Source organism: Ranitomeya imitator, chromosome 10, assembly GCF_032444005.1.
Source record: "Ranitomeya imitator isolate aRanImi1 chromosome 10, aRanImi1.pri, whole genome shotgun sequence".
Taxonomy (NCBI): Eukaryota; Metazoa; Chordata; class Amphibia; order Anura; family Dendrobatidae; genus Ranitomeya; species Ranitomeya imitator.
Window position 1 is genome coordinate 143568051 of NC_091291.1, and position 134722 is coordinate 143702772.

General features: G+C 46.3%; 3 protein-coding genes and 1 long non-coding RNA gene across 9 annotated transcripts in view; 2 read left to right on the forward strand and 2 right to left on the reverse strand.

Annotated features, from left to right (window-relative positions):
- The first annotated feature begins 3254 nt into the window (after positions 1-3254).
- On the forward strand, positions 3255-39376 carry CRTAM (cytotoxic and regulatory T cell molecule). 5 transcript variants are annotated; one of them, XR_011315414.1, is made up of 13 exons: positions 3255-3361; positions 8999-9136; positions 11710-11862; positions 12491-12634; positions 15432-15590; positions 16807-16857; positions 24194-24280; positions 26334-26408; positions 26495-26563; positions 26929-27021; positions 27586-27717; positions 29631-29891; positions 35088-35180. XR_011315414.1 is itself a non-coding variant. In XM_069740734.1 (13 exons), exons 1-13 carry the CDS (start codon positions 3310-3312, stop codon positions 39282-39284), a joined length of 1305 nt encoding a protein of 434 aa, XP_069596835.1. In that variant the 5' UTR covers positions 3255-3309; the 3' UTR covers positions 39285-39376. The 5 variants fall into 5 exon arrangements, 4 of the variants coding, with proteins under 4 accessions (XP_069596835.1, XP_069596836.1, XP_069596837.1 ...); XM_069740734.1 differs by lacking the exon at positions 29631-29891 and adding an exon at positions 39226-39376; XM_069740735.1 differs by lacking the exon at positions 29631-29891 and adding an exon at positions 39229-39376.
- On the reverse strand, positions 5261-40015 carry LOC138650881 (uncharacterized). The gene is made up of 5 exons (XR_011315415.1): positions 39932-40015; positions 17913-17996; positions 12160-12314; positions 8927-9022; positions 5261-6444 (listed from the first exon to the last, which is right to left on the reverse strand). It is a non-coding gene; the product is annotated as an uncharacterized lncRNA (long non-coding RNA).
- Positions 40016-40109: 94 nt separating this feature from the next.
- Positions 40110-82877, forward strand: JHY (junctional cadherin complex regulator). 2 transcript variants are annotated; one of them, XM_069740802.1, is made up of 9 exons: positions 40110-40303; positions 45226-45339; positions 47085-47365; positions 65624-66083; positions 68856-69232; positions 70025-70235; positions 77591-77665; positions 80656-80775; positions 80949-82877. In XM_069740802.1, the coding sequence occupies exons 3-9, from the start codon at positions 47115-47117 to the stop codon at positions 81147-81149; spliced, it is 1695 nt and encodes a 564-aa protein (XP_069596903.1). In that variant the 5' UTR covers positions 40110-40303; positions 45226-45339; positions 47085-47114; the 3' UTR covers positions 81150-82877. The 2 variants fall into 2 exon arrangements, with proteins under 2 accessions (XP_069596903.1, XP_069596904.1); XM_069740803.1 differs by lacking the exon at positions 45226-45339 and having other exon boundaries at positions 40170-40303.
- Positions 82878-130624: 47747 nt separating this feature from the next.
- Positions 130625-134722, reverse strand: part of BSX (brain specific homeobox) — a 5953-nt gene continuing 1855 nt past the window's right edge. Inside the window, exons 2-3 of the mRNA XM_069742447.1 lie at positions 131578-131768; positions 130625-130867 (exon numbers count right to left, since the gene is read on the reverse strand). Of these exons, the coding sequence (XP_069598548.1) occupies positions 130625-130867; positions 131578-131768 (434 nt within the window). The remainder of the gene's footprint in view (positions 130868-131577; positions 131769-134722) is intronic.

A 134722-nucleotide genomic window follows, 5' to 3' on the forward strand; every position in this document is an offset into this window, starting at 1 on the left:
CCCAGGGGTGGTCCCGGTATGATGGGTGTCGTGGTCCGGTCCGGGGCCTCCCATCTTCAATTTTGGGGGTGACCGGTTCCCTTTAATGTTTTTGTTCCCTGGCTTAAAAGTAACAAAAAAGTTAAACCTGGTAAAGAACAATGCCCATCTTGCCTGTCATGGTGTAAGACGCTTCGCAAATTCTAAGTATACCAGATTTTTATGAACCGTGATTACCATAACTCGGTGAACCGCTCCATCCAAAACATGACGCCACTCCTCAAATGCCCATTTGATGGCTAAGAGGTCCCCGTTACCAATGTCAATTTCTCTGAGCTGGCGACAGTTTCTTAGAAAAGTAAGCACATGGTTTCCATTTACCAGGAGACGCACCCTGCGATAATACAGCCCCCACTCCCACCTCAGACACACTGACCTCCACAATGAAAGGCTGAGAGATGTCAGGCTGTACAAGAATCGGCGCAGAAGTAAAACACCTTTTCAATGTGTCAAACGCCTCCCTGGCAGGACTAGACCACTTGGCGAAGTCCATCCCCTTCCTGGTCATATGTGTAAGAGGTTTGGCCAGTACCGAAAAATTATTTATGAACTTACGGTAGTAGTTGGCAAAACACAAAAATCTTTGTAACGCCTTCAAATCCTCCGAATGATTCCAATCCAATACCGCCTGGACTTTCACCAGATCTATGCGAAAACCGATGGCAGACAATACATATCCAAGGAAAAGGATCTCCTCATCCGACACTTCCTGGGTTTGACATATAACTTATTGTCTGAGTATCTGTAAGACCTGCCTGACATGTACCTGGTGTGACTCAAGGTCAGGTGAATAAATTAATATGTCATCCAGATAGATAACCATGTATCTGCCTACCAGGTGACCAAAGATGTAACTTATAAAGTGCTGGAAGACAGCGGGCGTGAAAGTCAGCCCAAAAGGCATCACAAGATTCTCATAGTGTCCTTCAGGCGTATTGAACGCTGTTTTCCACTCATCCCCCTCTTTAGTGCGGATGCCCCTACAATCTGGTTAAAGAGTTCAGGAATGAGGAGGGAGCAGATACGGATTACATTATTAAGTTCCTGCATTTCCAGGCAAGGGCATACCGCCCCCCCCCCCCCCCCATCTTTTTTCTTAACAAAAAAGAACCAAGTGGCAATGGGGGATGAGGATGGTCTGATATGACCCTTAAACAGACTTTCCGTAATATAGTCCTTCATGGCCTGTTTCTCTGGACCTGAGATGTTATAGAGTCTGTTCTTTGACAGCTTGACACCAGGAACGAGATTAATGGCACAATCATAAGGACAATTGGTGGGGGGGAGAGTTCTTGACTCCCCTGCTCAGAGAACACGTCCCCAAAATCCGACAGGTAGCTAGGCACAGACTGGGTATCCACCCTAGCCAAGGAAGTCCCAGCACCACAGGTGAGGGCAGACCCTCTAGCACATAACAGTCTAACACCTCAGTGTGCATGGCCCCCACCTGAAGCAGCAAGTCACAGACAACTTTAGGCTGGCAAAAAAAATTGTGTCCTACCTACTGAGGTGATAAGTACACCCTGGTAGCCAACCTCCCTGCAACCCCGGCCTACTCGTTTTTCCAGCGGTTGTTTAATTAGAAGTCAGGAAGGACATGTGTCCACGAAGTGGTCCTTTTTATCACAACAGAAACACTTCCCCCTTATGCCGGACTACAGACTATTTACCAGAGTGAGGTGTCACCCCCACCTGCATGGGTTCCTCAGTAGGCTCAGTGCTGACCTCCCTCGACCCCGGACCTCCCACACACAGCGCTGACTCCCTATGTTTCTGGCGAAGACGGCGATCAACCCGGATCACCAAAGACATGGCTGCCTCACAGGAGTCTCATACAGAGTTAAGGCATCCCTCACCCTTACTGTAAGCCCCTCACAGAACTGACTACGGAGTGCGGGGACTTTCCACTTGGTGTCCGTGGCCCACCTCCAGAACTCAGAGCAATATTCCTCCGACGGCCGGTCTCCTTGCTGAAGTTGGTGCAGTGTGGACTCTGCTACAGAGACGCAATCGGGGTCATCTTATATAAAGCCCAGTAGCAGAAAAAATTCCTCCACCGTCTGAAGAGACACAGAGTCAGATGGGAGAGAAAAAGCCCACGCTTGGGGTCCCCCTGGAGGAGCGAGATTACTATCCCCACACATTGCTCCTCTGTATCTGAGGAAACTGGACGTAACCTGGAGTACAGTTTACATTCCTACCGGAACACAGTCAACTTGTCACGGCCCCCGGAGAACCTGTCAGGCAAGGCGACCTTGGGCTCCACAATGGTTTGCCTGAGACGCCGAGATTCCCACACTAGATGTATCAGGGTGCTGCAAAACAACCGTGCGTAAATCCGCCACCTCCAGACTGAGCTGCCGGAGTTGCCCTGTCAGAGCAGAGATAGGGTCATTGCGGTCAGAGTTAATGTCACGATTTGACTGGCGAGTGACCTGGGACCAGCGGGCACCTTTCCTGGCCCTAACACTAGGGGGCGCCCTAGCTTGCCCTGTTCCCCTGGATATTTCAGATGGTGAAGACGCTGGGGCCTCCGCCCTTGCCTTATCTCCTAAATTAGCCCTTCCTCTGTCCCCTCCTCCACCCAGGGAAGAAGGGGGCACTACTGAGCACAACAGTACACCAACCCGATAAACGGGGCACCAAGGGGAAACTGAAAATTACATACACACTAAATATTCACTCACATATAACAGAGGTATTCACCAGGGTGTGCAGGAAGGGGAAGAAACCAAAATAGGGAAAGATAAGGGACAACCAAGTGTAGAAACCAAGCAACAGTCTCTTCTAAAGGTACCGTCACACTGGACGATATCGCTAGCGATCCGTGACGTTGCAGCGTCCTCGCTAGCGATATCGTCCAGTGTGACAGGCAGCAGCGATCAGGCCCCTGCTGTGCTGTCGCTGGTCAGGGAAGAAAGTCCAGAACTTTATTTGGTCGCTGGACTCCCCGCAGACATCGCTGAATCGGCGTGTGTGACACCGATTCAGCGATGTCTTCACTGGTAACCAGGGTAAACATCGGGTAACTAAGCGCAGGGACAGGACACGGTTTGCAGCAGCTTTGCAGGATGACTGTATTCCGCAGGTACATAGTGTCGTTGTGGTGAGGCGCTCTACACCGCAAACTGTAACTTTCTCACAGTGGAAAGAACCGAGTGACATAGACCCGGCCTGTGATCATTTCCGCGCCCCCATAAGCCACATATGTCACATATACTCTGCCAGTGCACAGGAAGCCGCACCAGAGAGAAGCCCTGAGCCAGACTGATGATTGTGGTGGCCGCTCTCCATGTCCTACTGATAATGAGCCAAGTGAAAGGTAAGAAACTCAAGAGCGGGGGCCACACAAGACGGTGGTCCGACATACAGACAGACCGGAAAACACTGACGAGCAAGGTTCAAAGAGCTGACAATCTAGACCAGGGTATTACTAATGTCACCTGCAGTCCTATGTAACGCCACAGATAACACAGTGATATCTCTCTGAGTACAGATAATGTAGTAGATGCACCTGCAGTCCTATGTAACGCCACATAACACAGTGATATCTCTCTGAGTACAGATAATGTAGTAGATGCACCTGCAGTCCTATGTAACGCCACAGATAACACAGTGATATCTCTCTGAGTACAGATAATGTAGTAGATGCACCTGCAGTCCTATGTAACGCCACAGATAACACAGTGATATCTGAGTACAGATAATGTAGTAGATGCACCTGCAGTCCTATGTAACGCCACAGATAACACAGTGATAACTCTCCGAGTACAGATAATCTAGTAGATGCACCTGCAGTCCTATGTAACACCTTGGAGTTGGTGTCCCCATCATCATCGGCTTTGCTTTTCTCTTATACCGGAGAAAACTTTGAACCAATACAGCGCAATAGGGTCTTATGCGCTGAAAATGGGGTGTCAAAAAAGATGGACACACTCTCCTGGTTGGGTAACGGGCATGTAAAACAGCTGCTGCAAGAATACCGGTCAAGAGATAGACCAAGGATACAAGGAAAAAGGCTGGAGGTATCGACCATGTGCTGCTGACGGACTCCGATGTATGGATTAATAACCTTTATTAGGGAGGTTTTAAATGTTAACGCGTTTCGAGGTCACGCAGGTTTTCGTCCGGATGAAGGGGCCCTGCGTGACATCGAAACCCGTTAACATTTAAAACCTCCCTAATAAATGTTATTAATCTATACATCGGGGTCCGTCATCAGCAGCACATGATTGAGGGCTCCAGCCTTTTTCCCGTTTCTGTTATACGTGACATTATCCACGCTCGGTCTTAGACGCGGCCTCTCACATTGGGGAACATCTTACAGGTTAATATGACGGCCGCGCTCAGGATATCGTTGTTATCGGCAGGAGACTCGGGCACAGGACAATGAGCTGCCAATAATGGTGATTTTAATTTCGACATGAACTATTCCATCACACGGCCATTGAGCAATTGTGAGTTTGTTGCCTATTTCTGTCTTATTTACACAAGGCAAAAATCAACGAACCGTCATTCCCGATTATCGGCTCCAATGCGCCTGTTCACACTAAGCTCGGCTGTTCCTTCCATGGTGGAACATTCGTCATCCACTGGATGCAAATACTCCGCTCGTCTAAATATAAATAAATATAAATTCTAATAGATCTTTAATCTCCAACAATCATCTCCTTTCCGATAGCGGCCACAATCATCAGGATCAGATACACAACCGCCATTTATCACATCACCCTCCCGCAAGAAAAAAAAAAAAACTTCCCAGAAAATATATTTGTATTCAGATTTAAGCAGAAAAGCCAGAAGTCCAGATACCTGCGGCTGCCGCCCATCAGGAGGATGTGTTCTACAATACAAGCACAGTGGATTTATAGGAATCTCCTGAGCACTGCGCTTCTATGTAACGCTGCGTACACTCCCAGCGGTGCGGGATTACGAGCCGCAGCATGTCAATTATTATTATAATTATCTGCAGCGCACACGCTCGTCTCCTGTCTGTATTCTCCCCAATAAACTGTCATTAGAAGCGGGAAATCTGTATAGTCCCAAAACACAAGTGCGTCATGTAGAACGCTGCATCCAAAACACTACTATGAAGACACGGGGAGAGCGGGTGCCCTGGTCCACGGGCCCGAGACCACAGGGACCATCCCACCGAACACCCGTCTCCTTTCACGGTGTGCATAACACTATTTAGACAACACATGGTGAAGGCAACACAGTGCGGCAATGCTTTATTGAACCACAAAACAGGTAGATGGCACAAAGAACAGACCCAGAAAATTACAGTCTCAACCTTCCGCTGACTCACCGGGATAAGAGCAGCTGTGACTTCAGAGCTTCCAGGGCCGACTGCCCCACCTGTGGCACGCACACAGCGAGGAGGTAATGACAAGCTTAGGAAGATGAACGTCCATTCAGGTAGAAGAACATCTCCATGGAGCCAGGTGAACGGCAGGTCCCAATCCTGACTGCCCCAAACGTATCCATTCTTCAGCGATGGTCAATGGAACAGATCTGTATTCTCTCAGCTGGGGCCGTGGTCCCCTAAGCTGGCATCCTGTAGAATGTCAAATCTGTGTCCCTCGTGATCGAGCCATGATGTCCTGACTGCTGTCCTGTAGAGTGTCCCTGACTGAGGTTTTGTAAAGAGTCTCTGGTCCTTTCGATCTCTTGTTACAGAGGCATACCTCCTTTATATAGTTCACAACGGTTGTCCTTCAAGCCATCACCCAGAGGTCAAGAGGAAGATGTGAGGAGATTAACTTGCATTGTTTGAGTATTTAATCAATTTGCATAGTTTTTACTCCCCTGTTTTGCAAGTCAACAAGGCACTGGGTCCCAAACAAAGGTCAATCAATATATTATCGAACATCTATTGTTCAATTACCCTGCGTCTCTGTCATCCAGGTTAACAACATAATAGGCTGCAACAAATGTCAACTTAAAAGTCAATATTACAGGCTCATATGAGCAATAGTCTGTGTTTTCTTGACCAATCAAAGAAAAACACATAAATTCAAAAGTCATCATATAGATAACAGTCTATGCCCACTGGCTTACTGAAAATAGATGTCTGGATAATTAAGATTAAATGCTGTGTCTTCACAGCTGCTATTCCTGATCGTGGGCAGGAGGCATTAAAATTGTACGAAAACATTGTAACAAAGTATCAGGAAGGTCAGAGATAGAGCGAGAGCTAGAGAGGTGAAGGGAAAGAGAGCGATTGAGAGCGCTGAGCTGCTCTTGTGTTACTACGGGATTATTCATTATACGACTAGCAATTATACTGTATAAGAGTCTAATAACAGATAGATTTTCCAGCCGATTGTTGATCTTGTATTTCATATCATTAAAGTTGGCACTCACAATAAATCCAAGCATGACGTGGTTCCTATAAGTTTGAGACTAAAAAAAAAGTAATTAATAATGGATAAAGTTTTTAACAACATATACTGCTTAGGTAGAAAAGCCTTCCGCCTCTTCATCCTCCTCCTCCTCTCCCCCGTGCACTTACAATTGCTCACTTTGCCTTTTTACCCAGATAATTATTCTTTTATCTGCTCTTTGTAGAAACAGGAAGTCTCTTGTCCCTGCATTCATCATTCCCCTCTTCACCTCCTGACCCAGCTGCCCCCTTCCCCACTTCGGGCTTCGGGACTTTGCAATGACTGAGGACTCATACAGGGAAAATTGACCTCCTGTTTGTACATAGAGCTTAGAAGAATTCAGCTCCTCAGTTATTAATCATGTGATCTCATAGAACTAATGGAAAAGAGAAGAATCATCTGGGTAGAAAGGAAAAATGAGCAATTGTAAGTGTACAGTGCTGTATAATATGATGACTGCAATATACTAGGAGGATAAAAGTAAAAACTGATGGTAAAAGGAGGAGAAGGAGGAAGAGGACAATTACAGTGAGGAGGGCTTCATATACATATGTATAATTTAAAAATAAAAACACACAAGCACAGGAAATAAATTGTGATGAAAATACTATGACAAAATAAAGTTATCATATTATCATCACATTTAGCAAAGAAGCAAGCACAGAAGCAATGTATGTGTAGAAAAAAAGCCCTCTGCAAACTTCTGACACTTCAGGTGCAGTCAGTGACATCACTAGTCCCCAGCTTTTCTGTGACATCAGTAATATCACTGCTCCTGACTACTCTGCGATATCAGTAATATCACTGCTCCTGACTACTCTGCTGTATCAGTAATATGACTGCTCCTGACTACTCTGCGGTATCAGTAATATCACTGCTCCTGACTACTCTGCTGTATCAGTAATATCACTGCTCCTGACTACTCTGCGATATCAGTAATATGACTGCTCCTGACTACTCTGCTGTATCAGTAATATCACTGCTCCTGACTACTCTGCTGTATCAGTAATATCACTGCTCCTGACTTCTCTGCGGTATCAGTAATATCACTGCTCCTGACTACTCTGCGGTATCAGTAATATCACTGCTCCTGACTACTCTGCTGTATCAGTAATATCACTGCTCCTGACTACTCTGCGATATCAGTAATATGACTGCTCCTGACTACTCTGCTGTATCAGTAATATCACTGCTCCTGACTACTCTGCTGTATCAGTAATATCACTGCTCCTGACTTCTCTGCGGTATCAGTAATATCACTGCTCCTGACTACTCTGCGGTATCAGTAATATCACTGCTCCTGACTACTCTGCTGTATCAGTAATATCACTGCTCCTGACTTCTCTGCGGTATCAGTAATATCACTGCTCCTGACTACTCTGCGGTATCAGTAATATCACTGCTCCTGACTACTCTGCTGTATCAGTAATATCACTGCTCCTGACTACTCTGCGATATCAGTAATATGACTGCTCCTGACTACTCTGCTGTATCAGTAATATCACTGCTCCTGACTACTCTGCTGTATCAGTAATATCACTGCTCCTGACTTCTCTGCGGTATCAGTAATATCACTGCTCCTGACTACTCTGCGGTATCAGTAATATCACTGCTCCTGACTACTCTGCTGTATCAGTAATATCACTGCTCCTGACTTCTCTGCGGTATCAGTAATATCACTGCTCCTGACTACTCTGCGGTATCAGTAATATCACTGCTCCTGACTACTCTGCGGTATCAGTAATATCACTGCTCCTGACTACTCTGCGGTATCAGTAATATCACTGCTCCTGACTACTCTGCGGTATCAGTAATATCACTGCTCCTGACTACTCTGCTGTATCAGTAATATCACTGCTCCTGACTACTCTGCTGTATCAGTAATATCACTGCTCCTGACTACTCTGCGGTATCAGTAATATCGCTGCTCCTGACTACTCTGCGGTATCAGTAATATCGCTGCTCCTGACTACTCTGCGGTATCAGTAATATCACTGCTCCTGACTACTCTGCAGTATCAGTAATATCACTGCTCCTGACTACTCTGCAGTATCAGTAATATCACTGCTCCTGACTACTCTGCGGTATCAGTAATATCACTGCTCCTGACTACTCTGCGGTATCAGTAATATCACTGCTCCTGACTACTCTGCTGTATCAGTAATATCACTGCTCCTGACTACTCTGCGATATCAGTAATATCACTGCTCCTGACTACTCTGCGGTATCAGTAATATCACTGCTGCCGATTTCTCTGTGCTGTCAGTGATGTCACTCGTTTTTCTCTCTATGGTGTCAGTGAAGTCACAGTTTCTGCATTATCAGTGAGGTCACAGTTTCTGTATTATCAGTGATGTCACAGTTTCTGCATTATCAGTGATGTCACAGTTTCTGCACTTTTCTGCATTATCAGTGATGTCATTAGTTTCTAATATTTCTCACAATATGGGAAATTCATCTTTATCATCACACGAAGCCCCGGTCAGGAGCCGTGGACTCACCACTTGCTGAGCTTAGAGGGGGCTGCACATCCTGTGTACAATGTGGGGGATTCATGACCACGTTTCTTACAGCGGAATCTCACACTTCACGTCTGTCTGTGGAGGAAGGAAGAGACGTCATCCTGAGATGTGCGTTTCCGAAGTGCAATGGCTCAGACATACAGTGGGTGACACCGATGGGCTACACCAGTTACTTTAATGGAGAGAAAGGTAAGAAATCTGCTGTTATTACGTAAGTGTCCACATACTGCATAATCCTATATATGGATGGCGTAGAATATAAAACACAGTGTACTCCACCTGCAGAAATCCCAAAATTCCTACTGCCACTCCCTATGTATAATGTATTGCTTCATGCTTTACACTGCAGTACTGCTCCATAAAGTCTGAGCTAAAAATCAATGTTTCCAGCTTAGCTAAATTCTCTATTGAAATCTGAAGCAGGCAGAAAATTGTCCCACTAAGTCCCCATGGGGTCAGGCCTCGGCCCGGTCAGTCCCAGGATTTACATTGCAGCCCTGCTCTCAGATCTGCAGAAACCAAAGATGTCAGTCAAGGAAGAGGATGGCGATGGAGGGAAAGCGGGAAGTTGGGAAGGTGTAGTTACATGCTGGGCTGCACCATGATGCACCGAGCGCCCGCTCTTGGTTTGAACAGTCATTCCGTGCTGACTTTTTAAACCAAATCCCTTTAAGCCCTCCATTTAATTGCCTTTCCATTTTGCCAACAAATCTATGGCCCAGATTTATCAAATCATTTTTGCAAGAATTATAGCAAAAAACTGTTAGAAAACTAGCATAAAGTTTTGTGCAACTTATAGTTGAGCAAAATCGTTGTGACTTTTGGCGACTTTACACCGGACCCGGTCATATGTGCGAATGTTGTGGGGAGAGGTGTGACGGTGCCGAGCCGGCAAATCAGCGCAAATCAGGACATGAACGCGGCGTCAGGTACTACAGAATAGTATTCAGTCCCAGACAGGAACACGGATCATTCTGAGTGGGAAGCAAAACACTAATCCTGAGCAATCGGCCATATAATCCTCGATGGTGTTATATCAGGTTCACACGGGCGAATCAGAAATCAGTCTCATCCAGAAAGGTCGGGAGATTTCTTTCTCGTCCTCCGTGGACGATACGTTTTTTTCATTGACGGTTTCTGATGTTACAGAATTGCAATGTGTCCGTTACAGTCGGATGCCGGACTGTGTCTCTGTGCAGCTTCTGATTTTTTTTTGCTCTCCCATAAACTTCAATGGGTGAGTCTCATCTGATTTATGGAAGAATCTCGTACATGCTGCCATTTTGTTCACATGCAGATTTGGTCTGTGAATAATCTCACTCATCTGCCCTGCCCCTTGTATAACATGGGTCCGAGTTAGTTGTGTTTTTGTACAGACAACTCTCAGACCAAAAATATGGTTGTGCGAACGAGCCCTTTAGAACCAGGCCACTTCTTGCCAATCATTAATACAATCTCCCCACATAAGTGCAGACGCTCAGTGTGAACGAGACCCTGACATGCCTTCGCATTTCTTCTTGGCCACGATAACCTCGGACTGCTCACGGACCAGTTATTGACTTGTGTTGTTCAGATGAGAGTTTGATCGCCCGGACTGAGGGTCGGCGTGAGAACAAAGAATCGCGCCATCCTCTCTTCTCTTCCATATTACTGATCAAAGTCAACTACTCGTCAAATTGCACAGATAACGTTTCCGGCATGGATCATCCGAATCACATCTGTGTTATTGGAAACATTGCATTTAATAACAGGAAACTATTTGGTCTTGTACATGTTATTAGCTGTTAATGTATAAGAACAGAAGCCCTACGGATTTATAAAGCCGCCGCGCAGGTGACACGGATGATACACACGTGACAATACAGACAAAGGCGTTTTATCAGTGTGTTTGCATCCGGCCCTATAACATCTCCTTCCACTGAAGAGCAGAAAACCCAACTATCAGCTCCCACACTTCAAAAAGGGCAGATCGGTACGTCACCGTGCCCCCCAATCTACACGCTCCTCTATACATAGGGGGGATATAATTCTGTGCACAGGAGGATGCAGTCCAGGGCAGCTCATACTGCACTACAGGCAGGGGCACAAACAGGCACCGCTCCCATCACTTACAGTATGTGGCAGAATACCTGTGAAGCTCACCTGGCCGGTTCCTGCCCCCAAGGATATGACAGTCACTATTAACCCCGGTGACACTGGACAGCAGCAGAAATGTGACAGCGCTGCACTTCCACATTGTAGGGCTCTGATCAGACTTTGGAAATCCTCCGGGGCATCTGCTGCTCCACCCGCCAGAGAGAGGGAGGAGCAGGTCTCTCCCTTACGTTGCACAGTTGTGCCCCTCCGCCATTTGTAAGACTCTGGTTTGTCTTGTAAGTACAGTAGATACAGGCAGGAGTTGTTAAAATCCCCCCTCTTTTTTACTAATTGGGTTCACCAGATGCCGCCACTTGCTAAGTGCCCCCTCAGGCACTGGCCTAGTGGTTACAATGAATATGTACATTTGTATATATATACACATGAATTACATGCAGTTTATTTGCCATGCTGTGGCCATGTCAAGTTTTTGAGCGATCAAAAGCTGAAAATACACGTTGGCATGACTGTGACATGTAACTAAACCCTCACATCATGGGCGTCACAGTCTATGTAGAGAACATTATGGTGCGTAAAGCTTCATCTCCAAACTCAGACTTCTGCTCCTCTATTCTCAGGTTTCTCACATTATATCAATGTTCTCATTAGTTTCCTTGTTGTTATAGTTTTAAAAGACAGAAGACACCAGCTAGTCGGATCCTCGCAGACGACGCTGATAATCCGTCTGTCCAACGTGACGAGGGCAGATGAGGGGGTGTACTCCTGCCTGTGTTATAGCGCCCCCCTGCAGGCCAGGACAGTGCGGCTCTCAGTGTTGGGTAAGTGTCACAATGATACAAGAGAACACATTTCCCCCTTGGCCGCAGGCTGACGGCACGCAGGTCACTTGTGACAGCAGATTTCAAAACATGAAACAAAACTTTCCTAAAAAAGAAGTTCTGTAAATGAAGCCACAAAGGAACATCTGAACTTCCAAAATCATGAGGTCACTGACGGAAGAGACAGAGCTCCTGAAGAATGATGCTGGTGGAAAGTACCGCACATCATTACCGGGGGAGATTTCACACTTGTCATTTTACACAACACCTTTAACCCCTTCACAACATATGACATACCGTACGTATATTTGCTGATAAGGAAAATCGTCCTCAATTGTAGACTTTTTTTTAAAAAAATATCAAGGTCGCCACGACTTTGTCCAAGTTTTTAGCTATGGCCTCTGTGTATGTGAGTTTGACATCGCTGCTCCAGTGTTGTCTCCTCTCTGCCTCTGCCAATAGGAACAATGGAGAGAATCGTCATAGCAACAATCAGGTGTAGAATGTTACAAAAACAAAGTAACAAGTGACGAGTGCAGGATTCTGTATGTGACAACTGCCCATGATCTATTGTGATCTGCTATCTATTGTCCGTCCGTCAGTGTAACGGGCTGTGGTTACTTTCTAGCTGCTCCATCTTCACCTTCCGTAGAAGTCGTCAGGATTCCTGGGAAAGGACGGAAGGAGAAATATCTTCTTACCTGCTCCACATCAGGCGGGCGGCCGTGCCCCAGACTCACCTGGCTGATCCATGACCACACAGAAGTGCTCGGTGAGACCCCTCAACTCATTCACTATGCAGATTTAGTCCCCAGACTCCGCCCCAGTCCCTCATAACAATGTGCCACAGCTCCGCTAATCTCATCCACAGTGCCCCCATAACAATGTGCCACAGCACCACTAATCTCATCCACAGTGCCCCCATAACAATGTGCCACAGCACCACTAATCTCATCCACAGTGCCCCCATAACAATGTGCCACAGCACCACTAATCTCATCCACAGTGCCCCCATAACAATGTGCCACAGCACCACTAATCTCATCCACAGTGCCTCCATAACAATGTGCCACAGCACCACTAATCTCAACCACAGTTCCTTCATAACAATGTACCTCAGCACAGCTAATCTCACCCACAGTGCCTCCATAACAATGTGCCACAGCACCACTAATCTCATCCACAGTGCCTCCATAACAATGTGCCACAGCACCACTAATCTCATCCACAGTGCCTCCATAACAATGTGCCACAGCACCACTAATCTCATCCACAGTGCCCCCATAACAATGTGCCACAGCACCACTAATCTCATCCACAGTGCCTCCATAACAATGTGCCACAGCACCACTAATCTCAACCACAGTTCCTTCATAACAATGTACCTCAGCACAGCTAATCTCACCCACAGTGCCTCCATAACAATGTGCCACAGCACCACTAATCTCATCCACAGTGCCTCCATAACAATGTGCCACAGCACCACTAATCTCATCCACAGTGCCCCCATAACAATGTGCCACAGCACCACTAATCTCATCCACAGTGCCTCCATAACAATGTGCCACAGCACCACTAATCTCAACCACAGTTCCTTCATAACAATGTACCTCAGCACAGCTAATCTCACCCACAGTGCCTCCATAACAATGTGCCACAGCACCACTAATCTCATCCACAGTGCCTCCATAACAATGTGCCACAGCACCACTAATCTCATCCACAGTGCCTCCATAACAATGTGCCACAGCACCACTAATCTCATCCACAGTGCCCCCATAACAATGTGCCACAGCACCACTAATCTCATCCACAGTGCCTCCATAACAATGTGCCACAGCACCACTAATCTCAACCACAGTTCCTTCATAACAATGTACCTCAGCACAGCTAATCTCACCCACAGTGCCTCCATAACAATGTGCCACAGCACCACTAATCTCATCCACAGTGCCTCCATAACAATGTGCCACAGCACCACTAATCTCATCCACAGTGCCTCCATAACAATGTGCCACAGCACCACTAATCTCATCCACAGTGCCTCCATAACAATGTGCCACAGCACCGCTAATCTCATCCACAGTGCCTCCATAACAATGTGCCACAGCTCCGCTAATCTCATCCACAGTGCCTCCATAACAATGTACCTCAGCATCGCTAATCTCATCCACAGTGCCTCCATAACAATGTGCCACAGCACCGCTAATCTCATCCACAGTGCCTCCATAACAATGTGCCACAGCTCCGCTAATCTCATCCACAGTGCCTCCATAATAATGTGCCACAGCACCACTAATCTCATCCAGTGCCTCCATAACAATGTACCTCAGCTCCGCTAATCTCATCCACAGTGCCTCCTTAAATGTGCCACAGCACCACTAATCTCATCCACAGTGCCTCCATAACAATGTACCCAAGCACCGCTAATCTCATCCACAGTGCCTCCATAACAATGTGCCACAGCTCCGCTAATCTCATCCACAGTGCCTCCATAACAATGTGCCACAGCACCACTAATCTCATCCACAGTGCCTCCTTAAATGTGCCACAGCTCCGCTAATCTCATCCACAGTGTCTCCATAACAATGTACCTCAGCATCGCTAATCTCATCCACAGTGCCTCCATAACAATGTGCCACAGCACTGCTAATCTCACCCACAGTGCCTCCATAACAATGTGCCACAGCACCGCTAATCTCACCCACAGTGCCTCCATAACAATGTGCCACAGCTCCGCTAATCTCATCCACAGTGCCTCCATAACAATGTGCCACAGCACCACTAATCTCATCCACAGTGCCTTCATAACAATGTGCCACAGCTCCACTAATCTCACCCACAGTGCCCCATAACAATGTGCCACAGCACCACTAAGCTCATCCACAGTGCCCCATAACAATGTGCCACAGCACCACTGATCTCATCCCAGTGCCTCCATAACAATGTGCCACAGCTCCACTAATCTCATCCACAGTGCCCCCATAACAATGTACCTCAGCACCACTAATCTCATCCACAGTGCCCCATAACAATGTGCCACAGCACCACTAATCTTATCCACAGTGCCCTCCTAACAATGTGCCACAGCACCACTAATCTCATCCACAGTGCCTTCATAACAATGTGCCACAGCACCGTTAATCTCATCCACAGTGCCTCCATAACAATGTGCCACAGCTCCGCTAATCTCATCCACAGTGCCTCCTTAAATGTGCCACAGCTCGGCTAATCTCATCCACAGTGCCTCCATAACAATGTACCTCAGCACCGCTAATCTCATCCACAGTGCCTCCATAACAATGTGCCACAGCACCACTAATCTCATCCACAGTGCCCCATAACAATGTGCCACAGCACCACTAATTTCATCCACAGTGCCCCCATAACAATGTGCCACAGCTCCACTAATCTCATCTTTGGGGGAGATGGGGGCTGTGTAGATAATCTCTCCAGTTTTCTGCCATTGCTCTGTTATAGACCGGATGTGAACAGTTTTGTACCACTTTCCATTCCCCATGAGGCGGTTCCTGGACTTCGTCTCCAGCTCTTCCTGTTGCTTTCTGCAGGTCATCACACTCACAGGCTGGAGCATGGCGGGCGGTGCACAGCGATCAGCGCCCTGCGGGTCACTGCAGTGTCTCATACATCGGAGGTGAAATGTGTCGTGAGGCACAAGACGCTGAGTCCAGGAAACCTCACAGCGTCCTACAGATTCCACACATCATGTAAGTAAAGGATGGGACCAGAATCTACAGCGCACGGCGTGCGCCCCCCTGATGCTCTCATGCCCACCTATGGAGAATATATTCTGTATCGTAAGCACAGCCTCCTCCTGGGGATTCACCAAGAAATATCTGCATCAGATTCATATCCCAAAATAAGTCATTGAACATTCAATTCCTCGTCACATTCAAGATCTCTGCTGCCTGTCAATGAAAGGGCGGCATCAAGCCCAGGGTGGCATCAATCCCAGGTCGGCAACAATCCCAGGTCGGCAACAATCCCAGGGCGGCATCAATCCCAGGGGGGCATCAATCCCAGGGGGGCATCAATCCCAGGGCGGCATCAATCCCAGGGCAGGCATCAATCCCAGGGCAGGCATCAATCCCAGGGCAGGCATCAATCCCAGGGCAGGCATCAATCCCAGGGCAGGCATCAATCCCAGGGCAGGCATCAATCCCAGGGCAGGCATCAATCCCAGGGCAGGCATCAATCCCAGGGCAGGCATCAATCCCAGGGCAGGCATCAATCCCAGGGCAGGCATCAATCCCAGGGCAGGCATCAATCCCAGGGCAGGCATCAATCCCAGGGCAGGCATCAATCCCAGGGCAGGCATCAATCCCAGGGCAGGCATCAATCCCAGGGCAGGCATCAATCCCAGGGCAGGCATCAATCCCAGGGCAGGCATCAATCCCAGGGCAGGCATCAATCCCAGGGCAGGCATCAATCCCAGGGCAGGCATCAATCCCAGGGCAGGCATCAATCCCAGGGCAGGCATCAATCCCAGGGCAGGCATCAATCCCAGGGCAGGCATCAATCCCAGGGCAGGCATCAATCCCAGGGCAGGCATCAATCCCAGGGCAGGCATCAATCCCAGGGCAGGCATCAATCCCAGGGCAGGCATCAATCCCAGGGCAGGCATCAATCCCAGGGCAGGCATCAATCCCAGGGCAGGCATCAATCCCAGGGCAGGCATCAATCCCAGGGCGGCATCAATCCCAGGGCGGCATCAATCCCAGGGCGACATCAATCCCAGAGCGGCATCAATCCCAGGGAGGCATCAATCCCAGGGCGGCTTCTCACAGCACTATAAATCCTCCCGTTCTTGTGGATACAGAGGAGATCTGTTTTCTTTTTTTTTTGCCTTCTCTGTTCATTTTTTTCATATCTTATTATGATTGGAATTTTTAGACTTTTATTTCTTATAAATTGTCATTACAGCAACAGACTCAGAAGCGCACGTCACTGACAGCAGCCGTCACCTCCCATCAGGTAAAGGGGAAATCCACCTCCATCATGTCACACAAAGTGTCCAGGGACATCTGCAATCACTTTCCGAATTAGTTCATTAAATATTCTGTTCTCTGGTCAGGAAGAAAGTGAATGTCACATTGCGGAAAATCTCCTGTTACCAGAAAGCCGTGACACTGTGAGACCTTAGGTGACAGGAGGTGTGACTGGCGGTGTGGCAGATGATGTGACTGGCGGTGTGGCAGATGATGTGACTGGCGGTGTGGCAGATGATGTGACTGGCGGTGCGGCAGATGATGTGACTGGCGGTGCGGCAGATGATGTGACTGGCGGTGTGGCAGATGATGTGACTGGCGGTGTGGCAGATGATGTGACTGGCGGTGTAGCAGATGATGTGACTGGCGGTGTAGCAGATGATGTGATTGGCGGTGTGGCAGATGATGTGACTGGCGGTGCGGCAGATGATGTGACTGGCGGTGCGGCAGATGATGTGACTGGCGGTGCGGCAGATGATGTGACTGGCGGTGCGGCAGATGATGTGACTGGCGGTGCGGCAGATGATGTGACTGGCGGTGTGGCAGATGATGTGACTGGCGGTGTGGCAGATGATGTGACTGGCGGTGTGGCAGATGATGTGACTGGCAGTGCAACAGATGGTGTGACTGGCGGTGTGGCAGATGGTGTGACTGGCAATGTGGCAGATGTGACTGGCGGTGTGATTGGAGGTGTGGCAGATGATGTGACTAGCAATGTGACTGGGGGTGTGGCAGATGATGTGACTGGCGGTGTGACAGATGATGTGACTGGCGGTGTGACAGATGATGTGACTGGCGGTGTGACAGATGATGTGACTGGCGGTGTGAGTGGCGGTGTGCAGATGATGTGATTGGCGGTGTGGCAGGCGGGGTGACTGGCGGTGTGCCTGGCAGTGTGCAGATGATGTGACTGGCGGTGTGGCAGGCAGTGTGACTGGCAGTGTGGCAGGCGGTGTAACTGGCAGTGTGGCAGGCAATGTGCAGATGAAGTTTTCACATCAGCTCCATGAAAAGTTCCACACCCCCCTCTATAATAATTACCAGCCTTTTCGAGTTCATTTCAGCGTTATTTCTCTTTGTAGCTCATATATAAAGTTTTTTGAGCGGTTTAGATTTCACTTCCGTCTGGTAGGAAAAAAGAAAGAGCACGTCACTTCCATAATGCGAAGTCCACACTGAGCACTGTCAGGAAATAGGAAGAATTTCTTATAATTTCAATTACACATACAGAGCTCTCAGCTGCAGATTCCTCTGCCTGCATGTGCCTGTGTGCGATTTCACCTTCCCCCTCCCTCCCCTCCTGCTAGATAGCTGTAATGTGAGACCAGTGTGCCAGCAACCTTCACTGAGCAGTTTATGGGAAAGACCGGCCTAGTACCATGTGCTCTTTTGTTACTGCAGAAACCTAATAGTAAGAAATAACTCGACCCCAATTAGTGACAGAGATATGAAAGTTATATATTTGGTATGTGCGACAATCGGGCTGATCACATCCTGATCACACGTGGACATAGAAGAAACAGTAGATGTTCCCGCTCCAGAGAAAAAAAGTCGTCTGTCAAACAGGAGGAATAGAGCTGGAGTGACAGAGGCTTCAGATCTACCATAGGCCTTCAACCTCATTTACATAGGAGTATAAACATCAATTTCTCAGTAAGAGGAGCGGACCGGCCATGGAAAAGTCTGGTTGGACTTTTCTTTGTAAGTAATATGGGCGCAAATAATTTGGGGAGTGAAATCCTGCTGACAGATTACCTTTAAAGGGAATTTAGCCACAATTATAATGTGTGTATTTTTCATGTAATATTTCATTTTCACATTTGTGACTTCTCTGCCTGCACTTGTGTCAAATATTTAGAATTGAGAGTCCTCAGTGGTTGATACCTTTTAATGGCGAACTGAAAAGATGGTAACAAATTGCAGCTTTCGAGACTACACAGGTCTCTCCATCAGGCATAGACTAAAAGAAATTCTGAAGAATCACATATTTATGCACAACATAGTATAGGAAGAAAAAAAAAGGGAAAAACCATGGATAAGCCAGGTGACATGAAGCAGAATTACCATGGGTGATAAACAGTTACGTCCATAAATATTGGGCCAATTCTTAGATAAGGATTGTTTTATTGTCCTGTGATTAGGGTCTCTGTTGTGATGACCCCACATAGTCTGATGGGCAAGTTCCTTAGTTGATGTAAAAAGACATAAATCAATGCAACACATTCATTCCTCCAGTGAGAGTGTCAAAGGTCGTCATCAGTTTTTATTCCCAGACTCTTCTGTCTCTCTGAGATTTGAAGCTACCTTTTAACACAAGTAATTTCATGTCCATAATGTTATGATCCGGGAGACAGAAATGTATTGCCACAGGTAGATCCATTCTTTTTTCTCTTATTGTATGGCGGAGAGAGTTCATCCTTGTTCCCAGTTTCTGCCCGGTCTCCCCCACATACAGACCCCTAGTTGGACATTTAGTACAAATAATTAAGTACACCACATTAGAAGTGACGCAGCTGAAAGTACCTGGGATCTTGTAGTCCTGATGTGAGTTGGGGATCTTTATCTTGTCCGTGGTCATTATAAATGGACAAGTTTTACATTTTTTCTGGTTGCAATGAAAGGTTCCTGCAGCTGTTGGAGAGGACAGGGAGCCATAACATTATGGACATGAAATTACTTGTGCTAAAAGGTAGCTTCAAATCTCAGAGAGACAGAAGAGTCTGGGAACATAAGCTGATGACGACATTTGACACACACACTGCAGGAATGAATGTGTCGCACGGATTTATGTCATTTTACATCAACTAAGGAACTTGCCCCTCAGACCATGTGGGGTCATCACAACAGAGACCCTAATCACAGGACAATAAAACAATCCTTATCTAAGAATTGGCCCAACATTTATGGACGTAACTGTTTATCACCCATGGTAATACTGCTTCATGTCGCCTGTCTTATCCATGGTTTTTCCCTTTTTTTTTTTTTTTTTTTTCTATGCCATGTTGTGTATAAATATGTGATTCTTCAGAATTTGTTTTAGTCTTTGCCTGATGAAGAGACCTGTGTAGTCTCGAAAGCTGCAATTTGTTACCATCTTTTCAGTTAGCCATTAAAATGTATCAACCACTGAGGACTCTCAATTCTAATATTTTTCTGTCTACTGGCTAACACGGTACCAAGATATATTTCTTTCCTGCACTTGTGTCCAGCAGTTATGTCTTAGGATGCAGTACCTCTAACTGACACCAGGTGGTGCCAGGCTGTTAGCAGACCACAGCCCAGTTCATTACTATGTTCTACAAAAAGAAAGTAGGGGGCACCAGCAGTGATGAGGATGATGATGATGAGGATTAATGGCATAGCAAGTGCTTCTCTAAGACATTACCACACAGGATAGGATTAGATATACGGCTCAGCAGACAGTATCACACAGGAGAGAATTAGATACACGGCTCAGCAGTCAGCATCACACAGGAGAGGATTAGATACATGGCTCAGCAGTCAGTATCACACAGGATATGATTAGATACAGCTCAGCAGACAGTATCACACAGGAGAGGATTAGAAACACGGCTCAGCAGACAGTATCACACAGGAGAGGATTAGTGTTATGAAAGGCAATTCAGAATCACAATGGACATGGAGGTCAGAGCACATACAGTGAACTGACAATAACCCAAAATAATAGTACGAGCTCTAAGACGTGGGAACTCTGCAGACCGCAATCCCTAAGCCTATCAAACCACACTAAAGGTAGCCGTGGAGCGCTCCTGACCAGAACCTAGGCGCCTCGTCACAGCCTGAGAAACTAGCTAATCCTGAAGATAGAAAAATAAGCCTACCTTGCCTCAGAGAAATTCCCCAAAGGAAAAGGCAGCCCCCCACATATAATGACTGTGAGTAAGATGAAAACACAAACATAGAGATGAAACAGATTTAGCAAAGTGAGGCCCAACTAGCTGAACAGAACGAGGATAGGGAAGATAACTTTGCGGTCAGCACAAAAACCTATAAAAAACCACGCAGAGGGGACAAAAAGACCCTCCGCACCGACTAACGGTACGGAGGTGGTCCCTCTGCGTCTCAGAGCTTCCAGCAGGCGAGAAAAAACAATAAAGCAAGCTGGACAGAAAAATAGCAACAAAATAACATAAGCAAAACTTAGCTTTGCAGAGCAGCAGGCCACAGGAATGATCCAGGGAAAAAACAAGTCCCACACTGAAACATTGACAGGAAGCATGGATCAAAGCATTAGGTGGAGTTAAGTAGAGAAGCAGCTAACGAGCTCACCAGATCACCTGAGGGAGGAAACTCAGAAGCTGCAGTACCACTTTCCTCCACAAACGGAAGATCCCAGAGAGAATCAGCCGAAGTACCACTTGTGACCACAGGAGTAAACTCTGCCACAGAATTCACAACAGATTAGATACAGCTCAGCAGACAGTATCACACAGGAGAGAATTGGATACACGCCTCAGCAGTCAGTATCACACAGGAGAGAATTGGATACACGGCTCAGCAGTCAGTATCACACAGGAGAGAATTGGATACACGCCTCAGCAGTCAGTATCACACAGGAGAGAATTGGATACACGCCTCAGCAGTCAGTATCACACAGGAGAGAATTGGATACACGCCTCAGCAGTCAGTATCACACAGGAGAGAATTGGATACACGCCTCAGCAGTCAGTATCACACAGGAGAGAATTGGATACACGGCTCAGCAGTCAGTATCACACAGGAGAGAATTGGATACACGCCTCAGCAGTCAGTATCACACAGGAGAGAATTGGATACACGGCTCAGCAGACAGTATCACACAGGAGAGGATTAGATACACGGCTCAGCAGTCAGTATCACACAGGAGAGAATTGGATACACGGCTCAGCAGACAGTATCACACAGGAGAGAATTGGATACACGGCTCAGCAGTCAGTATCACACAGGAGAGAATTGGATACACGGTTCAGCAGTCAGTATCACACAGGAGAGAATTGGATACACGGCTCAGCAGACAGTATCACACAGGAGAGAATTGGATACACGGCTCAGCAGTCAGTATCACACAGGAGAGAATTGGATACACGCCTCAGCAGTCAGTATCACACAGGAGAGAATTGGATACACGGCTCAGCAGTCAGTATCACACAGGAGAGAATTGGATACACGGCTCAGCAGACAGTATCACACAGGAGAGAATTGGATACACGGCTCAGCAGTCAGTATCACACAGGAGAGAATTGGATACACGGCTCAGCAGTCAGTATCACACAGGAGAGAATTGGATACACGGCTCAGCAGTCAGTATCACACAGGAGAGAATTGGATACACGCCTCAGCAGTCAGTATCACACAGGAGAGAATTGGATACACGGCTCAGCAGTCAGTATCACACAGGAGAGAATTGGATACACGCCTCAGCAGTCAGTATCACACAGGAGAGAATTGGATACACGCCTCAGCAGTCAGTATCACACAGGAGAGAATTGGATACACGCCTCAGCAGTCAGTATCACACAGGAGAGAATTGGATACACGCCTCAGCAGTCAGTATCACACAGGAGAGAATTGGATACACGGCTCAGCAGACAGTATCACAAATAAGAATAGATACACGGCTCAGCAGACATTAGCCAGCAGGCTTAGATACATTTGATCAGCAGTTCTCCGTCTACATTTCTGCTCCTGGTGGTCCCCGATGATATGAAGCCCCCTGTATATGATGAGTTGACCAGCGGAGCGCAGTCTATGAGAAATCCGCCATTACGTCGGGTTACAATGGGGTTTGCTTTCATAGATTGTGGTAATTGCCTCCAGGCTCCGTATTCTCTGCACTCCTGGGTCACAATGGGTTAATGCACATTGCGCAGTTCGGTGGTCCGGCTGCACCCCCATCATTCAGGGGGGCTGCAGACATGTCAGAGCGGGGCGTCGGGTACAGCATTAGTGATAATGGTATTGGCGGCACAGTCGTCTCGTCCATTTATAGAGTGAATTGCTTTCATTTTCTGTAAATGTGCTGAATGCCAGCTGGTGGGGCCCAAACCTCCCGGAAACAATCGATGGCAGAACGAGAGCTGAACACCTAGAGCGCTGAACCCAGCCCGTTCCACGCCACGGAAATCAATAGCGAGAGCGTTTAGTGCCTCCAGAAACAGCTCCCGGGATCTGCCAGTTCACATCGGCCATTTTAGTCAAGAAATATCCCCCCAGACGCAGGTTAGGCTTTGTGTCAGAGAAGCCACTGACAACATGGAGGTTTATCAGAGCCGCAGCGACATTTCATCCCATTATCAATGATGAACCCGTCAGCAGGCAACAAACAAATCAGCGCAGAAAACCGTAAGGAGGTCCGGTCATGGCGGCCGACAATCCGGTGAGATTTCACCACAATCGATGGCAAAGCCGTTAACGCTCCTCGGTCCGGACCTGCGGGGTCAGTGGAACTATCCTGTATGAATTGTAATCAATGATCGAAAAATACATCATGAAATGTAACAAAGCAAAATACAGCAAACCCCACAAATCGCCACAATTCCGATCACCGTGGTCCGAAATCTCATTCACCGACTCGGGTTTTGCATCTTTTCACTAATGTCCAATGTGAACCTGTTCTTAAAGTGACCTCAATGGAAGCCCAGCGACTGGCAATGGCGCCCCTGGTGGTCGGGCACATTAATACAGCATTGATCCATTATGGGCATTCGGAGGTCCCACCTGCACATTTCTGCGCTGGCTGAGCTTTCTCTCCCTCCTTTTCCTCTTGTACTTTCCAGATATTTAACCGCCATATTATTCTCTTTTGCATTTACTCTGAGAGCTTAAAGTTCAATTAAATTAATTTGTCATAAAGCAGAATCTGCCTTTCATGTGCGTCACCTTTACCATGTGCCAGACGGGGACTTGAATGCGTCTAGACCGGGCAGATAAAAGCGCCTCGCCTCTGATGGCAGCCCACAAATGGCTGAATGCATCCCGTAATTGCTCAGTTGAAGCAAATAATTAGTAAATTAATTGAAAGTAATTTTGGTGGTTCACAGAGCCGCGCACTGCCAGCGTGACGTACAGAGCAATCGTCAGGAAATACTGCTGGCGAGAAGTCACAGATGTGTCGTCACCGCGGATCATCACGAGTGTCCTTACTTCCACCGCAGAGTCCACTTTGTCCTGATCCACAGTTACATCCCTGTCGTATGCTCCAGCCACAGAAGCTGCAGCAGAGCTCACATTCCCAGCATTCTCTGCTTGTTCAGTGTCTGCATTCTGTGTAGGAAGGCTTTACTTCCATGCCCCATTATATGTATATAATTATTGTATTGTAGCCGCTGTCACATGGACGCCAACTAGAGAGGAATCCACAACCCGTGATGTGAAGACATCAGGAAGAGAGAGAGAAGATGGAACCAGAGGTGACAGATCCACACTAACACCATCAACTCTCAGGGTTCTACCAACTCCCCTCTTGCTCCGCTTCCCTTTTTCTTCTCCTGTTTCTCCAGCTCATCTATTCTTCCTCTTCTCATTTTGCTCCTGTCTCCTTTCCTCTCACGCCTTCTCCTCTTCCTTTCCTCTTGCTCCTCTTCCTCACCTTCTGCTCCTCCCCTGCTTCCTTCCCTGTTGTTGCTCCCCCACATCCTCCCCTATTCTTCCTCCTTTCTTCTTGCTGTTCCTTTTTCTCCTACTCTTATTTCTATTTTTCTTCCTTTTTTTTCTTCTCTCGATCTCTTTACTTTTTTCTATTCCTCATCTTTCCTATTTTGCCCTCCTCCTCCACTTTTGCTATTCCTCCTTATTTCCTGCTCCCTCTTTTACACTGTTGCTTCCAGTTCTCACCTTTTGCTCCTCCTCATCACCTCTTTCGTCTTTTCCATTGTTGCTCGTCTTTTTCTTCACCTCTTGCCCCTCCTTTTTCATTGTTGTTCCTCATCTCTTGATTCTGCACTTCCTTTCTTCCTCCACCTCATCATGTCTTGCACCTTCTCTTCCATTGTTGCTCCTCCTCACCTCTTGCTCATCCTTTTCTATAGTTGCTCCTCCTCTTTATTCTTCCTCTTCATCACATCTTACACCTCCTTTTCCATTATTGCTCCTCCTCCCTCTTTCCTGCTGCTCCTCTTCCATTTTTGCTCCTCTTCCTAATCTCTTTCCTCTCCTTTTCCATTGATGCTCCTCCTCATCTCTTGCTCCTCTTCTTCCATTCTTCATCCTCCTCCTCACATCTTGCGTCTTTTTCTATTGTTGCTCCTCTTCTTCCATTGTGGCTCCTCCTCCCTCTTTCTTGCTGCTCCACTTCCTCACCTCTTTCCCCTCCTTGTCTATTGTTGCTTATCTTCTTCCTTTCTTCTTCCTCCTATGTCTTATGCCTCGTTTTCCATTGTTTCTCCTCCTTGCTCTTTCTTGCTCCTCCTCTTCCATTTTTGCTCCTCTTGCTCATGTCTTTCCCCTCCTTTTCCACTGTTGCTCCTCCTCCATCTTTCTTGCCCCTCTTCTTTCATTCTTCCTCCTTATCACATCTCGTCTCCTTTTCCATTGTTGATCCTACTATTTCATTGTTGCTTCTCCTCCTTCTTTCTTTCCCCCTCACCTCTTGCTGCTACTCTTCCTTTGTTATTTCTCATCCTGCCTTGCATCTCCTTTTCCATTGTTGCTCCTCCTCCATCTTTCTTGCTCCTCTTCCATTCTTCATCCTCTTAATCACATCTTGCATTTCTTTTTCCATTGTTGCTCCTTCTCACCTTTATCTGATCCTCCTTTGTTCATTCTCCTCAAGTCTTCTCTTTTTCCATTGTGGCTCCTCATCCCTCTTTCTTGTTCCTCCTCACCTCTTGCTGCTCCTCTTCCTCACCTCTTGCCCCTCCTTTTCTATTGTTGCTCATCCTCTTCCCTTCTTCCTCCTTATGTCTTATGCCTCCTTTTCCATTGTTGTTTCTCCTTATTCTTTCTTGCTCCTCCTCTTCCATTTATGCTCCTCTTCCTCATGTCTTTCCCCTCCTTTCCCACTGTTGCTCCTTGTCCATCTTTCTTGTCTCTCTTCTTTCATTCTTTCTCATCACAGTGTGTCCTTTTTCCATTGTTGCTCCTCCTTCCTTTCTTGATCCTCCTCTTCCAATTTTGATCTTCCTCATCTCCCCCCCCCCTTCATTTGTTGCTCCTCCTTCTTCTGTTGCTTTTTCCGACCTCTTGCTGCTCCACTTCCTTTGTTTCTTCTCCTCATCATGTCTTGCCTCTTCTTTTGCATTGTTGCTCCTTCTCCCTCTTTAGTGCTCCTCCTCACCTTTGCCCCTTCTCTTCCTTTGTTGCTCCTCTTGCTTCTCTTTCACCACTTTCTGGATCACCGTCTCCTATTATCACCTCCTCACCCTTCATCTCTAACATGAGCAGAACATTACAATCGTCATTTCATCTCATCTTCTGATTTTTTTTTTAATACTTCACTTTTTGCTATTTTGTGGGTTTCTCCAGTACAAGGATCCTCATCACCTGCAGTTACACCTGGTGTAAACCCGACAAATGCACCTGATGAGACGCCATCCTCAGGTATAATCAAGTCAATAATTGAGATTTCCTGATGATTATTGTCCGATAATCGTCCCTGTAACTTCATACTTTATGACATTTTATAGGAAACGCCACAGCCGCAGAGAGCACAGAGAGAAACGCGTCAGGCGCAGCCGATGGCAGTGTGACCGGAGGTAGTGTGCAGGATGTGGCCCCCTACACTGCAGACACATGGGGGGCTTTCATCACCTACTTAGTTCAGAGTCTACATAACCTGAGACCAATTAGATTCAATTCACGGCAGCACAGAGTGCTTCCGCAGTGGTATAGCAAGAAGAAACGCATGTGATGATGCTAGTGAGGACCCGGGTTGTACGTTATAGGCAGCCATGATGTGAGGAGCCAGAAAGGAGACAAGTGGGAGGAGCAGAGGCCACAGCAGCACAGAAGATTTCCAAAGTCGTCTGTTCCTGTAGGAGGCAGCGTCCATTATGGAGGGAGGCTCATTTTCTGCACGTTCTCTGCGTTCATCTTTTCTGATTTTTTTCATCTTTTATAGAAGTTGTGACATTTACTTCATTCTCAGAGGGATTTTCCTTGTTCATTACGGATCTCACGCCAACCAGAAATACGACTGACATCGCAAAGAACGGTGGGTGGGCAGAACCAGAGCACAATGGTGGGGCCGCACATAGGTCTATCTGCCTCTGGGAAAGCTGTGTGACTACCAGTATGACTGTCCCCAAAATGAGTCAGGCAGGGCCGGACGGGCCATCTGGCAATTCTGGCAAATGCCAGAAGGGCCTGTCTGGTTGTGGGCCACCTTGTTTGTTACATTGTTAACAGAATCGGTGTTCTCAAGATACTGTTAAAAGTTGTGATGGAGCACAAAGTCGCTGACTCCATCACTTATCTCAGCAGCCACGGGAATCTTTAAAAATATATTCTTGTATTAAATCTTGCTTTCCTCCATCCAATTTAATATTAGTAATCTATTCTATCTGCTGCTTGGGGATAGGGACAGCGTGGGCCCGTGTGATTTCAAATGCCAGGGCTGAATTTTATACATGACTCCAGATACGGACTGGGACTGAACACAAGAGGCGACACCACAAATATCAGATTGTATAGTAATGGCCTCCGTGCTATATCGGAGCGCCCCCATCCCCCCAGGAGAGGTGCTGCAGGGGCTCAGACTTCTGCCCTTGTTTTTCAGATGTGGAGTCCAGGAGGGAATCTCACCGCAACCTGGTCCTGGTCCTCGTGTCTCTCATGCTTTGCGTCTTGCTGGTCATTGTGCATCTATTCCTGCTAAAGCTCAGAAAAGCCCATTACTCCTGGAAGAAAGGTGAGAGACCCTCGGAGCGGTCACCCACGACAGACTCGGGTGTCTCCTAGACCTACAGAATAAAGGAGCCACCTACAGCAAGGGTATTACTAATAATGACAGCGCCACCTGCTGGTAGAAAGTGGGGATTCAGATTACTGGGCTGCCTGCAAGTATATGGAGTCATCATATTATTCATTGTGCTTGATTATATCGCAAAACAAGAAGAGAATGTCCAACTTCACTGAATCCGTAAAAAAGAGTTTTCTTTATTCACAAACTTTAAGCATAGAGGATACAGACTTCAGCACGAACCATATGGGTAAGAATCTCAACGCGTTTCTGGAGACTAAGCTCCCTTAACCCCGGAATAGTACGTCAGCTGGCAGATCCCCTGCTTTGAGGTGGGCTCCGGCGGTGAGCCCACCTCAAAGCCGCGACATGTCAGCTGTTTTGTACAGCTGACATGTGCGCGCAATGAGCGCGAGCGGAATCGCGATCCGCCCGCGCCCATTAACTAGTTAAATGCCGCCGTCAAGCGCTGACAGCGGCATTTAACTATCGCTCCTGGCCGCGCGGCCGGAGGTGCTGGCACTGCTGACCCCAGTCACATGATCGGGGGTCAGCAGTGCATCGCCATAACAACCAGAGGTCTCCTTGAGACGTCTATGGTTGTTGATGGCCGATTGCTTTGAGCGCCACCCTGTGGTCGGCATTCAAAGTACACCTGCATTTCTGCTACATAGAGGTGATCTGTACTTCACCTCTATGTAGCAGAGGCGATCGAGTTATGCACGCTTCTAGCCTCCCACGGAGGCTATTGAAGCATGCCAAAATTAAAAAAAAAAAGTGATTAAAAATATAAAAAAAAATATAACAGTTCAAATCACCCCCCTTTCGCCCCAATCAAAATAAAACAATTAAAAAAAATCAAACATACACATATTTGGTATCGCCGAGTTCAGAATCGCCCGATCTATCAATAAAAACAAAGGATTAACCTGACCGCTAAATGACGTAGCGAGAAAAAAAATCAAAACGCCAAAAGAACGTATCTACACCAAAATGGTATCATTAAAAACGACAGCTCGGCACGCAAAAAATAAGCCCTCACCTGACCCCAGATCACGAAAATTGGAGACGCTACGGGTATCGGAAAATCGCGCATTTTTTTTTTTTTTAGCAAAATTTGGAATTTTTTGTCACCACTTAGATAAAAAATAACCTGGACATGTTTGGTGTCTATGAACTCGTATTGACCTGGAGAATCATAATGGCAGGTCAGTTTTAGCATTTAGTGAACCTAGCAAAAAAGGCCAAACAAAAAACAAGTGTGAGATTGCACTTTTTTTGCAATTTCATCACACTTGGAATTTTTTTCCCGTTTTCTGATACATGGCATGGTAAAATCAATGGTATCGTTCAAAAGTACAACTCGTCCCGCAAAAAATAAGCCCTCACATGGCCATATTGACGGAAAAACAAAAAAGTTATGGCTCTGGGAAGGAGGGGAGCAAAAAAACGAAAATGAAAAAGCGGAAAAAGCTCCGGGGGTGAAGGGGTTAATCATGACATGACACACACTGCACCCCTACTGCATTCCCACGCACCCCCACTGCACCCAGTGCAACCCCACTGTAACCGTACTGCATTCCCACTGCACCCCCAATAAACCCGTACTGCATTCCCACCGCACGCCCAAATGATCGTCATTTCATAGAAACTTTAATTTTTTTTGTTGGCATTTCCTTCTTTGGGTCATTACTAATTTCGCCCTTGATGTCCTGCAGGTGAATAACTAAAAGGAGAAAGTAGGTGACAAATATTCAGCACAATTTTTCTTATTCCATAAGTGACAGCACAGGGCAGGAATATTATTTTTGCCAAACTTTAAAGTGTTTTCCCCCAAATCTTACGTTATCCACTATCTGTAGGAGATAACTGTGGATCGGCACTAGAGGTTTCCAGAACAGCACTCTATGGGACTGCTCCGCACAGTCCCGACTTGAGTGGACCATAGGTGCGCATGCCCGGGCTCTGCGGAGAACTATATGGGCTTGTAGGAATGGAGAGGAAGGTGCAGGCAGTCCGAATTGGGAGAGGTGGCAGGATGATGCCGGAGGGTGCTGATCCTGCGGGTGAACACAGCACTGAGTAACAGGAAGGGGAGGATTTGATTTCAGCACTCCATCCAGGTAAAATCAAATGAGTTTATATAGTCCATAATTAAAACAAAATAAACCACATAAAAACAATCTGACGCGATAAGCGCCCTTAGTCATAGCATTTCAGACAGTGAATGGGGAAAGTTATATATAGAGGATGACAATTACAATGTAATCATTAATTAATTGAAAACAGCAGGTGATAACATACCGACGAACAAGCTAACATACAGTACGCCATTAATACATGTAAAATAGATTGGGTGTTAAATTCATTCCGTTTGGGAATTTAGTATCCAAACGTAAGATCCAAAAAGCCTCATCATTAATTAAAATCTCTGCCAGTCACTGCCTCTTCTAGGAGGTGCCACTTTCTCCAACCCCCAAAAAACACAAAACGTGAAAGGTCATCTTTGTGAGTGCATACAAAGTGTATTGTTGCTCCAGAATAGGAGCTGCTATCCCCATTTCTGCTGATTTGTGCTTTAAATGCTCTTCTTGAGTTTGTGGACTGTGCAGCCGATATAGCAGATCTGATACAATATACCACATAGATCGTATCACAGTTCATGGTTGGATGCGGGTGATGTAGGAAAAGATTTGGGTTTATTTACAGCATATTGGCATACATTACACCTATTCCCACCACATTTGTGGAAGCTCTTAACCTTCGTCCGGCTGACTAGGTACAATTGTAACTATTCCGTTTTAAAATTGCAATAACTACTTTTTTCCGAAAAGCCGTAGAGGGCTGAAATTTTGTGACATCTCTGCAGTTTTGGTCCAGAATATATTGGCCAAATTTCAATAAAATATATATGAAGGTACAATTGTACCTCTGCAGCCTGTTAACGTTGTAAAATTATGCAGCCTGACGAAGGTTAAAAGAGAGACAACTCGAAGCGGAACTGTGATTTTTAAGTAAAGTAGGGGATAACATGTTACCAAGGGCAAGTCCCCTTTTGGCAACCTAGGTTGGTAATGGCGAGTAAAATGTTGTCCCGAGTGATGACAGGCAAATTTTTGCGGATGAGGCTAATTAATATATTACATTGGGGGCTATAGGGAGTCGAGAATGTTACATTGGATTGGGTGTCGCTCCGGCCCGCGGGGTGGTTGTGTGGTAGAACATAGGGGAAATCTGGGTCTGCTGGAAATAGTCCTGAGAGCCCAGTGATTTCATGATTGATGTAGCCCCCATCAATGAGGCGTTTGCCGATAGTCACACTTTCCTCCATGAATGATGTATTGGTGGAGCAAATATGTTTGTCTCAATTCAGCTCACTATAGAGTACTGCTCGAATGTATGAGGAGGGTGGAAAACCGAGGTGATGGACGGCTGTAACGGCTAAACGATGGGGAACGGTGGGATAAAGGTTCACCACATCGCAGGTTGTGAACCAGCAGCCATCATTCTCTCCTATTCTGGAGCAACAAAACGTGTTGTATGCACTCACAAAGATGACCCTTCACATGTCGCGTTATTTGGGTTGGAAAAAGTGGAACCTCCGAGAAGAGGCGGTGATTGGCAGAGAATTTAATGCTGAGGGGGGCTTTTTGGATCTTACGTTTGGATGCTAAATTCCCAGACGGAATTAATTTAAAACCCAATCTATTTTACATGTATTAATGGTGAACTGCATGTTAACATACTGATGAACAAGTTAATCACCTGCTGTTTTAAATTAACCCCTTTCCGACATCGGACGTAATGGTATGCCGATGTCGGACTCCCTCCCTTTGATGTGGGCCCTGGCGGTGAACCCACATCTTTCTCAGCACGTCAGCCTTTTTGAACAGCTGACATGTGCCCGAAACAGCCACGGGTGGAATCGCAATCCACCCGCGGCAAGTAACCTGTTAAATGCTGCTGTCAAACGCCAACAGCGGCATATAACATGCACTACTGGCAATCGCGCCGGAAATTCGCTCATCGTTGGCCCCTGTCATGTGATCGCGGGTCACCGATGAGTTGGCATGAGGTCTCCAGGAGACCTCTGTGGTTGTCACTGCCGGATTGCTACGAGCGCCTGCCAGTGGTCGGTGCTCATGGCAAGTGAGGTCTTCTGTTACATACAGGTGATCTGATCATCACCTGTATGTAGCTGAGCCGATCAGGTTATGGCAGCTTCTAATCTCCAATGCAAACTATTGAAGCATGCCAAAAGTGAAAAAAAAAATGTTTTAAAAATATAAAAAAATATAAAAGTTCTAATCACCCCACTTTCACCCCATTCAAAATAAAACAATAAAAAAAATCTAACACAAATATCATCACTAAATGGCGCAGCAAGGAAAAAAAAGTAAAAACGCCAGAATTATGTTTTTTTGTTCACCATGACATTGCGCTAAAATGCAATAACGGGCGAGCAAAAGAATCTATCTGCACCAAAATGGTATCATTAAAAATGTCAGCTCGGCGCGCAAAAAATAAGCCCTCACCCAACCCCAGATCACGAAAAATGGACAAGCTATGTGTATCGGAAAATGGCGCAATATTTATTTTTTTTCTTTTAACAAAGTTTGGAAAAAAATTTCATTACCTAGTTAAAAAAAGAACCCAGACATGTTTGGTGTCTATGAACTCGTAATGACCTGGAGAATCGTAATGGCCGGTCACTTTTAGCATTTAATGAACCTAGTAAAAAAGCAAAACAAAAAACAGCTGTGGGATTGCACTTTTTTTGCAATTTCACCGCACTTGGATTTTTTTTCCTGTTTTTGAGGACTTGATATGGTAAAACCAATCATGTCGTTCAAAAGTACAACTCGTTCCGCAAATAACAAGCCCTCATATTGACGGAAAAATAAAAAAAGTTATGGCTCTGGGAAGAAGGGGAGCAAAAAATGAAAACACAACCGAAAATAGCTCCGGTCATGAAGGGGTTAGTTAATGATTACACCGTAATTGGATCTTGTCCTCTGTATATAACTTTCCCCATTCACCTTCTTTATAACTTGTACTCGGCTTTCTCCATCAGTCCCACAGATAATGAACGGAGCGCTGTTTTCAGGTTTACGGAGTCACATTCTGGGAATCACTGGCAATCCCAGAGGTTGAAACCCAAGCTATACCCTAGGCTATGGATGGAGGATAATTTGCCATTTTGGGAAAAAACCCTTTATATAACATAAGACCCAGACCAAACCACAACATTAATTTATACCCCAAACTGATCAATGAGATCTCAGACCAGACGTAGAAATAAATTCACACGCAATTCAGATGAAGAAAAAAAATATTTTTTTAACACACTGCTCCCTACATTTCCTTTTTAACAGACTGATCCCTATGTCCTATATTTCTCACACAGACTGCTCCCTACATTCCCCTTTTTTTTACAGACTTATCCATATGTCCTATATTTCTTACACAGACTGCTCCTTATGATCCCTTTTTCAACAGACTGTGTGAGAAATAAAGGTCATAAAGAGAAAACTGTAGAAAAAGGGGGGAATGTAGGGAGCAGTCTGTAAGAAATATAGGGCACAGGGAGCAGTCTAAAAAAAGGGGGAATGTAGTGAGCAGTCTGCTCCTTGTGCCCTATATTTCTCACAGTCTGTAAAAAAAAGGGGGGGAATGTCGGGAGCCCTCTGCAAGAAATATAGGGCACAGGGAGCAGTCTGTAAAAAGAGGGGGAATGTAGGGAGCAGTCTAAGAAATATAGGGAACAGTCTCTATAAAAAGGAGGAATGTAGGAAGCAGTCTGCTCCCTATGCCTACATTTCTTACAGACTGCTTGCTACATTCCCTTTTCTGCAGATCGCTCCCTATGCCTTATAGTTCTCACAGACTGCTCCCTACAGTCCCCTCTATTACAGACTGCTCCCTATGCCCTATATTTCTTACACAGACTGCTCCCTACATTCCCATATTCTGTAGATTGCTCCCTATATTTCTCACAGACTGCTACCTACATTACCTTTTTTTACAGATTGCTCCCTATGCCCTATATTTCTCACAGACTGCTCCCTACATCCCCCTTTTTCTACAGACTGCTCCCTATGCTCTATATTTCTCAGACTGCTACCTACATTCCCATTTTCTGTAGACTGCTCCATATGCCCTATATTTCTCACAGACTGTTCCCTACATTCCCCCTTTTTCTACACTGCTGCCTATACCCTATATTTCTCACACAGACTGCTCCCTATGCCCTATATTTCTCACAGACTGCTCCCTACATTCCCCCTTTTTCTACAGACTGCTCCCCATGTCTTATAATTCTCACACAGACTGCTCCCTACATTCCTCCCCTTTTCTTGACTGCTGCCTATACCCTATATTTCTCACACAGACTGCTCCCCATGTCTTATAATTCTCACACAGACTGCTCCCTACATTCCCCCTTTTTCTGTAGACTGCTCCCTATGCCGCTCGCTTCTCGCAGCAGCTGGGGTTTCGCCTCTTGGAGAACTTGCATATTTTTTGATTATTGTAACTAATAAGACTAATAATATAAGTAGAAGATTATTAGGAAACAACGAATGATCCCAAATAATAGGACTACTAATTATTATATTTTTGCATTTTATATTTTGGTTATTATTTATTTCTTGCTTCTTTCCTCCCCTACATTTGCCCTTGTATTGCCCTTAGTCGCACTAATTGCCATTATCTTCTGTGGCAGCGCTCTCCTCCACTTGACAACATTTTGTTAATTTTCAAGGACGTATTTTCTGCCTTGAAATTTAAAATAAAGAATCTATTTCTCGAATTGCTCATTTAAAGGCTTCCAATATTTTGTGAGGTGGAGTAATGAACGATGCGAGGCGGCATCACCCAGCGCCCGGCCCCACTAATGGGATTCTAATTAATTAATGGACGAGGCCTGTTTATATTTCCACCTTTTAAGGGACAAAACTTTCGATTTATTCCACCAACCTGACACAATCAGCAAACGAGGCGAGTTTGTGGGAATGAATGAGACATGGAGCCCGGGCTGCAGCTGGTAATTCTATGCCCTGGCCGTGTCTGTGCGGCTCGCTCTGCGCACACCTGCCGCTCGCTATTCTTCAGGCTGCTGCGCACAATAGTCTGATGACAAGTTGTTCCCCTCCATGAAATTATCCGCAGGCTTTGTGGCCGGCAGGTTTTGTGGCCTTTGCCTTTTCTGTGTCTTTAACGAGGTGGTATGTTCCGCAGAGAACGTTCCGTGATGAAGGTTTAGAAACTTTACTGTAACTCAATGACTCATATTCTTTGTTATTGTATCTTTTGTCCAGAAAATGAAACATCGGATCAGACGCTAGAGAGCACAAAGTCCAGATCTAATAACGAGGAGACGTCGAGTCAGAGCAGGAACACCGCTGCTCCAGGTCAGAAACGAGCTCTGGTTACTCCAGTTTACAGTGGGGGGGAAAAAAAAGTATTTCGTCAGCCACCAATTGTACAAGTTCTCCCACTTAAAAAAATGAGAGAGGCCTGTAAACAGGTAAACCACAACTATGAGAGTCAAAATGAGAAGACAAATCCAGAAAATCAGCTTGTCTGATTTGGGAAGATTTAGTTTGCAAATTATGGTGGAAAATAAGTATTTGGTCACCTAAAAACATGCAGGATTTCTGGCTCTCACAGATCTGTAACTTCTTCTTTAAGAGGCTCCTCTGTCCTCCACTCATTACCTGTAGTAATGGCGCCTGTTTGACCTTGTTATCAGTATAAAAGACGCCTGTCCACAACCTCAAACAGTCACACTCCAAACTCCACTATGGTGAAGACCAAAGAGCTGTCGAAGGACACCAGAAACAACATTGTAGCCCTGCACCAGGCTGGGAAGACGGAATCTGCAATAGGCAAGCAGCTTGGTGAGATGAAATCAACTGTGGGAGCAATAATAAGAAAATGGAAGACATACAAGACCACTGATAATCTCCCACGATCTGGGGCTCCACGTAAGATCTCACCCCGTGGGGTCAAAATGATCACAAGAACGCTGAGCAAAGATCTCAGAACCACGCGGTGGGACCTAGTGAATGACCTGCATAGAGCTGGGACCACTGTAACAAAGGCTACCATCAGTAAGGCTGGTTTCACACTAGCGTTCGGCAGGGCTGCGGACGGCAGCCTTCTTCCTCCATTAAGCCCCACCCACCTTCCTTCAGCTCCGCCTAAGTCTGCCTGCGTCCTGCGTACCCCATCTTTAACATTGGGTACGCAGGCCATACGGATGTATGCGGATGCCTTCTTGACGCTGCACTGATCTGCGTCAAACGCAACATGTTAGATTTTGTTGCGGTCGGCGCAGCTTCAAAGCGACGAATCTGGAGGCATCCGCACACATCTGCAAGACCTGCGCACCCAATGTTAAAGATGGGGTACGCAGGACGAATGCAGACATAGGCGGAGCTGAAGGAAGAGGTGTGGCAGTGGGTGGAGCTTAACGGAGGAAGAAGGCTGCCATCCGCAGCCCTGCCGAACGCTAGTGTGAAACTAGTATAACACACTATGCCGCCAGGGACTCAGATCCTTCAGTGTCAGATGTGTGCCCCTGCATAAGCCAGTACATGTCCGGGCCCGTCAGAAGTTTGCTAGAAAGCATTTGGATTATCCAGAAGAGTATTGGGAGAATGTCCTATGGTCTGATGAAACCAAAGTTGAACTGTTTGGTAGAAACAAAACTTGTCATGTTTGGAGGAAACAAAATGCTGAGTTGCAAAGATCCAAAGAACACCATACCTACTGTGAAGCATGGGGGTGGCAACATCATGCTTTGGGGCGGTTTCTCTGCAAAGGGACCAGGACGACTGATGAAAGAATGAATGGGGCCATGTATCGTAAAATTTAGAGTGCAAACCTCCTTCCATCAGCAAGGGCATTGAAGATGAAACATGGATGGGTCTTTCAGCGTGATAATGATCCCAAGCACACCACCAGGGCAACGAAGGAGTAGCTTCGTAAGAAGCATATGGAGGTCCTGGAGTAGCCTAGCCAGTCTCCAGATCTCAACCCCATAGAAAACCTTTGGAGGGAGTTGAAAGTCCGTGTTGCCCAGGGACAGGCCCAAAACATCACTGCTCTAGAGATCTGCATGGAGGAATGGGCCAACATACCAACAACAGTGTGTGCGACCTTGTGAAGACTTACAGAAAACGTTTGACCTCTGTCATTGTCAACAAAGGATATATTACAAAATATGGAGATGAACTTTTGTTAATGACCAAATACTTATTATCCACCATAATTTGCACACAAAAAAAACTTACCAAATCAGACAATGTGATTTTCTGGATTTGTTTTCTAATTTTGACTCTCATAGTTGTGGTCGACCTATGATGTCAATTACAGGCCGCTCATTTTATTAAGTGGGAGAACTTGTATAATTGGTGGCTAAATACTTTTTTCCCCACTGTATATCATTCTGTAACTGACTATTGTACTGTTTATGCCAATTCCTCACCATCATTGTTAACATCCCCAATCTCACTCACAGCTGAGGGTTTGTCACAACTGTGTTCATTCTAGACCAGGGGTGGGCAATTTATTTTGATGAGACACATGAGAGACCGTGACTGATGTAAAGGCCGAACCAATAGTCTGAAATTAATTCCGCTTAATATTAACCTATTATTTTATATTTATATTCATTGAATCACTTAATATTGAGTAGTATTAAGTATCTTGACACCCCCCTACATACAGTATGAGCCACCGCATAGCCTCCCTATATACAGTATGAGCCAACACATAGCCTCCCTATATACAGTATTAACCCTCACAAAGCCCCATATACACAGTATGAGCCATTATATAGGCCCTATATACAGTATGAGCCCCCACATAACCTTCAATATACAGTATGATCCCTCGTATAGCCCCTATATACAGTATGAGCCACCACATAACCTCCCTATATACAGTATTAACCCTCACAAAGCCCCCTATATACAGTATGAGCCCTTATATAGGCCGCATATACAGTATGAGCCCCAACATAACCTTCAATATACAGTTTGATGCCTCGTATAGCCCCTATATACAGTATGAGACAACACATAGCCCCCCGTGTACACCATGAGCCTCACATAGCCCCCTGTGTACACCATGAGCCTCACATAGCCCCCTATGTACACCATAAGCCTCACATAGCCCCCTATGTACACCATAAGCCTCACATAGCCCCCCATGTACACCATGAGCCTCACATAGCCCCCCATGTACACCATAAGCCTCACATAGCCCCCCATGTACACCATGAGCCTCACATAGCCCCCTGTGTACACCATGAGCCTCACATAGCCCCCTATGTACACCATGAGCCTCACATAGCCCCCTATGTACACCATGAGCCTCACATAGCCCCCTATGTACACCATAAGCCTCACATAGCCCCTTATGTACACCATGAGCCTCACATAGCCCCCTGTGTACACCATGAGCCTCACATAGCCCCCTGTGTACACCATGAGCCTCACATAGCCCCCTGTGTACACCATGAGCCTCACATAGCCTCCCTATATTCAGTATTGGCCATTACTACTCGCCTCGCTCCTGTTCCCACCGGGCTCTGCTCTGGTCCCCAGTGCACCAACTCTCTGCTGAGCAGACACGACGTAGTGACGTTATCTCGTCTGCTGTGTCGCACACACTGATTGGTGGAAGAAGTGAGCCGGCGTCCGCCTCGTCCACCGAGGTATTCACTGTCATCTGCATCCTGAGGACATGGAGGGCATGGTGTCGGTTCTGGGCCGCTGTTTTCAGCCCTTTTGCTGCACTTTGTCCTGGTTTGGTCTAGACAATGCTCAGTGAGATAAAGACAGAAACAGCACCCTTGCTTCCTGATAGTTTGTTACAATGTTTCAGTGCAGAACATAATGTAGAAGTCTGGAGTCCATTGTGTTTTCCTCACAAGATAGTCTTGGGCAGTGTGTATCCCAAGTTCCAGTCCTCGCGGCCCCTACAGATCAGGTTTTCAGGACTTCCTCAATATCGCACAGGTGATGGATTTATCACCAAGACCTCAGAAATTGCGCAATACTAAGGAAATCCTGAAAATAGGATCTGTTGGGGCCATGAGGACTGGGGTTCGGGAAACATTGGAGTGAGAAACGTTAGGACTGTACAGATTTTCAGCCTTTGGATGTTTCCATTCACTGACAAGAAGCCGAGATCTTGAAAACGGTAAGAAATAGAACCCACTAGAAGGCCGTAGATTTTCAGACTGGGAGGTTTTGTTCGCCTCCCTCCTGTTTTATTTACCAATATCCAATGTTTCTTGGGTTGAAGATTAAATTCTTAGTTTACTAATTGGGAATTAAGACGACATTAAAATGAAATGCGGCTCCGCAGGCGACTGTTGTGTCTCCAGCGCGGCTCTGCGGAATCAGAGGGAACAGAAATCTGACGTCTTTGTATCGTCCGCAGCAGAAAACACCAAGCACAAGATCCCTGGGATCCAGTACAACACGCAGGTGTCTCTATGAGGCGGTGGCGGCACCCCCAATGTGGGGATCTCCTTACAGCTGCGGTCTACGGGTCCTATCTGTTACATGTATGGACAATAAAGTATTTATACAGAACAGGACTGTGGATTGTGGATTTCTGAGGTTATAAAAACTAAGAGAAAGGAGCAGATACTCAGAGGCACAGAGGACGGCCGCCTGTCAGAATACGTCAAGATCTTCACGGTGTTACATGCAACAATGTCACCACCGCTCTGCTGACCCCATAACCGCAGAGTCCAGACCGCCCCGGCCGCCGTACATCACCAAGCACAATGACAAGAGCCATATAGATTCACATGCCGCCGTACATCACCAAGCACAATGACAAGAGCCATATAGATTCACATGCCGCCGTACATCACCAAGCACAATGACAAGAGCCATATAGATTCACATGCCGCCGTACATCACCAAGCACAACGACAAGAGCCATATAGATTCACACGCAGAGGTGAATTACACATATTTTACCCTGATATTTGGCCCTCTACCTGCAGGAATACAATCCTGCCCATCCAGCACCACCTCTCCTCCCTATACACCGTATATACTTTATAATGAATGTATACATGGGCACATATTGTCCCTCCTGCTCGGGTACATTGTGCTGCACACACTTCATTTACCGCCATACGATGCTTCATCTGTTCATCATATAAGATCACATTGTACGCACTGGTTTACACGACTGAAGACACCAACTACCTCTGTGACGTGATGACGTGATGACGTAATGAAGTCGTCTGCAGGTCACATGATCCGCATCCTCCTATGGCTGCTGCTGTGGAAACTTCTTTATTTCGCGGATTGTACATGTGTGCAGCCAGGTATATGCGGCCATTACCGCTCTATGCACAGTAGGGGGCAGCATTGCTCGGCTCCCTCCCTGCTCTGAGGATGAGACCAGCACTTCTGTTCCAGGCAGTTTGTTGTCTTTTCGGTTGTTATGGAAACATCAATAGCATAAAGCAGAGCAGCCCAGGAAGCAGCAGGACAAGGTGAGGAGTAATCTGGGCAATATAATGATAGGACATAGTTACTGGTCACACTGCAGACCCCAGCACTGGTTACATAGCCCTCCACTATCACATACACCGTGTATCACACATCATTACCGCCCTCCACTATCACATACACCGTGTATCACACATCATTACCACCCTCCACTATCACATACACCGTGTATCACACATCACTACCACCCTCCACTATCACATACACCGTGTATCACACATCATTACCGCCCTCCACTATCACATACACCGTGTATCACACATCATTACCGCCCTGCACTATCACATACACCGTGTATCACACATCACTACCACCCTCCACTATCACATACACCGTGTATCACACATCATTACCGCCCTCCACTATCACATACACCGTGTATCACACATCATTACCGCCCTGCACTATCACACACACCGTGTATCACACATCATTACCGCCCTCCACTATCACATACACCGTGTATCACACATCATTACCGCCCTCCACTATCACATACACCGTGTATCACACATCATTACCGCCCTCCACTATCACATACACCGTGTATCACACATCATTACAGCCCTCCACTATCACATACACCGTGTATCACACATCACTGCCGCCCTCCACTATCACATACACCGTGTATCACACATCATTACCACCCTCCACTATCACACACACCGTGTATCACACATCATTACCGCCCTCCACTATCACATACACCGTGTATCACACATCATTACCGCCCTCCACTATCACATACACCGTGTATCACACATCATTACCGCCCTCCACTATCACATACACCGTGTATCACACATCATTACCACCCTCCACTATCACACACACCGTGTATCACACATCATTACCGCCCTCCACTATCACATACACCGTGTATCACACATCATTACCGCCCTCCACTATCACATACACCGTGTATCACACATCATTACCGCCCTCCACTATCACATACACCGTGTATCACACATCACTACCGCCCTCCACTATCACATACACCGTGTATCACACATCATTACCGCCCTCCACTATCACATACACCGTGTATCACACATCACTACCGCCCTCCACTATCACATACACCGTGTATCACACATCATTACCGCCCTCCACTATCACATACACCGTGTATCACACATCATTACCACCCTCCACTATCACATACACCGTGTATCACACATCACTACCACCCTCCACTATCACATACACCGTGTATCACACATCATTACCGCCCTCCACTATCACATACACCGTGTATCACACATCATTACCGCCCTCCACTATCACATACACCGTGTATCACACATCATTACCACCCTCCACTATCACATACACCGTGTATCACACATCACTACCACCCTCCACTATCACATACACCGTGTATCACACATCACTACCACCCTCCACTATCACATACACCGTGTATCACACATCATTACCGCCCTCCACTATCACATACACCGTGTATCACACATCACTACCGCCCTCCACTATCACATACACCGTGTATCACACATCATTACCGCCCTCCACTATCACATACACCGTGTATCACACATCACTACCACCCTCCACTATCACATACACCGTGTATCACACATCATTACCGCCCTCCACTATCACATACACCGTGTATCACACATCATTACCGCCCTCCACTATCACATACACCGTGTATCACACATCACTACCGCCCTCCACTATCACATACACCGTGTATCACACATCATTACCGCCCTCCACTATCACATACACCGTGTATCACACATCATTACCGCCCTCCACTATCACATACACCGTGTATCACACATCACTACCGCCCTCTACTATCACATACACCGTGTATCACACATCACTACCGCCCTCCACTATCACATACACCGTGTATCACACATCACTACCACCCTCCACTATCACATACACCGTGTATCACACATCATTACCGCCCTCCACTATCACATACACCGTGTATCACACATCATTACCGCCCTCCACTATCACATACACCGTGTATCACACATCATTACCGCCCTCCACTATCACATACACCGTGTATCACACATCATTACCGCCCTCCACTATCACACACACCGTGTATCACACATCATTACAGCCCTCCACTATCACATACACCGTGTATCACACATCATTACCGCCCTCCACTATCACATACACCGTGTATCACACATCATTACCGCCCTCCACTATCACATACACCGTGTATCACACATCATTACCGCCCTCCACTATCACATACACCGTGTATCACACATCATTACCACCCTCCACTATCACACACACCGTGTATCACACATCATTACAGCCCTCCACTATCACATACACCGTGTATCACACATCATTACCGCCCTCCACTATCACACACACCGTGTATCACACATCATTACCACCCTCCACTATCACACACACCGTGTATCACACATCATTACAGCCCTCCACTATCACACACACCGTGTATCACACATCATTACAGCCCTCCACTATTACATACACCGTGTATCACACATCATTACCGCCCTCCACTATCACATACACCGTGTATCACACATCATTACCGCCCTCCACTATCACATACACCGTGTATCACACATCATTACCGCCCTCCACTATCACATACACCAAGTATCACACATCATTACCGCCCTCCACTATCACATACACCGTGTATCACACATCATTACCGCCCTCCACTATCACATACACCGTGTATCACACATCATTACCGCCCTCCACTATCACATACACCGTGTATCACACATCATTACCGCCCTCCACTATCACATACACCGTGTATCACACATCATTACCGCCCTCCACTATCACATACACCGTGTATCACACATCATTACCGCCCTCCACTATCACATACACCGTGTATCACACATCATTACCGCCCTCCACTATCACATACACCGTGTATCACACATCATTACCGCCCTCCACTATCACATACACCGTGTATCACACATCATTACCGCCCTCCACTATCACATACACCGTGTATCACACATCATTACCGCCCTCCACTATCACATACACCGTGTATCACACATCATTACCGCCCTCCACTATCACATACACCGTGTATCACACATCACTACCGCCCTCCACTATCACATACACCGTGTATCACACATCATTACCGCCCTCCACTATCACATACACCGTGTATCACACATCATTACCGCCCTCCACTATCACATACACCGTGTATCACACATCACTACCGCCCTCCACTATCACATACACCGTGTATCACACATCATTACCACCCTCCACTATCACATACACCGTGTATCACACATCATTACCACCCTCCACTATCACATACACCGTGTATCACACATCATTACCACCCTCCACTATTACATACACCGTGTATCACACATCATTACCGCCCTCCACTATCACATACACCGTGTATCACACATCATTACCACCCTCCACTATCACATACACCGTGTATCACACATCATTACCACCCTCCACTATCACATACACCGTGTATCACACATCATTACCACCCTCCACTATTACATACACCGTGTATCACACATCATTACCGCCCTCCACTATCACATACACCGTGTATCACACATCATTACCACCCTCCACTATCACATACACCGTGTATCACACATCACTGCCGCCCTCCACTATCACATACACCGTGTATCACACATCATTACCACCCTCCACTATCACATACACCGTGTATCACACATCACTACCGCCCTCCACTATCACACACACCGTGTATCACACATCATTACCACCCTCCACTATTACATACACCGTGTATCACACATCACTGCCGCCCTCCACTATCACATACACCGTGTATCACACATCATTACCGCCCTCCACTATCACATACACCGTGTATCACACATCATTACCGCCCTCCACTATCACATACACCGTGTATCACACATCATTACCGCCCTCCACTATCACATACACCGTGTATCACACATCACTACCGCCCTCCACTATCACATACACCGTGTATCACACATCATTACCACCCTCCACTATCACATACACCGTGTATCACACATCACTACCGCCCTCCACTATCACATACACCGTGTATCACACATCATTACCACTCTCCACTATCACATACACCGTGTATCACACATCATTACCGCCCTCCACTATCACACACACCGTGTATCACACATCATTACCGCCCTCCACTATCACATACACCGTGTATCACACATCATTACCACCCTCCACTATCACATACACCGTGTATCACACATCACTACCGCCCTCCACTATCACATACACCGTGTATCACACATCATTACCACCCTCCACTATCACATACACCGTGTATCACACATCACTACCGCCCTCCACTATCACATACACCGTGTATCACACATCATTACCACCCTCCACTATCACATACACCGTGTATCACACATCATTACCGCCCTCCACTATCACATACACCGTGTATCACACATCATTACCACCCTCCACTATCACATACACCGTGTATCACACATCACTACCGCCCTCCACTATCACATACACCGTGTATCACACATCACTACCGCCCTCCACTATCACATACACCGTGTATCACACATCACTACCGCCCTCCACTATCACATACACCGTGTATCACACATCATTACCGCCCTCCAGAGAGAATCATCGATTTCATGAGGGAGATAATGTCCTCACATATTTCTTATACTGTTGAGGTAAAATGAAAGCTGAGCTCTAATTGGTTGCTCTGCTGTGTTTGAATGAAAACTGACCACTGATTGGTTGTTGTGGTAAAATGAAATTGAGCTGTGATTGGTTGCTATGGGTAACGTGGTTCTGATGGCTAAAGTCCAATGCTCATCACCTTGTACAGAGCACACGAGGGGCTGGGGGCCGAGGACTGGAGTCTGGGGAGCCCGGTCCAGAGCAGGGGCCACGAAGCCGGGAGACGGGGCCCTTCTTGTCTGTCATGTGAAAATATGTCATGGTAAGCATGATCAGTGTTATTCCTCAGTGGTTTTTATGTTATGGCTGATGGCCACATATATAATGTCCATATAATAATGGAACATCCGTGACATCCAATATGGCTGACAGGACAAGGATACAGTGTGCTCACTCCCAGCCCCAGAGTGTCTCCTTATGTGACTGGGCCGTTCCTGCCTCCTTATGTGACTGGGCCGTTCCTGCCTCCTTATGTGACGGGGCCGTTCCTGCCTCCTTATGTGACGGGGCCGTTCCTGCCTCCTTATGTGACTGGGCCGTTCCTGCCTCCCTATGTGACGGGGCCGTTCCTGCCTCCTTATGTGACGGGGCCGTTCCTGCCTCCTTATGTGACGGGGCCGTTCCTGCCTCCCTATGTGACGGGGCCGTTCCTGCCTCCTTATGTGACTGGACCGTTCCTGCCTCCCTATGTGACTGGGCCGTTCCTGCCTCCCTATGTGACGGGGCCGTTCCTGCCTCCCTATGTGACTGGGCCGTTCCTGCCTCCCTATGTGACGGGGCCGTTCCTGCCTCCCTATGTGACGGGGCCGTTCCTGCCTCCCTATGTGACTGGGCCGTTCCTGCCTCCTTATGTGACGGGGCCGTTCCTGCCTCCTTATGTGACTGGGCCGTTCCTGCCTCCCTATGTGACTGGGCCGTTCCTGCCTCCTTATGTGACGGGGCCGTTCCTGCCTCCTTATGTGACGGGGCCGTTCCTGCCTCCCTATGTGACGGGGCCGTTCCTGCCTCCTTATGTGACGGGGCCGTTCCTGCCTCCTTATGTGACTGGGCCGTTCCTGCCTCCTTATGTGACGGGGCCGTTCCTGCCTCCTTATGTGACGGGGCCGTTCCTGCCTCCCTATGTGACGGGGCCGTTCCTGCCTCCCTATGTGACTGGGCCGTTCCTGCCTCCTTATGTGACGGGGCCGTTCCTGCCTCCTTATGTGACTGGGCCGTTCCTGCCTCCCTATGTGACTGGGCCGTTCCTGCCTCCCTATGTGACGGGGCCGTTCCTGCCTCCTTATGTGACGGGGCCGTTCCTGCCTCCTTATGTGACTGGGCCGTTCCTGCCTCCTTATGTGACGGGGCCGTTCCTGCCTCCTTATGTGACGGGGCCGTTCCTGCCTCCTTATGTGACGGGGCCGTTCCTGCCTCCTTATGTGACGGGGCCGTTCCTGCCTCCTTATGTGACTGGACCGTTCCTGCCTCCCTATGTGACGGGGCCGTTCCTGCCTCCTTATGTGACTGGGCCGTTCCTGCCTCCCTATGTGACTGGGCCGTTCCTGCCTCCTTATGTGACGGGGCCGTTCCTGCCTCCTTATGTGACGGGGCCGTTCCTGCCTCCCTATGTGACGGGGCCGTTCCTGCCTCCTTATGTGACTGGGCCGTTCCTGCCTCCCTATGTGACGGGGCCGTTCCTGCCTCCCTATGTGACGGGGCCGTTCCTGCCTCCCTATGTGACGGGGCCGTTCCTGCCTCCCTATGTGACTGGGCCGTTCCTGCCTCCTTATGTGACGGGGCCGTTCCTGTCTCCTTATGTGACGGGGCCGTTCCTGCCTCCCTATGTGACGGGGCCGTTCCTGCCTCCTTATGTGACTGGGCCGTTCCTGCCTCCCTATGTGACGGGGCCGTTCCTGCCTCCTTATGTGACGGGGCCGTTCCTGCCTCCTTATGTGACTGGGCCGTTCCTGCCTCCTTATGTGACTGGGCCGTTCCTGCCTCTCACAGCTATTTATATGTTTTCCCCAGTCCAGGGTGTAGTGATTTCTGATATCTCTGATGGAGGCTGACAACGCTGTGCGACACCATCATGGCCGTGTGAACACCGCCGCTGACCTGGATCCGATTCTCAGCTCCGATAGTCTGGAGGACAGCGATACAGACAGCGCAAGTGAGGAGAGATGGTACCAGAGCGACCTCCAGAACCGCATACACAGGAACCACGGGATCATCTTCCAAGTAACGGAGAAGCCGCATGTGACAGGAGGAACCACTGAGGACCAAGGAGAAGGAGCGGCGCCCATCAGCAGGTAACAGTCACATGACCAGCCAAAGAGTGGTTAATGGTAAATGCGCTGCAGATCTGCAGAGAGATGTATATGTGAAATGTTCTGCAGTTTACATAATGTAATAATCTACAGAATACAGCAATATGCACCTGCATGAATGGATCAATGATCTGCAGATCTCTACAAAACGACTAATAGTCCGCAGAATAGAGTAATGTGCACTTGCTGGAGGTAGATGGAGAGGAGCAATGTTCTGCTGATCCCTACCGAGGTCACTAATGTAATAATCTGCAGATAAGAGTAATGTGCACTTGCTGGAGGTAGATGGAGAGGAGCAATGTTCTGCTGATCCCTACCGAGGTCACTAATGTAATAATCTGCAGATAAGAGTAATGTCCACCTGTTGGATGTAGATTGAGAGGTGCAATGCTCTGCAGATCCTTACCGAGGTCACTAATGTAATAATCTGCAGAATAGAGTGATGACCACCTGTTGGATGTAGCTGGAGAGGAGGAATGCTCTGCAGATTGTTACTGAGACATTAATGTAATAATCTGCAGAATAGAGTGATGACCACCTGTTGGAAGTAGACGGAGAGGTGCAATGCTCTGTAGATCCTTACCGAGGTCACTAATGTAATAATCTGCAGAATAGAGTAATGTCCACCTGCTGGATGTAGATGGAGAGGAGAAATGCTCTGCAGATTCTTACCGAGGTCACTAATGTAATAATCTGCAGAGTAGAGTAATGTCCACCTGTTGGATGTAGATGGAGAGGTGCAATGCTCTGCAGATTGTTACTGAAACATTAATGTAATAACCTGGGTTTTACGCATTGCATAGTTATGAACCGGAGACTTTTCTTACGAATTTGATAGCACTAAACATCAGAGAAGAATTTTTTTTGCAGAAAACCTTAGAGGAAATAGATAAATAAATCGTCCCCCGGCTGAATGGCTTCTGCAGAATGGATTTTACTTCCACTGAGCTGAAATCCTTGCACTGTGGAAGCGCTGAATAGACCCCTATGAAAGACGTAGCCTGAAAGACCCCCGCAGGGCAGCATTGCTCTCATGAAAACTAATGGAAGGGGATAATAAAAATATCGGCAGGACGCTCGGCTCGCAATGATCACTTACACGTCCATTTTCTCTGCCTGTAGAGCTATTACATAATCCATGAAAAACCGAATACAGGACGTTAATCACATATTCTGTACTAAGCGATGTTAGCTGCCAGGTATTAAAATAGCAAATGGAGGAGACACTTGGCACATGATCCACAAATTAAGGAGGCACTCGGCCCGTGATCCACAAATTTGGGCAGACATGAATGTAGGAATCACTCGGCACATGATCCTCAAACGGAGGAGACACACAGCACGTGATCCACAAATGGAGGAGACAGCCTCTGTGTGTGATCCACAAATGGAGGAGACAGCCTGTGTGTGTGATCCACAAATGGAGGAGACAGCCTCTGTGAGTGATCCACAAATGGAGGAGACAGCCTGTGTGTGTGATCCACAAATGGAGGAGACAGCCTCTGTGAGTGATCCACAAATGGAGGAGACAGCCTGTGTGTGTGATCCACAAATGGAGGAGACAGCCTCTGTGAGTGATCCACAAATGGAGGAGACAGCCTGTGTGTGTGATCCAAAAATGGAGGAGACAGCCTGTGTGTGTGATCCACAAATGGAGGAGACAGCCTCTGTGTGTGATCCACAAATGGAGGAGACAGCCTGTGTGTGTGATCCACAAATGGAGGAGACAGCCTCTGTGTGTGATCCACAAATGGAGGAGACAGCCTCTGTGTGTGATCCACAAATGGAGGAGACAGCCTCTGTGTGTGATCCACAAATGGAGGAGACAGCCTCTGTGTGTGATCCACAAATGGAGGAGAGCCTCTGTGTGTGATCCACAAATGGAGGAGAGCCTCTGTGTGTGATCCACAAATGGAGGAGACAGCCTCTGTGTGTGATCCACAAATGGGAATGACACCCGGCGCGTGATCCACAAATGGCGGAAACAGCCTGTGTAGTGTCCACAAATGGTGTAGGCATTTGCCGCGTGACCACGAATGGAGCAGGTGCTCGGTGCATAATCCACAAGTGGTGTCAACACTTGGCGCATGATCCAAAAATGGAGAAGGCACCCACAAATTGAGACGCGTGGCGTGTGACACTCAACACTACTATATGAAAAACTAATAGAACCATTACCATAGTATCTAAAAAAAAAATGCTGCTTACAAAATCTATAAAATATTAGGGTACAATAAAGGCACCATTTAAGGGCCAATATTAGTGCCACCCTAAAAAAATCTATCCATCTCCACAGACGGCCCTGCTTTGGCTCATTAGTATACAGTAGTAGTATTGATGCAAGTGTTGTATACTGCAGATATCTCTAAGTATTCCCATGCTCTGAAACTGGAAGCTGTTTTGAAAGATTGTTTTATCATCAAAGACACCATAAATATTCAGATTATTGATATGATTGCAGTTATCTGTCATATATGCTAATTATCAACTGTAAACTCCTTTATTGGTCAAGTATCAACAGGACTTTAGGGTACAGTAATGGGGCCTATCACTACCCTATTCAATAGGAAAATGATTACGAAGATCAGCCAAATTATTTTTACGAGGTTTCTAAAATGAGAGATCAAATTAAAACCTGTTGTAGTGAAAACTTCATAAATATTGCTGCTTTGCAGAGGAAATCAGAATGTATCTGTTGGAGGGAAGAAATGTAATTATTTTTATATTAAAATGTATAGTTTCGGTTAAATGCATATGTCTCTATAGGGGGCAGCAACGTAATAATCTGCTAAGTCTATCACAATGTACTGTATCTATTATGGAGAAAAGTTCAATAATTTTCATATCCCCAGAGAGGTCTGTAATGTAATAATCTGGAGAATATGCCGTACTTCTGAATAAAACCGATCCAACCAACTTTATCAATGAATTGATTAACCAGTCCATAAATAAGAAGCTCAATGGCAGCCAGATTAAATGGTCATTGTTGCTTCAACTTTGCTTAAATCAGTAGTACGGTCACATTTGTGTTTGGACAAGATACTGCAACTTCTGCCCTGGTGCTAAGTGGCGCTGCAATAAAACATAATTTACTGCTGGTTGACGGCGGGCAGTTTACTTCAGTCAAACCTGGTTACTCTGATCCATTGATCCGGTTTATCTACTTTGTATATTCCATCTTCTATCTCCGATATTGTGGGGGGGTTTTAAGTTGTTCCTGACGTGATTTCTTGGTATCAACCTCATTAACAATCCTTCTTGTCGCCAGCTTTCTCCACCAGTTAGCATCTGACTCATTGATCATTGCCCTCGAATCCCTGTGTAAGTCCGGAGGGTGAAGGCCAGGGCCACCCCAGGGATCTGGTAAACGGAATGGCTTCTGCTAAGCCTGTCGGTGGAAGCCCCTTTAAAGCTGCCAGGTTTCCACAAGCAGTGCATCTGTGATAACTTCAAGTGAATATGAAAATATTCAGAAAAACCTCTTCTTTGTCCATTTATGAGCCACTCTTCCCCCTCCAACCTTCTGACTTCACCTTCCACGAAAAAAAAAATGCTAAAAGCCCTTCTGCCCAAGATGAGGTAGATATCAGCACACTGAGGTATCAGATTACAGATGCTTATTAACATCTACAGAGAGGGAGGGGGTACCTCAGTGAGAGAGGGAGCCAGATACTCACACAGATGGTGCAGTTGCTCTTATTTATTTCACCTCAGAGCTGGATTCACAGCTACATTTCTTAGTACTGCCGTTTAATGTCCTCCATGGTGCTGCTGCTTCTCGTAAATGTTTTCTCTCAACCAAGTGCAGGACTTACAAATGTATTGCCCATTGCTGCTATACAATGCCTTCCATGCTGCTGCAGCTTTAGGAGACGTTTTATCTAATTTCAGTGCTTGATTCACAGATACACAGCTCTGTACTGGTGTATAATATCCTCCATGCTGCTGCTTCTTCTGAACATGTGCTACAAAGAGACAGGAAAGCAGGAGCCCCCATCCCTGTGTGTGCTGTGTATGGAGACATGATAGCAGCTAGTTCCCACCCACCAGCTCAGAGACAACTGAAAATTAGAGGTAGAGTCTGCAGAAGGAAAAACTGATGAAAATGCAGAATACAAGTTATATTACGGCTAAAAATAGGGTTATTTTTCACGTACACACAGGGTGGCTTTTTCAGAAGTCACCTGGAATGACAGGTATATCTTAAAATTCAATTTGCAAATCACAATAGGTGTAATTTTCCCTAATCTTTAGTCATAAAAACGTTCATAAATTGATATTTTTTTGTATTATAATGGTTGTTAAGATTCAACAGACCATTAGTAGCTGGGAGGCGATCACATGGCGGCTTTTTACTGTCATGAGCGATATACATTACCATAATAAAGGCGGTTTGTTTGGAGATATTTTTAGAATATATTTTACATGTAAATCTGGACGGTTTTATCCTTCTCCAGTGCGGACGACCCACCGAGCTGAGCGCTCCCCGCACATAAAGAGGTGATTGTGCCTTTGTAATTCGTGATATGTGGGGTGGGGCGTCACTGCGGAGAGCTCAATGCCTTTTATTTTAATGGCTGCAAAACAAAAATGTTTTCTGCAGAAAACTCCCAATCTACACGTGGTAAATAGAAATGAGTAAATGCGGAACATATGGAGAGCAATTAGCGTCCTCCAAGGTAAATTGCAGAGGGCAATGATGAATACTGAAGAGATGATTCAATTTAGTGATTAGTATGGCAGGCTGTTAAGAAAAGATGGGGAACGCTAATTATTACCTCGTCGCCATTCTACTAATAATTTAAATAGGCAATTGTTTCCAATTTACCGACTATTAAAAGTGCATGAAAATGAGGAACCGCGAGACATAGATGTGAAAGCAGAGATTGCATGTCTTTACTGAGCAGCTTGTGTGCAATGTTACCGGGATATATATACTAGATGGTGGCCCGATTCTAACGCATCGGGTATTCTAGAATATGCATGTCCACGTAGTATGTTGCCCAGCCACGTAGTATATTGCCCAGCCACATAGTATGTTGCCCAGCCACGTAGTATATTGCCCAGCCACATAGTATATTGCCCAGCCACGTAGTATGTTGCCCAGCCACGTAGTATATTGCCCAGCCACGTAGTATATTGCCCAGCCACGTAGTATATTGCCCAGCCACATAGTATATTGCCCAGCCACATAGTATATTGCCCAGCCACATAGTATGTTGCCCAGCCACGTAGTATATTGCCCAGCCACGTAGTATATTGCCCAGCCACATAGTATATTGCCCAGCCACGTAGTATATTGCCCAGCCACGTAGTATATTGCCCAGCCACGTAGTATATTGCCCAGCCACGTAGTATATTGCCCAGCCACGTACTATATTGCCCAGCCACGTAGTATATTGCCCAGCCACGTAGTATATTGCCCAGTCACGTAGTATATTGCCCAGCCACGTAGTATATTGCCCAGCCACGTAGTATATTGCCCAGCCACGTAGTATATTGCCCAGCCACGTAGTATATTGCCCAGTCACGTAGTATATTGCCCAGCCACGTAGTATATTGCCCAGTCACGTAGTATATTGCCCAGCCACGTAGTATATTGCCCAGCCACGTAGTATATTGCCCAGCCACGTAGTATATTGCCCAGCACAGAGCCTCGTAGTATAGAGACTTAAAAAATAAACAAACATATACTCCCCTATAGCCCGTTGAAGTCCTGCTATACTCACCATCCACCTCCTTTCCCGCTCCTCGTCACGTTCCTGGGATCGCTCCATTGCAAGCGGCAGCTTCCGGTCCCAGGGCTGGTGTGAGCAGGACCTATGATGACATCGCGGTCACATGACCGTGACGTCACGCCAGGTCCTTGTCGCACAACAGCCCTGGGACGGGAGCAGAAGCTGCCGCTTGCAATGGAGCGGTCCCGGGAGCGTGGCGAGGAGCGGGAAAGGCGGCGGAGGGTGAGTATAGCAGGTTTTTTGTTTTTTTTTAATTATTTTTAATATGACCTATTTTTACTATTGATGCCGCATAGGCAGCATCAATAGTAAATAGTTGGGGACACACAGGGTTAATAGCAGCGGTAACGGAGCGCGTTACACCGTGGGCCGTTACCGCTGCCATTAACCCTGTGTGAGCGGTGGGGATTACGGAGCGGGTGCTGGGCAGTGAGTGCAGGGGAGTAGGGGAGGGAGTAATCGGACTGTGGCCGTCGCTGATTGGTCGCGGCAGTTATGACAGGCAGCTGCCGAGACCAATCAGCGAACGAATAACCGTGACAGAAGGACAGACAGACGGAAGTGACCCTTAGACAATTATGTATATAGATATATATATATATATATATATATATATATATATATATATATATATATATATATATATATATATATATATATATACACACAGTATATATATATCTGTGTCATGTACCTGGGCTGTATATATAGCAATGCAATGTATCGGGGCTTTATATATAGCAGTGTGATGTATCGGGTTGTATATATAGAGGGGTGATGTACCGGTGCTGTATATACAGAGGGGTGATGTACCGGTGCTGTATATATAGAGGGGTGATGTACCAGTGCTGTATATATAGAGTGGTGATGTACCGGGCTGTATATATAGAGGGGTGATGTACCGCGTTGTATACATAGAGGGGTGATGTACCGGGCTGTATATACAGAGGGGTGATGTACCGCGTTGTATACATAGAGGGGTGATGTACCGGGCTGTATATACAGAGGGGTGATGTACCGGGCTGTATATACAGAGGGGTGATGTACCGGGCTGTATATACAGAGGGGTGATGTACCGGGCTGTATATATAGAGGGGTGATGTACCGGGCTGTATATATAGAGGGGTGATGTACCGGGCTGTATATACAGAGGGGTGATGTACCGGTGCTGTATATATAGAGGGGTGATGTACCGGGCTGTATATACAGAGGGGTGATGTACCGGGCTGTATATACAGAGTGGTGATGTACCGGGCTGTATATACAGAGGGGTGATGTACCGGTGCTGTATATACAGAGGGGTGATGTACCGGGCTGTATATATAGAGGGGTGATGTACCGGGCTGTATATACAGAGGGGTGATGTACCGGGCTGTACAGAGGGGTGATGTACCGGGCTGTATATATAGAGGGGTGATGTACCGGTGCTGTATATACAGAGGGGTGATGTACCGGTGCTGTATATATAGAGGGGTGATGTACCGGGCTGTATATATAGAGGGGTGATGTACCGGGCTGTATATACAGAGGGGTGATGTACCGGTGCTGTATATATAGAGGGGTGATGTACCGGGCTGTATATACAGAGTGGTGATGTACCGGTGCTGTATATATAGAGGGGTGATGTACCAGTGCTGTATATATAGAGTGGTGATGTACCGGGCTGTATATACAGAGGGGTGATGTACCGGGCTGTATATACAGAGGGGTGATGTACCGGGCTGTATATACAGAGGGGTGATGTACCGCGTTGTATACATAGAGGGGTGATGTACCGGGCTGTATATACAGAGGGGTGATGTACCGCGTTGTATACATAGAGGGGTGATGTACCGGGCTGTATATATAGAGGGGTGATGTACCGGGCTGTATACATAGAGGGGTGATGTACCGGTGCTGTATATATAGAGGGGTGATGTACCGGTGCTGTATATATAGAGGGGTGATGTACCGGTGCTGTATATACAGAGGGGTGATGTACCGGGCTGTATACATAGAGGGGTGATGTACCGCGTTGTATACATAGAGGGGTGATGTACCGGGCTGTATATACAGAGGGGTGATGTACCGGGCTGTATATACAGAGGGGTGATGTACCGCGTTGTATACATAGAGGGGTGATGTACCGGGCTGTATATACAGAGGGGTGATGTACCGCGTTGTATATACAGAGGGGTGATGTACCGGGCTGTATATACAGAGGGGTGATGTACCGGGCTGTATACATAGAGGGGTGATGTACCGCGTTGTATACATAGAGGGGTGATGTACCGGGCTGTATATACAGAGGGGTGATGTACCGGGCTGTATATATAGAGGGGTGATGTACCGGTGCTGTATATATAGAGGGGTGATGTACCGGGCTGTATACATAGAGGGGTGATGTACCGCGTTGTATACATAGAGGGGTGATGTACCGGGCTGTATATACAGAGGGGTGATGTACCGCGTTGTATATATAGAGGGGTGATGTACCGCGTTGTATATATAGAGGGGTGATGTACCGGGCTGTATATATAGAGGGGTGATGTACCGGTGCTGTATATATAGAGGGGTGATGTACCGCGTTGTATATACAGAGGGGTGATGTACCGGTGCTGTATATACAGAGGGGTGATGTACCGCGTTGTATATATAGAGGGGTGATGTACCGCGTTGTATACATAGAGGGGTGATGTACCGCGTTGTATACATAGAGGGGTGATGTACCGGGCTGTATATACAGAGGGGTGATGTACCGCGTTGTATATATAGAGGGGTGATGTACCGGGCTGTATACATAGAGGGGTGATGTACCGCGTTGTATACATAGAACATCAGTGCTGTATACCACATGTTGCAGATGTCATTTTCTGCCAGTCACGTCCAGTGCCAGTCTCAGACTGATGGTGCCCTCTGTGCTTTCGGGTTCTGCCCCGATTGTGGATTACCGTGTCCTGTCCACGTGATGTTGCCCCCAGCAGACACTGCCGCCCTATTGGCCACATAACGTCAGAGGCCTAATATCACTTTCTAATAACTTTGCATAGGTCAATAGATTCAGGATATGATGAGCTCTTGTGCAGGCGGATAATCCGCAGCTGATCTGCGCCGTCGCCCCGACACGTCCGGTGACTCCAATAACCTGCATATTGTATGAGCCTCGCGGCTGGTGCGGTGACTGCAGCGCATCAAGATAACTAATAACTAGGAGGAATGACAGCGCGCCCCATAAACATGGATGTCTCATGCCAAACACACAAGGATTAAATGTCGCTAAATGTTTTAATAGGATTCTTTAATAGTTTGGCGAAGAATGGGCAGACTCGCGCCCGAGGAGCATCTGGCAGCGTTGCCTTGCAAGTGTTTACATCCATTTACTGCGGCTCTTGAAAATGATTCTTGTGGACGAGCGGCAGATGCTCCGGAGAAGCCATCTGTAATCTCGCCCCATCTCCTTCACAGTAACATTTCCTCCATCTCCATCCCAAATCGCCAATGTAGCCACTGCTGTGACAGGTTAACAATGTAACGGATCCTCAGCGAGGCTGCTCTGTCATCAGTGAGCCTCCCACAGACACCGAGCAAGGAAAGTGGTCGCCCGCCCAAAGTTATCAATGGATGGACCCCAAAAGGGTTAAAAGGGGGTGTGGCCAAACATTTTAAAAATTGTCACAAATATATCATCATACTCTGTCTCCTAGCAACCAGCTACAGGGGTGGAATATCAAACTTCTGGGACCTAAAGTTACAAGAAATGTTGTACCCGACAATATTACCCTTTCCTCGTATGTGGCCGGTCCAGATACCAATGTAATCCCTGCCCCCCATATAATGGCATCTCTGTCAGAAAGGTGGAGCCCAACAGTCATAGTAGCTGGTCCCAGCTCGGCTCTTCACCATTTTTAAGATCTCTGCTTGCTGTTAAAGGGAATCTTTCAGTAGGGACCACCCTCCTAAGAGGTGTATATGGGCATGTAGGTTATAGAAAGTTGAATAACATGATGTCTTATTCCAAAGTAATCCATGTTTTTCTTAATATGCAAATGAGACCTTGGGATCTATGGTCAGGGGCATAGATCTTCCTGAGATTTTACCTCCAGAGCTTATGGTAAATGAGAGGGGAGTTACCAGCGTGAGACATGTAGAGCGAGACAGCCGGCCACTGACTACATGTCCCACAATGGTAAGACCCTCTTTAATTTGAAATAAGCTCTGGAGGCGGAGTCATAGGAAGATCTATGTCCCACCCATAGATCGTAACAGCTCATTTACATATTTAAAAAAAACAACAACATCAATTTGTTTGGAGCAAGACAACAGATCAAATACACCAAAGTGTCATTTTATTCAATGTCCTATGACCTGCGTACCCATATACACGGCTTAGGGGCGAAGCCTCCTGCTCCATAATAGTTTGCTACAATGTATCAGTGCAGGTAAAATGTATCAGTCTAGGGTCTGCACAGAGAATGGTCCAGTCTGCAAACAAATTACGGTATATCAAACCCTCAGTGCAAGTATTAGGTCAGGATGGGTTTTCAGCTTCTGCAGTAAGGTATTGACTGAGATGTCAAGTTTATTGGAAAGTTGTGGAACGTTTCACTTTAAGGTGACAGATCTGGTGTATACTAATAATGTAGGAACACTCGCCGGGTTGTAGGGAAAGTCTGTGTAGGGTCAGGTGTAGAGACCTCCGAGGCCACATCCTCCCGGCAGTGGCGCTTGTCAGTAACCCATGTAATGAATAATAATCACCTGATCATCTGTGATGCCAAGCTACACGCACAGCGAGCGCAGGCAATAAAAGGGTAAAATCTATAAGATTATTCAGAAAAAAAACGCATTTCTGACTGGAACAGTTTGAGGTGTGAAAATTCAATATCCCTCGCGTTGCATTAAAACCATTTCTTAACTTTAATTAAACGATCATTTCCTTAATGGCAGCGGCTGCAGACAGGCTTATAGCACTCACATTACACGAGCGGACCATTAGAAAGTGAGACGCAGCCCCACGCCTTTCCCTGGAGGAAGAAAATGAATTATTAATTATTATTATTATTATAATAGTCTAAGATTCAGCATCAGAGGCTCTATCTAGGTGGTATGACCTCCTGACATACTCCTGACATACTCTGCGCTGCTGGGAGGCCTGCTCCTCATATACATTGTGAAAAGTAAGTATTGGATACTCTGCTGATTTTGCAAGTTTTCCCCCCTACAAAGAATTGGAGAGGTCTGTAGTTTTTATCGTAGGTACTTAATAAACTTACCTGGAGCAGCCAGTGCCAGGCAGCAGCTGCCAAGGCAAACAGGATCATGGGGTGCATTAAAAGAGGTCTGGATACACATGATGAGAGCATTATACTGCCTCTGTACAAATCCCTAGTTAGACCGCACATGGAGTACTGTGTCCAGTTTTGGGCACCGGTGCTCAGGAAGGATATAATGGAACTAGAGAGAGTACAAAGGAGGGCAACAAAATTAATAAAGGGGATGGGAGAACTACAATACCCAGATAGATTAGCGAAATTAGGATTATTTAGTCTAGAAAAAAGACGACTGAGGGGCGATCTAATAACCATGTATAAGTATATAAGGGGACAATACAAATATCTCGCTGAGGATCTGTTTATACCAAGGAAGGTGACGGGCACAAGGGGGCATTCTTTGCGTCTGGAGGAGAGAAGGTTTTTCCACCAACATAGAAGAGGATTCTTTACTGTTAGGGCAGTGAGAATCTGGAATTGCTTGCCTGAGGAGGTGGTGATGGCGAACTCAGTCGAGGGGTTCAAGAGAGGCCTGGATGTCTTCCTGGAGCAGAACAATATTGTATCATACAATTATTAGGTTCTGTAGAAGGACGTAGATCTGGGTATTTATTATAATGGAATATAGGCTGAACTGGATGGACAAATGTCTTTTTTCGGCCTTACTAACTATGTTACTATGTTACTATGTTACTTCACCTGTGAGAGACAGAATCTAAATATAAGAAACAGAAAATCACATTGTGCGATTTTTAGATAATGAATTTGCATTTTGTTGCATAAAATAAGTATTTGATACCAGGGCTGCCACTAGGAATTTCAGGGCCCCCGAACTGGCAACATTTTCAGGACCCCTTGAGACTCCGGCCAGGCTCCACCCCAGCGCCGCTTCACCTCTCACATCTTCCACAGTCCCACCGCCCTCTTGGAAAACTCCACGTCTGCACCACGTCCTCCCCATCACCAGATCACATGCATAGCCAGCAGCTTTTGTTTTGGCCAAAAGATTTTTTTAACCTGCCACCACAACAAGGTAGACTCTTTTTGGCCTGGCCCTACTCTAGCCTATTAAACATTTCTTAGAATACCCAATACTCTTTGTAGGTATCTTTTTATTTAAGGGAATGTGTCACATACATTTTTTTAAATGACTAATAGTGCCACATAGAATGGACAAATACCGCCACAGCATGATCAGACCACATATTACACCACGGGAGTTAGCAAATAATGCCACATACAAGGAACAAATACCACCACACCATGGCCTGACCATGTATTACCACCACATAGTGACCGAATACTACAATACTGATCATAAAAAAAAACACACAATAGTAATATTACCATAAGTGCCATTATACACAGGAGATCCGTACATAGATATACTGTTTCAAACAAGCACTGAACACAGCAATAGATATATATCTCTAATTATAAAAATTGGTGTAGTAGATCCAGAGAAAAATAAGTGGCATATATCTGCTGTACAAAGGAGAAAGGAAGACCATTCGGAAATTGTGAAGACCAAGGAGAGGGGAACCGAACATACTGTATGGTCAAAAAGTTAGGACAATAGAATTAAGTCTAAAAAACCTTTATTAGTGAGGGTAAAAGGAAGTAGCACTACATGCAGAAGATGTGCCCACACAATTAAATAAAGTGTGTTTACACATAAAAATTGTATTAAATAACAAAACACTAGGTAATAAATAGAAGGCTAATGTATAATACAGTATAGAGGAGCACAGAAACCAGAGTAATTAACAACAGTATGAGGAGAAAGCCCACAAGAAAAATACCTCACAGTAGCAGTATGACACAAAAAAATGACACACATTAATAGGGTAACAGAATAGTCATCTGGATGTATAAAGGGTAAATATAACTAGGCAATATAAGGATAAGCTGTATATGAATTATAAAGGAAGCACTACAAAAAAGTGATATGTCACTGTGTAATTGTGCAGCATGTAAAAGGGATAAATAGGTGGAATAGAGCAGTAGATGCAAGACCTACAAGAAAAAAAAAATAGGATACTAATAAATAGATATAATGTGCATAGTATCAGTGTCCAAATAATACAGATATCACCAGTGACATTGTACACAGGTGCTTTGTATATAGTGTAAGTATACAAGTAATACAGGGATCACCAGTGACATTATATGTAGGAGCTCTGTATATAGTGTATAGTGTACTGGTAAGACAGTGACATTATACACAGGAGCTCTGTATATAGTGTCAGTGTACACGTAATACAGTGATCACCAGTGACATTACACACAGGAGCTCTGTATACAGTGTCAGTGAACGGATAATTCAGTGATTACCAGTGACATTATATACAGGAGCTCTGTATATAGTGTAAGTGTACAGGTAGTACAGGGATCGCAGGCGACATTATACACAGGAGCTCTGTATATAGTGTTAGTGTACAGGTAATACAGGGATCACCAGTGACATTATACATAGGAGCTCTGTATACAGTGTCAGTGTAAAGGTAATACAGTGATCACCAGTGACATTATACACAGGAGCTCTGTATATAGTGTTAGTGTACAGGTAATACAGGGATCACCAGTGACATTATACATAGGAGCTCTGTATACAGTGTCAGTGTAAAGGTAATACAGTGATCACCAGTGACATTATACACAGGAGCTCTGTGTATAGTGTCAGTGTACATGTAATACAGTGATCACCAGTGACATTATACACAGGAGCTCTGTGTATAGTGTCAGTGTACATGTAATACAGTGATCACCAGTGACATTATACATAGGAGCTCTGTATATAGTGTCAGTGTACAGGTAATACAGGGATCACCAGTGACATTATACACAGGAGCTCTGTATATATTGTCAGTGTACAGGTAATACAGTGATCACCGGTGACATTATACACAGGAGCTCTGTATATAGTGTCAGTGTACAGGTAAAACAGTGATCACCTACATTATACACAGGAACTCTATATATATTTTGTCAGTGTACAGGTAAAACATTGATCACCGGTGACAATGTGTACAGGTAATACAGTGATCACCCACCATTCCAAATATAAACTGTAATCTACTACAGTGCCCCCACTAACTATAAATAGCCACTTTCCCCGACCAATAAATATATAAATTAATTATTCCCTGTACTCTTTCCCCAATTCATTAGCAGTCACAATCCGTCATCCTCAACACCCCCCACTCTGCTCCCCCAATTCATTATATTTACATGCACCCAGCTGCCCCAATTCATTATGTCATGTCCTCTCTCTCAAACTCCCACCCTCTATTCCTCATCGTTTACTCTCCCTCCACCCCAATTCATCTTCATTTGTTGTGCCCCACCCTCAATTCATCATTTGCTCTCCTCCTCCACCTTCAAGTTATTATTTGCTCCCCCCACTCCCTATTCGTCATTTGCTCCCCCGACTCCCGATTCATCATTTGCTTTTCCCCTTACTCCCAATTCGTCATTTGCTCTTTCGCACACTCCCAATTCGACATTTGCTCTCCCCCCACCCTCAATTTATCATTTGCTCTCAAGTGTCCCCCACCCTAAGTTCATAATTTGCTCTCTCCACCTCCACTCCCAATTCATCATTTGCCCTCCCCCTACTCCCAATTCATCATTTGCCCTCCCCCCACCCTCAATTCGTTATTTGCTCTCTCCCCACCCTCAATTCGTCATTTGCTCTCCCCCACCCTCAATCATTTTCTCTCTCCACCCCCACTCCCAATTCGTCATTTGCCCCCTCCCAAATCATCATTTTGCCCCCACTTCCAATTTGTCATTTGCTCCCCACCACCCTCAATTAATCATTCGTTCTCCCCACCCCCACTCCCAATTCGTCATTTGCCCCCCCACTCCCAATTCGTCATTTTTTCCCCGCTACTCTTAATTCATCATTTTCTCTCCCTACCCCCACTCGCAAATCTTTATTTGCCCCCACTTCCAATTTGTAATTTGTTCCCACCAATCTCAATTCGTCATTTAGTTTTTATTTTTAGATTCTGTCTCTCACAGGTGAAGTGTACCTACAATAAAAATCAAAGAACTCTACATTTTTTCTAGGGGGAAATTTGCAAATCAGCAGAGTATGAAATACTTATTTTCCCCCTCCCACTGTGACCTCCGACACGATTAGCACCTTCCTCTCCTGACATACTCTGTGCTGCTGGGGGACAGTGCTCCTCATATATGTAACTCTCAGTCTGTGACGTGCCATAGGATAGCACCTTCCTCTCCTGACATACTCTGTGCTGCTGGGGGACAGTGCTCCTCATATATGTAACTCTCAGTCTGTGACGTGCCATAGGATAGCACCTTCCTCTCCTGACATACTCTGTGCTGCTGGGGGACAGTGCTCCTCATATATGTAACTCTTAGTCTGTGACTTGCCATAGGATAGCACCTTCCTCTCCTGACATACTCTGTGCTGCTGGGGGACAGTGCTCCTCATATACAGTGGGGCAAAAAAGTATTTAGTCAGTCAGCAATAGTGCAAGTTCCACCACTTAAAAAGATGAGAGGCGTCTGTAATTTACATCATAGGTAGACCTCAACTATGGGAGACAAACTGAGAAAAAAAAATCCAGAAAATCACATTGTCTGTTTTTTTAACATTTTATTTGCATATTATGGTGGAAAATAAGTATTTGGTCAGAAACAAACAATCAAGATTTCTGGCTCTCACAGACCTGTAACTTCTTCTTTAAGAGTCTCCTCTTTCCTCCACTCATTACCTGTAGTAATGGCTCCTGTTTAAACTTGTTATCAGTATAAAAAGACACCTGTGCACACCCTCAAACAGTCTGGCTCCAAACTCCACTATGGTGAAGACCAAAGAGCTGTCAAAGGACACCAGAAACAAAATTGCAGCCCTGCACCAGGCTGGGAAGACTGAATCTGCAATAGCCAACCAGCTTGGAGTGAAGAAATCAACAGTGGGAGCAATAATTAGAAAATGGAAGACATACAAGACCACTGATAATCTCCCTCAATCTGGGGCTCCACGCAAAATCCCACCCCGTGGGGTCAAAATGATCACAAGAACGGTGAGCAAAAATCCCAGAACCACGCGGGGGGACCTAGTGAATGAACTGCAGAGAGCTGGGACCAATGTAACAAGGCCTACCATAAGTAACACACTACGCCACCATGGACTCAGATCCTGCAGTGCCAGACGTGTCCCACTGCTTAACCCAGTACATGTCCGGGCCCGTCTGAAGTTTGCTAGAGAGCATTTGGATGATCCAGAGGAGTTTTGGGAGAATGTCCTATGGTCTGATGAAACCAAACTGGAACTGTTTGGTAGAAACACAACTTGTCGTGTTTGCAGGAAAAAGAATACTGAGTTGCATCCATCAAACACCATTCCTACTGTAATGCATGGTGGTGGAAACATCATGCTTTGGGGCTGTTTCTCTGCAAAGGGGCCAGGACGACTGATCCGGGTACATGAAAGAATGAATGGGGCCATGTATCGTGAGATTTTGAGTGCAAACCTCCTTCCATCAGCAAGGGCATTGAAGATGAAACGTGGCTGGGTCTTTCAACATGACAATGATCCAAAGCACACCGCCAGGGCAACGAAGGAGTGGCTTCGTAAGAAGCATTTCAAGGTCCTGGAGTGGCCTAGCCAGTCTCCAGATCTCAACCCTATAGAAAACCTTTGGAGGGAGTTGAAAGTCCGTGTTGCCAAGCGAAAAGCCAAAAACATCACTGCTCTAGAGGAGATCTGCATGGAGGAATGGGCCAACATACCAACAACAGTGTGTGGCAACCTTGTGAAGACTTACAGAAAACGTTTGACCTCTGTCATTGCCAACAAAGGATATATTACAAAGTATTGAGATTAAATTTTGTTTCTGACCAAATACTTATTTTCCACCATAATATGCAAATAAAATGTTAAAAAAACAGACAATGTAATTTTCTGGATTTTTTTTTTCTCAGTTTGTCTCCCATAGTTGAGGTCTACCTATGATGTAAATTACAGATGCCTCTCATCTTTTTAAGTGGTGGAACTTGCACTATTGCTGACTGACTAAATACTTTTTTGCCCCACTGTATGTAACTCTCAGTCTGTGACGTGCCATAGGATAGCACCCTCCTCTCCTGACATACTCTGTGCTGCTGGGGGACAGTGCTCCTCATATATGTAACTCTTAGTCTGTGACTTGCCATAGGATAGCACCTTCCTCTCCTGACATACTCTGTGCTGCTGGGGGACAGTGCTCCTCATATATGTAACTCTTAGTCTGTGACGTGCCATAGGATAGCACCTTCCTCTCCTGACATACTCTGTGCTGCTGGGGGACAGTGCTCCTCATATATGTAACTCTTAGTCTGTGACGTGCCATAGGATAGCACCTTCCTCTCCTGACATACTCTGTGCTGCTGGGGGACAGTGCTCCTCATATATGTAACTCTCAGTCTGTGACTTGCCATAGGATAGCACCTTCCTCTCCTGACATACTCTGTGCTGCTGGGGGACAGTGCTCCTCATATATGTAACTCTTAGTCTGTGACGTGCCATAGGATAGCACCTTCCTCTCCTGACATACTCTGTGCTGCTGGGGGACAGTGCTCCTCATATATGTAACTCTTAGTCTGTGACTTGCCATAGGATAGCACCTTCCTCTCCTGACATACTCTGTGCTGCTGGGGGACAGTGCTCCTCATATATGTAACTCTTAGTCTGTGACTTGCCATAGGATAGCACCTTCCTCTCCTGACATACTCTGTGCTGCTGGGGGACAGTGCTCCTCATATATGTAACTCTTAGTCTGTGACGTGCCATAGGATAGCACCTTCCTCTCCTGACATACTCTGTGCTGCTGGGGGACAGTGCTCCTCATATATGTAACTCTTAGTCTGTGACGTGCCATAGGATAGCACCTTCCTCTCCTGACATACTCTGTGCTGCTTAGGGCCCTGTCCTTCCACTATGTAACTCTCATGTATGTAACTCCTCTCCTGAAATGCCATATTTCTCACTAGCGCTGCTTTTCTTTCTTATCAGCGTCTAGAGCCTTTTCTCAGATACGGGTGGGGTTTCCGATGACCCCAAGAGCTCCCAAGTAATTAATAGGGATGAGGATTACTTTGTGATTCCTTGATTGATGCTGTGGGCAGGAAGATACAATTGTAACCATAGGGTCATCACGGTCAGGATATTATACAGATACTCAAGTAGAACATCCTAGAATATATGGAACGATCTAATCTCCTTCTAACATTCCCTTTAGACCCCCAGAGATCCGCTCATCCTATTCTGAATTAAGATACGACCCGAACTGGAGGAAGCACCAGACCCGGCTCCACAAATCGGACACAGACGAGGAGGACGCTGTAGACGTATCCTCCATTGACTCGGAACAATGGTCACCTGATGAAATGACCCTCAACACCTCAGAGGAGCAGGAAAGTCCAGATGGTCACCCGTATTGGAAGCCCCTCACTAATGTGACCCCCAAGGACAAGAAGATCAAAACTACAACAAAACAAAAACTGAAAGAAAATGGCCAGAAAGTAAAACAGGGAGCCCATCAGGAGGCATCGGATAAGAGGAAGGTCCCGACACAAGGAGAGGTGTCCAATAAAGACATTGTAGAGAAGAACAAGGTTACTTTAGGGGTGCGAAAAGAAAAAAGCCGATCATACGTCCACATTCACAAAAAGAAAATGGAGGAAGGCACCTCTGTACAGGTGAGACCACCCGAACTGTCAGGCGTAATAAGAAGCCTAATATAACATATTGTGAAAATGATTCCTGCCTGTCTTCTCCACCACAAATCACCACTATAAGTAGATTACGGTGCTGGTGAGATGAGGAAGTGTGAGAGGTATTTATGATCTTGTGTTGTCCACGATTACAAAAATGTGGCTGCTTTGCTCCAAAACCAGCAGTAAACAGTCCACAGATTGAGTGTGGTATTGCCAATTGGCTCCGTTCACTTCAATGTGGTTGACCTATGGTCACCAGACTATGGGCAGGTGTGGTGCTGGTGTTTAAAGAAACAAAACATGGTTTTCAGCTTATTAAAGGCGTGTTCTAGTTGAAGGAAGTTCTCAGCTATTTATCCAATAGGTGATAACTTCTAGATCCGTGGGAGGTCCGACTGCAGGGTCCCCACTAATTGACAGAACGGGGCACTTTTATCTACCACTGCTCCATGTATTCCCTATGGGACTGCTGGAGAAAGTGGAGTACAGTATAGTCACATAGAGAGTCAATGGGGACGCAGTTCACTGATGCTCCGATCTGATGGAGGAAATTGGTGAATGTCCCAGAGGTCGGCCCCCCACTGGTCTAAAAGGTATCGCTTATCTTGTGGATAAGTGATGACGTCTTTCAACTCTCTTTATTCCCAGAGGTCAAAGATGGGGCATCATTCTTGAAATCTGTTTTAGAGGTGGGACCCCCATGGGTATGCCATCAATGTTAGAGAGGGGAGTGCCCCTGTGTACCACCCTTATCTTGAGAATGCCTTCCACCTGAGCAAGGATAACTCTGGGGGAAAGGGAGTGACAACTACTGTGACCCGGCCTCTGGCTCATGCTGTGGTCGTCACTTTCCCACATCTACCAGAATTTACCGTAATTGTCAAGTACTGAATATCCTAGAAGCTGATTTATTAATCCAGAATGTAAGTGATAAGTAGACCCCCAATATTTACATTTTGCTTCCAAGTTTTGGAAATTTCATGCCATGTTTCCTTCAAATTCCGCAAAAGCATAATTGTTTCTTTCTCTCGGCGGTTTCCAGATCCTAAGTGCATTTGTGGGTTTGTTTTTAGGGCTCCTAATATTCTCCATAAAATGAACTTTTTAGTGTTTTCCTATTGTCTAAGAACCTTCTGTTTCTTTGAGAGAGAGAATGACGAGCAGACAAGCAATCCCACTCAGCCGTTCTCCATGCGACTTGCTTTCCTACCTACAACATCACTTCAAAGGCAGGAACATAATGTACAATTTTTTAATGGCCCTAGACCAAGGCACTCAGACTCTCTGTGCACTACGGCTTGGCTCAGTATAAACACCTCATCCAGATTGTCTGCGCTTCCACAATAGTAGCCAAATGCAATTCGAGAAGCACGAGGCTTTGATGTCCCAGCTCCTAAGGCCGTTTCCTAGTCTGGGATAATGACATGACATGATTGCGGTCTTTGTTGTACCTTTTCTGTAGAGAAGCAATTATGGGCCTCAATTTAACAGAATAGACATTACACAGCTTATGATGCTCAAAATGCAATTTCATTTGATCATTTTCTCAATTTGATTGGTATTAATAGAACAGTTCACAAACAGGCAAGCAGAGGTTGCGTCCTGTTCCTCTTTTCAAAGGGCTAATGCAGAAGTATGTATCATACTGGCCCCGTAAACTACATCTCTACTGACACAATGTGTCTTCCAGAAGAACACGCGCTCCATAGACAATGGAGCCAACCAAAGCGGAGGGATGGGGTGAGGTGGGATTATTGAGTTTCTGTTACATAGATTGCTCTGGACAAGAATCACTTTATGTAAAATAGGTGCTAATTGACTGTTCCCGCGAGCGATGAAGACCGCCCAGAGTCATGACCAGATCACACCATGGAGGGAAATGGTGGTGGAGGTCCTAGAAGAACAGAAAAGAGTCCTGATGAGTAGATTGAACCCCATGGCACCCCATCATTTATCCATCCAGCCTCTGAGATTCCCATTGGGAATGCGTTGGAGGGCCATCATTGGGGGGCTGCATATTGTGAAGGATGAAGCTCCACTGGGGTCCAGAAGGAGACATGGCAGCAGCTCCTACCTGGATGTACTTCACGTGTGAAGACATTTCCTGTCCTAGATTCTGGTCTCCAACATGAATGACATGGAAATGGGTCTCCCACTACCGATTTATAACCGTGTTATACTGTAAGGCCCTTAAAGGGGATGTCCAGTTTTGAAACCCCCTTAACAGGTAATACTGGGTTGGAAGGTTGTAATCCATGCAGGATCCTCATCCCTTGGCCAGGGTGGAGAGTGGTGGCAAGGAGTGTCCATCACTTAGGAGGAACTGTCCTTCATCACACAGACAAGCAATTGCAGGGAAATAAACGACTTACTCCCAGGATTCCCCAATGTCCTACGTTTATTTCATGATGGTTGTGCCCAGCGGTAGCGAGAAAACTAGTGCAGTGCGCTCGTCACAAGGAGACAGTCCATAGTGGCCCAGCAGAACCTTGCAGGGCTCAATACTCATGTATTAAAGCGTTACTTAGAGTTGCCCCCTCCTTATACACTGGTGACCACCAAAGATGGCCACCAAGCTCTAGCTCTTTATAGATAATGGATGTTTTGTTAATCTGTGCAGATATGAAAATCGGGGTGGGAATCACTCTGGCTCTGTAATGGCGGTTATCACACAGCATCTTTCACCCGTATTACAGATATAATGCGCTAAAGATTCTTTCCTAATCAGATGTTAATTAATTGACTCTTTTCTAGCACAATGAGAAGACAGATTTATGTCCTGCGGTGGAAGACTCACATCTGATAAAGGAAGCAAAATTATCCGAATCCATGAATGACTTGGGATTATCTAGGAGCCGGATCCATAGGAGAACTCCTAAGGATATAGATATGGCAGGAGCTTTACAGTGGGACGGGATGGCGGTCTACTCTGGGGAGTATGGCCCTGAATATATGACATTCTCCTCTTACCCTGAGAGATACAGGGATTCTCTGAACGTTGGGGGTCCCTATTCCCCTGAAGAACTTCTCCAGATGCGCAACGAAGGATTATATCACCAGATGAGACATGGCCGTCATGGAATGGAGACAGTGGAAGGAGAAGATGTGATGGAGATGTATATGTACCCCAGGTGAGAAGGAACAACGTGAATTACTCCATCCGGGCAAAACTGATCCAAGTCCTGGTGCATCCGAGTATCTCCAGCATGCTCAAACAAACAGGCAATCCCTGCCTGTGTTCAGGTTGTCTAGCAGCCACAAATCATGCAGCTGCAGCGACACAAACGAAATCTCCGACCACGCCCAAAATACTCGGAGATCACCAGAGCATGTTCAGAAATGTCGAGGAACGAGCATACTTGCTCATCACTGCTATTCACAGTTTGTCACAGCAATGATAATGTCCTAGTGATAAAACCTTCAGTGTAAGTAAATAACAGTACACAGCCGGACATGTGGCACATCGTTGAATTCTGTGTTTTATCCCGTACATCATGCAGTCCTCAAATTACATAGCTGACAGATTCCCTTTAATGAATTGTGTGTTTACCTCGGCACTACCAGGGCTACTATCAGCTGAATCATGGGGGGTGGTCAGAATTCCCACTGATGTAATATTGATGACCTATCCTAAGGACAGGTCAATATCTTCTGACTGGACAACCACTTTAATTCCTGCTGTTCTAGATCACGGGGGTTTCCAAAGCTTCTGTGCGGGGCCCCACAACTCCCAGGCTCCATATCAAGTACTCGATTGTCCTATGTAATTGCAGCGTCTTTGCCCGGGGTTACGGAAAGCTCTGGACCCCCTGCAGCTGCCCCCCCGAGGTCTACTCTTCTTATCACCGTCTACATGACACTATTCTAGCCACCATTCTGAATGGATGTAGTAATTTCTATGTATTTTGTATTTTTCTGCTGAGGTTGTCCCAAGTTGGAGCTTTAACCTTTCCAGAATCGGGAATCACCTTTACCACCCACAATGACGCCCTCCCACCCGGCCAAATCCCTCCACAGACACAAGGGCTAAGATCCAGCAGTGAGGTGGACACCGGTGCCAGGGATGGAGGCGGCAGTGAAGGAACCAGATTGGGCTTTTCAGGGATGAGGAAGAAGGAAGGAAAACATCAAAAGGTACAATCCTTATAATATCCAAGAGAGCGTAATAACGGATCTATAAGCTCCAGTACAAAATAACTGTATGAATCGGGGCCTGTGGGGCCATCACAAATCCTTACCAGGGACCCAAACAGCTGTTGTCACTTATTATAGAAGACGTCGGACAGGAGCTCAGTCTTTTAGGGCTTGTTTTCACTCGCGAGGAACACGTCCGTGTCTCGCATGTGGAAACGAAGCTCTGGTGCCGGCACTCCGGAGCGGAGCGTGCGGCTGCATGTGTTGCTATGCGGCCGCACGCTCCGCTCCACAGTGCCGGCGCCAGAGCTTCGTTTCCACATGCGAGACATGGACGTGTTCCTCGCGAGTGAAAACAAGCCCTTTCACTTAGACTTTCTTAGGTCCTAGGCTGTGATTAGTGATGTCATCAGCACTGCAATGACATTATACAGCCATACAGGGTGACAGCGACTGGAAAGAGGTTTAGAGTTAGCCTGCTATTTAAAAATCGGATTATTTTCGGACCAGTGTTATTGTATCATTGTGTGTTCATCTGCGTTTTTTTTCCTGCTCGGATTGGATCACAATCGGACTGGAAAAAACTTGCCTCATGCTGCGATTGTAATCAGAAATCGGATCGCATCCCGCAAAGTCAATGGATGCGAGAAAAAATAAATAAATCGCAGAGCACTCGTACTATGTGAGTGCTGTCCGATTTTTACACACCGATCTCATTTGAAAAGCCAGCAATTCATGTGCCGTGTACAGTAATATCACACTGACAGGTCAGATTATGTAGAATATATATATATATATATATATATGCATAGAATACATAGATATATAGATGTCAGTGACACACACATATATGTATTTATATTACATAGATAGATTGAAGAAAACCTGGCAATTCAGCAGCCACATACTGTAAAATCACAGCAGGAGCCAACAGGATAGAATAGATGGATTACATATAGTAAATACATATAGAATAGATTTATAGATGTCAGTGACATATACAATTAGTACAGTGTGTGTGCGCAGTTTACTGTACATGTATTTAATTATTAAAAGATTATTTTTCTGAAAAAAATGGCGTTGGCTCCCGCATAATCTTCTTAACCTGCAGACTGAAAGCCGAGGGCTGTGTGTAGATGTTTATAGCCTAGGAAGGGGGTAATACCCATGGAGCTTCCCAGGCTATTAATATTAGTTCAGAGCTGTATACTTAGCCCTTACAGGCTATTAAAATGGGGGACCCCCCAAAAATGACGTAGGGTTTCACTATAATTAATAACCAGCAAAGGCTATGTAGATAGCTGTGGGCTGATATTAATAGCCTAGGAAGGTGCCATGGATACTTCCCCCCCCCCCCCCCCCCCAAGCTGAAAACATCAGCTCTCAGCCTTAGAAAAGGCACATCTTAAAGATGCGCCAATTCTGGCACTCAGCCTTACTCTTCCCGCTTGGCCTGTAGCGGTGGCAAGTGAGGCGAGTTAGGGGGATTGATGTCACCTTTGTATTGCCAGGTGACATCAAGCCCCGAGGATAGTAATGAGACACCCCCATTACTCTCCCCATAGTCATATTGCATAACAACATACACACCCAGAATAAAGTCTTTTAATTGAAAGAGTGACACAGACTCCTTTAATAAATCTTAATTAAACCATACTTACGACCTTGCCTATTCCACTGACGCCATTGTCTTGTGCAAAGCAGTTAAAAAAACAAGCAACCATTTTTCTCACCTTTCCGCAGAGCTGATGATAATCCATTTGTTCCACGACGGGTCTAGCTCTGCTACATCTAGATGGCAGGCTGCATGGTTGCATGATGTGACCATACAGCCTTTCATCCACCAGAGACACTGATCAGCATGTGCTCAGTGTCTGGCTGTGAACTCCTATTCCCTGTCTGATGGCACCGCGAGAGTGAGAAAGTTCTGAAACTCGCAGTGCCGTCAGCCAGGTCCTGGGAGTTCACAGCTAATGAACTCACTTCACCTATCTGACGTCAGCGCCAGCACAGTGGGACATTTTTGCCCAGTTCATAGTATCGTGGATTATTGAATGGTAGAAGTTGAAGCCCTCAGGCACTATAATGGATTAAGTGCTTTCCAATCAGGAATTTGAGAAAGCTGGGTGACAACTGCAGCTGAAGCTGTAATGGCAGCCATATTGGTTGTCACCCAGCTTTCCTAGAATCAGATACAACAAAGAAATACCAGTATTGAGCATTAGGGCTCTTTTCAATTTGCGAGAAACACGTCCGTGTCTCGCATGTGAAAACCAAGCTGTGGCGCCGGCACTCCAGAGCGGAGAGTGCGGCCGCACAGCAACACATGGAGCCGCACGCTCCGCTCCCAAGTGCCGGCGCCACAGCTTGGTTTTCACATGTGAGACACGGACGTGTTTCTCGCAAATGGAAAAGAGGCCTTAGAAAAATATCTGCCCAATGTGGGCGAGGGAGGATGTGTGCCGGGCTGCCGTCCTGCTGGTCACATTCACACTACTACACCCAGCAGTCACGTACACTACTTTTCCCGGCTCTGGTTGTCTCTTGGGGCAGTGTACCGCATGGTGTCAGTCCATAATCAAGATTCTGCTGGCTCAGATCCTGAGACGTTACAAGCAGTTCCGCCATTGTCAGAGTGCAGTCCACACCCGCTGGCATGGGCTTCTCTCCACAGTGCCCCCTGCTGGCTGGGCTCACTCACCGCTCACATGTGCAATTCAAACTTACAAACTTTGTCACGTTAAAATAAAAAACAAAATCATTTTTTATCTGCTTGACACTATAAAGGGCAGAAAAAAACACCCATTTTGTATGGGCTCCCTGTGAAATTCCAGCCGGTTGGTTATCCCGAGCCGGGCCTCCTCTTGACGGCCCCCGTAGTGGCCGCATGGACGGCCTGTATTGGCTCTTCACCACTGCCTGAATGATCCTTGGGGTCTTCCGGATGAGTCTCACTCTTCTGCCTCTCAGCACCAACAACATTCGTCTTGAGTATCTCATGTGCCGATATAATGAGAGGTTCACGATAAATCCAAGCACACTTCACATTAGCAGCGTATACACTTACCTGCAGCAATCGGGCCGCTCCAAGGCTGCGGACACGTCGGTACCGAATGCACACGCTCTGCCCTGTGTGGGCATGGGGTTACGGGGTGCAGAGATCTGCCCTATACCGAGGACAGATCATTTACAGTAACCTGCTTAATGATTGAATGGCAATAAAAACCTGCAAATAATTTTGGGCTTTCCTCAATTTTCGGATCTCCCCCTCTTTTTTTATTTTTTTTTTTAAACGAAAAATTTAAAAAAAATCCTCACGGACCTATAATCCCAGCGTTATGGTTGTGATCTCCCGATGTCGTGTCCAGTGTAACCCCTCCCCCGCAGCGGGACGGACCACTCGTCTCATGTTTTTTCATAAATTAATACGTACTCAGTATGTTCTGTGAAATCCTAGTTTAGTTTCATTAGGAGAGAACTTTCTTGTAGCCGCGCTCCCTGTGAGATAGAAAGAGGAGATATTATAGTAACTTGCCGCCAGCGTTACATCTCTGCTCGCTGACATTATCGCTATTAACTCCTCGCCAGCCTGAGTAATGAGATGATAGCCCCATCATCTGCAGCGTTGTGATCACACACCGGAGATTAGACGACGGAGCAGCCACCATAAAACTACTAATACTCAGCAAATTATGGTATCAAGGAAACTATCACTCCCCCATCGGGGCTCACCGTCCTGATGGAGGGTCGGTGGGGAGTGAGAAAACGTGATAGATACAGGAATACCGCAACAATTGATCAGGACATGGTATGCAGCAGATCTTGTGGGGTGTTCCCAGTATACGGCAGGTCTTGTGGGGTGTTCCCAGTATACGGTGAGGTTGTGGGGTGTTCCCGGTATATGGCAGGTCTTGCGGGGTGTTCCCAGTATACGGCAGGTCTTGTGGGGTGTTCCCAGTATACGGTGAGGTTGTGGGGTGTTCCCGGTATATGGCAGGTCTTGCGGGGTGTTCCCAGTATACGGCAGGTCTTGTGGGGTGTTCCCAGCATACGGTGAGGTTGTGGGGTGTTCCCGGTATATGGCAGGTCTTGCGGGGTGTTCCCAGTATATGGCAGGTCTTGTGGGGTGTTCCCAGTATACGGTGAGGTTGTGGGGTGTTCCCGGTATATGGCAGGTCTTGCGGGGTGTTCCCAGTATACGGTGAGGTTGTGGGGTGTTCCCAGTATACGGCAGGTCTTGCGGGGTGTTCCCAATATATGGCAGGTCTTGCGGGGTGTTCCCAATATATGGCAGGTCTTGCGGGGTGTTCCCAGTATACGGTGAGGTTGTGGGGTGTTCCCAGTATACGGCAGGTCTTGTGGGGTGTTTCCAGTATATGGCAGGTCTTGCGGGGTGTTCCCAGTATACGGTGAGGTTGTTGAGTCTTCCAGGTATACGGCAGGTCTTGTGGGGTGTTCCCAGTATATGGCAGGTCGTGCGGTGTGTTCCCAGTATACGGTGAGGTTGTGGGATGTTCCCGATATACGGCAGGTCTTGTGGGTTGCTCCCAGTATATGGTGGATCTTGTGGGGTGTCCTGGGTATACAGTGAGGTTGTGGAGTGTTCCCGGTATACGGTGAGGTTGTGGGGTGTTCCCGGTATACGGTGAGGTTGTGGGGTGTTCCCAGTATACGGCAGGTCTTGTGGGGTGCTCCCATTATACGGTGGATCTTGTGGGGTGTTCCCAGTATACGGTGAGGTTGTGGGATGTTCCCGATATACGGCAGGTCTTGTGGGTTGCTCCCAGTATATGGTGGATCTTGTGGGGTGTCCTGGGTATACAGTGAGGTTGTGGAGTGTTCCCGGTATACGGTGAGGTTGTGGGGTGTTCCCAGTATACGGCAGGTCTTGTGGGGTGCTCCCAGTATACGGTGGATCTTGTGGGGTGTTCCCGGTATACGGTGGGTCTTGTTTGTTTTCCTGGTATACGGTGAGGTTGTGGGGTGATCCCGGTATACGGCAGGTCTTGTGGGGTGCTCCCAGTATACGGTGGATCTTGAGGGGTGTTCCCGGTATACGGTGAGGTTGTGGGGTGTTCCCGGTATACGGTGGGTCTTGTTCGTTGTTCCCGGTATACGGTGAGGTTGTGGAAGACAGTTATATGTCACAGGTCATACACCACAGCAAAACAGCATAGAAACAAGGTAGTTATACTGTGTCAGCAAGGTCTCTCCCAAGGCAAAGATGTCACAGGAGACTGGGCTTTTGATGTGGTGTTCAAGCTATTTTGAAGAAGTGCAAAGAAATGGACCAGCAAGGAGGACTGCAGTGGTCGCTCAAGGAAACTTAGTCTAACAAATCAACGACACATCATGTTCCTTGCCTCTGAAATCAGAAAATGTCCAGCAGTGCCATCAGTTCAGTACTGGCAGCAACCAGTGGGACCCAACTACACCAGACACTGATGATTGAGGTGATGGGCGGTCACCAGATACTGATGATGGAGGTGACAGGCGGTCTCCAGATACTGATGATGGAGGTGACAGGCGGTCTCCAGATACTGATGATGGAGGTGACAGGCGGTCTCGAGATACTGATGATGGAGGCGACGGGCGGTCACCAGATACTGATGATGGAGGCGACGGGCGGTCACCAGATACTGATGATGGAGGCGACGGGCGGTCACCAGATACTGATGATGGAGGCGACGGGCGGTCACCAGATACTGATGATGTAGGTGACGGGCGGTCACCAGATACTGATGATGGAGGTGACGGGTGATCACCAGATACTGATGATGGAGGTGACGGGCGCTCACCAGATACAGATGATGGAGGTTACGGGAGGTCTCCAGATACTGATGATGGAGGTGATGAGAGGTCACCAGATACTGATGATGGAGGAGACGGGCGGTCACCAGATACTGATGATGGAGGTGACGGGTGGTCACCAGATACTGATGATGGAGGTGACGGGTGGTCACCAGATACTGATGATGGAGGAGACGGGCGGTCACCAGATACTGATGATGGAGGTTACGGGAGGTCTCCAGATACTGATGATGGAGGTGATGAGAGGTCACCAGATACTGATGGGATTTACATTTCTTTTTCCTTCATTTACTTTACACTTTGTTAATTCATAAAAATAAACTATTAACACTTCTATTTCTGGAAGCTTCTTTCTCTGAAGCATTTTTGTCACAGATGCCTGACTGACAATGTGCCAGACTGGAGGAGGGCTGTGATCAGTACAGGCTGAATATCACTGTACGCTCTCCTCCGCACGCCCGGCCGCTGCACATTATTGACTTCCATTAATGTGTGTTATTGAGTGTTCCTGCCTGGACTGTTATTACAGCTGCAGAACATCCACTGCTGCCTGCACCAGAAAGGCAGGAACGGCCGCCAGGAGGTGCATTGTGGGTCGTATCACCGGCCTCAGATAGTACTGTCCACGAGGCCTGTAAAATGGCCGCCTGACAAGTCCTTGACTGCTTTGTCAGGTTAGTATATGCTGACGAAGCGGTAGCGAAACGTACGTTGGAGTGGTGTGTGCAGGGGACGGTGGAGTTTCAGACTGGTTGGTATCATGAATTGATGTTATACTTATTGCACCAGCGATTCTTTGTCCCTTGATCTCTTGATCATTGGCCTTTGTATCTAATATTTGATATTGTTTGGTCATCAATTTCTTTTATCCGTATTGGTTGATCACATACTTTGATGCACTTTTTATTCACTTTGATTTTCACTAATTATTTTTTTCTTATTTTTTCAAGTATTGCACTATTACATTATATTCATTACTTCACTATATTATATTGAACTTTTTACATCTTATATGCACACGGTTGTTGTTATAATCTTGTACACTTGGTGATGTCCTACAAGATGGTTATACATTAGTCGCTGGTGCATATGTATGTATGTATATATATATATATATATCTTATTTGTTATGGTCTACCATACAGTCTGGTGTTCCAAGTCCCCTGCTACACATTTGTTATATACTTATTGTTAATTTTAAATCAATTTTAACTTAAAAATGTATCTCATCAATTGTTTTTTTGTATGTGCATAATATTATTATAATATTTTTAACTGATTTTTGTGTGTATATCATGATTTTGTAATTATTAATAAGATCTAATAAACCAGCCTGGACATTTCAGTCATACTGCTCCCTGTGCTGACCGCCACCGCCGCCAAGAGACTGCAAACCTCACAATAGATAACCCGGCACATTCAGCTGTGCTGCACCATGATGACTGCACAGCGCCACCTGTGACTGTGACGTGTCATTACATGCATAGTGAACACCTCTGTGTGATGATGGAGTAATAATCACTGATTTCACGGTTTTGTTCTAGGGGTTAAAACGTTTCCTCAATCAAGAGGTGAAGTTAGGAGGGCTCGGACCGACACACACCGTCAGTGAAGAGAAGGTGAGAAATCTCCCCCGTGCAAACTGTGCTGACCTCACCACCCGCACCGGTGTATACTACGGTATATACTATATTCCGACCTCTGCTATATACTATATACTGACCTCTACTATATACTATGGCTGCTCACTTTTCCCAGTCCCACACGCCCGGTGCCTCGGGGTGATCCTCAACTCTGCCCTCTCTTTCAAGCCACATATCCAAGCCCTTGCCTCCTCCTGCCGTCTCAAACTCAAAAACATTTCCCGGATCCGCGCTTTCCTTGACCGCGACACCACAAAAACACTAGTCCATGCCCTCATCATCTCCCGCCTTGACTACTGCAACCTCCTACTCTCTGGCCTCCTGTCACGAGGCAGAAATAGGAAAACAGGAGATGAGGAATCTGGGCCCCTGAACTGCCCCTCAGGCTAGGGGAAGCCCTGTCTTTCCTTAATTTGGGGGCACCCTTGAAGGTAGGGAGGCCCAAGTCACCGACCTGTCCATGTCTCCTGTTAAACCCAGTACTAAACCCCCAACCCCCACCCCAGGGGGTGAACAGTGTAAACAGCACCACAAAGCAAATAAACAGGAATAAACAATATAAGAGTGAGGGGAACACGATACAAAAAGGTGAATGCACAAACTACAAAGTAACAAATTCAGAACTTAGCTTGTGCACACCGCTGCAGACTCCACAACAAAGAAAGTACAGCAACTGAGCTCCAAACACCAGACTTGGCTGACACCAGGGAGCTGCTACTGGCAGGATGGACTCCTGAAAGGAACTGTATAACCAACAGTCAGCTGAAGCACCAGGTGACCTTATGAAGGATGGTGAGAGTGGTCACAAACATTAGCTACTGATGCAGGCCTGCTGTGAGCTCCCCCCTGTGGTCGGCGCTCACAGCACACCTGCATTTCTGCTACATAGCAGCGATCTGATGTTCTCTGCTATGTAGCAGAGCCGATCAGGCTATGCCAGCTTCTAGCCTCCCATGGAGGCTATTGAAGCATGGCACAAGTAAAAAAAAAAAATGGTTCTAAAAATATGAAAAAAATATAAAAAATATAAAAGTTTAAATCACCCCCCTTTCGCCCCATCCTAAATAAAACAATTTAAAAAAAAACCACCCGATCTATCAATAAAAAAAAAGCATTAACCTGATCGCTAAACAGCGTAGCGAGAAAAAAATCCGAAACACCAGAATTACGTTTTTTTTGTCGCCGCGACATTGCATTAAAATGCAATAACGGGCGATCAAAAGAACGTATCTGCACCGAAATGGTATCATTAAAAACGTAATCTCGGCACGCAAAAAATAAGCCCTCAACCGACCCCAGATCACGAAAAATGGAGACGCTTCGGGTATCGGAAAATGGCACTTTTTTTTTTTTTTTTAAGCAAAGTTTGGAATTTTTTTTCACTACTTGGATAAAAAATAACCTAGTCATGTTAGATGTCTATGAACTCGTACTGACCTAGAGAATCACAATGGCAGGTTAGTTTTAGCATTTAATGAACCTAGCAAAAAAAAGCCAAACAAAAAAACAAGTGTAGGATTGCACTTTTTTTTGCAATTTCACCGCACTTGGAATTTTTTTCCCGTTTTCTAGTAAAAGACATGGTAAAACCAATGATGTTGTTCAAAAGTACAACTCGTCCCGCAAAAAATAAGCCCTCACATGACAATATTGACGGAAAAATAAAAAAGTTATGGCTCTGGGAAGGAGGGAAGTGAAAAATGAAAACGCAAAAACGAAAAAGGGCCGCGACTTGAAGGGGTTAACCCCCAATGACCAGAAAGGAAAAAAGGTTTAAATCTAAGGGAAACCAGATCTGCCACAGATCCAAACATGGATCATGACGCCTCCCCTCCAGCACTCTGGCACCACTCCAATCCATCCTACACTCTGCTTCCCTCCTACTCTGGAACCCTCTACCACAACACATCAGACTCTCGCCTACCATAGAAACCTTCAAAAAGAACCTGAAGACCCACTTCTTCCGACAAGCCTACAACCTGCAGTGATCCTCAACCTACTGAACTGCTGCATGACCAGCTCTACCCTCGCCTACTGTATCCTCACCCATCCCCTGTAGACTGTGAGCCCTCGTGGGCAGGGTCCTCCCTCCTAGTGTATCCTCACCCATCCCCTGCAGACTGAGTCCTCATGGGCAGGATCCTCCCTCCTAGTGTATCCTCACCCATCCCCTGCAGACTGTGAGCCCTCGTGGGCAGGGTCCTCCCTCCTAGTGTATCCTCACCCATCCCCTGCAGACTGAGTCCTCATGGGCAGGATCCTCCCTCCTAGTGTATCCTCACCCATCCCCTGCAGACTGAGTCCTCATGGGCAGGATCCTCCCTCCTAGTGTATCCTCACCCATCCCCTGCAGACTGAGTCCTCATGGGCAGGATCCTCCCTCCTAGTGTATCCTCACCCATCCCCTGCAGACTGAGTCCTCATGGGCAGGATCCTCCCTCCTAGTGTATCCTCACCCATCCCCTGCAGACTGTGAGCCCTCGCGGGCAGGGTCCTCCCTCCTAGTGTATCCTCACCCATCCCCTGCAGACTGAGTCCTCATGGGCAGGATCCTCCCTCCTAGTGTATCCTCACCCATCCCCTGCAGACTGTGAGCCCTCGCGGGCAGGGTCCTCTCTCCTCCTGTACCAGTTATGACTTGTATTGTTTAAGATTATTGTACTTGTTTTTTATTATGTATACCCCTCCTCACATGTAAAGCGCCATGGAATAAATGGCGCTATAATAATAATAATAATATACTGACCTCTGCTTTATACTGACCTCTGCTATATACTTAATACCGCTATATACTGACCTCTGCTACATACTGACCTGTGCTATATACTTTATACTGCTTTATACTGACCTCTGCCATATACTGACCTCTGCTATATACTGACCTCTGCTTTATACATACTGCTGATGAATGTTCTCCCGTGAGCAGATTTATCTCCGTCCTCCATGACATGACACTCTGCTTCCAGAAAGAACAGCTGAAACAGCAGAAGGAATACGCCAAAGAGATCCTGGAGTGGAATCGCAACAAGCCGGCGAAACCGCGAGAAATCAGAGTGCTGCACAGCGACAAGAGCACGAGGCAGAAGGTGCGATTCAATCACGTACCTACATAGTGTACCTGATGTTACTGATACATGATTATTATTATTAATGGTGGCTTTGGTCACATGACCAGCAATTCATTAATGGTGCACACAAGCCCGCAATGCTAAAATAAGTCTAATCAAACATTATGTTGTATTGTCTTTGTCTCTTTAAGAGCCTAGATTACGCCAAAAATGTCCCCCGGCCACAGCCTGTACCCAAAGTGTCCAGTGAGAAGAGAACGAGCGTCACGGAGAAGCGAGTGATGAGCTGCGAGTGTCTGCTCCCACAGATGAGGTTACTAGAAGATCTGCAGCTCAGACACGAGAAGGAGAAGATGGCGGTGGCCGCCCTGAACGCCCTCCATATCCTGTAAGTCACCTGCATGATGAGAGACCGCCAGGCTGCAATATGGGGGCAGCAGACATCTCCCAAGCTCCAAAATCAACAGACTGAGCGCTGCTTACATTCAGAGCCATTGTCACATCCCCTCACCCATAGGACCTGGACGGGAAGGATGGTATTGTCTCCCCTGGATGGGAAGGATGGTATTCCCTCCCCTGGACGGGAAGGATGGTATTCCCTCCCCTGGACGGGAAGGATGGTATTGCCTCCTCTGGACGGGATGGATGGTATTCCCTCCCCTGGACAGGAAGGATGGTATTGCCTCCCCTGGACGGGAAGGATGGTATTCTCTCCCCTGAACAGGAAGGATGGTATACCCTCCTCTGGATGGGAAGGATGGTATTCTCTCCCCTGGACAGGAAGGATGGTATACCCTCCTCTGGACGGGAAGGATGGTATTCCCTCCCCTGGACGGGAAGGATGGTATTACTTCCCCTGGACAGGATGGATGGTATTGCCTCCCCTGGACGGGAAGGATGGTATTCCCTCCCCTGGACGGGAAGGATGGTATTCCCTCCCCTGGACGGGAAGGATGGTATTACTTCCCCTGGACAGGATGGATGGTATTGCCTCCCCTGGACAGGATGGATGGTATTGCCTCCCCTGGACGGGAAGGATGGTATTCCCTCCCCTGGACAGGAAGAATGGTATACCCTCCTCTGGACGGGATGGATGGTATTCCCACCTCCGGACGGGAAGGATGGTATTGCCTCCCCTGGACGGGAAGGATGGTAATCCCTCCCCTGGACAGAAAGGATGGTATTGCCTCCCCTGGACATGAAGGATGGTATTCCCTCCCCTGGACGGGAAGGATGGTATTCTCTCCCCTGGACAGGAAGGATGGTATACCCTCCTCTGGACGGGAAGGATGGTATTCCCTCCCCTGGACAGGAAGGATGGTATTGCCTCCCCTGGACGGGAAGGATGGTAATCCCTCCCCTGGACAGAAAGGATGGTATTGCCTCCCCTGGACATGAAGGATGGTATTCCCTCCCCTGGACGGGAAGGATGGTATTCTCTCCCCTGGACAGGAAGGATGGTATACCCTCCTCTGGACGGGAAGGATGGTATTCCCTCCCCTGGACAGGAAGGATGGTATTCTCTCCTCTGGACGGGAAGGATGGTATTCCCTCCCCTGGACGTGAAGGATGGTATTCTCTCCCCAGGACAGGAAGGATGGTATTGCCTCCCCTGGACGTGAAGGATGGTATTCTTTTCCCTGGACAGGAAGGATGGTATACCCTCCTCTGGACGGGAAGGATGGTATTGCCTCCCCTGGACGTGAAGGATGGTATTCTCTCCCCTGGACAGGAAGGATGGTATTCCTTCCCCTGGACGGGATGGGTGGTATTCCCTCCTCCGGATGGGATGGATGGTATTCCCTCCTCCGGATGGGATGGATGGTATTCCCTCCCCTGGACGGGATGGATGGTATTCCCTCCTCCGGATGGGATGGATGGTATTCCCTCCTCCGGATGGGATGGATGGTATTCCCTCCCCTGGACGGGATGGATGGTATTCCCTCCTCCGGATGGGATGGATGGTATTCCCTCCTCCGGATGGGATGGATGGTATTCCCTCCCTTGGATGGGATGCTTGCCGGTGCGCAAAGCATTGGAGAAAAACTCCCTACGCATGTGACAATGTGAAAAGGGTGGACACGATTATTATATGTGCAAAATAAAAATATCTGCAGAAACCATGTCTCTCTAAGATATTTTTGTCTTCCTTTTTACTATGGCGAAAAAAACCCGGAAACCGTCAGTAAGTAGGTTACCTGCTGTCGACAGATCATTTTAGACGGACTCCCCAGCGCCTGTCATGTGCACAATGACACAGAGTGATAAGCCCATGACTAGCCCGAGAGCGTTCTTCATACAATTACTAAATGGAGATGGAAAAGATCAGGACACAGAAACTTGTTGATGGTTTCCATGAATAAACTTGTTCCACTGTAAAATGAAGTCACAGCTGGAAGGTTAAGATTGGGGTAAGTATAGGAATATGATCAGGAAATGCAGGACTCTCCCATCCAGCCCCCCAGATATCCGGACCCCCTAAACCGCCTATATGTCGTATATGTGCCATCAGGTGCAGGAGGAAGGTGTCAGTCGCCCAGGATCGGATCCGTCCGCAGAGCATTCGTATCTAATATAATTTTGATAGTTAATTCAAACCGTAAAATAATATTATTGAAAAAAGCCTCGTAATGGCCTCAAATTGTTAATGGCCTAATTTTAAATTGCCATTTAAGTCTCAGTGCACGGCTCGGAAGGTAATGGGGTCCCGCTGCTCTGCAGCCATTTTAGCAACACGCTGGAAATCATTTTTTAATCCTGAGCCTGCAGGAGCCGCGATCTCCCAGGGTTAATGCAAAATGCATTAACAATTAATGGTCGCCGGCGCGGCCATATTGTAAGCGGCTCATTGAAAGCAGCACCAGTCCTAACAGGTTGGTTTTTTATCACTTTTTATGGGGGGGTTTATACATATAATGGCTTTCTCCTGCTTCGTAACACAAGTTATTTTCTTACAAATGTCACAAAAGCCGTAAAGGCCTCGTTCTCCGCGTCCCCACTGTGGAATCAGACGAATGCGATATTGTGTTTTACCAATAGGAAAAAAAAAAATATTCTTTTTTTTTCCGTCACAATCAGTTTTAGCAAAATTTAAGTGGCCGCAAAATCTTGGAGGGGGGGATTAATTTACGCAATTTACTTCTTATTCAAGCTGGAAAACATTTTAAAATGTTACAAAAAAAAAAGTGAAAAGAGTGAAAAAAAAAAGAGAGAATACTGGAAAAAAAAATGAAAGAACTAAAAGGGTAAAAAAAAAATTAGCATATTTGTGCATTTGTTTGGTCTTTTTAGACTGACGTCAACTTTTCTAGTATCTTCTGTTCTTGGAGTCATCAGTTTCTTTCCTTCATTTGTCCCAGAACCCTAGAAAATGAAGAGAAGTTGGGGTACCATCATTTTGGGGGTTCCCTAATGTTAAAATCAGATCTGTGGATATAAATAAACATGAATGTAATTACTGAATATAATCTGCAAAGTGATATAAGAACTCTCCTCAAACATAAGCTGCGCCTCCCACAGATCTCACATCCGTCCCGTGACTTCGGACATTCACCTTTTTGGAAGGACGGGGTTTTTTTTTTATACCAACGCATCATTTTTATATTATCATCATTTTAAAATAATGAATTACCTCCTGTATAAATAATTTTATTTTTAGATTATAAAAACTAATTCAATACAACAAATCTTTAAAATTTTAGATTGAGCCCAGTAAGAAGATTCTCCAGGTCAGAGCACGTTCCCACGGTCAGTGTTCTGTCCGTATTTGTAGCCATCAGTGGGTGATAATACAGAAGTGATGCATAAGCTTCTATTATATACTTCTCCTCTGATTGTTCCTCTCCTGATTTTGGCTTATAAATACTGATGTAAAATACTGACCGTGTGAACGTGGCCTTTGTGCAATTACTCTGATGCCAAACTTTTATATATATTTTGTTTATAAAACACAAACATTTGTAAAAAAAAAAAAGTTGTTTGTGTCAGTATTTTCTGACACCTTTTCATTTTACTTTTCTCTTGATAGATCTGTAGGAGAACTTTTTTTTTTTTGCGCGGTGAGCTGAATATTTTTCTTTTGTGGTGGGGGAGTGCAGTTAATTACTTTTTATACATTTTTGTGGTTAATTAATTTTAAATTTTGATAGATAAGACTTTTATGGTTGCAGCAATTCCAAATGTGTTCTTTTTATTATTTTAGAATGACTAAAGAAGGTAATTTTACACACATATATATATATATATATATAGTAGAGATCAAAAGTTTGGACACACCTTCTCATTTAAAGATTTCTCTGTATTTTCACGACTATGAGAATTGTACATTCACACTGAAGGCATCAAAACTATGAATTAACACATGTGGAATTATATACCTAGCAAAAAAGTGTGAAACAACTGAAATTCTGTCTTATATTCTAGGTTCTTCAAAGTAGCCACCTTTTGCTTTGATGACTGCTTTGCACACTCTTGGCATTCTCTTGATGAGCTTCATGAGGTAGTCACCAGAAATGGTCTTCCAATAATCTTGAAGGAGTTCCCAGAGATGCTTAGCACTTGTTGGCCCTTTTGCCTTCACTCTGTGGTCCAGCTCACCCCAAACCATCTCGATTGGGTTCAGGTCTGGTGACTGTGGAGGCCAGGTCATCTGGCGTAGCCCCCATCACTCTCCTTCTTGGTCAAATAGCCCTTACACAGCCTGGAGGTGTTTGGGGTCATTGTCCTGTTGAAAAATAAATGATGGTCGAACTAAACGCAAAACGGATGGAATAGCATGCCGCTGCAAGATGCTGTGGTAGCCATGCTGGTTCTGTATGCCTCCAATTTTGAATAAATCCCCAACAGTGTCACCAGCAAAGCACCCGCACACCATCACACCTCCTCCTCCATGCTTCACGGTGGGAACCAGGCATGTAGAGTCCATCCGTTCACCTTTTCTGCATTGCACAAAGACACGGTGGTTGGAACCAAAGATCTCAAATTTGGACTCATCAGACCAAAGCACAGATTTCCACTGGTCTAATGTCCATTCCTTGTGTTCTTTAGCCCAAACAAGTCTCTTCTGCTTGTTGCCTGTCCTTAGCAGTGGTTTCCTAGCAGCTATTTTACCATGACGGCCCACCTCCGCGCTCTCACTAACCTTTCTTTTCCCAGGGTTTGGCCATGACGTGAACCAGTTGGAGACCATGATCCTTGTCTGCGTGGAGGGACTACGACTAATTGTCCCGTTCACACCTCACAATAATAGAAATGAGAGTCTACCGCCGCTGCCTCCATTGTTCTCATGATGCTCGGACACGCTGGGGGCACAAGGTCACATCTGAGCATGGGGTCCAGGGCAGCGAGTCCTCCATCAATGTCCTTAGGCTATGTGCAGACGTATTCTGGTCTACTGCGGATTTTTCCGCAGCAGATTTGATAAATCCACAGTGTAAAACCGCTGCGGATTTATTGCGGTTTTTCTGCGGATTTCACTGCTGTTTTACAACTGCGGATTTCTATTGGAGCAGTTGTAAAATCGCTGCGGAATCCGCAGAAAGAAGTGACATGCTGCGGAATGCATCGCGACGTATGGGCACACGTTCCATACGTCGTGTCGTGCACTGGATGCGTCGGTAATTGGTGGACCGTCGTCACAAAAAAACCTTCAATGTAACGTTTTATTGTGCGACACATCCACCATTTTCGACCGCGCATGCGCGGCCGAAACTCCGCCCCCTCCTCCCCGGAACTCATAATGGGCAGCGGATGTGTCTGAAAACTGCATCCGCTGCCCACGTTGTGCACTATTTTGCACAACGTCCGTCGGTACGTCAGGCCGACGGTTTGCGACAGCCCCGTACCAACGGAAGTGTGAAAGTAGCCTTACCTGCAAAAATAATTTCTGCATCTTCTCCATTTTGACAGTGCACTGAATCAGATTGCACTCAGATGTCATCCGAGTGCAGTCCGCAGGTTTCCACACACGCATTAAGTTGCACAGCCGAGTGCAATCCGCGATGATTTTACTCAGACCAACGTGATCTGAGAAAAAAAAATCTGCCCTGTGTACGGCCCTATAGAATAACATTGATGTTTTATCGGATCGCACTTGGGCTGAAAATCCACTCGTCTGCACCTGCTCTAATTGTGGAAAGTTGCCCCAGAAATTCCGCAAATCCCTGGCTCTGAGCCGCTCTCTGACGGCCCCCCCAAACTAATGGAGCTGACATCCATACTGCAGGAATGCCGAAAGGTTACACTCTATGGATTAACTGCCTGACACTTGACAAGTAAGAGCATTGATTACCAGGCCGGTGTTTGCTATAACCAAGCTCTGCCATAATCAATACCGCACAGCCACAAGATATGGACAATCCCCATTAACCCAAGGATATTATCAAGTATTTTCTCATTTCATACAACAATGCAGCCCTGAGTGACCATTGTACGGCCGGACGACGAGACCAGCCGCTGCCGCCGAGCGCTGAGAGCCCGTCCTGCCAGCTGGTAGCTCTGACGGAGGAAATGGAAAAAATAATGAACAAGGGAAATTGTGAGGTTAGTTTCCTTACAAATCAATGAATTCATGGACTGCAATTGTGTACGAGTTCTATAAGTATCTAGTTAAGCAGGAGGACAAGTTTCTCCATTGTGTTCCGATACTTCAGCTGCATACACACATGACGACTCTGCGGTTTCTAAAAGGTCATGACCTCACAGAACCGCTAATAACTGCACTCACTAAAATCCCTCTATATTACACTACATAAGTCTAAAAACTGCAAATGTCTGCAAGAATATACTGTAACTACTATAATACTGCTCCTATGTACAGGAATATAACTACTATAATACTGCCCCTATGTGCAAGAATATAACTACTATAATACTGCCCCCTATGTACAAGAATATAACTACTATAATCCTGCCCCTATGTACAAGAATATAACCACTATAATACTGCCCCTATATACAAGAATATAACTACTATAATACTGCCCCATATGTACAAGAATATAACTACTATAATACTGCTCCTATGTACAGGAATATAACTACTATAATACTGCTCCTATGTATAAGAATATAACTACTATAATACTGCTCCTATGTACAGGAATATAACTACTATAATACTGCTCCTATGTACAAGTATATAGCTACTATAATACTGCTCTCTATGTACAAGAATAACTACTATAATACTGCTCCTATATACAAGAATATAACTACTATAATACTGCTCCTATGTATAAGAATATAACTACTATAATACTGCTCCTATGTACAGGAATATAACTACTATAATACTGCTCCCTATGTACAAGAATATAACTACTATAATACTGCTCCTATGTACAAGAATATAACTACTATAATACTGCCCCTATGTACAAGAATATAACTACTATAATACTGCCCCTATGTACAAGAATATAACTACTATAATACTGCTCCTATGTATAAGAATATAACTACTATAATACTGCTCCTATGTACAGGAATATAACTACTATAATACTGCTCCCTATGTACAAGAATATAACTACTATAATACTGCTCCCTATGTACAAGAATATAACTGCTATAATACTGCCCCTATGTACAAGAATATAACTACTATAATACTGCCCCTATGTACAAGAATATAACTACTATAATACTGCTCTTATATGCAAGAATATAACTACTAAAATGCTGCCCCATATGTACAAGAATATAACTACTATAATACTGCCCCTATGTGCAAGAATATAACTACTATAATACTGCCCCTATGTGCAAGAATATAACTACTATAATACTGCTCCTATATACAAGAATATAACTGCTATAATACTGCCCCTATGTGCAAGAATATAACTACTATAATACTGCTCCTATGTACAAGAATATAACTACTATAATACTGCCCCTATGTGCAAGAATATAACTACTATAATACTGCTCCTATGTACAAGAATATAACTACTATAATACTGCTCCTATGTACAGGAATATAACTACTATAATACTGCTCCTATGTACAAGAATATAACTACTATAATACTGCCCCTATGTACAAGAATATAACTACTATAATACTGCTCTTATATGCAAGAATATAACTACTAAAATGCTGCCCCATATGTACAAGAATATAACTACTATAATACTGCCCCTATGTGCAAGAATATAACTACTATAATACTGCCCCTATGTGCAAGAATATAACTACTATAATACTGCTCCTATGTACAAGAATATAACTACTATAATACTGCCCCTATGTGCAAGAATATAACTACTATAATACTGCTCCTATGTACAAGAATATAACTACTAAAATACTGCTCCCTATGTACAATAATAATAATAATTTTATTTATATAGCGCAAACATATTCCGCAGCGCTTTACAAATTATAGAGGGGACTTGTACAGACAATAGACATTACAGCATAACAGAAATACAGTTCAAAACAGATACCAGGAGGAGTGAGGGCCCTGCTGCTCGCAAGCTACAAACTATGAGGAAAAGGGGAGACATGAGAGGTGGATGGTAACAATTGCTTTAGTTATTCGGACCGGCCATAGTGTAAGGCTCGGGTGTTCATGTAAAGCTGCATGAACCAGTTACCTGCCTAAGTATGTAACAGTACAGACACAGAGGGCTAATACTGCATAAAGTGTATGAGAACATGATGCGAGGAACCTGATTGTTTTTTTGTTTTGTTTTTTTAAATAGGCCACACAGGGATCGTTAGGTTAATACATTGAGGCGGTAGGCCAGTCTGAACAAATGAGTACAAGAATATAACTACTATAATACTGCCCCCTATGTACAAGAATATAACAACTATAATACTGCTCCTATGTACAAGAATATAACTACTATAATACTGCTCCCTATGTACAAGAATATAACAACTATAATACTGCTCCTATGTACAAGAATATAACTACTATAATACTGCCCCTATGTATAAGAATATAACTACTATAATACTGCTCCTATGTACAAGAATATAACTACTATAATACTGCTCCTATATACAAGAATATAACTACTATAATACTGCCCCTATGTACAAGAATATAACTACTATAATACTGCTCCTATGTACAAGAATATAACTACTATAATACTGCTCCTATGTACAAGAATATAACTACTATAATACTGCTCCCTATGTACAAAAATATAACAACTATAATACTGCTCCCTATATACAAGAATATAACTACTATAATACTGCTCCTATGTACAAGAATATAACTACTATAATACTGCTCCTATGTACAAGAATATAACTACTATAATACTGCTCCCTATGTACAAGAATATAACAACTATAATACTGCTCCCTATGTACAAAAATATAACAACTATAATACTGCTCCTATGTACAAGAATATAACTACTATAATACTGCTCCTATATACAAGAATATAACTACTATAATACTGCCCCTATGTACAAGAATATAACTACTATAATACTGCTCCCTATGTACAAAAATATAACAACTATAATACTGCTCCCTATATACAAGAATATAACTACTATAATACTGCTCCTATGTACAAGAATATAACTACTATAATACTGCTCCTATGTACAAGAATATAACTACTATAATACTGCTCCCTATGTACAAAAATATAACAACTATAATACTGCTCCTATGTACAAGAATATAACTACTATAATACTGCTCCTATGTGCAAGAATATAACAACTATAATACTGTCCCTATGTACAAGAATATAACTACTATAATACTGCTCCTATGTGCAAGAATATAACAACTATAATACTGTCCCTATGTACAAGAATATAACAACTATAATACTGTCCCTATGTACAAGAATATAACTACTATAATACTGCTCCTATGTGCAAGAATATAACAACTATAATACTGTCCCTATGTACAAGAATATAACTATTATTATTATTATTATTATTTATTGTTATAGCGCCATTTGTTCCATGGCGCTTTACATGTGAGGAGGGGTATACATAATGAAAACAAGTACAATAATCTTAAACAATACAAGTGATAACTGGTACAGGAGGAGAGAGGACCCTGCCCGCGAGGGCTCACAATCTACAAGGGATGGGTGAGAATACAGTAGGTGAGGGTAGAGATGGTCATGCAGCGGTTTGGTCGATCGGTGGTAGCTGCAGGTTGTAGGCTTGTCGGAAGAGGTGGGTCTTCAGGTTCTTTTTGAAGGTTTCGATGGTAGGCGAGAGTCTGATGTGTTGTGGTAGAGGGTTCCAGAGTAGGGGTGATACGCGAGAGAAATCTTGTATACGATTGTGGGAAGAGGAGATAAGAGGGGAGTAGAGTAGGAGATCTTGTGAGGATCGGAGGTTGCGTGCAGGAAAGTACCGGGAGACGAGGTCGCAGATGTATGGAGGAGACAGGTTGTGGATGGCTTTGTACTTCATGGTTAGGGTTTTGTAGTGGAGTCTCTGGGCAATGGGGAGCCAGTGAAGGGATTGACAGAGGGGAGAGGCCGGGGAATAGCGGGGGGACAGGTGGATTAGTCGGGCAGCAGAGTTTAGAATAGATTGGAGGGGTGCGAGAGTGTTAGAGGGGAGGCCACAGAGCAGGAGGTTGCAGTAGTCAAGGCGAGAGATGATGAGGGCATGGACTAGGGTTTTTGCAGATTCATGGTTGAGGAATGAACGGATTCATGAAATATTTTTGAGTTGAAGTCGGCAGGAAGTGGAAAGGGCTTGGATATGTGGTTTGAAGGAGAGATCAGCGTCAAGGATTACCCCGAGGCAGCGAGCTTGTGGGACTGGGGAGAGTGGGCAGCCATTTACTGAAATGGATAGGTTCGTTGGGGGGGTCGCGTGAGATGGGGGAAAGATGATGAATTCTGTTTTGTCCATGTTAAGTTTCAGAAATCTAGCGGAGAAGAAGGATGAAATAGTGGACAGACATTGAGGGATTCTGGTTAGAAGGGAGGCAATATCTGGTCCAGAGATGTAGATCTGTGTGTCGTCAGCATAGAGGTGATACTGAAAGCCATGAGATTCTATGAGCTGTCCCAGGCCAAAGGTGTAAATGGAGAAGAGCAGGGGCCCAAGGACTGAACCTTGTGGGACTCCGACAGATAGGGGGCGAGGTGAGGAGGTGGTGTGTGAGTGGGAGACGCTGAATGTCCGGTCTGTTAGGTATGATGAGATCCAGGATAGGGCCAAGTCTGCGATGCCAAGGGATGAGAGGGTTTGTAATAATAGGGAATGGTCCACTGTGTCAAAGGCAGCCGACAGGTCGAGGAGGAGGAGGACAGAGTAGTGTCGCTTGCTCTTGGCGGTTAAGAGGTCATTGGTGACTTTAGTTTGGGCAGTTTCGGTGGAATGGTGTGACCGGAAGCCAGATTGTAGGCGGTCAAAGAGGGAGCAGGAAGAGAGATGGGAGGACAGTTCAAGGTAGACGTGTTGTTCCAGTAGTTTTGAGGCATAGGGGAGAAGTGATATAGGGCGATAGCTAGATACAGAGGATGGGTCAAGAGAGGGCTTTTTGAGGATAGGTGTGATGGAGGCATGTTTAAAGCTTGAGGGGAAAACACCAGTTGTTAGTGATAGGTTGAAGAGATGGGTTAGGGTTGGGATGAAGATTGTGGTGATGTTTGGGATGAGGTGGGATGGGAGTGGGTCAAGTGCACAGGTGGTGAGATGTGATCTTGAGAGTAGAGTGGAGAGTTGATCTTCTGTAATGGTGGAGAAGTTGGTAACTACTATAATACTGCTCCTATGTACCAGAATATAACTACTATAATACTACTCCTATGTATAAGAATATAACTACTATAATACTGCCCTATGTACAAGAATATATCTATTATAATACTGCCCCTATGTGCAAGAATATAACTACTATAATACTGCTCCTATATGCAAGAATATAACTACTATAATACTGCCCCTATGTACAGGAATATAACTACTATAATACTGCCCCCTATGTACAAGAATATAACTACTATAATACTGTCCCTATGTGCAAGAATATAACTACTATAATACTGCTCCTATATGCAAGAATATAACTACTATAATACTGCTCCATATGTGCAAGAATATAACTACTATAATACTGCCCCTATGTACAAGAATATACTGTAACTACTATAATACTGCTCCTATATGCAAGAATATAACTACTATAATACTGCTCCATATGTACAAGAATATAACTACTATAATACTGCTCTTATGTAGAAGAATATAACTACTATAATACTGCTCCATATGTACAAGAATATAACTACTATAATACTGCCCCTATGTACAGGAATATAACTACTATAATACTGCCCCTATGTGCAAGAATATAACTACTATAATACTGCCCACATGTTCAAGAATATAACTACTATAATACTGCCCCTATGTACAAGAATATAACTACTATAATACTGCCCCCTATGTACAAGAATATAACTACTATAATACTGCTCCTATATAATATCCCATAGATACTGTATATAATATCCCATAGAATGTAAGTCCGCAAGAACATGGTCCTCTCCCCTCTGTACCAGTCTGTCACTGTAAACTTGTTTACTGTAAACGATATCTATAACTCTGTAGGTAAACCCTTTCTCACGTACAGCACCATGGAATTAATGGTGCTATATAACTAAATAATAATATATATATACAAGCATATAACTACTTTAATACTGCCCTCATGTACAAGAATATAACTACTATAATACTGCCCATATGTGCAAGAATATAACTACTATAATAGTGCCCCTATGTACAAGAATATACCTACTATAATACTCCTATGTACAAGAATATAACTACTATAATAGTGCCCCTATGTACAAGAATATACCTACTATAATACTGCTCCTATGTACAAGAATATAACTACTATAATACTGCTCCTATGTACAAGAATATAACTACTATAATACTGCTCCTACATACAAGAATATAACTACTATAATACTGTCCTCTATGTACAGGAATATAACTACTATAATACTGCTCCTATGTACAAGAATATAACTACTATAATACTGCCCCTATGTACAAGAATATAACTACTATAATACTGCCCCCTATGTACAAGAATATAACTACTATAATACTGCTCCTATGTACAAGAATATAACTACTATAATACTGCTCCTACATACAAGAATATAACTACTATAATACTGCTCCTATGTACAAGAATATAACTACTATAATACTGCTCCTATGTACAAGAATATAACTACTATAATACTGCCCCTATGTACAAGAATATAACTACTATAATACTGCTAAAAACATAAGGATGAATGACCTCGGGGAGATCAAAACATCCAACACCGCGGAGACACCATCACGTGTTTCTCAACGCAGTGATAATAGCCAGTTTCCTACTCCACACTGATGAGGGGCAAATACCCCGAAACAGCTGTCTGTGGATGGATACCATGTTTTGGCATAGGTGTTTTTTTTCTTTTTGGATGCTGCCCTTCCTGTGGTTGTTCCTTCCCGGTGAGAAACACGTGATGGTGTCTCTGCGGCTTTTCTACATGCATTTACTATAATACTGCCCCATATATACAAGAATATGATTACTATAATAATGCCAATATGTACAAGAATATAACTACTACAATACTGCTCCTATATACAAGCATATAACTACTATAATACTGCTTCTATGTACAAGAATATAACTACTATAATACTGCCCCTATGTACAAGAATATAACTACTATAATACTGCCCCCTATGCACAAGAATACAACTACTATAATGCTGCTCTTATGTACAAGAGTATAACTACTTTAATAATGCTCCATGTACAAGACTATAACTACTATAATACTGCCCCATGTACAAGAATATAACTACTATAATACTGCCCCATGTACAAGAATATAACTACTATAATTCTGCCCCATGTACAAGAATATAACTACTATAATACTGATTTTTTTATGATTAATAAAATTACGTTTACCATGATTCTATGAGTTGTGCATTATGTTATAGGTTTACTATAATACTGCCCCTATGTACAAGAATATAACTACTATAGTACTGCCCCTATGTGCAAGAATATAACTACTATAATACTGCTCCTATGTACAAGACTATAACTACACATGACCCATCAGCTGATCGTCGATTATAGAGTTCTTCTATGCAGACCAGCTAGGGATGTGGAGCTCTCCTGTGACCGTGGTGTTGCCGCTGTGGGAGTTCAGATTACTGGTGCCGTTTGCTCTGCTGCTTTGGATCTTAGCAGGAGAACCCAAGCTAAGTATTTTTTCCTTTTTGTCTGTCCCTTGTTCGTCTCTTCCCCTGTGTTACTATGTGCAATGTTGAGGCTAGAGTCCTTGCTCAATAGAGGAGACAGTCAAGGACTAGGCACATGATGGCGGTGGAAGGAACCACATAGGGTGTTAGAGGAACTTAGCGACAGGCACAGGTTGGCTTCTGGAGGTGTCCCCATCGCTTGCTCCCTACCTTTAGGACCTTCCTCTCTTTTCATTTTTATGCTGTGTTGTCTGCCGGAGTTACGCGTATCTGAACATGACACATGTACTGATGGTGATTCTGGTGCTGTGTTCTTGCACTTATGATGGCTTTGGTGATGTATTAATTTACTGATAGTAGTTCTGGTGCTGTATTGTTGTACTTTTGATTTTTCTGATGCTTTATTGATGTACTGATGTTGGTTCTAGTGATATATTTCTGTACTAATTATGGTTTTGGTGACGTAGTCATGTACTGAGGGTGATTTTGATGCTGTATTTATTTAGTGATGATAGTTCTGGTGCTGTATTTATATACTAATGATTTTTCTGGTTCTGCATTCATGTACTGTTGATGGTTATCAATTCATGTACTGATGGTGATGCTGATGCTGCATCTCTGTACTAATTATAGTACTGGTGATGTATTCATGTACTGATTGTGGTTCTGGTGATGTATTTTTGTACTGATACTAGTACTAGTGCTGCATTACTATACTAATGATGGTTATGGTTCTTTATTCATATACTAATGGTGGTTCAGGATTTATGTTCATGTACTTAGGGTAGTTTTAATGCTGATTTATGTAGTGATGGTGGTGTTAGTTCTGTATTCCTGTACTGTTATTGTCTCTGATCCTGTACACGTGAAGCAAACTATAACTTTCAGATGACGTGCTATGTGGCTGTATTAATAAAGCATTGTGCTGTATGACAAGTTAAGGATTACTATATCTGTATTAATGTTAGGAGATTCAGGCCTTTTGTATTTGAAGGTCTTTGTCTCTAACATTTTTGCTCTCCTGTGCCACAGGCTGAGATTTATAAGAGGCTGTTTTTTGTCCTATACACTGCAATATTATACAGTATTGCAGTATATAGTCTAAGCAGTCAGATGATTGTAGATCCAAGCCCCTTAAGAGAAGTAGAACAAAAAAGAAAAAGTTTTAAAAATATGTTTTAAAATGTTTTAATTAAAATCACCCTCCTTCTCCATCATTAAAAATAACAAAATTAAAATAAATATATTTTGCATTTCCATAGCTGTCAAAGTCTGGCTTGGCAAAATTACCGAAATATAAATGTAATGAACCCATATGGAAAGAAGAAAGAAACAAAACTCCAAACTTATGAGTTTTTTGTCACCTCATCTTCCTAATTAAGTGCAATAAAAATGATCAAAAAGTCTTATGTACCCCAAACTGGTATCAATAAAACATCATCTCGCCCCACGGAAGAACGAGGCTGTACAGAACCACGGATTAGAAAATATTAATGTTAAGGGACTCAAGACATGACCACACAAAGCAAAAATGTTATTTACCTGTTAGAAAAAAAAATCTGTGAAAGTTTGGTACTGTCCTCGCACTGACCTGGAATATGAAAGTATCAAGTTGTTTTTATCTTACAATGAATACTGTAAGAGCAGCCCCCCAAAAAATAATGACGGAATTTTATTTGTTTTGGTTTTGGCAGTAAGACATTGTAATACTGTTGCTGTGTACAAGGATATATCCACTATTCACCTGGATGTACACAGTGTAGGGACAGGACCCATTTAGTAAGCCCAGGACAGTCGGTTTCCCGTCTCCCCGGCGGCCATTGGTGATGATACTGTATCATTGGTCTATGGAGAGGTAGAAGTGTCGGCTCTCAGACAGATGGGCGCTCGTCATTGACGCATTGTACTGCAGGTAATTACCATTAGTATTAAATGAGATCAAATGCTCCCCTCCCCCGCACATCCTCCGTTCGCACATGTTGCTCGTCCCCCAAATAAAAGAACCAACCTTTATTCCAAAGACGTTTTTCGAGAATTTCCCAACAATATGTAAATATTCCCGCTCTTTGTAACAAATCTAATTGAAACCTATGATGGGGGGCGACCCCTGTCTACGAGGGGGGCAGCGCTCGGCCAAGAAGAGCGAAAGGTGATCAATTAAGAAATTAAGTATTCTTCTCCTACACATGGGCCGGCCGCCATTCTAGGGTAATAATGGGCCCATCAGCTCATTTTCAGGGTTTCTTTGCCCACTTTAGTCCGGTCTTCACATCAAAGACTCCGCGGCTGCTCGTCTCCCGGAGCAGAAAAGCTTCACTAATTTAGACCCTTAATGTGTTTTGCTAAAAAAGACGCTTTCAATTAAATGAATTCTATAGCCGGGAAAATAAAAGGAGCGAGCGGCTCTCCGGCAGCAATGATTTCTCATTAAATCAATAGGCCAATATTCATCCCGTCCTACATCTGCGCCTAAATGCTGCAGAGGAAGAAAAAAAAAACAGAAGAGGCTTCATCAAAGAGACGCGAAGGGTTAAATTGGGCCCATGATTTAATTAGAATATTAGAAAGCAGCAAATAGGTCTTTGATATTCGCCTAAAGATTGCGCTGAACGCGGCACTTGTGAGAGCGAGAGTGATTATGATTTCATTACAAGTCGACACGTTCACAACATGAAATTACTGCTCATTATGAAATGGAGATAAAATGTTGTACCAGGAAGAGGTGCGCGGGGGCACAGTGGGAGTGGTGGTAGTGGCACCCAGGGGCTGCCGTAATTGGAGAGGCCAAAATCCCTATTTTCTACTTATTTGAAACATTAATTACATTTCTGGGTGACTGGAGGACGGACGGGCGGTAAATTAGCTCTGTGGTCTCTCATTGACAACTGAGCTGATTTTTATGTCAATGAAGAAGTTGTCACAGTTCGGCCCCGGTCAGTACGGGTAGGTTTAAAGGGAAACTCTACTTAATGCATTTTTTTTCTTATTTTGCACCAGGTAGTAGAAGGTTTAATATATTTAATATTCTGTTCTGCTCGCTAGGTGTAACCAGAATCTCCTGTGCCCCAGAAGCTGACCGCCAAGGACCCTGCACACCAAACCCCATCTACAATCCTGGTAGCAGAGGGTCCTTTGCATTTCCCAAGGGTGTACATGCTATAGAATGTAACGAGCTGGGTGGTGGAACCACTGTGCCAAAGCCCAAGGAAGACCTGGAGGGGTGTGACTAGGACCCTCACCCAATCCGACCACGGACATACAGCACCTAAAGTCTGCTGTGGAGAGATAAGGGAGGTGATCCAGGCGCTACTCCAGGGCTGACCTTGGGAGGATGGCGGCGGACCCCTAGAAACAGGTAGCTAGGATGGCCTGGGGGAACGTCCAACAGATGCAGGCAGAGAAGATGGCAGGAACCGCAGGTGCAGACAAGACAGTAAGACTGAGAGGTGAGCACTGACCGGTGCAGCTGGCTCGGCTGCCATTGATGTGAGCACTGGTGGGTGAAGCTGGCTTGGCTGCCGTTGAGGTGAGCACTGGTGGGTGAAGCTGGCTTGGCTGCCGTTGAGGTGAGCACTGGCGGCTGCAGCTGGCTCGGCTGCCGTTGAGGTGAGCACTGGCGGGTGAAGCTGGCTCGGCTGCCATTGAGGTGAGGACTGGCGGCTGCAGCTGGCTTGGCTGCCGTTGAGGTGAGCACTGGCGGGTGAAGCTGGCTCGGCTGCCATTGAAGGAAGCACTGGCGGCTGCAGCGGACTCAGCTACTTTTGAAGGAAGCACTGGCGGGTGCAGCGGACTCAGCTACTTTTGAAGGAAGCACTGGCGGGTGCAGCAGACTCAGCTACTTTTGAAGGAAGCACTGGCGGGTGCAGCAGACTCAGCTACTTTTGAAGGAAGCACTGGCAGGTGCAGCGGACTCGGATGTAAGTACAGGGACCTGAGAACTGACAAGCTTGTTAGGAACAAACTCACAACATTGCACAGGCACCTCCATGTTGGAGGAGGCGGTTTAAATAGAAAGAGACCTCCAGCTATTGGCTGGGGATACTTTAGAGGAACGCGCGTGGCTCCTTTAAGAAAGAGGAAGGGTGCGCATGTGCGCTCTAAGCACAGTGCCTGGAGACCTGCTAGTAGTGCGGGCAGCCGCAGACCCGCAGGGGCAGGACGGGAGCCTCGTCGGTGAGTGCGCTGGTGTCTCTGCAGGCAGAGGTGCGGGTGCTACATAGAGAGTGGTCGCCTCCCTCCATCTTCCTAATTAGTGATTTTATCCTGAGTGCGACCCCCCCTTATGGAGACCGAGAGTATTGCACAATTTATCCGGGATTAGCACAATCCCTGCTTCCTTGAGAACGAGGCTTTCTAGGATCCGCATATTTTTAGATATAGGAAATATTCCCTTTAGGACAATTTCCCTGTAATTTCCTGCATGGTCCGGTGTCCTCGCGCTGTTGGTGTCCATCTTCGTTCCCATCTTTATTTTTCATCTTCTCTGATTTCCTTTGTAATTTTTCCAGAATTAACACTCGTATAAGAGTCACATCTAACACTTTTTTTTCCCCTCAAAGCACAGCGTCTTTCATGATGGCGGCATCACGTGCGTCTCTAGGAGTGCGAGCAGGGTGGTAATTTTCACCCTTCAGATGGAATAATAACAATAATTATCTATATTAGACGAGGTTGCTGGAGATCTCCTACATCCACTTCACTGTAGACACAGATCCAAGAAGCCTCTCGGGAGGTAATTGCTACTTACAGGCTGTGAATTCAATGGTCGCTGAGGCCAAGCTCACAGGGCGGCGGTTCCCGGCCATCGAGACCATCAGACTATGAACTGTAACCTGGAACGTGTGGTGCGGCCTCTGCTACAAGTGAGCTCTGCCCTGCACGCAGCCAAGATTCAGGACCAGATGACCGATATATGGGGCTCGTACCAATAATCAGGCCTCATTCCTATGTAGAAAAAATTGTCATGAGTAAGATTACCCAGTGCCGTCGAAATGCGTCGACTGGGTCATGTTCCTTTTTTTTTTGTATGCACTATAATTTCTTTTGAAACATAAAATGAAAATCCAGTCCTGTTGAGCCGGACTCCAATTTTTTCTATTTTCCCTGATGTGAGGCTGGGGCGAGGCCGGTGTCTGAGCCCCAGGTGGATGAGCATAGAGCTACTGGGTGAGCTGGAGTCAAGTTTCTATACTCATTCCTACGCATCCAGATCAAGATGCAAAAGAAAAGAACAGCAGCTTCTCCCTTGGGGACCCATGAAACGTCCACTCATTGCCTGATCACATCTGGAGGAAAGCTGCTGCATAAATAAACCTTCCATATAGTGCATAGAGGAAAAGGGTCTTTCTGTTAACCGATCAGATTCCTTAACTTTATATTTTGATAGATCGGGTCTTTCCTAACGCAGCAATCCCAAATATGTGTGTTTGGTTTTTAATACTTTCATTTTTAATGGAATAAAATGGAGTGATTTGAACTTTTGTTTTTTTCCCTTGTTTTTCCCTTTATTTAATAGTCCCATTAAGAGACTAGATTGCCCGTGCTTCAGCCCTGCTGTGTACAGCAATATTCAAAATCTCCTATGAACGCCGGTCACTGGTCGTCGTTCACAGGACTATCACAATACCAGGTATGGGGGGTCATCTGCAGACCCTCGGCTGTCATGGCAACCCATCGGCGCCCACGATCGCGCTATAGGTGCACCAATGGGCGAGACTTGTGACGCGCCTCCGCCCGGCGGACACATGTTGAATACCACTGTCAGTGATTGACAGAGTGATTTAACCTGTTAACATCCATGGGTGGATCTTGGTATTTCCTGAAGAAGTTGCAAAAAACCTTGAAACGCGTAGAATAAACTACTGACAAACTTTAATAACTTTCTGGAATCTCATAATTTTGGCAACGAGGACGAAATCCATGTATTTGCAGAGTTCTATAGATCTGTAATATCATCCAGCGCCGTATACATCTGTGTATATATCTGTAATATCATCCAGCGCCGTATACATCTGTGTATATATCTGTAATATCATCCAGCGCTGTATACATCTGTGTATATATCTGTAATATCATCCAGCGCCGTATACATCTGTGTATATATCTGTAATATCATCCAGCACCGTATACATCTGGGTATATATATGTAATATCGGCCAGCGCCGTATACATCTGTGTATATATCTGTAATATCATCCAGCGCCGTATACATCTGTGTATATATCTGTAATATCATCCAGCGCCGTATACATCTGTGTATATATCTGTAATATCATCCAGCGCCGTATACATCTGTGTATATATCTGTAATATCATCCAGCGCCGTATACATCTGTGTATATATCTGTAATATCATCCAGCGCCGTATACATCTGTGTATATATCTGTAATATCAGCCAGGGCTGTATACATCTGTGTATATATCTGTAATATCGGTCAGCGCCGTATACATCTGTGTATATATATATATATATATATATATATATATATATTAATATATATATATATATATAGTCTCTTTTGTAACATCCTTGTAATATTATTTATAAACACTGCCTTATCTTTTACGGAGTAAAATATCTAAAATACTAGTTTCGTTCTCCTGCTCTAAAACGTACCCTAAGTCTTCTGAAGGGAATTACGCTACTGTTTTGGGTTAGCTTTGGACCCATTTAATCGAAGCTGGTGGCAGCATACCTTGTTCTGTGCCTTTGGGAGTCGTAGCGACGGCGGCGTTGTTAATTATTGTTCCTGCCTGAGTGGGAGTAGTTATATCGCCTCGCCGCAGCGTGCCCAATAGCCAGAACAAAGCAGGCAGCCTTTCTGGCGACTAATTACCCTAGGTGCAGTACCTAATCTGACCTGAGAGTAAGGGGGGTGCCAGAGAGCTGCAAGTTTTCAAGCAGAACTGTAAAGCGGGATATACATAAATCCCTGCAGTTCATGGTATATTGTAGAGCAGTGGGATAACAAGAATAAGCCCCTGCTGTGAACTGATAGGCCAATAGCCTTGTGCTTGTTTTCATCACATTGTTAGCAGTGGAGGGATAACTAAGATAAGCCCCCCTGCACGTGTGATAGCCGTATGTTGGCCTAAAGTCACCCCGATCTGTGACGTAGGGGTGACGGTCACGGTGTGAATCGTGACATATTGTTAGCAGCAAGGTGGGATCTTAGAGCATTAGTGATCTGGTTTGAGCAATCATTTCTCTCACTAAAAACTTGCAAAGTTCTTGCGAGGACCTTGCGCAAATAAGTTTGGAGAACGAACTCAGTGTTTATTAGTCCTGAGACAATTGTGTGTGCTGGTAATTATTCACTTCCCCTCTCTTTGTTTTTCTGTCCTATCTTTTATTTGGCAACCATGGTTGTGCTGGGAGAAACCTTTTATAAGCAGCAGACCAGAGACACCCTTATTGCCTTATGCAGGTCACAGCACATTGAATTTGCAGGCAAAAACAAAGCCCAACTGATGCAATGGGAAGCCACTCTAGACCAAGCCAGGCCACAGAGCCCAGAGGCCGCAGAAGGGAGCACGAGCATAGGTGGTGCTGCAGCAGAGGTTCAACCACTGAATGCCGGCCCTACATGCAACCAGGGGAGCTCAGACCTCCACCTGCAGCTGGCTCTGCAACAATGCTCTGCAGATGATACAGAGAGACGTCTGCAGCTGGTCCTGCAATTCGAAGAGGCTGAGAGAGCTGAGCGAGAGGCCCAGGCCCAGCGAGCCGAGCGCCAAGCCCAGCGAGAATATGAACTGGAGATGCTCCGGCAGGGGGGGTGTTGTGAATTCTGTGGCAGAGCTCCCTCCTGTGGTCACAAGTGGTACTTCGGCTGGTTCTCTCTGTGAGCTTCCATTGGTGGAGGAAAGTGGTACTGCGGCTTCTGAGTTTCCTTCCTCAGGTGATGTGGTGAAGTCGTTAGGTGCTGCTCTATTTAACTCCACCTAGTGCTTTAATCCTGGCCTCCAGTCAATGTTCTAGTATTGGACCTGTTTCCTCCTGGATCGTTCCTGTGGCCTGCTGCTCTGCATAGCTAAGTTCCTCTTTGCTATTTGTTTGCTGTTTTTTTCTGTCCAGCTTGTCAATTTGTTTTTTTTCTGCTTGCTGGAAGCTCTGGGACGCAGAGGGTGTACCTCCGTGCCGTTAGTTCGGTACGGAGGGTCTTTTTGCCCCCTTTGCGTGGTTTTTGTAGGGTTTTGTGTTGACCGCAAAGTTACCTTTCCTATCCTCGCTCTGTTCAGAAAGTTGGGCCTCACTTTGCTTAATCTATTTCATCTCTACGTTTGTCTTTTCATCTTAACTCACAGTCATTATATGTGGGGGCTGCCTTTTCCTTTGGGGTATTTCTCTGAGGCAAGGTAGGCTTATTTTCTATCTTCAGGCTAGCTAGTTTCTCAGGCCGTGCCGAGTTGCATAGGGAGCGTTAGGCGCAATCCACGGCTGCCTTTAGTGTGGTTGGAGAGGATTAGGGATTGCGGTCAACAGAGTTCCCACGTCTCAGAGCTCGTTCTTGTTTTTTGGGTTATTGCCAGATCACTGTATGTGCGCTGACCTCTATGTCCATTGTGGTACTGAATTACCTTTCATAACAGTACTGGAGGCCCAAAGTACTAATGATTCCCAATAGAGGGAAAAAAGAAGTTCTGAGACCATTTTTTTTTTTCTTTGCACTGTGTTTTGCCTTTTTTTTCCCCTAGACATTTGGGTGGTTCAGGACACAGGTGTAGCAATGGTCATTAAAGGTCTGTCTTCATGTGTGGATCAGCTCACGGCAAGAGTACAAAGTATTCAAGACTTTGTGGTTCAGAATTCTATGTTAGAACCGAGAATTCCTATTCCTGATTTGTTTTTTGGAGATAGAACTAAATTTCTGAGTTTCAAAAATAATTGTAAACTATTTCTGGCTTTGAAACCTCGCTCCTCTGGTGACCCAGTTCAACAAGTTAGGATCGTTATTTCTTTTTTGCGTGGCGACCCTCAGGACTAGGCATTTTCTCTTGCGTCAGGAGATCCTGCATTAAGTAATATCGATGCATTTTCCCTGGCGCTCGGATTGCTGTACGATGAGCCTAATTCTGAGGATCAGGCAGAGAAGAATTTGCTGGCTCTGTGTCAGGGTCAGGATGAAATAGAGGTATATTGTCAGAAATTTAGAAAGTGGTCCGTACTCACTCAGTGGAATGAAGGTGCGCTCACAGCTATTTTCAGAAAAGGTCTCTCTGAAGCCCTTAAGGATGTCATGGTGGGATTTCCTATGCCTGCTGGTCTGAATGAGTCTATGTCTTTGGCCATTCAGATCGGTCGACACTTGCGCGAGCGTAAATCTGTGCACCATTTGGCGGTATTACCTGAGCTTAAACCTGAGCCTATGCAGTGCGATAGGACTTTGACCAGAGTTGAACGGCAAGAACACAGACGTCAGAATGGGCTGTGTTTCTACTGTGGTGATTCCACTCATGCTATCTCTGATTGTCCTAAGCGCACTAAGCGGTTCGCTAGGTCTGCCACCATTGGTACGGTACAGTCAAAATTTCTTCTGTCTGTTACCTTGATCTGCTCTTTGTCATCGTATTCTGTCATGGCATTTGTGGACTCAGGCGCTGCTCTGAATTTGATGGACTTGGAGTATGCTAGGCGTTGTGGGTTTCTCTTGGAGCCCTTGCAGTGTCCTATTCCATTGAGAGGAATTGATGCTACGCCTTTGGCCAAGAATAAGCCTCAGTACTGGACCCAGCTGACCATGTGCATGGCTCCTGCACATCAGGAGGTTATTCGCTTTCTGGTGTTGCATAATCTGCATGATGTGGTCGTGTTGGGGTTGCCATGGCTACAAGTCCATAATCCAGTATAAGATTGGAAATCCATGTCTGTGTCCAGCTGGGGTTGTCAGGGGGTACATGGTGATGTCCCATTTCTGACTATTTCGTCATCCACCCCTTCTGAGGTTCCTGAGTTCTTGTCTGATTACCGGGATTTATTTGATGAGCCCAAGTCCGATACCCTACCTCCGCATAGGGATTGTGATTGTGCTATCGATTTGTTTCCTGGTAGTAAATTCCCAAAAGGTCGACTGTTTAATTTATCTGTGCCTGAGCACGCCGCTATGCGGAGTTATGTGAAGGAGTCTTTGGAGAAGGGGCATATTCGCCCGTCATCGTCGCCATTAGGAGCAGGGTTCTTTTTTGTAGCCAAGAAGGATGGTTCGCTGAGACCTTGTATAGATTACCGCCTTCTAAATAAGATCACGGTTAAATTTCAGTACCCCTTGCCATTGTTATCTGATTTGTTTGCTAGGATTAAGGGTGCTAGTTGGTTCACCAAGATAGATCTTCGTGGTGCGTATAATCTTGTGCGTATTAAGCGAGGCGATGAGTGGAAAACTGCATTTAATACGCCCGAGGGCCATTTTGAGTATCTAGTAATGCCATTCGGACTTGCCAATGCTCCATCAGTGTTTCAGTCCTTTATGCATGACATCTTCCGAGAGTACCTGGATAAATTCCTGATTGTGTACTTAGATGACATTTTGATCTTCTCGGATGATTGGGAGTCTCATGTGAAGCAGGTCAGAACGGTGTTTCAGGTCCTGCGTGCTAATTCTTTGTTTGTGAAGGGATCAAAGTGTCTCTTTGGTGTTCAGAAGGTTTCATTTTTGGGGTTCATCTTTTCCCCTTCTACTATCGAGATGGACCCTGTTAAGGTCCAAGCCATCCATAATTGGACTCAGCCGACATCTCTGAAAAGTATGCAAAAGTTCCTGGGCTTTGCTAATTTTTATCGTCGCTTCATCTGAAATTTTTCTAGTATTGCTAAACCATTGACCGATTTGACCAAGAAAGGTGCTGATTTGGTCAATTGGTCTTCTGCTGCGGTGGAAGCTTTTCAAGAGTTGAAGCGTCGTTTTTCTTCTGCCCCTGTGTTGTGTCAACCAGATGTTTCGCTTCCGTTCCAGGTCGAGGCTGATGCTTCTGAGATTGGAGCAGGGGCTGTTTTGTCGCAGAGAAGTTCTGATTGCTCGGTGATGAAACCATGCGCCTTCTTTTCCAGGAAGTTTTCGCCTGCTGAGCGAAATTATGATGTGGGCAATCGAGAGTTGCTGGCCATGAAGTGGGCATTCGAGGAGTGGCGTCATTGGCTTGAAGGAGCTAAGCATCGCGTGGTGGTCTTGACTGATCATAAGAACTTGACTTATCTCGAGTCCGCCAAGCGGTTGAATCCTAGACAAGCTCGTTGGTCGTTGTTTTTTGCCCGTTTTGACTTTGTGATTTCATACCTTCCGGGCTCTAAAAATGTGAAGGCGGATGCTCTGTCTAGGAGTTTTGTGCCCGACTCTCCGGGTGTATCTGAGCCGGCGGGTATCCTCAAAGAGGGAGTAATTGTGTCTGCCATCTCCCCTGATTTGCGGTGGGTGCTGCAAAAATTTCAGGCTAATAAACCTGACAGTTGCCCAGCGGAGAAACTGTTTGTCCCTGATAAATGGACGAGTAGAGTTATCTCTGAGGTTCATTGTTCGGTGTTGGCTGGTCATCCTGGAATCTTTGGTGCCAGAGATTTGGTGGCTAGATCCTTTTGGTGGCCGTCTCTGTCGCGGGATGTGCGTTCGTTTGTGCAGTCCTGTGGGATTTGTGCTCGGGCTAAGCCCTGCTGTTCTCGTGCCAGTGGGTTGCTTTTGCCCTTGCCGGTCCCGAAGAGGACTTGGACACATATCTCTATGGATTTTATTTCAGATCTTCCTGTCTCTCAAAAGATGTCAGTCATTTGGGTGGTCTGTGATCGCTTCTCTAAGATGGTCCATTTGGTACCCTTGTCTAAATTGCCTTCCTCCTCTGATTTGGTGCCATTGTTTTTCCAGCATGTGGTTCGTTTACATGCCATTCCAGAGAATATCGTTTCTGACAGAGGTTCCCAGTTTGTTTCGAGGTTTTGGCGAGCCTTTTGTGGTAGGATGGGCATTGACTTGTCTTTTTCCTCGGCTTTCCATCCTCAGACTAATGGCCAGACCGAACGAACCAATCAGACCTTGGAAACATATCTGAGATGCTTTGTTTCTGCTGATCAGGATGACTGGGTGTCCTTTTTGCCTTTGGCTGAGTTCGCCCTTAATAATCGGGCCAGCTCGGCTACCTTGGTTTCACCGTTTTTCTGCAACTCTGGGTTCCACCCTCGTTTCTCTTCAGGGCAGGTTGAGTCTTCGGACTGTCCTGGTGTGGATACTGTGGTGGACAGGTTGCAGCAGATTTGGACTCATGTAGTGGACAATTTGACTTTGTCCCAGGAGAAGGCTCAACGTTTCGCTAATCGCAGACGCTGTGTGGGTCCCCGACTTCGGGTTGGGGACTTGGTTTGGTTATCTTCTCGTCATATTCCTATGAAGGTTTCCTCTCCTAAGTTTAAACCTCGTTTTATTGGTCCGTATAGGATTTCTGAGGTTCTTAATCCTGTGTCTTTTCGTCTGACCCTTCCAGATTCTTTTTCCATACATAACGTATTCCATAGGTCATTTTTGCGGAGATACGTGGCACCTATGGTTCCATCTGTTGATCCTCCTGCCCCGGTTTTGGTGGAGGGGGAGTTGGAGTATATTGTGGAGAAGATTTTGGATTCTCGTGTTTCAAGGCGGAAACTCCAGTATCTGGTTAAGTGGAAGGGTTATGCTCAGGAAGATAATTCCTGGGTCTTTGCCTCTGATGTCCATGCTTCCGATCTTGTTCGTGCCTTTCATATGGCTCATTCTGGTCGTCCTGGGAGCTCTGGTGAGGGTTCGGTGACCCCTCCTCAAGGGGGGGGTACTGTTGTGAATTCTGTGGCAGAGCTCCCTCCTGTGGTCACAAGTGGTACTTCGGCTGGTTCTCTCTGTGAGCTTCCGTTGGTGGAGGAAAGTGGTACTGCGGCTTCTGAGTTTCCTTCCTCAGGTGATGTGGTGAAGTCGTTAGGTGCTGCTCTATTTAACTCCACCTAGTGCTTTGATCCTGGCCTCCAGTCAATGTTCTAGTATTGGACCTGTTTCCTCCTGGATCGTTCCTGTGGCCTGCTGCTCTGCATAGCTAAGTTCCTCTTTGCTATTTGTTTGCTGTTTTTTTCTGTCCAGCTTGTCAATTTGTTTTTTTTCTGCTTGCTGGAAGCTCTGGGACGCAGAGGGTGTACCTCCATGCCGTTAGTTCGGTACGGAGGGTCTTTTTGCCCCCTTTGCGTGGTTTTTGTAGGGTTTTGTGTTGACCGAAAAGTTACCTTTCCTATCCTCGCTCTGTTCAGAAAGTTGGGCCTCACTTTGCTTAATCTATTTCATCTCTACGTTTGTCTTTTCATCTTAACTCACAGTCATTATATGTGGGGGCTGCCTTTTCCTTTGGGGTATTTCTCTGAGGCAAGGTAGGCTTATTTTCTATCTTCAGGCTAGCTAGTTTCTCAGGCCGTGCCGAGTTGCATAGGGAGCGTTAGGCGCAATCCACGGCTGCCTTTAGTGTGGTTGGAGAGGATTAGGGATTGCGGTCAACAGAGTTCCCACGTCTCAGAGCTCGTTCTTGTTTTTTGGGTTATTGCCAGGTCACTGTATGTGCGCTGACCTCTATGTCCATTGTGGTACTGAATTACCTTTCATAACGGGGGGATGCCCTCCACCGCCCGGAGCCGTGAGCCCAGCAGCGCTCAGATACCGAAGCCCCAGCCCGAACACTTTCCTGTGATGGAAAAGGACAGGGAATTGGACACTTTTCTGCGGGCCTTTGAGAAAGCCTGCAGGCAGCACCGGCTGCCTACAGAAGAATGGGCACGATACCTGACTCCAGGGCTGAGAGGCAAAGCTCTGGAGGCGTTTGCTGCCCTCCCTCAAGAACAAGATGGTGACTATGAGGCCATCAAGCATGCCCTGTCCAGCTTACACCCGAGGTGTACTGTAGAAAGTTCCGGAACCTCCAACGTGGCCCACACGACAGTTACAGCGATGTGGCACATGGACTGGGGACCCACTTTGACCAGTGGACCCAAGGACTGTCAGTGACCACCTTTGCACAGCTGTGAGACCTAATGATCAAAGACCAGTTCTTACATCTTTGCCCAGCTGAGGTGCAACAGTTCGTGACAGACAGAGAACCCAAAGACGTGACGAAAGCAGCGCAGATTGCCGATGCCTATGAGGCCAACCGTAGATCGGAAGTGCGGAAGCCAGTCACCACCAGCTGGAGAGGGGTAAGCCTGCAACCAACGCCAGTACCCCTGCCGGCCAACACACCAGAGGTCCTGTCCCCATGGCCAACAGCACCAGACCTACCACCGAACCTCTCCAGTGTTTCTTCTGCAAGCGGACTGGTCATATCAGTCCCCACTGTCCAGACAAGCAGAAGAACCCCCCAGCCAAGGCCCCAGGGCCTAACGCAGCAGTTCTTTTGGTGGGTGGTGTGACTGGGAGGATGTGTGACAACGTACAGCACGTCACTGTGGGAGGCCATGTCGGTACAGGCCTCAAGGACACCGGGGCTGAACGAACCCTCATCCGACCCGAACTGGCGGCCCCTGAAGAAACCATTCCGGGGAAAACCCTGACTGTCACTGGGATTGGGGGTATCAGCTGTCCCTTGCCAATGGCCCGAGTTTATATTGATTGGGGTGAAGGGAGCGGGGTGAAGGAAGTGGGGCTGTCTGATAATTTGCCCACTGATGTTTTGTTGGGGACTGATTTGGGGAGGATGGTTGCATACTACATCTCTGACACCCCTCCCCAATCTGCTAATAAGGGTAACGTTAACCCTGATGAGGATGATGATGATGGGAAATCGCATATGTTACCTGACCATGCTTTATCTTGTAATGATGCATCTGATAACCATTTTTTTCCCTAGGATTGATGGTGAAAATGTTGTACCTGTGCCAACTGAACCTGATAATGCTTTTTCTGTGAAGGTTGATGTGTCCATAGGTACAGGAATGCTCAGCCCCATCGCTCTGTGGAGTGAGACGGCTGAGGAACCCCTAACAGCGGCAAGTGTCAGTGCTACAGGAAATGGGGAGATGCATGGGAACCGTGAGGAAGGTGACGCCATGAAAATGGCCAGTGCCACCGAGGAAGGTAACTGGCCCAGAATCCCTCAATGTATATCCGCTATTTCATCCTTCTTCTCCGCTAGATTTCTGAAACTTAACATGGACAAAACAGAATTCATCATCTTTCCCCCATCTCACGTGACCCTCCCAACGAACCTATCCATTACAGTAAATAGCTGCCCACTCTCCCCAGTCCCACAAGCTCGCTGCCTCGGGGTAATCCTTTATGCTGGTCTCTCCTTCAAACCACATATCCAAGCCCTTTCCTCTTCCTGCTGACTTCAACTCAAAAATATTTCACAAATCCGTTAATTCCTCAACCAAGAATCTGCAAAAACCCTAGTCCATTCCCTCATCATCTCTCGTCTTGACTACTGCAATCTCCTGCTCTGTGGCCTCCCCTCGAACACTCTCACACCCCTCCAATATATTCTAAACTCTTCTGCCCGACTAATCCACCTGTCCCCCCGCTATTCCCCAGCTTCTCCCCTCTGTCAATCCCTTCACTGGCTCCCCATTGCCCAGAGACTCCAGTGCAAAACCCTAACCATGACGTACAAAGCCATCCAGAACCTGTCTCCTCCATACATCTGTGACCTCGTCTCCCGGTACTTTCCTGCACGCAACCTCCGATCCTCACAAGACCTCCATCTCTAGTCCCCCCTTATCTCCTCTTCCGTATACAAGATTTCTCTCGCGTATCACCCCTACTCTGGAACCCTCTACCCCAACACATCAGACTCTCGCCTACCATCGAAACCTTCAAAAAGAGCCTGAAGACCCACCTCTTCCGACAAGCTTATAACCTGCAGTAACCACCGATCGACCAAACCGCTGCATGACCAGCTCTACCCTCGCCTACTGTATTGTCACCCATCCCTTGTAGATTGTGAGCCCTCGCGAGCAGGGTCCTCTCTCCTCCTGTACCAGTTGTGACTTGTATTGTTTAAGATTATTGTACTTGTTTTTATTATGTATACCCCTCCTTACATGTAAAGCGCCATGGAATAAATGGCGCTATAACAATAAATAATAATAATAATAAGTAGCACTGCCCCTGGAGTGTTGGGGGTGGATGCAGAGGTAGTACCAATAGCAGCGTCGGCTGATGGGTCTGCAGAAATCCCCGGGGAGACAGCCCACGTAGCTGCTGTCACCTGCAGTCAGAGTGCCCGGAACACAGATAACTGCCTTCCGGACCCTCCTCAGTCATCATGCATGTCCCAGAGGGTTCCCGTGGGGAAGGGACCCTGACATCGCTTATGGCTTCACTTAGCCAAGAGTTTCAGGCTGCTCTGCACACAGATGCGAGCCTGGAGAATTTGAGACAACTCGCCGAGATGCCCACCTCCGTGACTGATAAGGAGAGGGTGTTCTGGGAACGAGGAAGGTTGTACCGGGAGACAGCATCCGGAAAATCGCAAAAGGAGTGGTTGAGGGAATGACAGCTGGTCGTCCGGCAGCAATTCCGGGGTGAGTTGTTACGGATTGGCCATGAGATCCCGCTAGCTGGACACTTGGGGATCAGCAAAACAAAGGCCCGGCTGTCTCAACACTTCTATTGGCCTAAGATGGGGACAGATGTATCAAACTACCGCCGCTCCTGTACCACCTGTCAAAGAGTGGGGAAGGCGGGGCCTGCTCTTAAGGCTCCCCTGATCCCTTTGCCAGTGATAGAGGAGCCTTTCCAGAGGATCGTGGTGGACATTGTGGGCCCACTGGCTGTCCCCAGCAGCTCTGGAAAGCAATACATCCTTACTGTGGTAGACTACGCTACCCGGTACCCAGAGGCAGTAGCTCTGTCGTCAACTGGGGCAGATAAGGTGGCGGATGCCCTGTTGGCCATCTTTTCACGTGTAGGATTTCCCAGGGAGATGCTTACTGATCAAGGGACCCAATTTATGTCTCGCCTAATGGAGGCTCTCTGTAAGAGAATGCAGGTGAAGCACCTGGTATCGAGTGCGTATCACCCACAGACCAATGGCTTGTGTGAACGCTTCAATGATACCCTCAAACAGATGCTACGCATGCTGGTTGAGACCCAAGGGTGTGACTGGGAGCGGTACCTCCCCCACCTGCTATTCGCTTACCGAGAGGTTCCGCAGGCCTCGACTGGGTTCTCCCCCTTCGAGCTCCTGTATGGCAGGCGAGTTCGGGGACCCCATGGGTTGGTAAGGGAATCCTGGGAAGAGGAGCCAAACCCTTCTGAAGTGTCCATAGTGGATTATGTCATGTTCTTCTGTGACAAGATGCAGACCTTGACGCAGTTGGTGCATGACAACATGACGCAGGCTCAGGCTGACCAGAAGCAGTGGTACGACCAGAACGCCCGAGAGCGGACCTACCACGTGGGTCAAAAGGTGTGGGTGCTGGTCCCCGTACCAAAGGATAAGCTTCAGGCAGCCTGGGAGGGCCTGTACGTCGTCCACCAACAGCTCAACCTGGTAACCTACGTGGTCACGCTAGACCGCGCTCGGGGTAGGCGAAAGGCCTTTCACGTCAACATGATGAAGGCTCATCACGAACATGAACCTTTCGTCCTACTGGTCTGCAGCTTGCCCGAAGACGGGGAGGAAGACACCCTCCTGGACATGCTGGCCCAAGCCAAGGCTGATGGGTCCATCGAGGATGTGCAGGTAAGCGCCTCACTAACCGCACCCCAGTGGTCGCAGTTGCAGACCAAGCTGGAACCCTTCTGGGCCGTGTTCTCCAACCGACTTGGAAGGACTGAGTTAGCTGTCCATGAGGTGGACACCGTGAATCATGCCCCACTACGGCAAACACCCTATCGAATCTCCGACCAGGTGCAGCAGGTTATGCGCCAGGAGATCGATGAGATGATACAGGTGGGGGTGATTCGACGGTCAAAGAGCGTGTGGACCTCACCTGTAGTTCTTGTGCCTAAGAAGGACCGGACCACCCAGTTCTGCGTGGACTACAGGGGGCTCAACGCCATCACAGCCTCTGACGTGCACCCAATGCCGCACATCGAGGAGCTGCTGGATAAGTTAGCTGGCGCAGATTACCTAACCATAATGGATTTGAGTCGAGGATACTGGCAGATTCCCCTGAGCCCCGAGGCGCAGGAGAAATCCGCCTTTATCACACCCTTTGGACTGTACAAGTCCACGGTCATGCCCTTTGGCATGAAGAATGCCCTTGCCACTTTCCAGCGGATGGTCAACCTCCTGCTTCAGGGACTGGAGAAGTATGCAGTGGCGTACTTGGATGACATTGCCATCTTCAGTCCCTCCTGGAAGGAACACCTGCAGCATCTCGAGGAGGTGCTCAGGCGAATTCACCGAGCCGGATTGACAATCAGCCCGGGAAAGTGCCAGATGGGCATGAGTGAGGTCCACTACCTGGGGCACCGGGTAGGCGGGGGCACCCTAAAGCCAGAGCCTGAGAAAGTGGGAGCGATCGTGAACTGGTCCACCCCCAGGACCAAGAAACAGGTGATGTCCTTCCTCGGCACTGCAGGGTACTATAGGCGCTTCGTACAGCACTATAGTAGCCTGGCAAAACCCTTGACGGACCTCACCAGGAAGAAGCTACCCCACATCGTCAACTGGACCGACGGCTGTGAGGGGGCCTTCCAGTCGTTGAAAACAGCACTGTGCAACGCCCCTGTGTTGAAAGCAGTCGACAGCAGTCGACCGTTCTTGGTGCAGACCGACGCCAGCGAGTTTGGCCTTGGTGCTGTGCTCAGCCCGGTTGACTCGGTGGACCAAGAGCACCCCATGCTATACCTGAGCCGGAAACTTCTGCCGAGGGAAGTGGCCTACTCCACCATCGAGAAGGAGTGCCTGTCCATAGTCTGGGCCCTGCAGTGCTTGCAGCCCTACTTGTACGGTCGCACCTTCACTGTGGTGACCGACCACAACCCTCTGCTCTGGCTAAACGCCATGTGTGGAACCAACGGCAGGTTGCTACGCTGGAGCCTTGCCCTTCAACAGTTTGACTTCACCATTGAACACAAAACGGGCATGGAACATGGCAATGCAGATGGACTGTCCCGCTAGGGTGAAGCTACTGAGGTGCGCATGGAGGAGCACCGAGCGGTCCTGCCTCCGTAGCGCAGTCCAAAAGGGGGAGGTGTCACAATAATGTAAAAACCATAGCTGAGGGATTTTTGCACATCTGACCATGGTCCTGAAAGCACATGGCAGCTGTGACCCCCCTCTCCCTCCCCCCCCCCATAAATACAACAAACCGGCCCTCTGGCAGACACTGGGTAACTTGAAGCTAGTGTGTGAGCAGGGTGTGGCTTTAAACTGCAGGTGACCAATCCTGCAAAGCCACCTGTTGTCCCTCCCTTCTCAGTCAGGAATTTCTTTTGTCTCCAGGGTCTGAGAAAGTAAATATCTCTGACCACAGTGAATATAATTAACCAGCCCTTTAGTGATGTCAGGAGGCTGCAGTTTATAAGTCTCTACTCTTCACTCAGTCTTCAGTCTTACCTGAGGAGCCCTTAGTGCTAGCCCTGATGAACTGGGATATTTGGGAACTCCGCCCACTAGCCTGGTCCCCTTGTCACGGGGCTACCGCGACAGAGAGGTTCCAGAGAACCGCAGCGCTCTGGGCCTCATTCACACACAGTGAACAGAAGCTCTTCACCTGTATTCTGACCTGGCTGCTTTGTGCCAGCAGTTCAGGAGTTAACCTTATTGCTGAGTTGCTGAGAGCTGGGTCTCAGCTGAAGTGGATTTTGTAATCTGATCCTTTATATAGACCCAGTCCTGACTTCAGCTATTGTCAGTGATCAGTTCTACTGCCTGGCTTGGAGGTTGAAGGAGCGTAGTGTTAGTGTTGGAGGTTTATTTACAGAGATTGGTGTCTGCTGTTTTGGTTGCATGTTAAACCTGTTTTCCTTCCTAGTTTTCTCCTTCTCTTCCCTTCTATGTGTACCCTCTGTGGTTGTGTGAGCATTTGGTGAGTTTGAGACTTTCTGTTACCTTGTCTGTATACCCTGTTATTTGTTGTATTATTACACTGGTGCAGTCCACCTCCTTTGGGGGGAGAGGGGGCCACTGATAGGGGCTGCACAGGAGACAGGGATACGCTGGCGGCTCAGGTCTCCTAACCATCATAGATACCCTTGAGATAAGGGAAAGCCAGGGCCCCATTATATTGGTAGGGACAGGTGCGGGTCCCAGTACGCCATCCTGCCCCTTTATCGCCGCTTACGGCATGACAGTATCACTGACCTTAAAAAATTTTCTTGGTCCAATATGGACCCCATTGCTGCTTTAGCTGGGCAAATGCAGCAACTCAGTCTAGAGGTGGCTGACCTCCGCTCGGCAGTTGTACAGCGCACTCCAGTGGCGACTGCAGGGGTTGCTACACCTCCACAAGCTTCGCTGGAGCCTAAAATTGCGTTACCTGACAGGTTCTCAGGGGGGCATGACAAATTTGTTACATTCAGGGAGGCCTGTAAATTGTATTTTAGGTTGCGTCCTCACACTTCAGGTTCAGAGGAACAGGGGGTTGGAATTATAGTATCGCTCCTACAAGGTGACCCTCAGGCCTGGGCGTTTTCACTTCTCGCTGACGCTTTGCCGTTACAGACTGTGGAGGAGTTTTCTCGAGCCTTAGGTCAGGTGTATGATGATCCTGACCGCGTCTCCCTCGCTGAGTCCACAATACGCCATCTTACACAGGGAGACCGGCCAATAGAGGAGTACTGCTCTGAATTTCAGAGATGGGCTACTGACACAATGTGGAATGACCCTGCACTCCGTAGTCAATTTTATCAGGGCCTACCGAGCGGTCCTGCCTCCGTAGCGCAGTCCAAAAGGGGGAGGTGTCACAATAATGTAAAAACCATAGCTGAGGGATTTTTGCACATCTGACCATGGTCCTGAAAGCACATGGCAGCTGTGACCCCCCTCTCCCTCCCCCCCCCCCATAAATACAACAAACCGGCCCTCTGGCAGACACTGGGTAACTTGAAGCTAGTGTGTGAGCAGGGTGTGGCTTTAAACTGCAGGTGACCAATCCTGCAAAGCCACCTGTTGTCCCTCCCTTCTCAGTCAGGAATTTCTTTTGTCTCCAGGGTCTGAGAAAGTAAATATCTCTGACCACAGTGAATATAATTAACCAGCCCTTTAGTGATGTCAGGAGGCTGCAGTTTATAAGTCTCTACTCTTCACTCAGTCTTCAGTCTTACCTGAGGAGCCCTTAGTGCTAGCCCTGATGAACTTGGATATTTGGGAACTCCGCCCACTAGCCTGGTCCCCTTGTCACGGGGCTACCGCGACAGAGAGGTTCCAGAGAACCGCAGCGCTCTGGGCCTCATTCACACACAGTGAACAGAAGCTCTTCACCTGTATTCTGACCTGGCTGCTTTGTGCCAGCAGTTCAGGAGTTAACCTTATTGCTGAGTTGCTGAGAGCTGGGTCTCAGCTGAAGTGGATTTTGTAATCTGATCCTTTATATAGACCCAGTCCTGACTTCAGCTATTGTCAGTGATCAGTTCTACTGCCTGGCTTGGAGGTTGAAGGAGCGTAGTGTTGGTGTTGGAGGTTTATTTACAGAGATTGGTGTCTGCTGTTTTGGTTGCATGTTAAACCTGTTTTCCTTCCTAGTTTTCTCCTTCTCTTCCCTTCTATGTGTACCCTCTGTGGTTGTGTGAGCATTTGGTGAGTTTGAGACTTTCTGTTACCTTGTCTGTATACCCTGTTATTTGTTGTATTATTACACTGGTGCAGTCCACCTCCTTTGGGGGGAGAGGGGGCCACTGATAGGGGCTGCACAGGAGACAGGGATATGCTGGCGGCTCAGGTCTCCTAACCATCATAGATACCCTTGAGATAAGGGAAAGCCAGGGCCCCATTATATTGGTAGGGACAGGTGCGGGTCCCAGTACGCCATCCTGCCCCTTTATCGCCGCTTACGGCATGACAGTATCACTGACCTTAAAAAATTTTCTTGGTCCAATATGGACCCCATTGCTGCTTTAGCTGGGCAAATGCAGCAACTCAGTCTAGAGGTGGCTGACCTCCGCTCGGCAGTTGTACAGCGCACTCCAGTGGCGACTGCAGGGGTTGCTACACCTCCACAAGCTTCGCTGGAGCCTAAAATTGCGTTACCTGACAGGTTCTCAGGGGGGCATGACAAATTTGTTACATTCAGGGAGGCCTGTAAATTGGATTTTAGGTTGCGTCCTCACACTTCAGGTTCAGAGGAACAGGGGGTTGGAATTATAGTATCGCTCCTACAAGGTGACCCTCAGGCCTGGGCGTTTTCACTTCTCGCTGACGCTTTGCCGTTATAGACTGTGGAGGAGTTTTCTCGAGCCTTAGGTCAGGTGTATGATGATCCTGACCGCGTCTCCCTCGCTGAGTCCACAATACGCCATCTTACACAGGGAGACCGGCCAATAGAGGAGTACTGCTCTGAATTTCGGAGATGGGCTACTGACACAATGTGGAATGACCCTGCACTCCGTAGTCAATTTTATCAGGGCCTACCTGATAAGATAAAGGATGCCTTCGCCCTACAGGAGACACCAACCACACTGGAGGCAGCTATGTCTCTTGCAATCCGTGTGGACCGCTGCCTGCGCCAGAGACTTAATGAATCGCCGCTATTCAAGGGTAATTCAGATTTGGACTCACTAGATTCTGAGTCTCTAGGAGAACCTATGCAGTTGGGTGGCACTTCTCGTTCTAAGGGGGCTACAGTAGTATGGCGTAAGGAAGGTGCATGTTTTTTTTTGTGGCAGAAGGGGTCATTATGTGAATGTGTGTCCTTCTAGAAGACAACCGCCGAAAAACTATTGATCCTGGGTTGCGGGGAGGTTGGCAACTCGGGTGTACTAATTTCCTCCTTAGGTAAACCTCAATTTTTCCTACCAGCCGAGATTCGTCTAGGTGAAAATAGGTTCAATATCTCTGCCTTTCTGGACTCTGGGGCAGGGTTTAATTTAATTGATGCTGGGTTTGTTCAGGCACATGGGCTTAAGATTCAAGAGTTGTCTAGACCCTTACCTATAATTGCCATTGATTCTGCACCTTTGAGCCAGGGGACTTTCACTCAGATCGTCCGTGGGGTGAGCCTACAAGTAGGGGTGTTGCACTCTGAGTCATTAGATTGTTATGTGTTCGGGGGTTTGCCGTCGCTTGTAGTTATCGGTTTACCATGGCTCACGTTACACAACCTGGTGTTAGACTGGCAGACTCGGGAGATTACTAGATGGAGTGAGTTTTGTCAGGAACATTGCCTGGGTACTCAGCTGGCCGGATTGAATTCTCAGGTATTGCCAGAGTTCATCTTAGATTTTGAGGATGTATACTCTGAGGACGGAAGTTGAGAGCTACCTCCACACCGTCCTTATGATTGCGCCATACGTCTCGTTCCTGGTGCTAAACTGCCATGAGTAGGCTATACAACATCTCTGCCCCAGAGAGACAGGCCATAAAGGACTATATCACGGAAAGTCTGGACAAGAGTAATATCAGACCCTCGTCATCACCCATTGCTGCCGGGTTCTTTTTTGTTAAGAAGGACGGGGGTTTACGCCCATACTTAGACTTCCATGAATTAAATCAGATTACGGTCCGGGATTCTTTTCCGCTCCCTCTTATTCCGGACCTCTTTAACCAAATTGTGGGGGCTAAATGGTTCTCCAAATTAGACCTCAGGGGGGCATATAATCTCATTCGGACGAAGGAGGGGGATGAATGGAAGACGGCGTTTAATACTCCAGAGGGACATTACGAGAACTTGGTTATGCCTTTTGGGTTAAGTAATGCTCCTGCTGTGTTTCAACACTTTGTCAATGATATGCTTAGTCACTTAATAGGTAGGTTTGTGGTGGTATATCTCGATGACATCTTAATTTATTCCCCTGACCTCGAGTCTCATCAGGATCAAGTACGGCAGGTCCTTCAGGTACTCAGGGACAATAAACTGTTTGCCAAACTTGAAAAATGCATGTTCGCGGTCAAAGAGATTCCGTTTCTAGGTTATTTCTTATCCTCCACAGGTTTTCGTATGGCAAAACCTGTTTTCCTTCCTAGTTTTCTCCTTCTCTTCCCTTCTATGTGTACCCTCTGTGGTTGTGTGAGCATTTGGTGAGTTTGAGACTTTTAGTTACCTTGTCTGTATACTCTGTTATTTGTTGTATTATTACACTGGTGCAGTCCACCTCCTTTGCGGGGAAGAGGGGGCCACTAATAGGGCCTGCACAGGAGACAGGGATACGCTGGCGGCTCAGATCTCCTAACCATCATAGGTACCCCTGAAATAAGGGAAAGCTAGGGCCCCATTATAGTGGTAGGGACAGGTGTGGGTCCCAGTACGCCATCCTGCCCCTTTATCGCCGCTTATGGCGTGACACCCCTGTTATTTTATAATTACTTGTCCATATTTTCAATTGTCTCTTTTGTAACATCCTTGTAATATTTTTTATAAACACTGCCTTATCTTTTACGGAGTAAAATATCTAAAATACTAGTTTCATCCTCCTGCTCTAAAACATACCCTAAGTCTTCTGAAGGGAATTACGCTACTGTTTTGGGTTAGTTTCGGACCCGTTTAATCGAAGCTGGTGGCAGCATACCTTGTTCTGTGCCTTTGGGAGTCGTTGTAACGACGGCGGCGTTAATTATTGTTCCTGCCTGAGTGGGAGTAGTTATATTGCCTCGCCGCAGCGTGCCCAATAGCCAGTACAAAGCAGGCAGCCTTTCTGGCGACTAATTACCCTAGGTGCAGTACCTAATCTGACCTGAGAGTAAGGGGGCGACTGAAAGCTGCAAGTTTCCAAGCAGAACTGTAAAGCGGGATATACATAAATCCCTGCAGTTCATGGTATATTGTAGAGCAGTGGGAATTATGAAAATAAGCCCCTGCTGTAAACTGATAGGCCAATAGCCTTGGGTTTGTTTTCATCACATTGTTAGCAGTGGAGGGATAACTAAGATAAGCCCCCCTGCACGTGTGATAGCCGTCTGTTGGCCTAAAGTCACCCCGATCCGTGACGTAGGGGTGACGGTCACGGTGTGAATCGTGACAATCTGTGTATATATCTGTAATATCTTCCAGCGCTGTATACATCTGTGTATATATCTGTAATATCAGCCAAGGCCGTATACATCTGTGTATATATCTGTAATATCATCCAGCACCGTATATATCTGTAATATCGGCCAGCGCCGTATACATCTGTGTATATATCTCTAATATCATCCAGCACCGTATATATCTGTAATATCGGCCAGCGCCGTATACATCTGTGTATATATCTGTAATATCATCCAGCACCGTATATATCTGTAATATCGGCCAGCGCCGTATACATCTGTGTATATATCTGTAATATCATCCAGCACCGTATATATCTGTAATATCATCCAGCACCGTATATATCTGTAATATCGGCCAGCGCCGTATACATCTGTGTATATATCTGTAATATCATCCAGCACCGTATATATCTGTGTATATATCTGTAATATCGGCCAGCGCCGTATACATCTGTGTATATATCTGTAATATCATCCAGCGCCGTATACATCTGTGTATATATCTGTAATATCGGCCAGCGCCGTATATATCTGTGTATATATCTGTAATATCATCCAGCGCCGTATACATCTGTGTATATATCTGTAATATCGGCCAGCGCCGTATACATCTGTGTATATATCTGTAATATCATCCAGCACCGTATACATCTGTGTATATATCTGTAATATCGGCCAGCGCCGTATATATCTGTGTATATATCCAGGGCCGGCGTCAGCACCCGGCACAGGGGGCAAATGCCGGGGCCCTGGGGAGAGAGGGGGGCCCACTCATGCTGTGATAGATACAGCTGGGAGAGCAGAGCAGGAGATAACCTGCTCTCTCCGCCTACAAAGTCACTGCTGGCTGCGTTCTCTTAACCCCTATGTGCCAGCTCTGACACAAGCATCTTATCACTCAGTGAGTGCAGCCAGGCAGGCACACATAGGGGTTAAGAGATGGCAGCCAGTGTGACATTGTTTGTGGGGGGAGAGAGCACGTTCTCTGCTCTGATCTCCGCCCCTGGCTGGCTGCTGTGCTGCTGAAGTTATGAGGCAGGTTCAGGAGGAGCTCCTAGTCCTACCAGTGCATGAGTGAGTGGCGCTGCTATATACTATGTGGGCTGCGCTGCTATATACTACATGGGCTGCTATATGCTACGTGGGCAGTGTTATATACTACATGGCTGTGTTTATATGCGATCATGAATCGGGGTATGTGTTAAAGGGGGGGCCCACTGAGACTTTCGCCCGGGGCCCTCAAAAACCTGGAGCCGGCCCTGTATATATCTATAATATCGGCCAGCGCCGTATATATCTGTGTATATATCTGTAATATCATCCAGCACCGTATACATCTGTGTATATATCTGTAATATCGGCCAGCGCCATATATATCTGTGTATATATCTGTAATATCGGCCAGCGCCGTATATATCTGTGTATATATCTATAATATCGGCCAGCGCCGTATATATCTGTGTAAATATCTGTAATATCATCCAGCGCCGTATACATCTGTGTATATATCTGTAATATCGGCCAGCGCCGTATACATCTGTGTATATATCTGTAATATCGGCCAGCGCCGTATATATCTGTAATATCATCCAGCACCGTATACATCTGTGTAAATATCTGTAATATCGGCCAGCGCCGTATATATCTGTGTATATATCTATAATATCGGCCAGCGCCGTATATATCTGTGTATATATCTGTAATATCATCCAGCACCGTATACATCTGTGTATATATCTGTAATATCGGCCAGCGCCGTATATATCTGTGTATATATCTGTAATATCGGCCAGCGCCGTATATATCTGTGTATATATCTGTAATATCATCCAGCACCGTATACATCTGTGTAAATATCTGTAATATCATCCAGCGCCGTATACATCTGTGTATATATCTGTAATATCGGCCAGCGCCATATACATCTGTGTATATATCTGTAATATCATCCAGCACCGTATACATCTGTGTAAATATCTGTAATATCATCCAGCGCCGTATACATCTGTGTATATATCTGTAATATCGGCCAGCGCCATATACATCTGTGTATATATCTGTAATATCATCCAGCACCGTATACATCTGTGTATATATCTGTAATATCGGCCAGCGCCGTATACATTTGTGTATATATCTGTAATATCAGCCAGCGCCGTATACATCTGTGTATATATCTGTAATATCATCCAGCACCGTATACATCTGTGTATATATCTGTGATATCAGCCAGGGCCGTATACATCTGTGTATACATCTGTAATATCATCCAGCACCGTATACATCTGTGTATATAGCTGTGATATCATCTGGCGCCGTATACATCTGTGTATATATCTGTGATATCAGCCAGGGCCATATACATCTGTGTATAGTTCTCCTTCTCGACCTGTCCTCTGCTTTTGACACAGTCGACCACTGCCTACTGCTACAGATTCTTTCTTCCCTTGGCATCAAAGACCTTGCCCTGTCCTGGATCTCCTCATTCATTTCCGACCGCACATTTAGCCTTTCCCACTCCCACACTACCTCCTCATCCCGCCCTCTCGCTGTTGGTGTCCCTCAAGGCTCTGTCCTAGGGCCCCTACTTTTTTCCATCTATACCCTTGGCCTAGGATAACTCATAAAGTCCCATGGATTCCAGTACCACCTGTATGCGGACGACACTCAGATCTACCTCTCTGGCCCAGATGTCACCTCTCTGCTGTCCAGAATCCCGGAGTGTCTGTCAGCTATATCCTCCTTCTTCACCTCTCACTTCCTCAAACTCAATGTAGATAAAACCAAACTCATCATCTTTCCCCCACCTCACGTATCCCCCCTACCTGATCTATCTATTATGGTAAACGGCATCATGTTCTCTCCTGCACCTGAAATCCACTGCCTCTGGGTAACTCTTGACTCTGCTCGCGCCTCCAACTCAAAAATATTGCCAGAATCCGTTCCTTCCTCAGCCCTCAATCTACTAAAACTCTTGTGCATGCCCTCATCATCTCCCGCCTCGATTACTGCAACACCCTCCCCGCTACCTCTCTTGCACCGCTCCATTCTGTCCTCAACTCTGCTGCTCGGCTAATCCACCTCTATCCTCGCTACTCCCCTACTTCTCCCCTCTGCAAATCCCTCCACTGGCTCCTAATTCCCCAAGGAATTCAGTTCAAAACTACTAACATTGACCTACAAAGCCATCCACAACCTGTCCCCTCCCTATATCTCTCCCTCTATCTTCCCTCACGTAATCTCCGGTCCTCCCAAGACTCTCCTCCACACTTATTTGTTCCTCACACAACCGCCTCCAAGATTTCTCCCGAATTTCCCCCATCCTCTGGAATTCCACGCCTCAACACGTCCGACTATCCACCACCCTCGGATCCATCAGATGGAACCTCAAAACCCATCTCTTCAGGAAAGCCTACAGCCTGCAATAACCATTCTGCCGCCTCACCAACCAGCCGAGCTGCTGCCTCACCACCGCCCGAGCTACCGCCTCACCAACCACCCGAGCTGCAATCTCACCAACCACCTGAGCTGCCGCCACCCGTCACCAACCACCTGAGCTGCCGCCTCACCAACCACCCGAGCTGCAATCTCACCAACCAACTGAGCTGCCGCCACCCGTCACCAACCACCTGAGCTGCCGCCTCACCAACCACCCGAGCTGCAATCTCACCAACCACCCGAGCTGCAGCAGACCGATCTCCTGTCTCTTCCCCATTATCCCAAAGAATGTAAGTCCGCAAGGACAGGGTCCTCTCCCCTCTGTACCAGTCTGTCATTGTAAATTTGTTTACTGATAACGATATCTATAACCCTGTATGTAACTCCTTTTCACATGTACAGCACCATGGAATTAATGGTGCTATATAAATAAATAATAATATATATATCTGTAATATCAGCCAGCGCCATATACATCTGTGTATATATCTGTAATATCAGCCAGCGCTGTATATTAATACTATATTGTATTGCTTTTATTATTTATAGTGTTAATATTGTATATTGATATTAAGTAATTATTACATATGATATCAGAATTGTATTTTGTACAGGAATTGCATATATATTCCACAGATTCTGCTTATGCTATTACTGTATGTAAAGTTACTGTGTAAAGTGTCAGTATTGTATATAATGTAGTTATTTTTATTGAGTCAGTATTGCATTTTATTCAGTTCTTGTATGTGATCCTCGGTATTTTATTGTTTGTATTTTTCCTTTATGAGTTCAGCTTTGTATTTAGTGCAGTAATTGTATACACTACCGAAGCTACCGCCTCATCACTACCGAAGCTACCGCCTCACCAACACCGGAGCTACCGCCTCACCAACACCGGAGCTACCGCCTCACCAACACCGGAGCTACCGCCTCACCAACACCGTAGCTACCGCCTCACCAACACCGGAGCTACCGCCTCACCATCACCGGAGCTACCGCCTCACCAACACCGGAGCTACCGCCTCACCAACACCGGAGCTACCGCCTCACCATCACCGGAGCTACCGCCTCACCAACACCGGAGCTACCGCCTCACCAACACCGGAGCTACCGCCTCACCATCACCGGAGCTACCGCCTCACCAACACCGGAGCTACCGCCTCACCATCACCGGAGCTACCGCCTCACCAACACCGGAGCTACCACCTCACCATCACCGGAGCTACCGCCTCACCAACACCGGAGCTACCGCCTCACCATCACCGGAGCTACCGCCTCACCAACACCGGAGCTACCACCTCACCAACACCGGAGCTACCGCCTCATCACTACCGAAGCTACCGCCTCACCAACACCGGAGCTACCGCCTCATCACTACCGAAGCTACCGCCTCACCAACACCGGAGCTACCGCCTCACCATCACCGGGAGCTACCGCCTCACCACCACCGGAGCTACCGCCTCACCACCACCGGAGCTACCGCCTCACCACCACCGGAGCTACCGCCTCACCATCACCGGAGCTACCGCCTCACCAACACCGGAGCTCCTGCAACCCTCAACCTACTGTCTCCTTCCCCATAATCCTGTAGAATGTAAGCCCGCAAGGGCAGGGTCCTCGCCCCTCTGCATCAGTCCGTCATTGTTAGTTTGTTTACTGTATGTGATATTTGTAACTTGTATGTAATCCCTCGTCATGTAAAGCACCATGGAATCAATGGTGCTATGTAAATAAATAATAATAATAATAATACCATTTTCTTCTGTTCATGCTTTCTCTCTAGTCTCTTATAGTCCTATGTTATTTCGTATAATTAAAGTTGCAATTATATATATATATATATATTGTCCTGAGCATTGTAGCTATATTTTATGAGATCAGCTCTGTATATGATGCAGTAATTGTGACGTCAGCATTCTGCCTAGTTTTATTTTATGACGTCATCTTTGCATTTTGCAGTGTTTTTCTTCTCTCCTCTCCTAGTGGGGTCTTTCCCTGTAGCTGCAGGTTATTATATATTATTGCTCTCTCCATGTCTCCAGCCTTGTGGCTAGAATCGGTGGACTCTGCCTTTATCGGGTGATCACTCGTCGCTGAGTTTTCCTCTGTGATATTCTGCAGTTTTTCTGCTTCATTATTGGATTCATCCTAGAACTGAGATTGTGATTTAACCATTAAACATGGAAATGACATTGTGAGAAGCAGAGAAATGCTGGGATGTAAATCCTGCGGGAATAATGAGGCTGAGACATCAGGGATTGTACAGACAGAATACACGATCGATCGATCAATATCGCAGATTAATCCTCTCACAATCATCAATTCAAAATAGATTTATTTCAATAAAAGGCTCCATAAATCCTCTGTCCGGACAGAAACAATGAACATTCGGGGAGAAGTGATACAATGTAACATTCTGTGTAACACTGTCAGATGCGGGATTCTACCGGGGAGGGGGGTCCGAAGCCCCCAACACATCATAATCCTGTTACTATAATAACCGAGTCTCTCGGATCAGTCCCTGGGAAAGAAGAGAAAATTAATTACAGCAGAAAACCATTATCTGTGAGGTGGGGGGGGCTGCAGCTTGTAAGGAAGGACCCCCCCAATAATCCCCTGCAAGGAGCACAAGAGCTTCCAAGTGTCTCCATGGGTGGGGGCCATAGACATCATCACCGTCCATCACACATGCGACAATTCCGCCCCAATCATCAGATTAACGGGGAATTGGACGAGAAAAGGATCAAAAGTCGTTTCTTCTAAATTCAACTTAAATGTCAAATGCTGAAAGTAATACAAAACAAATAATAATAATAATAACAATACAAATAATAATAATAACAATAGAAATAAAATCATGATCAAAATGTGATTAGAAATAAGCACGTGAAGTGAGAATTATTATTAGTATTAATAATTTTATATGTAATATTATGATTTCCTTTTTTACATTTTTTATATATTAATCTTTATATAGGAATCTGTTATAAATTAATTCCAGAACAACTTTCTGGTCCAATAAGGGGGTCTCCCGTGCCGCAATGCCGAATTGTGCGGGGGTCTTCTTGGCTGTAATGTTTTTATGAAAAAAAATCCAATCTGTAAATAAATAAAATATAATAATCTAATAACATAAAACAAATAAAGAAAACAAATAAAGTTCTACAAATACAACGTGAACTAGAACCAAGTCTGGAAAGAAAAAAAGTCAGTGTGAATGTGAACAGGGCAGAAGCCGTGACTGTGCAACAATAAAAAGCCGAGGAGATAAAGTAGGAGGCTGGGGGGGGCAAGAGAAGGACAAGAGAAGAGGCTGGAGGGGGCAAGAGAAGGACAAGAGAAGAGGCTGGAGGGGGCAAGAGAAGGACAAGAGAGGAGGCTGGAGGAGGCAAGAGAAGAGGCTGGAGGGGGCAAGAGAAGGACAAGAGAGGAGGCTGGAGGAGGCAAGAGAGGAGGCTGGAGGGGGCAAGAGAAGAGGCTGGAGGGGGCAAGAGAAGGGCAAGAGGGGAGGCTGGAGGGGGCAAGAGAAGGACAAGAGAAGAGGCTGGAGGGGGCAAGAGAAGGGCAAGAGGGGAGGCTGGAGGGGGCAAGAGAAGGACAAGAGAAGAGGCTGGAGGGGGCAAGAGAAGGACAAGAGAAGAGGCTGGAGGGGGCAAGAGAAGGACAAGAGAGGAGGCTGGAGGAGGCAAGAGAAGAGGCTGGAGGGGGCAAGAGAAGGACAAGAGAGGAGGCTAAAGGAGGCAAGAGAGGAGGCTGGAGGGGGCAAGAGAAGAGGCTGGAGGGGGCAAGAGAAGGGCAAGAGGGGAGGCTGGAGGGGGCAAGAGAAGGACAAGAGAAGAGGCTGGAGGGGGCAAGAGAAGGGCAAGAGGGGAGGCTGGAGGGGGCAAGAGAAGGACAAGAGAAGAGGCTGGAGGGGGCAAGGGAAGGACAAGAAGGGAGGCTGGAGGGGGCAAGAGAAGGACAAGAGATGAGGCTGGAGGAGGCAAGAGAGGAGGCTGGAGGGGGCAAGAGAAGGGAAAGAGAGGCCTCTGGAGGGGGCAAGAGAAGGACGAGAGAGGAGACTGGAGGGGCAAGAGAAGGACAAGAGAGGAGGCTGGAGGAGGCAAGTGAGGAGGCTGGAGGGGGCAAGAGAGGAGGCTGGAGGTGGCAAGAGAAGGACAAGAAAGGAGGCTGGAGGAGGCAAGAGAGGAGGCTGGAGGGGGCAAGAGAAGGACAAGAGAGGAGGCTGGAGGGGGCAAGAGAAGGACAAGAGAGGAGGCTGAAGAAGGCAAGAGAGGAGGCTGGAGGGGGGCAAAAGAAGGACGAGAGAGGAGGCAAGAAAAGGACAAGAGAGGAGGCTGGAGGGGGCAAGAGAAGGACAAGAGAGGAGACTGGAGGGGGAAAGAGAACGACAAGAGAAGAGGCTGGAGTGGGCAAGAGAAGGGCAAGAGAGGAGGCTGGAGGGGGAAGAGAAGGACAAGAGAGGAGGCTGGAGTGGGCAAGAGAGGAGGCTGGAGGGGGCAAGAGAAGGACAAGAGAGGAGGCTGGAGTGGGCAAGAGAAGAGGCTGGAGTGGGCAAGAGAAGGGCAAGAGAGGAGGCTGGAGGGGGAAGAGAAGGACAAGAGAGGAGGCTGGAGTGGGCAAGAGAAGAGGCTGGAGTGGGCAAGAGAAGGGCAAGAGAGGAGGCTGGAGGGGGAAAGAGAAGGACAAGAGGGGAGGCTGAAGGGGGCAAGAGAAGGACAAGAAAGGAGGCTGGATGGAACAAGAGAAGGACAAGAGGGGAGGCTGGAGGGGCAAGAAAAGGACAAGAGAGGAGGCTGGAGGGGGCAAGAGAAAGTCAAGAGGAGGGGAGGCTGGATGGGGCAAGAGAAGAACAAGATGGGAGGCTGGAGGGAGCAAGAGAAGGACAAGTGGGAAGGCTGGAGGGGGCAAGAGAAGGAGAAGAGAGGAGGCTGGAGGGGGCAAGAGGGGAGGCTGGAGGGGCAATAGAAGGACAAGAGAGGAGGCTGGAGGGGGCAAGAGAAGGACAAGAGGGGAGGCTGAAGGGGGCAAGAGAAGGACAAGAGGGGAGGCTGGACGGGGCAAGAGAAGGACAAGTGGGGAGGCTGGATGGGGCAAGAGAAGGACAAGAGTGGAGGCTGGAGGGGGCAAGAGAAGGACAAGTGGGGAGGCTGGACGGGGCAAGAGAAGGACAAGTGGGGAGGCTGGATGGGGCAAGAGAAGGACAAGAGTGGAGGCTGGAGGGGGCAAGAGGGGAGGCTGGAGGGGGCAAGAGAAGGACAAGATAGGAGGCTGGATGGGGCAAGAGAAGAACAAGAGGGGAGGCTGGATGGGGCAAGAGAAGGACAAGAGTGGAGGCTGGAGGGGGCAAGGACAAGTGAGGAGGATGGAGGAGGCAGGAGAAGGACAAGAGAGGAGGCAAGTGGGGAGCAATATTGATGATGGGGATAGGAAAATAAGAAAATGGGAGAATGGGATAGTATGGGAGCAAGACTGAGATTGAATGAGAGCAGAAAAGTGGCAGGAGGGAAACTGGGGCACTGAACTAGGCAAAGAAAGGGGCAGGAGCAAAAGGGAAGCTGAGGTAGTGGAGGGTGCAAAAAAAGAGGCAGAAGAGAAGCTAGGGTAGTGGAGTAGTCACAAAAAAGGACATGAGCAGGAGGGAAACTGGACACTAGAGGGGGCACAGAAAAGGACAGGAGCAGGAGGGAAACTGGACACTGGAGGGGGCACAGAAAAGGACAGGAGCAGGAGGGAAACTGGACACTGGTGGGGGCACAGAAAAGGACAGGAGCAGGAGGGAAACTGGACACTGGAGGGGGCACAGAAAAGGACAGGAGCAGGAGGGAAACTGGACACTGGTGGGGGCACAGAAAAGGACAGGAGCAGGAGGGAAACTGGGACACTGGAGGGGGCACAGAAAAGGACAGGAGCAGGAGGGAAACTGGGGCAGTGGAGAGCACAGAAAGGGGCAGGAGAGAAGTTGAGGTAGTGGAGGAGGCACAGAAAGGGACAAGAACAGGAAGGAAACTGGCACTGGAGGTGGCACAGAAAGGGACTGGAGCAGGAGGGAATCTGGGGTAGTGGAGGAGGCACATAAAGGGACAGGAACAGGAGGGGAACTGGAACTGTGGAAAGGGGTACACAAAGTGCTATTATCAGGAAGGAGCTGGGCACTGGAGAGAGCACAAAAAGTGTCAGGAGCAGGAAGAAAACTGGGGAGACACAGAAAGTGACAGCAGGAGGAAGAAAAATGTGGCAGGGGAGGGGGCACAGAAAGTGACAGGTCAGGAGGGAAGCTTCAGTACTGGAGGGTACATTGGGGGTACAGAGAAGGAGATGGGTGCATGAAGGAAGTTGGTGCAATATAGGGTGCACAGAAAGGGACAGGAGCAAGATGCAAGCTGGGTACTATAGGTTTCACATAAGGGGGCAGGAAAGGATGAGTGGGGGAGCAGAAGTTAGACTGAAGAGGTCTTGAAGGTTATTATTTGTTGTCTCTTTTACATTTTCATTACTTTAGAGCATTTTCATAGATTATTAATTGATTATTACTGGAATGTTATGACTCCTGCTGACCCTGGGGCTGATAATATTTCCTTGGATGTAAAGTCCAGAATAAAGAGGATCAGTCTATAATATACAGAGAACCAGACCAGTATTTCCAGGAGACCAGTCCACCATGAATAATGACTGGTTAAATACAATAATGACCAGTCCAATAGATTTTGTGCATAGAGGAACAATTCAGCTTAAATCAATGATCGGGGTGAAGACTTTTCCAGCATCTGTTGGGTATCGATGAGAAGTGCAGGGCATGATGGTTGTAGTCGTCCAGCGCATCATTTGTGGGATAAAAAAAGACTTGTCCGAGCGATGGTATGGTGGGTGATAGTTTCCAGCCAATGACCCTGTAGTTAGATTCTGAGTCGCCATACTGAATTGTGTTGGGGGTGACACCCAAATCCCTTGTGGGGTCCCAAGGGATGACTGATCAGTTAGAAGGCAGAGGCCCCTTCTTTCCTCACTGGCTCCCCATTCTCTCTATGTCAGTTCATAGAGCTAGTAGGAAGATGTCTATGGGGGTCCCCTGGTGGTGGTTGTGAATGTGTCCAGCATAAGCAGGGGTTATAATAGGTGTGGGGGGCACATGTCATCCTCAATAATGTCCACCTCATCATCCGCCTCCTCTCTCAGGTAAAGGTTCTGGTGGCTGTCCTTGTCTGGCCCAGAGTCCCCCCTATTGTCCCCCAATTCTGTGTCACTGGAGCCAGGGTCCATGTGGCCATCACTTGAGGGGGTCTTGTCATCCTGACTCTTTCTCAGCTGCTTTTTATGTTTCATCCTCCGGTTCTGGAACCAGGTTTTTACCTGCAGGGAAAGAAATAAAAGGGTTAATATGAGTCACAAGTTTGCAAGTGAGTTGGAAGAAAGAAAAATGGGAAAGGGCAAAGATGTCAGGGACTCTGACAAGAGTCATATTGTGATGGACAACTAGGTGGGGTGTTCCCAGGATACAGCAGATCTGTGAGGCGTTCTTGGTGTATTCTGGGTCTTGGGGGGCGTTCCTGCTATATGATTGATCTTGTGGGGTGTTCCTTGGAGGAATGGCTATATGGCTATACTACAAACACAAAGGTGCCAGGTCTGGCAGAGCAGCGCAGCTTGCCATGTACAGCGCCATGTAGCTTCAATCTGGCCAAAGTGTCCATCCTGACCCCTGTCCTCCACCATGATCAGAACTGGACCACGGAGTAATAGAAGAAGGCGGCCTGGTCTGGTTTGGGAAGGCCAAAAACCAGTGGGACAGTTTGTTGGTACAATGTTCTGCAGGATGATGGAGTAATGGTCCATTGATGGGACCCACTGGAGGAGTTCCCTTTTAGGGCCCATGCACACATGTCCCACCCTTGTAATAACATGCTGGCTGGAGACTGATTACACAAGTCCCGAGCAGTAAGTAGGTGTGAGCAGTGTTCACACTGGGCGTCTCTTGGAGTTTTGTTCCTACAAACACTACTGCTCAGGATGAGAGTGCCCTCACTATCTGGACCATCCTGGGGGGCGGCCTCTGCAGTTACCTGGGTCTCGGACAGGCTGAGGGCCGTGGCCAGCTCCACTCTCTCTGGCGTGGACAGGTAGCGCTGCAGCTCGAAGCGTTTCTCTAGTCCAGAGAGCTGAGAGTCCGAGAAGACGGTTCGGGCTTTCCTTCTTCTGCAATGCTTCCCGGGGAGCTCTGTGTGGTGGGGGAACAGTGCTGGCATGGGCAAACCTGGAGGCAAGAGCAACAAGTGAGCAGGATGGCGCCAGCCAGGGAGAAAAGAATCAGAAAAAATACAATATATGGACATAGAATCCAGGAGACCAGGGCTATAATTATAAGGGGTGCAAGTGTGAAAGCTGCACCTGGTCCCTGAGATGTCCCCAAATCCCCTCTGCCACAAGCAACGCTACCAAAACTGACAAATGGCCCTGGAGCTTCAATGCACACTGTTAGCATGGTCTATGGACCTAGGAAATCATGGACACTGGCACTATGATCTATGGACCCATGACATCATAGTCTATTGACAGAGGACATCATGGTCCATGGACCTAGAAAATCATGAACAAGGGACAGTATGGTCTATGGGCCCATTACGTCATGGCCTATTGACAGAGGACATCATGGTCCATGGTCATAGGACATCATGGTCCATGGAGCCAGGAAATAATGAACAAGGGACACTATTGTCTATGGGCCCATTACATCATGGCCTATCGACAGAGGACATCATGGTCCATGGTCATAGGACATCATGTTCCATGGAGCCAGGAAATAATGAACAAGGGACAATATGGTCTATGGGCCCATTACATCATGGCCTATCGACAGAGGACATCATGGTCCATGGTCATAGGACATCATGGTCCATGGAGCCAGGAAATAATGAACAAGGGACACTATGGTCTATGGGCCCATTACATCATGGCCTATCGACAGAGGACATCATGGTCCATGGTCATAGGACATCATGTTCCATGGAGCCAGGAAATAATGAACAAGGGACAATATGGTCTATGGGCCCATTACATCATGGCCTATCGACAGAGGACATCATGGTCCATGGTCATAGGACATCATGGTCCATGGAGCCAGGAAATAATGAACAAGGGACACTATGGTCTATGGGCCCATTACATCATGCTCTATGGCCCCAGACCATAATAGTCTATGTGGACATATAGCATTGTAGTCTATAGACCCAGAACAGAGTGATCTATGGGCAAAGAACATCCTAGTCTGTTAATCCATAATATCATGGTCTATGAACCCAGTGGATCACTGTGCTATCGGTGGTGTTACATAGGACTGCAGGTGGTATCTACTACATTATCTGTACTCAGAGAGTTATCACTGTTATCTGTGGTGTTACACAGGACTGCAGGTGACATCCACTACATTATCTGCACTCAGAGAGGTATCACTGTGTTATCTGTGGTGTTACATAGGACTGCAGGTGGCATCTACTACATTATCTGTACTTGCAGAGTTGTCACCGTGTTATCTGTGGTGTTACATGGGACTGCAGATTACATCTACTACATTATCTGTACTTGCAGTTATCACTGTGTCATTATCTGCACTCAGAGAGGTATCACTGTGTTATCTGTGGTGTTACATAGGACTGCATGTGACATCTACATTATCTGTACTCAGAGAGATATCACTGTGTTATCTGTGGTGTTACATAGGACTGGAGGTGACATCTACTACATTATCTGTACTCAGAGAGTTATCACTGTTATCTGTGGCGTTACATAGGACTGCAGGTGACATCTTCTACATTATCTGTACTCAGAAAGTTATCACTGTGTTATCTGTGGTGTTACATAGGACTGCAGGTTACATCTACTACATTATCTGTACTCAGAGTTATCGCTGTGTTATCTGTGGTGTTACATGGGACTGCAGGTGACATCTACTACATTATCTGTACTCAGAGAGTTATCACTGTGTTATCTTTGGTGTTACATAGGACTGCAGGTGACATCTACTACATTATCTGTACTAAGTTATGGCTGTGTTATCTGTGGTGTTACATGGGACTGCATGTGACATCTACTGCATTATCTGTAATCAGAGAGTTATCACTGTGTTATCTGGGGTGTTACATGGGACTGCATGTGACATCTACTACATTATCTGTACTCAGAGAGTTATCACTGTGTTATCTGTGGTGTTACATAGGACTGCATGTGACATCTACTACATTATCTGTACTCAGAGTGTTATCACTGTGTGAGCTATGGTGTTACATAGGACTGCAGGTGACATCTACTACATTAGCTGTACTTGCAGAGTTGTCACTGTGTTATCTGTGGTGTTACATAGGACTGCAGGTGACATCTACTACATTATCTGTAATCAGAGAATTATCACTGTTATCTGTAGTGTTACATAGGACTGCAGGTGACATCTAGTACATTATCTGTACTCAGAGAGTTATCACTGTGTTATCTGTGGTGTTACATAGGACTGCAGGTGACATTTACTACATTATCTGATTTAGTTCTGCTTCATTCAAAGACATACTGATAGGGAATTTAGATTGTCCCATCGGGGACAGTGATAATGTGTGCAAACTGTAAAGTGCTACGGAATATGTTAGTGCTATATAAAAATAAAGATTATTATTATTATTATTATTATTATTATTATTATTATTATTATGCTTTATGTATCTTACTCCCTATATTTGTTATACAGCTCTGGCAAAAAAAATATAGACCACTGCAAAATGTTCAGTTTGTCTGATTTTTCTCTTTATATTTGTGAGTAAAATGTGAATTGTTCTTTTATTCTATAAACTACTGACAACGTCTCCGAAGTTCCAAGCAATAAATATTGTATTTATTTTGTGAAAATGAGAAATGGTCAAAATAACAAAAAAAAACCATTGCTTTCAGACCTCAAATAATGCAAAAAAAAACCCACAAAATTCATAATCATTTAGAAACAGCAATATTAATGTTTATCTCAGGAAGAGTTCAGAAATCAATATTTTGTGGAATAACCATGATTGTTAATCCCAGCTTTCCTGCGTCTTGGCAGCTTTCCTCCAGTCTCTCTGCTCCTGGGTGACCTTATGCCGCTCCTGGTACAATAATGTCCGCAGTTCTTCTCTGATGGCTTGTGAATATCCATCATCCTCTGATTTCATTCCAGGGGTTTTCAGTGGGTTC

Coding starts and splice junctions, on each gene's coding strand:
- CRTAM (XM_069740734.1), top strand. CDS start 3,310: ATGATTGTGGTGGCCGCTCTCCATGTCCTACTGATAATGAGCCAAGTG. Junction 12,635..15,431: donor TGACCACACAGAAGTGCTCG/GTGAGACCCCTC, acceptor TGCTTTCTGCAG/GTCATCACACTCACAGGCTG. Junction 15,591..16,806: donor CTACAGATTCCACACATCAT/GTAAGTAAAGGA, acceptor TTGTCATTACAG/CAACAGACTCAGAAGCGCAC.
- JHY (XM_069740802.1), top strand. CDS start 47,115: ATGGAGGCTGACAACGCTGTGCGACACCATCATGGCCGTGTGAACACC. Junction 77,666..80,655: donor ACACCGTCAGTGAAGAGAAG/GTGAGAAATCTC, acceptor CTCTGCTTCCAG/AAAGAACAGCTGAAACAGCA. Junction 80,776..80,948: donor ACAAGAGCACGAGGCAGAAG/GTGCGATTCAAT, acceptor TGTCTCTTTAAG/AGCCTAGATTACGCCAAAAA.